Source organism: Oncorhynchus tshawytscha, linkage group LG23 (genome assembly GCF_018296145.1).
Source record: "Oncorhynchus tshawytscha isolate Ot180627B linkage group LG23, Otsh_v2.0, whole genome shotgun sequence".
Classification (NCBI taxonomy): Eukaryota; Metazoa; Chordata; class Actinopteri; order Salmoniformes; family Salmonidae; genus Oncorhynchus; species Oncorhynchus tshawytscha.
In genome coordinates, this window is record NC_056451.1 from 10,179,110 (window position 1) to 10,305,610 (window position 126,501).

Genomic DNA, 126,501 nt, shown 5'->3' on the forward strand with positions numbered 1-126,501 from the left:
GAGCTTCAAACCAATGTTGTTCAGAACATTTGTGCTGATCATCATCAATGGACAATCACCTTGATTGGCTGCTGCATTGTGACATAAAGTTGAATTCAATGCAACAAAGTTGCATGGACTTTGTTGCATTGAATTCAATTGAGTGGAGGTTGCGTCATGTATCACCAGTAGGGTTGAATCCCGGTTACTGAGATTTACAGAGATTTACAGCCCAAACCCGCTCCCTTTTCCCAGGATAAATAACTGTGAAAAACGGATAGATTATAATTAATTATTTATATGAACAGCATGATGTGAAATGGAACTGTTCATTTATATGTGTCTAAATCTGGATTCTCTGCGGCCTTCACTCTGGTCACTGCTGCATTAATCATCAATGTTCAGGATGGGCACCGACAAGCCCATCTCAGTATGTAGATCTATCAACTCATCATGGTAACTTTTTTTTACAGTAATATAAAGACCAAATGTGTGTCTAATTTACATATCTCTATCTGACTTTCTTGGGTCACCTTATTTTTTAATTGTAAAGATGACCAAGAACCCAAAGGTCAGTCTGACAGAGCTCCAGAGTTCCTCTGTGGAGATGGGAGAACCTTCCAGAAGGACAACCATCTCTGCAGCACTCCACCAATCAGGCCTTTATGGTAGAGTGGCCAGAACGGAAGCCACTCCTCAGTAAAAGGCATATGACAGGCTGCTTGGAGTTTGCCAAAGGGCACCAGAAGGACTCTCAGGCCATGAGAAACAAGATTATCTGGTCTTTTGAAACCAAGATTGAACCCTTTGGCCTGAATGCCATGCGTCACGTCAGAAGGAAACATGGCACTATCCCTACGGTTGAAGCATGGTGGTGGCAGCATCATGCTGTGGGGATGTTTTTCAGCAGTAGGGACTGGGAGACTAGTCAGGATTAAGGAAAAGATGAACGGAGCAAACTACAGAGAGATCCTTGATGAAAACCTGCTCCAGAGTGCTCAAGTACTCAGATTGGAGTGAAGGTTCACCTTCCAACAGGACCCTAAGCACACAGCCAAGACAACACAGGAGTGGCTTCAGGGCAAGTCTCTGAATGTCCTTGACTGGTCCAGCCAGAGCCTGGACTTGAACCCAATCAAAGATTTCCGGATAGATCTGAAAATAGCTGTGCAGCGATGCTCCATTTGCAAAAATTCTAAAAACCTAATTTTGCCTGGTCATTATGGGGTATTTTGTCTTTAATGTAGGGCTCATAAAATACCGGGAAAATATTCAACCCTAATCATCAGTCAAAGTCGGAACAAAGTGTAGATTCCATTACTCCATTATCAGAGTCCATTAGTTGATCCCTGAATCGATTTCTTTGCAGTAATGAACACCCTCTTGGATATTTGGCCCAGTATAATGTTGACATAAAGATGATGGGATTGGTTGGATTTGTATTTTCACACACACACACACACACACACACACACACACACACACACACACACACACACACACACACACACACACACACACACACACACACACACACACACACACACACACACACACACACACACACACACACACACACACACACACACACACAGAGAGAGACATATTGTGACTGCCATGCCCGCGTGCTCTGCTAGGCGATTACCCTGTTCCCTCATTAATCATGCATTATCGTTTGTCCAGGAACCAAAGTCATAGAAAAACATCTACTGAAAAATGTGAAAACAATAGCAGAATACAACAGGTGTAGATCAGTGAAATGCGTACTTACAAGCCCTTAACCAACAATGCAGTTTTAAGAAAATACCTTAAAAAAGTATGAGATAAGAACAACAAATGATTAAAGAGCGGCAGTAAATAACAATAGTGGGCTATATACAGGGGTACAGAGTCAATGTGCGGGGTCACCGGTTAGTCGAGGTAATTGAGGTAATATGTACATGTAGGTAGAGTTATTAAAGTGACTATGCATAGATAATAACAGAGAGTAGCAGCAGCATAGAAGGGGGGGGGGACAATGCAAATGGCCTGGGTAGCCATTTGATTAGCTGTTCAGGAGTCTTATGGCTTGAGGGTAGAAGCTGTGTAGGAGCCTCTCTTGTCCTCGCAAAGCTAACACTAAAGCTAGCTAAAGCAAACCGACTCAGGACAGGTCAGAAGCCTGGGCAGGGTCTTAGGCTGGTCTCCTGGCCAGGGAACATGCCGTATGACTATAGGATATCCACCTGTCTGCCTCTCCCCACTGCTTATCTCTCTCTCTCTCTCTCTCTCTCTCTCTCTCTCTCTCTCTCTCTCTCTCTCTCCATCTCTCTCTCTCTCTCTCTCTCTCTTTCTTTCTCTCTCTCTCTCTCTCTCTCTCTCTCTCTCTCTCTCTCCATATCTCTCCATCTCTCTCTCTGTCTCTCTCTCTGTCTCTCTCTGTCTCTCTCTGTCTCTCTCTCTCTCTCTCTGACATTCAGTCTGTCTGACAAACAGTACGTCATTGGAGCGTCACTGGAATATTTAGGCACCAAACGATTGTGAAGTTTGTCAAGTCTGTGTCACGCTTTTCAGTCTCAAAATAGAATGAAACGCCAACACACTAACCCAATAGATTATGTGCAAAGAGCCTGGAAATGATATTATGCACACTATGGTATTGTTCTGTTCTGTTCTGTTTTGAAGCATTGCAGTGCTATCTATAAGCCTAATACTCTACAACAGAGACAAAACCCAGTCACTCAACAATCTATATCTGCTTGATTTCGCTGATCGCTTTTACAACTCCCCCCTCTCTCTCTCACACAGTCTACACACACACACACACACACACACACACACACACACACACACACACACACCCCCCACTTATATCTCTTCCCTCTCTGCGCTGCACCCTCTGATCCTGAAAGCTGTGCTTGCAATAGCTCCTCTGCTCAATGTGAACATTGGTCTCCAGCTGTCCTCTCAGCGCTGCTCGCGAGGAGTGGAACAGAGGACGCGTCCGTCCCTGTGCCCTCGGCAAGAGAGGGACTGTGTGTGTAAAAAAGAGACGGAGCTGGAGCATGGACAGACAGAGAGAGAGAGAGAGAGAGAGAGAGAGTGAGTGAGCGAAAGAGAGCGAGAGAGGGAGGAAAGGAGGGGGGAGAGGAGAGGAGGTACCACTGCAGACGCACAGCCACTGTCACAGCTCCACAGCCAGAGGACAGAGGCAGGAACGGCAGTGAACAGCAGCAGCACCAGAGAGCATGGAGGAGCAAGACTCTATCGTTCACCTGGACCTCTACCCTTCTCACTGACAACCTTCCTCTGGGAATACCCCGTGACGAGTGGAGTAGAGAAGAGAAGAGGAGGGAGATAGAGGACAAGGAGAGGACTCTCTCGATCTGCCCTTCAGGAGAGGAAGCACCAGTCCCTTACTCTAGTGGGACAAATCACACACTATTCTTTTTTTGTTGCCTGTCGGACCTGTGTAAGTCTTGGGCTATCTTTAAGCTGCGGTCACCCTCTCGACTGTGTGGACTTACGTTGACCCTGGAGAGGACCATGGGGCTAGGGTGGAGGTGGAGGGGTGCAGGAGGGACCCCCAGCATAAGGACAGGGGGAAGCACCTTCCTCTGGGTGACAGTACTTCTGCTCTGTGGTACCTGGAGGGCTAACACACAGATGGTAGAGGACACCAAGTCTGTGTACTTCTGGGAAACAGGTACTGGACTCCTATTGTACTATGAGAGACTTAGGGAGAGATTGGTTGTTGTTTTGTACTGTTTGACTTTAATGGCGATCAGAATAAAGAATCTGCGATATTGAAGTCGAAGCAGAATATTGTGTTTCAAGGAGCATGTTTTCAATAGTCAATAGTGACTATGTATTCAGTATTGAAAAAGCTTGTGGACAAGACACTCAGCTTGGGCACGATATTCTCTGCTCTCATTTCCTCTCTGTGAACCTTTTGAAAATTAGAGCAGGTCTCAAGGTCCTTAAAACCCCTGTCATCTCATTACCTCATTTTCCCTGTCCCTTGCACTGGTCTCACAAGCTGATAGTTTGCACATTGTAACTGAAGTCTAGAAGTCTTGAATAGCACGCTATCATGGGAGAACGAGGCAGAGAACGATAAGAGAAATTCACGAGAAGTCTATTAGTAAATGCATTGAATTTGGCACCAAAAGCTGGCATGATCCATCTTGACTGAATGACTTACATTTCTGTCTCTTAGCTGAATTGGTGGTTGAGGTGTGTGGTTGCACGATAGCTTGATGATTGTATATGTGTTGGAGCACAATAGTAGACAAGAAAAAAATGGGGAGTTGATCGCAAACATGGAGATGAAATGGGATGGGTGGTTGCAGAGTGTTTTCTGATCACCTCTGGTATGAACAAGTGCAATGCATTAGTAATGTACGGCTCCTCTAACATAATTAGAAGATCTGAGCCAGGAATAATCATGCCCAGGGAGACTTGGCGCACTTACATGTGCCTTTAAATATATATGGGCAAATCTCCTTGGCCTTCGAGGTGTTAGTTAACCCTTCGCTTTCTCACCTCCCCCCACCACCTCCCTCCCCCTCAAGGGACTAGATGAGGGGAAAATAACCCTCCCCCTTCCCAACCCACTGGACAGCTCAGCCCAGTGCCAGTCCTGAATCGATGGGATGTCGTTGTCTCTCGCGCTCCTGCATCTTTAAAGAGGATGTAGCTGAGTAAGGAGATTAAAGGAGTAGGGATTTACTCAAGAAAGACGTTCCAGGGAGCAGCCCTGCCCTAAGAAACGGAGCGTCAGGGGCTAGATCTTTCCCAGTGTAGATCATTACGATTACACCACTCTCCCACGCTACTGCACCGCTCTCTCCCACGCTACACACACACACACACACACACCTGCACAAGCACAAGAAAGCAAACACACACACACACACACACACACACAAACACACACATTCCTCATACTGCATTCCCCACATGGCTTTAGGTCTGTGCTGTGATATGTAACCCTCTGTTAGGAGGTTTTCTGATCTTCCTAACTAAAGGAAGACTATTGATTTTAGGATAGAAGTTTGTATATATATATTTTTTTTCTATTTTTCCTCTTTGGTTTGGCAATGCCACAGAGCTTGGAGAAAACCTACAGTAGAGCAATTTATTTCTGGGATTTCAAGCACTTTTTATCACCCTTGTGGCTCAGTTGTTGGAGCACGGTGCTTGCAAGGCCAGGGTTGTGGGTTCAATTCCCACTTGGGGACCAGTATAAAAAATGTATTCACTCACTACTGTTAGTCGTTCTGAATAAGAGTGTCTGCTAAATGACTCAAATGTGATATCTTTGCATATCAGCTCTTTTCATAAAATATGATTATGTTTGTGCACATTTCAGTGAGTGCAGTCAGTGGAGGGAATATTCTGGTGGCAAATGCTGCTGTGATGTTTGCATAATGATGAGTTACTGAAAGACAGCCCTGTCTTCAAACTATAGGGAATTGGCTCACGTTGCTTTTATTGGCTTCTATGAAAATATGATCTATGTTTAGAGGTGCAGAGAACTCAGGGATATTTCCCTCTGGAAGGTTCTATTTAAATGACAAAAGTGAAAACAGGCACTGGCTGCCAACAGGCTTGATAATGATGTTATTGAAGAAGATAAGGTTGATGATGACAGTGATGATGAGGTGAAAGAGGAGGAGCAACCTGTTGAGAATAAGGTTGATGAAGGCAATGATGCTGAGGTGAAGGAGGAGGAGCAACCTGTTGAGAATAAGGTTGATGAAGGCGATGATGATGACGATGATTATATTGATGTGGATGATAATGAGGAGATTGTGAAAGAGTAGAGGGATGATATGGTAAAGTATAGTAGTGTTACAAGCCTTGAAGAGATCCTTGGAGGGTTTATGGCACTCTATCACACAGTTACTGCTATCCTCTCTATCGCTCACTTACACACACACACACACACACACACACACACACACACACACACACACACACACACACACACACACACACACACACACACACACACACACACACACACACACACACACGGTCACAGAAACACACACACACACACACACAGTGGGTGGAATTCCTTTCGCAGTTTGGTGCTGTGTGCGCTTCATTAGTTTCCGTTAGTGGAGTGGCAGTACTGCTGTAGTCTGTAGGGTGGAGCTGTCAGGATTGCACCAGCATGTCTGCCCATCAGAGGCCAAGGCAATTATCAGTGTGTGTACAGTGTGACTGTGGGTCACATTCAAGGCCAGAGATCAACCTGGAGTACACACCTCCACAGCAAATGAGGCTTTTGTACTACGCTACCCCACTGCTTGAACTCTCACTCTGACACCATGGGATTTAAATGAGGATACTCCAACTGTCCTGGCTTGTACTGGTATGACACCATCAAACCAACAGTGTTTGGTGTGACTCTTCCAATGTGAAGAGAAATCTTCATTTGTGACATCATATCAAATATTCACCAATATTATTTGAATACCACCAATCAATTTGTAATGATGTAGTAATGCAGTTGACAAATGTCCTGCTGTGTTGTAGGGAAGCATGAATACATTACAAAGGGCTCCTGAGTGGCTCAGCGGTCTAAGGCACTGCATCTCCGTGCTAGAGGCATCACTACAGACCCTGGTTCAATCCCAGGCTGTATCACAGCTGGCTGAGATTGGGAGTCCCATAAGGCAGCTCAGAATTAGCCCAGTGTCGTTAGGGGAGGGTTTGGCTGGGGTAGGCCGTCACTGTAAAATAAGAATTTGTTCTTAACTAACTTGCCTAGTTAAATAAAGGTTAAAAAAAAACATTGACAATGACTGTAGAGATGTTCATCAGTGTGGTTCAGAACCATTCTCTGTGTTACAGCACAACCCAGCATGAGAGCCTGATGCATCTCCAACGTTCCCCTTCTCCAGGTCCTAATCTGCCATTGGGAAACAGATTATTCAGGTTACGTAGGCATCGTCCCTAACTTCTGATCATCCCAATCCCTTTTTACCAGACTGGCTCCCTCTCTCTGGCCAACTCATGGTTTACACCACGTTTTCCTCCCTTAGACCTATTAGCCACGTCATGGTTATCGCTAATTCTGCTAATTGATTTTAACTGCTTTCAGCCAACACCTGTCAGGGCTCCAGTACAGACCAGTACAGCCCCCCAATCATTTGTTTGATTTGACACAAGAGGGATTTTAACTGTTTCAAGAAAGCATCCAAACGTACTACCGCCACAGCATCAAACAATAGGAAACATTTGAGTCATCTTATAAAGTGATTATAAAGTCATTCATAGTGCTTTATAAACAAGTATAATAGACTACCGAGACGGTATTAGCTGTTGATAACAGCTAACATGTCGAAGCAGTAGTTCAATGTATTTGGATATGCAGTGATTGCCACAGATTTTGGGTTGACAATTAGGCTATTTTTGTTGTATTTTACTGTCAAAATTGGGTTTGTTCAATAGAGATTAATTTGCCTTTGTCTGTATGTGCACTAATATTATATATAGGCCAAATGAAATTGGTGCTAATTCACCACCTGAAGAAGTGGAAGTTCAAAACACATTAGCTACACTGAGTGTACAAAACCTTAGGAACGCCTGCTCTTTCCATGACATAGACTGACCAGGTCAAACCCATATCAGATATCTTGACTGTAAAACAGCTTTGAGCTCAGTAATGATCGTTGAGAAATAAAAAGCTGAGACCCTCTCTTTAATATGGAAAACAAATTGCTTTGCAAAGTTGTTGTTTTTTTCACCGCAATTGCATTTTGAAATGTCATGCAATCGCGAGGGGCACACGATGGGGGAGAGAGAGTGTGAGAGGCTCGCTCATTACAGCAACCGGCGCCAGCGAAACAGGCAGGCACAGCTGCAGGGCAGACACGTTTTTGACAGGAATCGTGAGGATAATGCACTTTACTGTTGAACAAATTCCTGGTTTTAGCCACCTGACAAATAGGATGTTTTGATTGCGGTGACCAGCTAGATGCTAGAATCTGCATCTCACACCAGTGCGACCAATTTTTAACTCACACAGCCAAGTCAAAGTTTGCAAAATGGAGTCCTGCCTATAGGCCTACAGACGACACCGTTGGCCCGCCTCGCAACCACTTGTGTCACTATGGGGGTTTCTAGGAAGGAAATGTAGATGTGCATGTCTATCTGTGAATGTTTGTTGACCTTGCAACTCAAAAGACAAATGAACCAAGTAGCCCACTACTCAATTTCTAGTGTTGTGGACATACTGTAGCTACTGTATGTGTAACCATGATGCTGGACTGATGTCATCGCTCAATGAGATGGGCCAGTGTGAAGAGCACTGACAGGCCATTGTTACTGAATACATTTCCACCTAACGATGGCTCCAGCAGTGAGGGATGTCACCCGACCTAGCTGTTAGCGGCTCTCCCAGTCCCAACCACCTGCTATGACAACATACACCATATATACAAAAGTATGTGGACACCCTTTCAAATCAGTGGATTTGGCTATTTCAGCCAGACCTGTTGCTGACAGATATATACAATAGAGCACACAGCCATGCAATCTCCATAGACAAACATTGGCAATAGAATGGCCTTACTGAAGAGCTCAGTGACTTTCAACGTGGCACCGTCATAGGATGCCACCTTTCCAACGAGACAGTTCGTCAAATTTCTTCCACGGTCAACTGTAAGTGCTGTTATTGTGAAGTGAAAACGTCTAGGAGCAACGGCTCAGCAAAGTTGTAGGCCACACAAGCTCACAGAGCTGAACCGCCGAGTGCTGAAGCGCATACCGTGTAGAAATTGTCTGTCCTCGGTTGCAACACTCACTACCAAGATTCAAACTGTCTCTGGAAGCAACATCAGCACAAGAACTGTTCGCCGGGAGCTTCATGAAATCGGTTTCCATTGACGAATAGCCCGCATACATACCTAAGATCATCATGCACAATTCCAAGCTTTGGCTGGAGTGGTGTAAAGCCGCCATTGGACTCCAGAGCAGTGGTAACGTGTTCTCAGGAGTGATGAATCACGCTTCACCTTCTGGTGCAAGGAGAACTTTACCTGCTTGAATGCATAGTGCCAACTGTGAAGTTTGGTGGAGGATGAATAATGGTCTGGGGCTGTTCTTCATGGTTCGGCCCCTTAGTTCCAGTGCATGGAAATCTTAACGCTAAAGCATACAATGACACTCTAGACGATTCTGTGCTTCCAACTTTGTGGCAACAGTTTGGGGATGGCTTGTTTGGCGAAGGCCCCCATGCACAAAGCGAGGTCCATACAGAAATGTTTTGTCGAGATTGGTGTGGAAGAACTTGACTGGCCTATACAAAGCTCTGACCACAACCCCATTGAACACCTTTGGGACGAATTGGAACACTGACTGCGAGCCAGGCCTATTCGCCCAACATCCATGCCCGACCTCACTAACGCTCTTGTGGTTGACTGGAAGCTTTTCCCCGCAACAATGTTCCAATATGTAGTGGGAAGCCTCCCCAGAAAAGTGGAGGCTGTTATAGCAGCAATGGGGGGACCAACTGCATATTAATGCCCATTATTTTGGAATGAGGTGTTCGACAAGCAGGTGTCCACATACTTTTGGTCATGTAGTGCAGTACGTATTAGAGTGAACAGCCTGCCTGGAAAGCATATGCGGGAAAAGGTCAGAAGCTCAATACCATAACCTAAGGTCATTATCATGGTCAAACAAGCGCAGCATGTCCCACTCTCCCAGACTTCCACTAGACCAGGGTAATTCAAACCCGGGCCAAGATCCATAGAGCGACTGGTGTTCTTCCTTCCTCTATATTCAGGATCTGACTCAGACCTCGGAATCCAGGAGAGTGGACTATCTGGCCAATCAATTAAGAAATCAATCAGTCAATCAATGAAGTGTCAGGAAAAAAAACTGCAGTACTGAAAAAACATTAAGGCCTGGTTTTTAATAGCCTTGTGCTATCATCTGAATGTACAGTGTTAGAGATCGACATGTGCCTTCTGGCAGGAAACAAGCCCACGTCTAGCTGCCTCAGTAAGAGATGCTGTCTGGGGATGTGGCCATGGGGGATATCTCTGGCAACATCCCAATTGAATGTATCCCTATGGAGCCCAGCTTCATTTTAGTGACTGCATTTTAATATGACCCATGTTGACTCTCATTACGATAGTACCTGGGGGCATACCAGCTTCTGCGATAGAATTGGCTGGCCACTCTTTAAGACCCATAGCAACAGGCTGCATATTTAGGCCATGAATAAATTAAGGTGATTTCCTTGGGAGTTGGAGATTGTGGCATGCAAGTGTTTTTCTTGTACATTCCATTTTTCAGTTTGCATCTAATGGGCGATAACTGAAGCAATAGGGTGTGACCGGTCTCACATCCAGATTGGAAACTGAGCACTCAGCAGCACTGCAGCCCACGGTGTATTTATATTTCTGGAGAGCGGCAACAACAGCAATGCAACTTACACACAGCGTCAGCAGATTTCTGCCTTTGAAAGGGAGGGTGAAACATTTCAAAGTTTCGTTTCAAGACGAGTGGTTTGGGGTTGATTTCAAGATCCAAGCTGTTTTGCCCCAGTTGTAACATTCGTAACAGCACCTTTGAACTCTACAGTTATTTCATCACATAGAAACTTGTTTGATGATAAGAGATTCATAGAGACCCGGGAGTATACTTTGCACTGTGATCAAAATCTCTTCTTTTGACCCACACTGGGAGGTAAATCTTCACCTATTGTCACACCCTGACCATAGTTTGCTTTGTATGTTTCTATGTTTTGGTTGGTCAGGGTGTGATCTGAGTGGGCATTCTATGTTGGTTGTCTTGTTTGTCTATTTCTATGTCTGGCCTGATATGGTTCTCAATCAGAGGCAGGTGTTAGTCATTGTCTCTGATTGGGAACCATATTTAGGTAGCCTGGGTTTCACTGTGTGTTTGTGGGTGATTGTTCCTGTCTCTGTGTTTTGCACCAGATAGGGCTGTTTTGAGTTTTCACATTTCATTGTTTTGTAGTTTATTCATGTATAGTTTTCCTTTATTAAACAAACATGAATCATCATCACGCCGCATTTTGGTCCGCCTCTCCTTCAACTAAAGAGAACCGTTACACCTATATGTTGCATGAGCAAATGAAGCCGTATCCTAAAGTTGTCCGGTTCCACGTAGATGCAGCAGTGTGCAGGCCAGGGAGCACAAGAGTTTGTTTAAAGGTAGACTCAGCGAAATGACGTTGCCACGAGCAGCTCTACGGAGATGGTGATGCGCGAGGTGCAAGACTTCGTTCTCACACGGTCACACACAGTATCTGCGCATGTGCACGCGTTCGCTTCGCGGGTTGGCTTCACAGCGTAGTGGCCACGGACCCAAAACAACCGAGAAGTTGAGCCTCACGCTTCAACGCTCTTACTTGTTGCGGAAATAGACCCACTATGTTATGTACTTTCTGCATATACGTCATATCGCTGAGTCTACCTTTAATCTAGAGTTTACACTAAAACCTGATCATTACTGATATTACGATGCAGGCCGGGATTACAGATTACACTTTATCCCCAAAACTGTATTTATAATGATTTAAGAGGATTTGCACATTTACACCATATTCTGCAATATTCCAACGGCTCACAACATATGATATTTAGATGGTTGCTAGGTCATAAATGTATTTAATGTGTGTTTACTGGCATTTATTACTTTGTATATAGTAGTGTTTGTATGGTGAGAGTAAGCAGATTAATGGTAATATTAGAGGATAAATTGTGGGATATTATAGAATTCTGATGAAAGTCTATCCCTTCACTGCTGTTTAAGCTCTATCGATTTAAAGGGATGAGTGTATGATTGAATAGACCAACCTACACTTTCCTATTAATCTTCTCAAGTGCCCCTTCAAAGACGAGGAGGGGAGACAGGCGACGAGGGGGACACATTGTGCGGAGACATAGGGTCGTGTCCTCCCAGTGCCTTGACTGACAACTACTTCAGCCATACTGGGTCAAAGCAGAAACATGGTGAACTCTTCTCATTCAGTCAGTGGATACGTTGGGGGAAACATGCTATTTACACTCTGGGAGTGGCATTCAACACCGACTGTCATCTCCTGTGGGAAGCAATAAGGCAGCTTCAGTGGGTTGAGAGGAGAATGGGCTCTCTGAGAGCGAGCAGTGACATTTACTTTAGATGAGACGAGTTTCTAGTCCACACAGCTCTGCTCTGCTGATGGTAATAAAGGCATACTGTGGAGAAGTGGAGAAATATCCATCCATCCACTCATCCATCCATCCATCCATCCACTCATCCATCCACTCATCCATCCATCCATCCACTCATCCATCCACTCATCCATCCATCCATCCATCCACTCATACATCCATCCATCCATCCACTCATCCATCCACTCATCCATCCATCCATCCACTCATCCATCCATCCATCCATCCATTCATCACTCAATCCACCCATCCCTCAGCTCTGCTCAGTTGTATTACCTCAGGATGAGCACGACTTGTGTGTTCATTGTATTGGAATGTGGTGGGAAATGTAGTTTTAGTTCTGTGGTGGGTTCATTGGCCGCATTGGCTGCATCATACCTCATCATAGGCCCAACGATGTACCGTATTTGATTACATTTTTATACATTTCTGTTGGTTTCAGTTTTACTTGCCTTATTTGTATCATGTTACCAATGACGTGATGGAAATGTAATTGAAAATCTATTCTTTGCTAGGCTGTAGCATGCAATGAATATACAAAGTAATGAAGGTCTACTATATTGCACAAGATACTATTTGCTTTCATTATCGCAATGATCCCAGGGTGAATTAATATACTTCTCCGTGTAATCATGTGTAAATACAGATTGATTTAATCTATGGTAGGGGAATCATACACCACAAGCCTCCTGGGTCAGACATTGCATGAGAATGAAGGACTATCTCAGCTGCCGCCTAGAATATGATGATAATATGGTTACCAGTGAGAACCACATGCATGCATTACACATGTATTACACAATAATTGCACAGTATCTAGTATTGAAGTGTTGCTTTGCATATTGGTTTTAAGTGTTGAGGTAGGATGCTGAACGGTCCGTCAAGTGGTTAACTGACAACAATTGTCAGTTCTCAAGTGCTACTGTAGCTCTAACCGGACCATGGCTAGCAGATCCCTTATGCTTAAAAAACACTCTGCAATATACAGTATAACCCAGTTGGGCATCTGTTTAGCCACTCTTTAACCTTGTCTTGGTGATACTGGGACATGAATCCCTGGCCATCTAGCTCTTTTAAGATGGTGTTTGTACAGGAAGAGCTGTTGGTGTCTGAGATTTGAGGCTTGTAGGGTCCTTCCCCACGGTACTACCATCTTTAATGTCAATTTCACACATGCACGGGCTAATCACTTGTGACAATCCCTTGGATTAGAGCGAAGACAGCAGATGGCCCCAGGCAGAGCAGAGCAGAGCCATGGCGGGGCAGGGCAGGGCAGGGCAGGGCACACCGGGCCTGGTCAACACACAAGGCTGCTCAGACTCCCTTGCTAGCTAGATCCCTCCTCTGGCTTCTCCACTCGTTCACTCTAATTCTCTGGTATCCATTCATTTATAAATCTACAGTGTCTATTCTGCATGGCTGATTTGTTGTTATTTTTTGAGGTTTTTCTCCTCCGTAATCCCTCCATCCATCTATCCATCCATCCGTCCATCCATTCAACTGTCAATGTGTTCGGGAGCTGGCAGCCTTGCCTTTCCACTACCTCCTCCTCCTCTCCTTTTCCTCTATTAATCCATCCATTCTCTCTGTTTCCACACTCCCTCTTTCCTGGCTAATGTGGGTGTTGGGCATGTGGCCAGGACTCACGCATGGCACTTCACACCAGGTCTCTGGCATTTGCTCACACACATGCTCTACCATACGTGCATGTACACGCGCATGCACACACGTGCACTAGCAACTCTACATTCACACCTATAGAGAGATGCGTTCACTGGCTTTTGTGCCTCGAACCCCTTGCTAATAGCTCATGCATGGGTTTCAGGAATGCAGGAAGAGTATTCCTGTAGATCACACCTCCATGTATAGCTCACTGCAAACACGTGATGGATTCAGGGTGAGGGATCTGCTATTTTCTGTTCTCTCCCTTTATTTTCTCCCTCTGTTTTTCACGGATATTTCCAGAACATTGTTACAGTAACTTGGTGTAACTAGATTTTTATGGATTTCTTCAAAAGTTGTACACTTAAAGTTGTATGAATGATCAGAGAGTGTCACGAAAAGAGGCTTAGGGCTCAACCAACATTTACAACAATTATTCCAGTGTTGAAGGGGAACTATCTGTGGGATTAATATGAACTGAAATGATGTATCAGATAATCATTTTCAATTATCTTGGTGTATTTCTTTGCTCTTATTTTTCGTATTAGAGAAATATAACATAACATTGTGATTACACAGCCTAAGCAGGGAAGTAATTGTTTGCTTCTCTCTCCTATCAAAACATTCACTGTGCTATCAGACCATCTGCAAATTAAACTTTGTCATCTTTTGGCGGTTTGGAGAATCGGAACCTGTTAGACTCAGGAATCACATACAGTTGAAGTTTACATACACTTAGGTTGGAGACGTTAAAACTATTTTCTTTTTACATTTTCAACCACTTCACAAATGTATTGTTAACAAACTATAGTTTTGGCAAGTCGATTAGGACATCTACTTTGTGCAGGACACAAATAATTTTTTCAACAATTGTTTACAGACAGATTATTTCACTTATAATTCACTGTATCACAATTCCAGTGGGTCAGACGTTTACATACACTAAGTTGACTGAGCCTTTAAACAGCTTGGAAAATTCCAGAAAATTATGTCATGGCTTTAGAAACTTCTGATAGGCTAATTGACATAATTTGAGTAAATTAGAGGTGTACCCGTGGATGTATTTCACCTTCAAACTCAGTGCCTTCAAACTCAGTTTCACCTTCAAACTCTACCTTCAAACTCAGTTTCACCTTCAAACTCTACCTTCAAACTCAGTTTCACCTTCAAACTCTACCTTCAAACTTAGTTTCACCTTCAAACTCTACCTTCAAACTCAGTTTCACCTTCAAACTCTACCTTCAAACTCAGTTTCACCTTCAAACTCTACCTTCAAACTCAGTGCCTCTTTGCTTGACATCATGGGAAAATCAATATCCAAATGCCTGAAGGTACCAAGTTTGTCTATACAAACAATAGTACGCAAGTATAAACACCATAGGACCATGCAGTTGTCATACCTCTCAGGAAGGAGACGCATTCTGTCTCCTAGAGATGAACGTACTTTGATGCGAAAAAGTGCAAATCAATCCCAGAACAACAGCAAAGGACCTTGTGAAGATGCTGGAGGAAACAGGTACCAAAGTATCTATATCCACAGTAAAACGAGTCCTATATGGACATAACCTGAAAGGCAACTCAGCAAGGAAGAAGCCATTGCTCCAAAACTGCCATAAAAAAAAGCCAGACTACAGTTTGCAACTACACATGGGGACAAAGATTGTAATTTTTGGAGAAATGTCCTCTGGTCTGAAGAAACAAAAAATAACTGTTTGGCCGTAATGTCCATCGTTATGTTTGGAGGAAAAAGGGGGAGGCTTGCAAGCCGAAGAACACCATCCCAACCGTGAAGCACGGGGGTGGCAGCATCATGTTGTGGGGGTGCTTTGCTGCAGGAGGGACTGGTGCACTTCACAAAATAGATAGCATCATGAGAAGGAAAATTATGTGAATATATTGAAGCAACATCTCCAGACATCAGTCAGGAAGTTAAAGCTTGGTCGCAAATGGATCTTCCAAATGGACAATGACCCCAAGCATACTACCAAAGTTGTGGCAAAATGGCTTAAGGACAACAAAGTCAAGGTATTGGAGTGGCCATCACAAAGCCCTGACCTCAATCCTATAGAAAATGTGTGGGCAGAACTGAAAAAGCGTGTGCGAGGAAGGAGGCCTACAAACCTGACACAGTTACACCAATATTGTCAGGAGGAATGGGCCAAAATTCACCCAACGTATTGTCGGAAGCTTGTGGAAGGCTACCTGAAGTGTTTGACCTGCGTTAAACAATTTAAAGGCAATGCTACCAAATACTAATTGAGTGTATGTTAACTTCTGACCCAATGGGAATGTGATGAAAGAATAAAAGCTGAAATAAATCATTCTCTCTATTATTTTCAGACATTTCACATTCTTAAAATAATGTGGTGATCCTAACTGACCTAAGACAGGGAATTCTTACTAGGATTAAATGTCTGAAATTGTGGAAAAACTGAGTTTAATATATTTGGCTAAGGTGTATGTAAACTTCGGACTTCAACTGTATTTTACACACATTATGCACACAAACCAGTGAAACCACAACAATTTGCTATTGGCACAATGAAAAACCTTTATTAGAAGGTATCCTTTGTGTTGTCGCTACACAGGCCTCTATGAGAGGTCATAAAGCAAAACTGCAGCCAGGCATCACAGGGCACAGTAATTCATCATGGCACATTTGACCTCTCTAGAATCTTTAAGGAAATCCTCTTGAATGTGCCACAGGGTTTTCTCACTATACCCTCTTCTGTCATGTAAGCAGTTTGTCTCACTTGTCTATGGTAAATGATAACTTGTTATTTTGGATATCTGATTTGATTGTTTTGTCCGTTCTACAATGATACAAGTGGCTATTATTGTCAATAATAACTTGGACAATGACCAATTTCGAAATAACAGCGACTACGACTAATACCCAAGATGAACACAGTACGATGATGTACGTGCATGTCATAGAGACCAAGATAATGAGGGATGACATGAGTTGGTGCTGACCTCTGTGATGACATTTGTCACGGAGACATGGACCAAACACGACTGATTACAAGTTTGAGGCCTTTTTTTTTTAAATCCACTAATGTCCTGGCTATTAAACCATCTGTACCTGTCATGTGTTTCCAGTGAGCATCACCATTGCAATTCCATTCCATTCATCACCTCTGAACTCTCAGCTGGTTGGTTATTAGAGATATCAAACAATACTGGACCTTTAGTCATTTATTTGAACTACAAATCTTGCGTCTTTCACCATGCCTCCGTCTGTGCCTTCATCTGGGCTCGGAAATAAGACAGCCCGAGCACTCTGTACCCGAAACCTCCCTCCATTTCTATATGTCAGAATAATCCTAATCAAGTGCTGGCTCTATGAATCCACACTCAGTCCTCCCACTCCATTCCCATCTCTCCCTGTATTCATCTCTCTGGTTGGTGGATCTGTGGCGGGCGGCAAGGCTGAGCGGCTGGGCCTTTAATGAAGATTGTGTTTTTCCAGAGAGGTTCCGGTGGGATTACACAGCTGTCACAGCTGTCAGTCATTCCTCCACCCCTTCTGGAGCTGCTGGAAAGCTGTAGCCATGGCAACAGTGATATGGCGACTGCTTTATGTGATGACGTAAACCCCTCGCACCTGTACCTGTTAAATTCTGGCTCCCTGTTGTAGAGTGGTAGTGCAGACCCTAAGTTTAGACTACTTCATGGCAAGACAGAGAGTCGAGAGCTTGACTATATAAGTTCCATCTGTAAAAAGATGATTCTGAGATAATTGGCTTTAACGTTCCCGAAGCCTCATTGACTTGAATGGTGTCAGCAATTTTTATATTGTATTATTTTCTACTTAACAACATGAATTAGAGTACTTATAATACTATATAGGTAGAGAACATTGAACAGAACAAGGCTATATCAATAAATCAATTTTGACAAAAATGCTGAAAGTCCCAAGCTCTTGAAAGTAATACCTTTACCGCAGTAGAAAACAAAGTATCATGGGCAATATTATTTAAAATAAGCGGTAGTGACAATAACAGTGCAAAACAATCAACACAGCCACAAACAAAAAATACTTAAAAGGGAAGGGCTGTTTCTTCTCTGCCCTTCCTCTGTTTAACAGAACACAGACAGGTTTGTGTGTGTGCTCGAGCGTGTGCTTGTGTGACTGCGTGAGTGCATGAGTGTGTGCATGCATTTGTGTGTGTGTGTACGTGCGACCACATTGCATTATATATGTGTGCAAAATCTAGGTCAGTCCTGCTGCTGTTGTACCCCACTGGTGAACCCTCGGGTGAGACTATTGCAAATCTGAAGGGGCTGGTGGGGGGGGGGTGGTTGTTGCATGTGGACACATCCTTTCATCTGTCCCCCACCGCCGCCGCCATTAAAAATAGATGTTTTCCACTGATAACACATCTAAATCAGTGTAAGAAGGCACTGGATCAGCACTATACTGCTATTGCACTCCATTAAAGAAAGTCTGGTTTGGATAGAATCTTACCCTGGCCAATGGCAATTTTCAGAGGATTAATATCATTGAAGCCCTCTCTTCCATGGTCAGGGCTTCTCTGGTTGACTGCCCGAACCCTAGTGTGAAGCACTTTGGCCGAAGGACCCCACTGCATCTGGTATTTACATGATCACAGACTGGAGAGGAGATACCATGTGGGGGAGAGAGAAGAGAGGGGTGGAGAGACAGGGAGGGAGTGGAGAGAGATGGAGGGATGGAAACAAGAGAGAGGTGGAGGAAAAAGGAAAGATACAGTATGCAGAGAAACACTGTAAAAAAATGGATCAACCTAAAAAAAAGACTTCCTGGTTACAAGTAAATAAGTTAGGTTTTCTCAATTGAAAATACTACATTTGTTGAAACCGAATACTCAATGCCAACTATTTTATTTTATTATTACCAAAGTATATCTGAAGTTGCAACCTATTTCTTTCAACACTTACTTTTCCCCTTTGTTTAAACCTAATAAATAACTAAATTAAATATAACCCATTTTTTCATCTTGTTCCAAGTTCACTTTTTAGTTTAGAATAAGCTATCCAAATGCCCTCAATTGGGATACAAGCAATTAAATAAATTCCCTATCAAACAAGAAATTAAGTTTGTTCAATACATATAAATAATATTTCCATATTCTCTACACAAGACTGTCACATTTCGCTACAACAAGATCACAACCAAACATTTCCTACCTTATCTTTAGTATCACATGCACTTTTGTTTTTCCTTTGGAAAGGTTTCATTGTTGCATTTCCTTTAAAAACAGCTCATATGTTTGTACATCATTTTATACACGTAAAAACATCACAAAAGCATAAAAACAGCATTTGAATATTACATTTAAATGAGTTCAAAAGCACATGTTGTTAAAAACAATAGGAACAACCATGAATAAAAGTACTTTATCTTGTAAACCCCACAACCCCCACACACATCAAATCCTGTAAAAACCATGTCAAATGTGTACAAATGATTTCACAAAGGTAAAACATGTTAAAAAGTCACATTGTTTAAAAGGCTGTCTTTGGTCCTTTGTACAGGAACGGGGTGAGTCCTTATCAAATTCGCCTCCTCCTGCTCCTCTGAGTCAATTACCGTCCTGTCCTTTGGGGCCCAGAAGAGATCCCTCCCCTAGGCGCCGCAGCGCTGTCAGGCCATGGCCTTGAGTGTTGTGGGGACCCTTCGCACTTACGCAATTATCATTACAGATGCTGACAAGGTAGATTACATTTTTGCGTGAGGAATACAATATACTAGATGAACTGGAATTACATGTACTCTCACGTTGGGCAAAAAGAACAATCTGAAAGTCACACCCCCAATATGCCACGCCTCAAACTCTTCTGTTAGGCTTCCGCCGCTACATTATCCCACCGCTGTTAGAACCTTTATTCCATTTTTAAAAATCACGTTCATCCTGTCGAATTAGTTATCTGATTTCAGACAAATTTAATAGAATAGGTTGAACGAACTAAAGCGTAATTTTCAAATCATTCCAATCAGTCAAAGCACTTCAGATGAACAGCAGCGTCGTCCCATTTTTTACAGTGTAGAAAGATGGACCAAGCTGTTGCTAGAGGAAACCAGGAGAGAGATAGGATTTTTTTTGTATTATTTATTTTAGGATTTCTTTTCATTTTTTTTCTTAAAAAAACAGTGATTTAAAAGAAAAAAAGGCATTTTCTTAAAATGGTTTCATTGTTGGTTAAGGGCTTGTAAGTGAGCATTTCACTGTAAGGTCTACACCTGTTGTATTCGGTGCATGTGACAAATACAATTGGATTTGATTTGATTTGAAAGAGAGAGGAGGAGAAAGAGAATCAGTAGTGGAGAGGGAAGAGAGAGAGGCTATCCCCAGTGGCATCAATTCCCTTCAACTGCGCCACTATCTCTATGAAATGAATTGGTTATCATCAAAGGCTTAAGTCTATTGCATGGGAACAGCCTGTATTAACCTTTAAGGGTGCATGACATTATAATACTCAGTTGTCCGAGTGGATTTCACATGCCCCTCACGTACGATCTATCTCGTCTGGGGTACCTTTGTTTTTAGAGTGAGAAAGAGAAAGAGAGCGAAAGCAGCAGACAGCAGGAGAGAGAAGGATAGAAGGAGAGAGAAAGAGAGAGTCAGGGAGAAAGATGGAGAGTGCAGAGAGAAAGAGAAACGCGAGTGACAGACATTCAGATAGAGAGAGAGAGGAGAGAGAAGATAGTAAGAGAACGAGGGAGAAAGAAGAGCGGAGAAGTAGCTACAGATGACCCTTGTGAAAACGGATGCAGAATCTCAGGATGGAATAATGTGGCGAGGGGAATAATATGACTTCCTAAGTCCAGGCTGCTGCCAAACCCTAAGATTGATTAAGTCAGAGAATCCCTCTTTATTACCTCAGTGGCTGGGTATTGCTACACGACTTTGGCTTCAAAAGTGATGTGCACTGTTCAATTTCAGATGGCATTTATTTCCATCCATCAAAATAAATGTATTCTCAAATGTAGCTTATATCCCGATGTGTTTCGGCCTTGTTGTGAAAACCAGGTGACTTACTTTACCAGTCCATCTTATGTTCCTACTTCCTAAGAGAGGATTGTATTTGAAAGTGCATATAATTACAAGTCTCTAAACTCAAACTACTTTTCCACATTATAGCAAAATACACTTGTAGCAACTTCAACATCCAGCTCCCTATCTCTCTTGTCGTTTCTTGAAAACTGCATTATTCTATGTTCCTCAAATCCTATATCAAAGGCTTGCCACGGGAGAATCATTCTTCTCTCATCCTTCCATTTCCCCAAACTTCTCCCATCTTTCTTTGAGACGTGGGGGGTATGGCAGAGTAGTGTTTGATTCACAGGAAATGCAGTATTAAAGAACACAGACCTTGGCTGGTATTGCGATTCTTTGATCTGTCCACCTACTGGGGTCTCTTTGAACACTTCTCTTTGGATTGAAGTCATCTGACCCTGGAAAGGCGAAGCTAAGGATCACAGCTACAAAGTAAGAGACCGTCTTTACCAGATGACTCCCTTTTTTTACAGAGCTCGACTTCGGCCCATCAGAAAATGCCTTTCACTTTAGTTTTATCCCCTCAGTCACTCAAATTTCAATCTGATCCATTGGATTGTCTTGTAGTGGTTACATTTCTGAGCCCCAAAACGATCTTATATCCTTTATTCGTATACTCGTATAGTAATACAGTCAAATGCAGAATACCATCCAAATAAATAAACCACGAAGTAGGGCAGGGATCATCAAATACTGTAGATAAAAAAAATATTGAGTGGATGGTCAGGGGCCCGGAACATAATTCCAAATCATTTGTAGACTGCAAGCCCAGACAGATATAATATTTGACTAAAACATAATAATTTCAAACCTTGCTTTCAGTTGTATACGATCACACATGTCTTATTATTATGCGTGAAATATTTTGGGAACAGATTTAGAAAATGTAAATCACTTGAAGCTGTTTTGCTGGTGTTTTTACAGTATTTTATGTCCAACAATAAAACCAAAAAATAACGTTTTGTTTATTTTTTTTTGCTCAGAAAACGTAATAAAATACGACATGTTTTGGGAGGAAATAAATCCCATGTGGCCTTCAACATCTGGCTTGCAACAACATTACCCTACAATATTCCCAAATCACACTCAGAGTTGTCACACTGAATGTCTTCAGTGTCACTCAGAAACACACACACACACAAACACACACACAATCCCCCCAAACAGACACACACTTACTGGAAACAGAAATGCTTCCGTTGTCATATTTACTCTCCCCCTCTTCTACACCCATGCCCCCTAACACTAACAGATGGAACCTTGAGGCAGCATGTAGAGGGGGATCTGTGTCAGTCTGTCTGGGTACAGTACCCCCATGTCCATGCTGTTGCTGCTCCCCACTCTGTGTGCCAGCAGCCTGCCTACCTGGCAGCTCTCCACCCCCTCTGCCCTCCTGTCCCATTCTCTGTTGATTACCACTGTAATCCATATTTAATGGATTTGCCACTCTCTCTCCTCCCATCCTGATGCCCTGCCACCGCAACATGATTAAACCTTCAACTGTGGAAAGTTCCAGATGTTGTGACAGGAAAAGGTGCCTATGTTTGACGAGATGAGTCCCGGCGTTTCTGGCTGCGTTTGCATTGCCCTTGGGGTTCGTGTTCTATCCCAGATACAGGAAAGCTATTAGTTGATGTGTGTTTAGTATGATTGTGTTGTCTTAACTCGTATGGAATCTAAATACGCAGTTTGTGGGTTGTCACTGAGCTGAGAAACACTGTGAGTGGATGGAGGAAGAGGGATTTGTATCTAAGTAGGATGATGATGGCGTATCAAGCTGCAGATTCAAAGCAGACTCCGTTGATCAATGAATAAAAGAAGCAACTATGGAGGGCACACATAAATAAACCCATCGTCTGGGCACATGTCTAAATGGGTGTGTTTCAGTGTGTGTGTGTGTGTGTGTGTGCGTGTGTGCGTGTGTGTGTGTGCGCATGCGTGTGTATGAGAGTACTACAGTGTTAATATGTTTTGTGGTATTAATGATTAGTGTGTTTACAGTAAATGAGTGTGTGTGTCAGGGGAAAGGAAGTTGTGGGTATATGTGTGTATGTTCGGAGTGCATGCGTGTTCTAAGACAGAAGCCCCCCCCTCCCCCCTCTCTCCCCTCTCCTCTCATGTTTACCTCGCTCAGCACAGCGGTGGAATCAAAGAGCAGAAACAGAGAGGTTTGCTCTCCTCGCCTGCAGATTGAGGGTGGCAGCCTTTATTGCACCCGACCCCTGGTGTGATCACAGCGAAGAGTGTGTGCCACCAGCGAGGTGTGTGCGTGTGCCTCACTTCAGGCCTCCCACTCCACAACGAAACACCAGCAAAAGCTGCAGTCTCTACCTGCAATCCTGCAAAGACATCACCAAAGAGAGAGCCGAGAATGGAGCATCTTGTTACACTGTGACTCGTTGAAGGTGGTGTGTTCTAATGTGTGGAGCTGGAACAGATGTGAGGAACTGTGGGTGGTTTATTTGTGGCTAATGAGTTTCTCTCTCATGTAGCTTTCCGTTGCTTCATAGAGGATTCAGTGCTCGGATAACATTCAGGAATGCATGGAATATGGAAGATGCTCATGGTCTATAAATACAACCCAACATATGTTTCTTTGAGATCTAGCCTGGATCTCAATCAAAAGCAAAATATTTGTTGTAAAGACGTTCTCAAATCGTTTTCAAAGCAACATGAATTCAGATGTATTTCTCATTGTGTACGTTTGTGGTCCAGGTGCTGGACACTACAGGTTCAGCCATGTGGTTTTACTGGCAAGCCGGCACAGCCCTCATACAGTTTCATCATTCCTCTGGTTCACTAAACATCCTTCTAGTAGATTGGCTCATGTGTTGGTGTATGCTGATTTATGCTACTGTTCTGGTGTACAAACAGACCCCCCATTTGGTACGTTTTCCTGGGACTAATGAATTCTTTGGGGGATCTCTTTTAGGACCTCCTTCTCTCTCAAGCTATATGATTGTGCAAGACGTAATCTTTCAGAGGGCCCGTGATTTGTACAGTTCAGCATCAATTATTGATATTGATTCCTTACATTGGCTCTTTGAAAATACAGGCTAGAGAGCTGCACAGCTGGCAGGGGCAAATAGAGTGTATGAACTCTACATCCACCAATGCAGTGTACGTAAAATATGTGTGGCTTTTGTCAGGCTTGTGTCTTTCGAAACTGACACATTGAATGCTTATTGATAACAATATCATTCAATCTGTTCACGCTGCTGCCATCTAGAAAGCGAAGACAGTACATGTGCATCTAAGCTGGTGCCGAGAGACTGAAAAATGGCTTCTATCTCCGGGCCGTCAGACTTTTAAATAGTCATCATTAGCCGGCCTTTGACCAGTACCCTGCTCTGAACTTTAGTCACTGTTACTAACCAGCTACCACTCAATACTCAACCCTGTGCCTCAGAGGCTGCTGCCTTATGTACATAGTCATTGAACACCGGTCACTTTAATAATATTTAAATACTGTTTTGAAACACTTTGTATGTACACTGAGTGTACAAAACATTAAGAGCACCTGCTCTTTCCATGACATAGACTGACCAGGTGGATCCAGCTGAAAGCTATGATCCCTTAATGATGTCACTTGTTAAATCCACTTCAATCAGTGTAGATGAAGGGGAGGAGACAGGTTAAAGAAGGATGTTTAAGCCTTGAGACAATCGAGACATGGATTGAGCATGAGTTCAGATTATTTTGTGCCCAGTAGAAATGAATGGTCAATAATGTATTGTGTCATTTTGGAGTCACTTTTATTTTAAATAAGAATAAAATGTTTCTAAATACATCAATGTGGATGTTACCATGATTACGGATAATGCTGAATGAATTAAATGAATCGGGAATAATGATCAGTGAGAAAGTTACAGACACACAAATATCATCCCCCCCCAGATGCTAACCTCCCTGTTATTATAACGGTGAGAGGCTACCATGTCTTGGCGGATATGATATTTGTGCGTCTGTAACTTTCTAACTCATCATCATTCCCGATTCATTCAGGACTGTCCGTAATCATGGTAGCATCCACATTGATGTATTTAGAAACATTTTATTCTTATTTCCAATAAAAGTCACTCCAAAATGACACAATACATTATTTACCATTCATTTCTATTGGGCATTAAATAATCTGAAACACAATCAAAACAAACAGCAAATGCATCCAACAAATTTGTAGAGTCACAAGCTTGATGTAATCATTGTGTGCTTGGAATATGGGACCAAATACTTCACTTTTGTACTACTTTAATACACATACAGTATATGTGAATTTGTCCCAATACTTTTGGTCCCCTAAAATGAAGGGACTACAGTATCTACAAAAAGTGCTGTAATTTCTAAATGGGTTGAACCGATATGGATGAAAATACCCTCAAATTAAAGCTGACAGTCTGCACTTTAACCTCATAATTAGTGTATCATTTCAAATCCAAAGTGCTGGAGTACAGAGCCAAAACAAAAAAAACAACTGTCACTGTCCCAATGCTTTTGGAGCTCAGTGTATATTTCTATTCCGGACTCTGACAGGTCTCATTCTAATATCTCTATATTTCTTAATTCCTCTCTTTTTAGATTTTTGCGTTGCGTTGTTAGGTATTACTGCACTGTTGGAGCTAGGAACATAGGCATTTCGCTGCACCTGCGATAACAACTGCAAAATATGTGTACGCAACCAATAACATTTGATTTGATTTGATATGGGACATACAGTATAGCTATACTGATAAATAACCATATGGACAAAATCAGCAATTGGTGTGCAATGTTTGGAAACCAACGCCTTCGAGAGCATCTCATTTGAGACCTTCACACCAAAGAGAAGCGAGAAATGACGAGATCCGTGTCTGTTCCGTGACCACCATGAATATCCTAGCAACCGTGTCCCAGAGGTACCATAATCTCCCCATCTGGCCAATTAACAGAGGGAGGAGCTGTCAGGGGAACATGGAGGGGAGAAATGAGGGGGTTGGAGCATTAGCACTGTGGGTGGAAATGCTTGAGATTGGGATCACAGTTCGCTCCCCTCCACTTGACACGGGGGCTATTTCTGTGGCTCCAGGTTAACACTTTTTTCCCCCCTGCCTCGTGATTTCATTAGGCGCAACGCCACTCGTCACTCCGGTGTAGCGCGGATACCAACTGGGCTCGTGTTCCTGTAATAGCGGCATGAGGATGGAAAAGGCTATGAAATTGCATTTAGTGAGCTTACCTCTGGTGCCCGAATTAAACCAAGAGATGAAGCAGAGACTTTACGTGTTGAATACATTGGTTTCGTGAGAACAGAGGACAGTTCTTTCTGAGGAAGTTGATGTTTCTTGTAGAGAATGATGTTCTCTTTCGTCTTCCACCCATGGCAGGATCATTAGGCAATATGCTGCTGGATCAAGTTCACTCTCTTGAAAAATACCTTTATCTCTTTTCAACAATTTGACAGTTTTCCAGCAGTTCTTTGGAGAGTATGATATAATGTCAATGCAGTACACCCAATACTTCTTTTCTCTCTATTTTATCATCAAAGATGCCATAGCCTGAACAGCATTCATGTTCACTGACATAGCTTGCAGCAGAGTCCCTGATTCATAATTCAAAGCGTTTGTTCTTAGTTACAGAGTTGACATTGAGATGATTACCGCATCCTACTCTCGCTGTATTTGTCCTTTCCTCCGCATCTATGCAGGAAATATCACTTCATGCAAAAAATATTATCCAAAGCAACACGTACACACACAGTATGCTCATGCAACATGTGAAGAAGATATTCTGGTTTTATCGTAACTTTTCGGAGTATTCATTCAAATCAAATGATGCCGTTTTTAAATAAATATAATACTGTTGTAGAGTTCTCAGTCTTTGGTTTAAGCCTTTTGAAGTGGTTGAGCTCTTTCACAAGCACACAAGTTCCTTCTCGTGATCCAGGGTGTGATATTTGAAGCCGAATGAATGCTTGTGAGAATTTATGAGCCTCTCTGATGTTGACGTGCTCTCTTTCGCTACGTGTCAATGAAACAGCTCAAATTAGAGGGAGCGAGAACCTCGGGTCCTCCGGGACCGGGAGCTGTCAATCATTCATGTTATTCTTAGCATTAGAGCAATGTCTGGATGGGTGAGAATGGCTAACAAGCTCTATCTACTGTAATGAATCAGTGGTACAGATGCTTAGTGAAAGCTCACTAACCATTTTAATTACCATGTTTTTCGGGATCTGAGGATATTGATGAAGAAGTCAGAGGACGATAAACCTATCATCACTGCTTTGCCCTTTCACAATATGGTTCTCTTGTAAACATAATATACAATTATTTCCCAACATCCTACCAAGACCTCACAGTGGACTTGCAGTCAGTGTCGCTGTCAATTTGAGAGCTGAGATCTCAGTAAACGTCTCAACACTTTGCTGAGAGACTGCAGCAAAACCTCCCTCCACCTCGAAGTCATGCTCTCTGAAACCGTTCCCCGAACCTCAACATCATGCACTTTGAAACCGTTCACCCAACCTCACCGTCATGCACTCTGAAACCGGTTCCCCAACCTCACCGTCATGCTCTCTGAAACCGGTTCCCTAACCTCACCTTCACGCACTCTGAAACAGTTTCCCTAACCTCACCATCATGCACTCTGAAACAGTTTCCCTAACCTCACCTTCATGCACTCTGAAACAGTTTCCCTAACCTCACCATCATGCACTCTGAAACAGTTTCCCTAACCTCACCATCATGCTCTCTGAAACAGTTTCCCCAACCTCACCGTCATGCTCTGAAACAGTTTCCCCAACCTCAGTTTCTGAAACAGTTTCCCCAACCTCACCGTCATGCTCTCTGAAACAGTTTCCCTAACCTCACCATCATGCTCTCTGAAACAGTTTCCCCAACCTCACCGTCATGCTCTCTGAAACAGTTTCCCCAACCTCACCGTCATGCTCTCTGAAACAGTTTCCCCAACCTCACCGTCATGCTCTCTGAAACAGTTTCCCCAACCTCACCGTCATGCTCTCTGAAACAGTTTCCCCAACCTCACCGTCATGCTCTCTGAAACAGTTTCCCCAACCTCACCGTCATGCTCTCTGAAACAGTTTCCCCAACCTCACCGTCATGCTCTCTGAAACCGTTCCCCCAACCCCACCGTCATGCGCTCAGAAATCATTCCCCCAACCTCACCGTCATGCTCTCTGAAACAGTTTCCCTAACCTCACCATCATGCTCTCTGAAACAGTTTCCCCAACCTCACCGTCATGCTCTCTGAAACCGGTTCCCCTAACCTCACCATCATGCACTCTGAAACAGTTTCCCCAACCTCACCATCATGCTCTCTGAAACAGTTTCCCTAACCTCACTATCATGCTCTCTGAAACAGTTTCCCCAACCTCACCATCATGCTCTCTGAAACAGTTTCCCCAACCTCACCGTCATGCTCTCTGAAACAGTTTCCCCAACCTCACCATCATGCTCTCTGAAACAGTTTCCCCAACCTCACCATCATGCTCTCTGAAACAGTTTTCACCATCATGCTCTCTGAAACAGTTTCCCCAATCTCACCATCATGCTCTCTGAAACAGTTTCCCCAACCTCACCATCATGCTCTCTGAAACAGTTTCCCCAACCTCACCATCATGCTCTCTGAAACAGTTTCCCCAACCTCACCATCATGCTCTCTGAAACAGTTTCCCCAACCTCACCGTCATGCGCTCAGAAATCGTTCCCCCAAAAATCATTAGAACTGGATCACCCAAAGGACGACCACTGTAGCTACCTCTACCCGACCCTTGCTGTTGGTTTTAGAATCAAGAAATGAAAAGGTAGAATTAGTTTGCCCAGAGAAATAACAGGTGTGAGGGTAAACCACTCTCTTTGGTACACACTTCCTGCCCTCATAGGCCTTTGCATCTGTCATCTAGCATGTTGTCTCTGTATTGTGAGTGATAAGATCTAGGTCATCTGGCATGTTGTCTCTGTATTGTGAGTGATAAGATCGAGGTCGTCTAGCATGTTGTCTCTGTATTGTGAGTGATAAGATCTAGGTCATCTAGCATGTTGTCTCTGTGTTGTGAGTGATAAGATCTAGGTCATCTAGCATGTTGTCTCTGTATTGTGAGCGATAAGATCTAGGCCGTCTGTCCTTAGATGGTTCAATTGAATGATGGTGAATTATAGTGTGCCACGTTTCTATTCTTCATCTCGGGGCTTGCATTCCATGTAAATACAGTATGTATTTATGTACAGTATGCATGTACAGTACGACATAATCTGACATTCAGATTTGGTATTCACACGAACACATTCTAATGGTTTGAGGGCTTTTAAGAGTACTATTGCATGTACGTGCAATCAATAGTCATTCATTTTTGATTCGGAGACATGATCCGAAATCATTTTCACCCCGAAGGTGTGTTTTTATTGCTGTTTACATCGTACATCTCACAACTGATATGAAATGAAAGCAAACATGAAAAGAGTTGACAGAAGGCTGTCTGTCTGTTTTGGCCCACTGTGTGTGTGTGAATGTGTATGTGTGTGTTTGTGTGTGTGTACTGTGCTAGGCTTGGCTGGGGTATCCACTCTCTACCAACACCTCCCACACTCCTACTCAGTCCAAAAGAGTAGCGCTGCTGGATCACAATCCAAGAGGGATACCCATAGGCCCAGGAAAGAGAGTCCACACCTTGTGTTCCATGTTTAGCCACTAGTGTCCTAGAAGTGTTATTTTCCCATGTTGCACTAATTATCAGCCCAACACAACAGTTTCTCGCCCTTTCTGTTGTATAGTATAGCCGGTAATTGATAAGAAACATGTTCCGTCTACTAGCATCAATCTTAGATCCGTCTCAATCGTAACAGGTCACGTGATGATTTTTGTGGACCCACACGACATTGTCGTGAATTGAGGACCGCTCAGCCTATTCCTGTCCTTATCTTTTCTCGTGTCCTGATCGAAACCAAGGTCTTGTTTACACTAACATGTCAACGTCTCTGTCGGATCAGGATCGATGTTTCGCAACTCTAAGCTTTGTCTAATCTATGATTAGCCTTTGACTGCCAAAACGACCCTTGAAGAGCGGTGTTGAGTCTGAAGTATAGTACTGTAGACGTTCCCACCGCCTTCACAGATGTTTTGTCATCTTTGAAGAGCGGTGATGAGTCTGAAGTATAGTACTGTAGACGTTGCCACCGCCTTTACAGATGTTTTGTCACCTTTGAAGAGCGGTGTTGAGTCTGAAGTATAGTACTGTAGACGTTGCCACCGCCTTCACAGATGTTTTGTCACCTTTGAAGAGTGGTGTTGAGTCTGAAGTATAGTACTGTAGACGTTCCCACCGCCTTCACAGATGTTTTGTCATCTTTGAAGAGCGGTGTTGAGTCTGAAGTATAGTACTGTAGACGTTGCCACCGCCTTCACAGATGTTTTGTCATCTTTGAAGAGTGGTGTTGAGTCTGAAGTATAGTACTGTAGACGTTGCCACCGCCTTCACAGATGTTTTGTCACCTTTGAAGTTACCTGTCATTTGATCAACAAATGTAACTTAGTTGATATGAACTATCAACCTTTGCTGGGATCATAGAGAATAACCTCTAAGTGTTATTGAGAATGACTAGTATTTTGTCTTCGGAGCTCTGTAAACGGAGCGTTATAAGATTATAGGATTAATGTCATTTCTAAACGGTGACTTAATTGTATTGTTCTCTAAACGTATGCTTTGTTGTAGCAGACAAAGTCATAGTTCAGCCATCCTAGACCCTCTCCGATTTGCATACCCCCCCAACAGATCCACAGATGATGGAGTCTCTATTTTACTCCACACTGCCCTTTCCCACCTGGACAGAAGGAACACCTATTTGAGAATGCTATTCATTGACTACAGCTCAGCGTTCAACACCATAGTACCCTCAAAGCTCATCAATAAGCTAAGGACCCTGGGACTAAACACCTCCCTCTGCAACTGGATCCTGGACTTCCTGACGGGTCGTCCCCAGGTGGTAAGGGTAGGTAACAACACATTTGCCACGCAGATCCTCAACACAGGGGCCACTCAGGGGTGCGTGCTCAGCCCCTTCCTGTACTCCCTGTTCACTCATGACTGCATGGCCAGGCACGACTCCAACACCATCATTCAATTTGCAGATGACCCAACAGTGGTAGGCAGATCACCGACAACAACGAGACAGCCTATAGGGAGGAGGTCAAGGACCTGGCCGTGTGTTGCCAGGACAACAACTTCTCCCTCAACGTGATCAAAACAAAGGAGATGATTGTGGACTACAGGAAAAAGAGGACCAAGTATTCCCCCCATTCTCATCAACGGGGCTGTAGTGGAGCAGGTTGAGAGCTTCAAGTTCCTTGGTGTCCACATCACCAACAAACTAACATGGTCCAAGCACACCATGACAGTCGTGAAGCGGGCATGACAAAACCTATTCCCCCTCAGGAGACTGAAAAAATTTGTCATGGGTCCTCAGATCCTCAAAAGGTTCTACAGCTGCACCATCGAGAGCATCCTGACTGGTTGCATCACTGCCTGGAATGGCAAATGCTCGGCTTCCAACCGCAAGGCACTACAGAGGGTAGTGCGAACGGCCTAGTACATCACTGGGGTCAAGCTTCCTGCCATCCAGGACTTCTATACCAGGCGGTGTTAGAGGAAGGCCCTGAAAATTGTCAAAGACTCCAGCCACCCTAGTCATAGACTGTTCTCTCTGCTGGAGCGCCAAGTCTAGGTCCAAGAGGCTTCTAAACAGCTTCTACCCCCAAGCCATAAGACTCCTGAACATCTAGTCAAATGACTACCCAGACTATTCACATTACCCCCACCCCCCTCCTCCCCTCTCCACCCCACCGCCACTCTCTGTTGTCATCTATGCATAGTCACTTTAATTAACTCTACCTACATGTACATACTACCTCAACTAACTGATGCCCCCGCACATTGACTCTGTACCGGCATCCCCCTGTATATATTGTTATTTTTTACTGCTTCTCTTTAATTACTTGTTACTTTTATCTCTTATTCTTATCTGTATTTTTTGAAACTGCACTGTCGGTTAGGGGCTCGTAAGTAAGCATTTCACTGTAAGGTCTACACCTGTTGTATTCAGTGCACGTGACTAATACAATTTGATTTGATTTGATTTGACTTTCCGGTCCCACCAAACAATAATTAACATTTCACTTTCTATTTCTACTTTCATCCATGACCTGCTGTGGACTGTCAGCGGTAAAATGAAAAGGTTAAACCTCCATGTCGCTCTTCATTGTGCTGCAATTGGCTGCCTTTTTAGAACATGTGTGTTCATTTTGGAGGACACCTCCTCAGTGCCCGTTGTAAATCCTTTATTCTATGAAATCTCCCAGTGTTGTGTTACTTTACTATTGAATTGAGATGTAGAGAATGATGCATCGTAGGAAGCAGTAATCTAATCTTTGGCAGAGACGCTCCAGAGGGCGGGAGATCTCACCATGTGATTGGAGCATTTATCTCAATAAAGTGGCAGGTACATTATCAAATCTCTGGCCCTGGAGCAACAGTCACACACACACACGTGCAGGCCAATCACACGGGAACACGGCACATGCAGACACAAGCCCGCTTGCGCATGCCCCCACATGTCCGCACACAAGCACACACGTGCACACGTACAACAGAAACACACTCACATGAACAAAGATGTACTGGCACACACATTTATGCCAAGAGCACTTTGAAAACCAAGATTGACACAAAATTAGCTAACACAACAATAGCAGACACAGTAGCAAAGAGTTAGTCACATAACGCATTAGCATAACGTATGACATTCTGTATATGCCTGTGTAGACTGTATATGCCTGTGTGGACTGTATATGCCTGTGTAGACTGTATATGCCTGTGTAGACTGTATATGCCTGTGTAGACTGTATATGCCTGTGTGGACTGTATATGCCTGTGTAGACTGTATATGCCTGTGTAGACTGTATATGCCTGTGTAGACTGTATATGCCTGTGTAGACTGTATATGCCTGTGTAGACTGTATATGCCTGTGTAGACTGTATATGCCTGTGTAGACTGTATATGCCTGTGTAGACTGTATATGCCTGTGTAGACTGTATATGCCCCCAGGTTATATAGCAATAACAGCGGCACTATGATTTTCCCTACTAAAGGAGAAATGCAAACGATGCCCCTTTTCATGGTATCCGTGCAGGCTTCCTAGCAACACATGCAAGTGTTTTCACAACCCAGCTCACTTCATGTAAAGCCAGCCAGTGCAGCTTTTCCTCGCAGACTAATGGCTGGATTTTTTTAAAGGGCAGATTATAGGCAATGAAACCCCACCTCTCACATCCTCTACCACACCAAGGAAGTCTTCCGTGGAAGTGCCTCTTTAGATTGGAGTCAACAATGTGCTCCTAACTGGCATCATATTAATATTTAACTGCAGCGCCAAGCACCAAGGGGCACATTCTCTCTCTGTGGTTTGTCTTATTCTTCGTCTTTTTTTCAGTATGGCGGACTTTTTTGCTTCAAATGCAGATTTGCTGGCATAATTTCAGGGGCTTTGTTTTTGTATTGCAGTGGATTCCAAATGCTTTACATGGAATAGGATATCTAACTGAAACCTGAGGCGATGCACTCTATTTCATTCTTTCCTGGAATATATTTCATATTTTAGTGGTTTACATACTTTTTTTTTTTTTTACAACTTGTTTAATCTCGTAAAGTGATCAGCGTATAGGCTACATTGCAGCTCATGTGATTATTTGTATCCCAGTTCAATAAGCGCTTGTGTTGATGGAATCAATCAAAATCCATTCCATTCTATTACTTTGCATAATGGAAGTCTATTCCGCTGTGAAATGTGTTCATTGTGTCCTCCAGCCATTTATCCTTTCTATAACTATTGTTTAAGGAGAACACTGCAGTCTGTTCCCAGATGAAGAGACAGAATCAGTTAGAATTCGTGGAAGTAATCAATCAAAATGTCCAACCTCTGAACTTCAAATGTCAACATATCAATTTTATGAATGGTAGATTTTTGATTTGGTCCAGTTACTGTGTCTGACCACAATTACAATAGATAACATATGCGTGTTATCTGAAAACAGCTCTCTCCCTTTCATTGAAATATGATTCAGTGGATTGTGACTAATTATGGTAGGATTTACTGTTGGCTATCTGGTTTACCTTTCCTGTGTTCTCAAAAAGCATGCCTGTCAGAGCTGCATGATGGGCATGTTGAATATCACTGCAAAGCAGGAGGGACACTCCCATCCCTATCCCATTATTTAAAGGTCACTGACTGCCCCTCCCACAACATCCTGCCTCAAACTGGGACAAAAGAACATTTGGGCAACAAGATCAACTCCCACAACACACATAAGAGATCCATGTGTTAGTTAGAGTGTACAGTTGTGGCCAAAAGTTTTGAGAATGACACAAATATTAATTTTCACAAAGTTTGCTGCTTCAGTGTCTTTAGATATTTTTGTCAGATGTTACTATGGAATACTGAAGTATAATTACAAGCATTTCATGTGTCAAAGGTTTTTATTGACAATTACATGAAGTTGAATCAAAGAGTCAATATTTGCAGTGTTGACTTATTTTTCAAGACCTCTGCAATCCACCCTGGCATGCTGTCAATTAACTTCTGGGCCACATCCTGACTGATGGCAGCCCATTCTTGCATAATCAATGCTTGGAGTTTGTCAGAATCTGTGGGTTTTTGTTTGTCCACCCACCTCTTGAGGATTAACCACAAATTCTCAATGGGATTAAGGTTTGGGGATTTTCCTGGCCATGGACCCAAAATATCTATGTTTTGTTTAGTTATCACTTTTGTCTTAGGGCAAGGTGCTCCATCATGCTGGAAAAGGCATTGCTCGTCACCAAACTGTTCCTGGATGGTTGGGAGAAATTGCTCTCTGAGAATGTGTTGGTACCATTCTTTATTCATGGCTGTGTTCTTAGGCAAAATTGTGAGTGAGCCAACTGCCTTGGCTGAGAAGCACCCCCACACATGAATGGTCTCAGGATGCTTTACTGTTGACATGACACAGGACTGATGGTAGTGCTCACCTTGTCTTCTCCGGACAAGCTTTTTTCCAGATGCCACAAACAATCGGAAAGGGGATTCATCAGAGAAAATGACTTTACCCCAGTCCTCAGCAGTCCAATCCCTGTATCTTTTTCAGAATATCAGTCTGTCCCTGATGTTTTTCCTGGCTTCTTTGCTGCCCTTCTTGACACCAGGCCATCCTCCAAAAGTCTTTGCCTCACTGTGCGTGCAGATGCACTCACACCTGCCTGCTGCCATTCCTGAGCAAGTTCTGTACTGGTGGTGCCCCAATCCCGCAGCTGAATCAACTTTAGGGGACGGTCCTGGCACTTGCTGGACTTTCTTTGGCGCCCTGAAGCCTTCTTCACAACAATTTAACCGCTCTCCTTGAAGTTCTTGATGATCCGATAAATGGTTGATTTAGGTGCAATCTTACTGGCAGCAATATCCTTGCCTGTGAAGCCCTTTTGTGCAAAGCAATGATGACGGCACATGTTTCCTTTCAGGTAACCATGATTGACAGAGGAAGAACAATGATTCCAAGCACCACCCTCCTTTTGAAGCTTCCAGTCTGTTATTTGAACTCAATCAGCATGTCAGGGTGATCTCCAGCCTTGTCAACACTCACACCTGTTTTAAAGAGAGAGTCACTAACATGATGTCAGCTGGTCCTTTTGTGGCAGGGCTGAAATGCAGTGGAAATGTTTTTGGGGGGATTCAGTTCATTTGCATGGCAAAGAGGGACTTATATGCAAATTGTCATCATACAAACTGAGGCAGCAGACTGTGAAAATTAATATTTGTGTCATTCTCAAAACCTTTAGACACAACTGTGGAGTGTGAGGTGTTTCTGTAAAACATGTTGTTTTTGTGGTGTTTGCTGCTTTAGTGGCAGCTAGTGAAATCATAGGACGTTGGTTAGCATGCATAGGGCAACCTTTATGCCTCTGGCAGGTTGTTGAATTGGTCGTGGATTTTGAGCGTCAAGGAAATTATGAGGTTTTATTGATTGCGTTCTTACTGTTACTGACGGCTTGAACAGATTTCCAAGTGGAGCAATAGACCATTACGTTTGACCTTTTGAAATTTGTCTGCTTTTGAATGCGTTGACAGTTGGATTTTGACACACACACATATGAATGGGTGGTTTGTGCAGAATGCCCAAAATATCTTGTCACTGCAGGGGTGACAAATGAGTCTGTCTCCTACTGCAGTGCAGTATTCCACCTTCGATTTGTTATTGATCACTGAAGTTCGTGATTTAATTAGCCGAGTCCAATTCAATGACTAGCAGATGGTAACCATGACACTAGTTCATAAAGGTGGCATGGCATCAATAATGACACAGAGCCTGCACAATGTTTCCTATTTGGGAAAAATATAATTAAATGGAGGAAACTGTTTCACATTGTATGGGATAAATCGAAAGTCTGCCTTAGAGTTATGTGCAGTGATGTATGTTGTGCTTGATGAATCAGAATCATAAAAAAAGCCCTTTAAAAGATGGAAGTGTCATTGTGGTATTCCAGCTAATGACATTCAGGTCAATTGTGAGAGGTAGAAACATGGCCAAGGGCCCAGATCACACTGAACATAGGGTCGGTAATTATCCATGAATGTTAAGCAGCTCAAAGTTTTTCAGCAGACATTAAGTGGTAGCCTCTGGCCTCTTCCTTCTCCTCAGACATATTTTTCTCTTTTATATTTATAACCCATGATTTACAATTTGGTGTTGTTTATAATAAAAAATAATAAAAGGGCAATGTTCATTTGTTCATTCTTATGGGGTGGCTGGTAGCCTAGTGGTTAGTGTATTGGACTTGTAACTGCAAGGTTGCAAGAACCAATCCCTGAGCTGACAAGGTAAAAATCTGTTGTTCTGCCCCTGAACAAGGCAGTTAACCCACAGTTCCTAGGCTGTCATTGAAAATAAGAATTTGTTCTTAACTGACTTGCCTAGTAAAATAAAAAAAATACAATGTTTGGAAGTGAAATGAAGTCTCTGACCATACTTAGTAATTTAAGAATGTATGATGCATTCTCTTCAAATGCAGACTTCTGTACTACCCCTTAGGACTATGTGGTCTCTCTGAAGGGATACACAGTTTGACCTTGTGTTATGCTCATCAGATTGTTTGCAAGCGTTTTAGCCTTTTAGCTAATGAATTGCTCTACTGGCCTTAACAGGAACTCAGCATGGCATGTTCAATGTGTTGACGTTCATCTCTGCCAAGGGTTACGTGCAATTGTATTTAAGAGGGCCTTTTGTATTCCGTTTCACTCTGTGCTGCAACTGAACATTATTAGGAGTTGGGTATGGTAATTAGGGGACACAAGGTCTTTTGCTCGCTTTCATTTTATAGTTCTTTTTGTAGCTTTGGCCATCTGAGATGTGATTGCACTTTATTTTAAGTGGTTTTCATAAAGCAAACATAATCTGCTCATAATAATACCAGTCCAACCTGGTCCTAACAGTCTGTAGAATGACATACATTTTGAGTGCTCTGTGAGACACCTAAACCAGAAGTAACAACAGGGATTTCTTGGCAACCACCACTTTAGCATCTGTCAGACAGCAAGGACAGCTCAAAATGATCCCTGACCTTGGCAGTAAGTAGTTCCTGTCTTAGATGGATCAATAACAAGCAAACACAACCAAGTGAACAGCTCTGTGTGACACCATCCTTAGTGAGGATGACCCTGGGGGAGCCAAAACATGTCTGTCCATTAATGAACACATTGGGACAGAGAGATCCAACTTACTTTCCAACAGTTGGGATATTACACTTCTTACTCCAGCCTAATTTGCGGGGAGGGGAGTATGTGCACTTGAGCCTATGGGAGATCTGTTAAGGCTCTTGGACATTGTGTGAAAACGTTAAAATCTCCCTCTGAGTTATATATTCAAGCATTAAGGTCCGAGGGGTTGTTGTATATGACCAGTGTACCAAGTCTAAGGGCTGTTCTTAAGCACAACGCCACACGGAGTGCTTGGATACAGCCCTTAGCCGTGGTACAATGGCAATATACCACAAACCGGAGGTGTCTTATTGCTATTATAAACTGGTTACCAACGTAATTAGAGCAGTAAAAATATTTTTTTTGTCATACCCATGGTATAAGGTCTGATATACCACAGCTTTCAGCCAATCAGCATTCAGGGCTCGAACCACCCAGTTTATAATTTATAGTATACTATTCAGACTGTTGATGTTGATAACTGTTGATATACTAAACGTTAGTTCTGTACTTCATTCCTTCATCAAGCACAACGCCATGACCCAACATGGATGATCTTATCCTACAATTGGGGATTAAAGAGCTGTTTTGCATTTTTAACAGCATTCAATGAGAGGATGTCAGTTTGGCTTCCATGACATGTAGCTACAGCTCCAAAATGAATGTGTTTCATGCCATACTGTCTTCATCATGGAGTGCCAACAACCTAATCACTGCTAAGATCCCACCGCTCACACCATGTGTCTAACAAAACTTCAAAGTAAGCTCCTTTTGCTATTGGGGAAATCATTTACTCAGGCAAACAACATATAAGGGATAAGCCTTGGGAATGCTCCAGATAGTTTACCCCCTGCCTCTTTTGTGCCGAATACCCCCGACAACCCATTTCAAAAGGCTATTAAATGAACCCCAATCTATTCGGTAGCTAACGGATGACCAGACATCCCCTGAATCACAACTACAGTGCCAAGAAAGAATATATGAACCCTTTGGGAATACATGGATTTCATTGGGAATACATGGATGGTCATAAAATTTGATCTGATCTTCATCTAGGTCACAACAATAGACAAACACAGTCTGCTGATAACACACAAATAATTATCAGCAGACTGTGTTTGTCTATATTGACACACCGTGTAAACATTCACAGTGCAGGGTGGGAAAAGTACGTGAACCTTTGGATTTAATAACTGGTTGACCCTCCTTTGACAGCAATAACCTCAACCAAACGTTTTCTGTAGTTGCTGATCAGACCTGCACAATGGTGAGGAGGAATTTTGGACCATTCCTCATTACAAAATTGTTTCATTACAGCAATATTCTTGGGGTGTCTGGTGAGAGCTGCTCTCTTGAGGTCATGTAAGAGTATCTCAATTGGGTTGAGGTCAGGACACTGACTGGGCCACTCCAGAAGGTGTATTTTTTCGGTTGAAGCCATTTTGTTGTTGATTTACTTCTGTGTTTTGGGTCATTGTCCTGTTGCATCACTCAACTTCTGATGAGCTTCAATTGGCGGACAGAGAGCCTAACATTCTCCTGCAAAATGTGTCTTACCGTGGACTGATGAACATCAAGGCTTTTAGAGACACTTTTGTAACCCTTTCCAGCTTTATGCAAAGTTATCAATTCGGGGTTCTGAGCTCTCTTTTGTTCGAGGCATGGTTCACATCAGGTAATGCTTCTTGTGAATAGCAAACAAACATTTTGTGAGTGTTTTTTATAGGGCAGGGCAGCTCTAACCAACATCTCCAATCTCGTATCTCATTGATTGGACTCCAGGTTAGCTGACTCCTGACTCCAATTAGCTTTTGGAGAAGTCGTTAGCCTAGGGTTTCACATACTTTTTCCTACCTACTGTGAATGTTTAAATTATGTATTCAATATAGACAAGGAAAACACAATAATTGGTGTGTTATTAGTTTAAGCACACTATCTTCATCTATTGTTGTGACTTAGATGAAGATAAGATCGAATTTGATGACCAATTTATGCAGAAATCCAGGTAATTCCAAAGGGTTCACATACTTTTTCTTGCCACTGTATATAGGATGCATGAGAAGTCTGACAGCAGGGCATTGATCTTGTGTTGATATAGGGGGAAATAGAACAGCCATGTGTGATGTGCTTTGAGGCTTCTGTCGACATGCTGACACACTGATTGAAGCCAGTTCCTGCCAGCGAGATCAGCAGCTGAGCGAGGAGATGAGTCCACTAATAGGCTGTCATCTGAGGCATTTGGGTCTGATAATTGCAGGAAATGTTTCACCCGGTTTCAGCAAGACTAGAGTTCTTTGTCCTCCACAGGGTGGCAATCGGTTCAGGGGTGCAACATGGGTAAACACAAGGCCCCCTCACCCAGAGACCACTCAGCCAGAGGCCATCATGTAACACAGTCAATTGGCTGTAGATGGAAGGGGTTGGTCTGAGGTGAAGTCTCCTCTTCTTTCTCGGTTGTCCTGTGCTGTCACTAGAATGTGGATAACAACGGCAGAGCACAACATGGCCATGGATTAGGTTGAGCTGAATGACTCAATGAACAACACTGCTGCTAAGCCGCAGATTGTTTTTACTGTGATGAGGTTTGGTGTGGGGATAAAAGTCAGAGAAAGTTATTGTGTTATGGCTGCAATGGAGACTTCATTCAGAGTACAACGTGGAGCTGAAAGGGGAGCTATGGTAGAATAGCTGATGTACTAATCTTTCAGTGCATGAATTGTAAATATGCTGTGAGTCTCCAGGTATGAAGACGTGTTCTCTATGACATTTTTGGTCGCCATCGATCCGTCCACTGTGCCAGCTGATGTGGGTTAATTCTACGTTATGGTTGATATTTGTATGGTTTGCTTTTTCCAACTGATTAATAAACTACCGCCCCTAAAATAATCCATTTGCCATCAATTGATGTACTGTATAGTGTGCACTGTGTCCACTTTACCATTTGATGTAAAACATATTTTAAAAAGCCTAATTCTGGCCTATTTCATAGTTATTTTAACGCTGTCTGTGTTGTGTTCCCAAGGGCCATGGGGCAGATGTATGGGCAGTGACTGTGGCCCAGGTGGCAGCCAGAGTCGGGCTGTGTGGTGTGCCCACGTGGACGGCTGGACCACCCTCCACACCAACTGTGACCAGTCCCAGCGGCCTTCCAACCAGCAGAACTGCTTCCGTGTGTGCGACTGGCACAAGGACCTTTACGACTGGAAACTGGGTGCCTGGAACCAGTGTGTGTCCGTGTCAACAAGAACCTTTGGGGGCTTGCGGCCATACGTATGCAATGGGGGTGAGGAGGGCATTCAGACCCGGGAGGTGGGCTGCGTACTAAAGTCAGACGAATCTCTCGGAGACGACACCATCTGTGAGTACTTTGAGCCCAAGCCTCGACTAGAGCAGGCCTGCCTCATCCCCTGCCCTCAGGACTGTGTGGTGTCTGAATTCACCCCCTGGACGTCCTGCTCAAAAACCTGTGGAACCGGCCTAAAGAACCGGGTGCGCAGTGTCCTTGTGCCTCCACTCTTCGGGGGTTCCGCCTGCCCAAACCTAACCGAGTTCCACACCTGTAAGCCAGGGCCTTGTAAGGGGCCTGAGGGGGTGTACAGCCTCAGGGTGGGGTCCTGGATGCCCTGTTCTCTCCCCATTTCCCGGCCGGTGCGGCAGGCCAAGCATAGGAAGGGTAAAGGGGGGGCCAGGGAGAGGCCTGGGGTCAAAGACCCTGATACTAGGGAGCTGATCCAGAAGAAACGGACCAGGAACCGGCTCAACAGGCAGGAGAGCCCCTTCTGGGACATCCAGGTGGGATACCAGAGTCGCACGGTGTCCTGTGCACACAGGAACGGGAGCACGGTGGGACTCAGGTAAGTGGTTCAGCATCAGTATTTCAGGGTCCTTAGTTTGTGCCTGTGTGCTGGTTGTCCTTTAAAATTGTACTTTTAGTCTAAATGGGCAAACCATGATATGTCATTGGTCATAGGAAACCATGTGTTTTTGTCCATTTAGAACTGTAATTCATCATAGTGAGTTATCTGTTGTCCGTAAATAACACTCAATCTTAATATAGGCACAAACCTGCCACATGTCTAAACAGGCCTTTGTAAGGGGTTGTTTTTATCTTCTTCAGAACTGTAAGCACAGTATTATGTTGTGATGTACTGTACTGATGTACAGTGGATGACAGGTACGGGATGGTTATGTGTCTCTGCTTTGCTGTCAAAGCAATGGAGCACTCCCACTTTCTGGTGTCTCCTTTCAACGGTGGAGATGACAACTCTATATTCACTGGTGCTCATTCCATGACAGGGATTGAATCTTAGCCAGCACTTCTGTCATCTTTGACTGTGAAATAGCAGGATGAGTTGCACAATGTACATCATTATGTTGGTATTGTTACGTGTGCAGGTGAGGAAAGATAAAATCAAAAAGCTTGATTACTAACAGTAATTTCAGTTCAACTAAAAAAAAAGTACAGTCATTTATTTTTAAATGCTGTTGACCAAATACTTTTTATGATAATCTTTCACATTAGGAGTATGGTTCAGGTTATCAATGATTCAGGTTCTTCGCATACTATATCTTATATACAGTACAATATACAGTAGACAAGACTGCATGCATACCCTTCAAGTAAACTGACATTTCCTTGGGCCCTGTCTTGGCTTGAGGCAAGTCCCTAACCCTGTCTTGGCTTGAGGCAAGTCCCTAACCCTGTCTTGGCTTGAGGCAAGTCCCTAACCCTGTCTTGGCTTGAGGCAAGTCCCTAACCCTGTCTTGGCTTGAGGCAAGTCCCTAACCCTGTCTTGGCTTGAGGCAAGTCCCTAACCCTGTCTTGGCTTGAGGCAAGTCCCTAACCCTGTCTTGGCTTGAGGCAAGTCCCTAACCCTGTCTTGGCTTGAGGCAAGTCCCTAACCCTGTCTTGGCTTGAGGCAAGTCCCTAACCCTGTCTTGGCTTGAGGCAAGTCCCTAACCCTGTCTTGGCTTGAGGCAAGTCCCTAACCCTGTCTTGGCTTGAGGCAAGTCCCTAACCCTGTCTTGGCTTGAGGCAAGTCCCTAACCCTGTCTTGGCTTGAGGCAAGTCCCTAACCCTGTCTTGGCTTGAGGCAAGTCCCTAACCCTGTCTTGGCTTGAGGCAAGTCCCTAACCCTGTCTTGGCTTGAGGCAAGTCCCAAGTCCTTGAGGCAAGTCCCTAACCCTGTCTTGGCTTGAGGCAAGTCCCTAACCCTGTCTTGGCTTGAGGCAAGTCCCTAACCCTGTCTTGGCTTGAGGCAAGTCCCTAACCCTGTCTTGGCTTGAGGCAAGTCCCTAACCCTGTCTTGGCTTGAGGCAAGTCCCTAACCCTGTCTTGGCTTGAGGCAAGTCCCTAACCCTGTCTTGGCTTGAGGCAAGTCCCTAACCCTGTCTTGGCTTGAGGCAAGTCCCTAACCCTGTCTTGGCTTGAGGCAAGTCCCTAACCCTGTCTTGGCTTGAGGCAAGTCCCTAACCCTGTCTTGGCTTGAGGCAAGTCCCTAACCCTGTCTTGGCTTGAGGGTCCCTTGAGGCAAGTCCCTAACCCTGTCTTGGCTTGAGGCAAGTCCCTAACCCTGTCTTGGCTTGAGGCAAGTCCCTAACCCTGTCTTGCCTTGAGGCAAGTCCCTAACCCTGTCTTGGCTTGAGGCAAGTCCCTAACCCTGTCTTGCCTTGAGGCAAGTCCCTAACCCTGTCTTGCCTTGAGGCAAGTCCCTAACCCTGTCTTGGCTTGAGGCAAGTCCCTAACCCTGTCTTGCCTTGAGGCAAGTCCCTAACCCTGTCTTGCCTTGAGGCAAGTCCCTAACCCTGTCTTGCCTTGAGGCAAGTCCCTAACCCTGTCTTGGCTTGAGGCAAGTCCCTAACCCTGTCTTGCCTTGAGGCAAGTCCCTAACCCTGTCTTGGCTTGAGGCAAGTCCCTAACCCTGTCTTGGCTTGAGGCAAGTCCCTAACCCTGTCTTGGCTTGAAGCTCTTTCTTTAGCATTGAATGGTGTCTTTGTTTTATGCTGAGTGACAATAACTTCAAATGTCAGCACGGTATCTCTCATCTTAGAATCCATGAAGTCTTTCATCTCTAGCAAGGAGAGCTACAGTCTCTGTTATATAGCCTTATATCCACATTATGTATGTGTTACATGCCACAGATGTGATCAATTATGTACTAAATCTATTCATTAATGCGCTGTTAGTGCCAACTTCTCAGCAGTGGCTGGGATCAAATATTTCTAAAGAACCGTGAAAACAAATCTTATACCCTTAGGAAGGTAAATACTAATCTTTGACTTGTTTATTTCTGGTTCTGAAATATTTATCGTTGTTTTTGCCAAAGTGGAACAAACTTCCCAGCAAACACAAAAGGTTTCTGTGAAAGTTCCCAGAACATTATTTTGGTTGCGGCAATGTTCTCATAACACAAAAACTGTCCAGTTGCGATGATGATTATACAATGTTTGTATAAAACATTTGCCTGGTGTTGCAAGAACGTTCCCAGAACGTTGTGGCGGTATGTTCTAAAAACATTACTGGTACATTGTGTCATTACATTACCTGGAAACCTAATGAGAACATTTGGGGGAATGTTCTGTGGTGGTTGTTACAGATGTTGTGCACAACATTTTCGTGAATGTTAAGAAAACATTCCAAGAATATTTCCTTTAAAACATTTTCTGAATAAAATAAACATTTTGTTATCAAAAACATTCTTCGTATGTTTTTGGGATGTCATCATCCTAATGTTAGATAAAAACCCAACTAGAACTTAATGAGAATCTTCGCTAATGTTCTGGGAATGTTCCCGGTTTGCTGGGTTCTCTCTGAAGCGATATCCAATGAATCTAGGCAGTCGTCCTCCGAACATCTTGCTGACTTCATTTCCCATTTTGTTTGATGTACATCTGTCATCGTTGGGCCACAGCTTTCTCTTGACTCATTAGACTTTGTTTTAGTCTGGTTGTAGAATAGTGGCAGGCTTTTACATGTAATAATATGAAATCCGCATGCAAGTGTTGGCTATTTACTGTAGATTCCAGCTTGCATGGTGGCCTCTGAGGTTTCCGTTTACCACCAGAAGCACTTCTAGAAAGTACCACTTTACATCTTTTAGTTCAAATTTGAGTCTCCCATATGCCACCACGTTTATGATTCTCTTTACTGGCCACACTGGCCTTCCAAACATTCCACTCTGTTTTCTAAAGGCGCTGAAAAAGATGGTTAAAAGATTTCTCCCAGGGTTTCACATTCCCTGACCCACATAGTACAGCCTGTGTTGTAGGCTTTAATTGTACCACATGTTTCTTAGCCAAAGCCTCGTGTAATGAGCATGTTTGTGTTCAATGTGGATATTCTAAAGAAACCAAACTCTTTTTTTGTTGTGGAATTTCATGGAATTTCTTGTTGTTTGTTGTATAACCTTTATTGGTTTTAAAATGAGAGTTTGAGTGTTTTTGAAATATTATTACTCTCTTATTTCAAGTGAAATTGTTTGTCTGTCCCCATTCTGTCTGACTGACGGAGATTAAAAAAAAGACTACTTTCAAGACTTCAAAACCCCCACAACAATGCAGAAAATAATAAAAAGTTGACACGACCAAAACATCAAATACTGAAAGAGATTGAGTTGCCGTGAAAAGGGTCAATGGATGCGTTAAGGCTTTTTAAGCATGTGTGAAGTTTCATCTGAGTCAGGAAGCGAATTATCCTCAACGAGTCGCAAAACCTTTGTTTTAATTTCTGAATGTTTTTCACTGAGAAAGAACTCTACCTGCGTGCCTTGTTGGCATCACAACGAATCCTCGTCGTGACGTCACACCTGCAGGCCCGCCACATCAAACAATTCAAAGGTATCTGAATCTGTGGAGACAGAGGGGTTAAAAACACAACTCCCTCTTTTTCAAGGCTTTTTTTTCAAACCAGTTGCACTCGTTTCCAGCAGAAGTGTGAGAAGCTAGAGGTGAAGTGTGGCATCGGCGTCGTCTAAATGAGAGGGTTCTAAATGAAGCAGAGCTGTAATTAGCGGTAAAAGATCGTCAGCTGCGGCGCCTCGGGGGAAAGGCGATGCACACTGCGGTGCAAGGAACAGAAAATAGTCGGCTTTAATTCCTAATCATTTGAAGGAGCTTAAAGAGGCAGCGTTTATTCATTAGCTCTAATTGCAAGTTGAATGATTACAGAGTGATTGCTTTTGGTGATTGATCAGTTGTGGTTACTATTCGGAGGCTTTTGAGGCACAACCCTTCAGACTTTATGTATTGTATTGTATTACATGTACACAACCCCTGGTCTCATGGTCCTTTGAGCCGGATTTGAACCAGCAACCAATTCACTACCTAAATGTGGGGGCTTCCCAGCTTTTTTTTCTGCATTGTTTAAGGTGTGATGATTCTGAATGAAGGGTTGAGTATTAGGGTTCAATGCCAGTCAGTTCCATAAGGACTCTTGAATACAGCTTATTACAACATGCTTAGTATAATGTACATTACCGTTCAAAAGTTTGGGGTCACTTAGAAATGTCCTCGTTTTGAAAGAAAAGCACATTTTTCGTTCATTAAAATAACATCAAATTGATCAGAGACAGTGTAGACATTGTTAATGTTGTAAATTGCTATTGTAGCTGGAAACGGATGATTTTTAATGGAATATCAACATAGGCGAACAGAGGTCCATTATCAGCAACCATCACTCCTGTGTTCCAATGGCACGTTGTGTTAGCTAATCCAAGTTTATCATTTTAAAAGGCAAATTGATCATTAGAAAACCCTTTTGCAATTATGTTATTACAGCTGAAAATTGTTGTTCTGATTAAAGAAGCAACAAAACGGGCCTTCTTTAGACTTGTTGAGTATCTGGAGCATCAGCATTTGTGGGTTCGATTACAGGCTCAAAATGGCCAGAAACAAATAACTTTCTTCTGAAACTCGTCAGTCTATTCTTGTTCTGAGAAATGAAGGACATTCCATGTGAGAAATATCCAAGAAAGTGAAGATCTCGTACAACGTAGTGTACTACTCCCTTCACAGAACAGCGCAAACTGGCCCTTACCAGAATAGAAAGAGGAGTGGGAGGCCCCGGTGCACAACTGAGCAAGAGGACAAGTACATTAGAGTGTCTAGTTTGAGAAACAGATGCCTCACAAGTCCTCAACTGGCAGCTTCATTAAATAGTACCCACAAAACACCAGTCTCAACGTCAACACTGAAGAGGTGACTCCGGGATGCTGGCCTTCTAGGCAGAGTTCCTCTGTCCAGTGTCTGTGTTATTTTGCCCATTTTAATCTTTTATTTTGATTGGCTAGTCTGAGATATGGCTTTTTCTTTGCAACTCTGCCTAGAAGGCCAGCATCCCGGAGTCGCCTCTACACTGTTGACGTTGAGACTGGTGTTTTGTGTGGACACTTGGATTAGCTAACACAACGTGCCTTTGGAACACAGGACTGATGGTTGCTGATAATGGGCCTCTGTATACCTATGTAGATATTCCATTCAAAATCAGCCGTTTCCAGCTACAATAGTCATTTACAACATGAACAATGTCTACACTGTATTTCTGATCAATTTCATGTTATTTTAATAGACAAAAATGTGCTTTTCTTTCAAAAACAAGGACATCTCTGAGTGATCTCTACGTTTGAATGGTAGTGTACATTCTACTATAGTACAAGTATTAATACATTATAGTACATGATAGTATTAGTATCATGTACTTACATCCAGCTCATTGATGAATGACCCCTGGCTTCCCATTGTCTTCCGATAGGTAGTGGTGTCAATCCTACACAACCATCTATCTGATGTAAGACAATGTTCCTTGATGAGTAATACACTGCAATAGACAGGACGAAAACCAACATTCCACAAATTCAACCAACATACGCCAAATTCTACCTCAAAATCTACCTCAGCTGACTTCGAAACCCACTGACCACTTGTTCTAGGACCACCAACACACACAGGGCTTCCTCAGGACCAGCTTTCACATCCACTGTCGCAAATTGCAAGCAGATCGCAGACAGATCTCAGATTACTGACCTTGCCACTTCTGCTCTCGCCTTACCTCTGTGTTCCAGTCTGTGTCTACCCTGGGACCTCCCTCTGACGGTCCAGTCCTGCATCCTTGCTAAGGACTGTAAGCTGAGCGAGTGGGCAGACTGGGGCCCCTGCTCCAAGGCCTGTCTAGACCCAGACCCTGAGTCCCCCAGGGGCCAACGCTCCAGGACCAGACGAGTGCACCAGTTCTCTGTGGGGGAGGGGGAGGACTGCCCACCGCTGGAGGAGACGGAGCCATGTGACCCCCAGGGGGATGGAGTACTGCCCTGCGCCACGTGAGTGTCACTTAGTGTCATGAGGATGTGTGGCTGTATGTGTGGAAGTTATAGTTTTACACTAAATATGTGGTAAGAAATATACTGAACATTTATGGAAGGCCTAGAGCTTGAAAGTGGGTTAAGTCAATGTTGTATTTGTGGAATTTCAAATTATAAAATGTTGTGTCCAAATGTAATGTATTACACAGTAGAATCAGGGTGTCGAAAAATACTACCGTACATAGTTCAGGAACCTGACAGGCCTCCAGGAAGTTTTCAACAAATTGGAACCACTTAGTGCACTAACTTTCCAAAGTCTACTGGATTCTCACTGGCAGAGGTGATACATTCCTCCTGTTGATTTCCCATTAGCTACTTCATCTAGCTAATTTGCTCTCCAGGGTGGCCCATAGGAGTTGGTTTGTGTGGGCCTGTGTGTGTGTGTGGTAGAGCAGAGAGCATATGGAGAAAGATTGGTGTGTTTGAGCTTTTGCCAGACACAGACTCAAATGGAGTCTATGACAATATTGTCTCTCCTGTAACCTGCCATGCAATCACACACACACACACACACACACACACACACACACACACACACACACACACACACACACACACACACACACACACACACACACACACACACACACACACACACACACACACACACACACACACACACACACACACACACACACACACACACACACACACACACACACACACACACACACACACAGCTTTCCTGTTCCGATTCTGAAAAATACTTCAAAACCACACCATCTATAAAACTATCGTGACATAGTCTTTCAAATGGATTATTTCTATGACTAAAATGTATCTTTTCATATTACTCCTGTGTTACATGGATTGGAAGCAATTAGCCAAACATGGAGCTGATAGCTATTGAAGTTGTAGTGGAACGATAAGGATTAGTGTAATTCAAGTTTGGCATCTGCAGCCCCAGATGCAGGTAGAACAGATCAACACACAATTGACAAATGTGTTTTTATAGCACAGACAGGTCAGGGATTTGATTAGCTAAAGAAACCTCAGTTCAATTTTAAATGTGTTTTGACAGCATAACACCCACACACCCATCTCTGTCACTGTCACAGTTACACCTGGAGGACTACAGAGTGGAGCGACTGTAGAGTGGACTCGTTGCTAAGCCAACAGGACCGTCGGCGTAGCAACCAGACCGGCCTGTGTGGGGGAGGGCTCCAGAATCGAGAGGTGTACTGTGTCCAGGCCAACGCCGAACTACTGGCCTACCTCAACAACCTCAAAGACAAAGATGGTAATGAGGAATTTCCATATATAGCACGTTTTCATAACATAGTCTTTCCTGTATATAAGGGACAGACCAAAATGTACTGGGGGGGGGGGCTGGTCCAACTCAAGGTGTAGTAGAAATAATATGCACCCCCCTCCCCAGCGTAAAAAATAGTTTCACATGACCCACATTAAAGTAAATGGAACACCCTCCCCTCTCATAGAATGAACTAAAAATCATGTTTACAACCCTGCGTTTATAAACATGGATATCGACTTCAGCATACTTTTGTTTCACAGTCGATGGGCCAAAAGGTTGGGGGTTTGCCGACCACCCCAGACGAGTCATATTTATAATTATATGTTTTATATGCAAAGAGTTTTCCACTAACAGCTTTCTGTGCCAGTGCATCACCACAACCAATAAACAGAGCATACCGACTTCTGGCACTTCGATATCATTGTTTGTGTTTTCAACACCACAATAAATAGACTATGTCAATCTGGACAAACAGAGAATTACATCCCTCCCTACCTTGTAGGCCTACCCAGTAAAGAAGGCTTGACAATCTCTGAATGACATTCAACTTTTTTGCCGTTTTGTAACAGATGACTCTTTCCATTGATCAATTGGTCGCTGCACAGTTTGAATTGATAGATTGATTTTATTTGTCAGTAAAAAATAAAAAATAAACATATATACACAAAGATTTTTTAAATAAGTCTCGGACTTATTTCCATTCTGTTCCCTATTTTCTACATATACAATTACATAGATACAGACACATTACAGAGATAGAGACAAAAAAATCCTCAACCTCCAAATGTGTATGAGGGGGGAGTTTAAGTCCAATTCTTACCAGCTTGTTTGGCTAGTAGCATATTTTTTAGATGTTTAGGGCTGCTGGTGAACCGTGAGGTGGAGGCATAATCAAAGCCATACGGGACAAGCGCACTATCTAGGTTTCCATCCAATTGGCGACAGATTTTTTTGTGTCAATATTCTAAAATCTTCATAAAAACAATATGCCATTTCAGAGTTTTCTTTAGGAAACAACATGACAGGGGAGATCTTAATTTACTGGACATTTAAGAAATTTACAAGGCATCCATATGCATCCAGCTCCATCAATAAACAAGAGATATTGGCCCAATGAGACACATTTACATGTCCTTAAACAGCCTGTAACAATGACAAAAACACTATTCCTTGTGTTTTGATGTGTATCATATGCAAAACGTTATAGCCAATTTTTTTTTAAATTGTTTTTTTTTAGGCTACTTTCCTCAAACAATAATTGTCCACCTCACAGTTCAGCTGTCAGAAATTTGAGCACAACATGTATCAGGTCATTGCATGCATAGGCCTATGGGCTTAGGTGTCCACTGTACGATATGAACGTTTTAATAAATACATATAGCCTATATAAAGGAGGAGAGGCTTAGACCTAAACCCCTAGAGCGATAGAGAGAGATATGCCAGTGACATGCGACAACACCGACATGCATTTCTTTATGTGAGATGGCTACTGCGTCTGCTATACAGATATAGAATGCAGGAGGGTAATTTGTTCATTTTCAATCTGAATATTTTGTATAAAGAGAAGCATTATATTGTTAGATTATAGAAGTAACTCTGGTAGGCCTGAAACAAGTCTTCCTCACCTCGAGTTCAACTGTCAGGGTACGATTGGAGCGCCGGGGCGCATTGCCTTCACATCATAGGTCTTCAGTAGCTAAAGATAAATAATAGCCACACCATAAAAAACCTTCACAAATGTTTCAACATTTTATTAGGGTAATATCAAAAGTAAGTCAAGTCATTGTTTATAGGGAAAATACAAGCAGAAGAGTAAATGTAAATCAGGGACAAAACACACTGACCTTCCCTGTGCCCAATAAAAAACCACACACCCTTCCCCCGTTTTGGACCCCCCCTCCCCCAAGTACATTTTGATCTGTCCCTAACACTTTCCTATAAGTCTTTCCTAAGTAAAACTGTCCCAATAATGCTGATCTGATGGTGTTACGTTCATAAACCATCCAGCCATCATGTGGAATAATCATTTGTGGGACTAATGTAGTCCCACATCTGATAATGTTGCATGCCTCAAATCTGCAAAGGTTGTATAAAACAGTCCCAAATATTTCCCAACAAAGACAAAATTGTTACATGTTGGCACACCAAACTATTTCAGCATCAGAGACACGTCATTGTCTTGTGTCAAACAAATGCAGTGACACGTATTGTCATGTACAGCATTCGCAGTTCCACACCTTGTGTCCATTCCGACATTTCCTAACAACAGCAGTATCTGAATAACACCATTAAAAACACACTTTTGTGCCCTACAATTAGTGTATCCATGACAGAATTATCATAGCAACTCCTGAACACTGCGTACTACAGGGAGAGGCAACCAGGGAAGTGGAGCTGCTTTCATAACATAACCGGACTTGTCCCTGGTGTGACTCTTAAGCTTTAGACAAGTGAGAACACTCCGGCTTCGACTCTCAGACCCGTCAAGCCCAGTTTAAGTCAATGCTGCACTGGTAATTATATCAGCAAGGATTCTAAGGTTAAGCACCACCAGTGGAGATGGTGTGAGAAAAACAAAAAAGCATTTCCATTACGCGAGAAGCACAATTATTATATCAGGAGGTGTTCCTGTCGCTGGAGCGGTAATTGTTGGTGGAGTGATCATTTTATTCAGACAATATTTTTAGTGCACAGGAGAAAGTGCTAACTTGAGCTTGAAGGGGGCAATCTGCAGTTCAAACAACAACAAAGTAGCCACCCCGCCACTGATTTGGTAAACAGCTGAGGGATGGGGCTGGAGAAATTGAATCACTTTCAAATTCGGTGCAAGGACTAGCATAGCTTGAGTTTCAACCGTGTTTTGAGGCGATACAGTGTTTGTTTTTTTACAATTACAGTGTTTACAAACAATGAAGTAAAACAAGCTTATAGTTTCGGGTTCTCATGGGGTAAACAGTTCATGAGGCCTTTCTAAGTTATATTCTTCAAGGATCCATGTGTATATATTATTCATTTAAAAGTCCAAAAACCTATGTAGAAATCACATTAGGCCCGTTTAATTATGCTGAAGATCTCTCCTGTAGTGACCGATACACCACAAGACACAAACACACACACACACAAACTCTGTCATATCATACACAGTACACACAGCAGTGACATCTAAAGTGCCTTCAGAAATATATTTACACCCCTTGACTTTTTTCACATTTTGTTGGGTTACAAAGTGTGATTAAAATTGATGTCATTGTATTGTTTTGTCTCCACAAAATACTCTAATGTCAAAGTGGCAGAAAAATTATATATATATTTTTTAAATGTAATGGAAAATAAAGCACTAATATGTCTTGATTAGATAAGTATTCAACCCTCTGAGTCAATACATGATATAATCACCTTTGGTAGCCATTACAGCTGTGAGTCTTTCTGAGGAAGTAGCTAAGAGCTTTTGCACACCTGTATTGTACAATATTTGCCCATTATTCTTTTAAAAATGAGTCACTCTCTGTTAAGTTGGTTGTTGATCATTGCTAGACAGCCATTTTTAAGTGTTGCCATAGATTTTCAGGACGATTTAAATCAAAACTGTAACTAGGCCACTCAAGAACATTCAATGTTGTCTTGGTAAGCAACTTCAGTGTATATTTGGCCTTGTGTTTTAGGTAGTTGTCCAGCTGATAGGTGACTTTGTCTCCCGGTGTCTGTTGGACAGCAGACTGAACTAACTTTTCCTGCAGGTTTCTGCCTGTGTTTAGCTCTATTTTGTTTATTTTTTTCCCCCAACAAAAACTCCCTAGTCTTTGCCAATGCCAAGCATACCCATAACATGATGCGGCCACCACCATGCTTAAAAATATGAAGAGTGGTTCTAGGTGATGCCTTGTGTTGGATTTGCCTCAAACATAGCACTTTGTATTATTTAAACTCTTTAACTGTTTTAAAATCACCATTGGCCTCATGGTGAAATCCCTAAGCGTTTTCCTTCCTCGCCGGCAACTGAGTTTGGAAAGGTGCCTGCATCCTTGCATTGACTGGGTGTATTGATACACCATCCAAAGTGTAATTAATAACTGCACCATGCTTCTTTGCGAAATTTGGAAAACCTCCCTTGTCTTTGTGGTTGAATCTGTGCTTGAAATTCACTGCTCAACTGAGGGACCTTACAGATAATTGTATGTGTGGAGAACAGAGATGAGATAGATCATTCTAAAATCTGGTTAAACACTATTATTGCAGTCCATGCAACTTATTATGTGACTTGTTAAGCAAACTTTTACTCCTGAACTGATTTAGCCTTGTCGTGACAAAGGGGTTGGAGACGGATTGCCCCAAAACATTTCAGCTTTACATTTTGAATTAATATATGAGCATTTCTAAAAACATAATTCCACTTTGACATTATGGGGTATTGTGTGTAGATCAGTGACACAAAATCTCAATTGAATCAATCATCAATTCAGGCTGTCACACAACAACATTTGGAAAAAGTCAAGGGGTGTGAATACATTTCTGAATAAATGTTTGTCTATACTCTGTCGCTACTGTTATATGTCCTTATGTCAATGTGGGCTTCTTTGCATTGACAACAGTCTATTTCTCTTTCTATACTGAAACCACATCCTTTCCTCGTGCATGTTGACAAACACGTTGCTTTAGAATGCAGTGAAAGATGGACTGACATTAAAGGAGAATGTACTAACGATTTTGTTGAAATGTATGTGTATGTTTGTGTTCCCACGTGTGTGTGTGTGCGTTGTGGGCATGCATGTGCATGCATTCCCGTGTGTGTCTGTCTGAGTGTGTGTGCGTGTGTGTGCGTGTGTGGGAGTTAGAAGGGAGAGTGTTCTTATCTTCCTGGCGCAGGATTCCTCTTCCCCCATCAGGGGGGTAATCTCCCCAGCTGCCACATAGATAGAGACAGACACAGGCAGACAGTGCCTCAATGAAGTCTGCAGCAACCACCACTGCATGCATAAACTAAATCACCACGCTCTTAGAAGAACACAGGTCCAGGATCACCTTACCCTCCCTAAATCCAAACCTTAAGCATTCCAGAGGGGACAATCCAAAACTGACTGCTGATCAGTTTCTATGGGTAACTAGACTGATCTTATTAGAGCACCTTCAATCTACATTTTTAAAGATGTGTATCCCTACAAGTGTATCCCTGCAGCGCTTCCCGTCCTTATTTTTTCTACAAGCCTCATTCTCATATTGGAAAACGGCTAGACTCCTGCAATAGCACTCAACGCATGCCTCAACTTCCAAAACCCTCTCCCTTTCCAGTGACTGTGTTGCTAATAGTTGTATCTCCCTGTGCCCGCAGAGGGTCAGACCTCAAACCAGCAGAAGCCTAGTGTTCCCCCTCTTCTATCCATCAGCTTTGAAGTTACAGGTAGGTGCTTTAGACCAATCCGAACCTCCTCTCTCTGCCTTGTCGGCCAGCATTCTTCTCCTCCTTGCCACTTCTTGTCTTCTACCTTTTCCCTTTTCATTCCTAATAATGTCTCAGTTGCCGTATGTACTGTATGCATGCATTTCTGTTTTGGTGGATGATGCTATGACGGTGTTTTGATAGGTTGGCCTCTCCGCAGATTTTGCGTCTCAAGTGGTGTAGCTCTCTGAAACACCAACATGCGTTTTCAACTAAGTTGGAGCATAAACGCTTTCAAGAAATGGTTTGGAAAAAAGACAACAAAGTATTTGCCTGGCACATCTGGGCGAGTCTTTAAGCCTTTGTGGGAATGGTGGAATAACTCAGTGTTGTTTTTCCAGATGGAATATGCAAAGCATCTGTGAGATGTTTTCCCTCCTGATTTTCTACTCTGGCACACCAACAAGCAACACTCACATTAGTTGCACGAGGGGACATTTGCCATTGTAGTTTCATTGCAATGCAGGAAATACAAGCACATTGTGTGTTAGTCGTGTAATGAAGATGCTGGGTTTTTCTTTATCACAAACACCACTAATCTGTTGGTCGACAATTTCTATTCAGAATGGATTGATGTACTTAGATTTAAGTCTGTTCTACACACTAATAATACAAGGATTATCAGGCTTACCAAATGCAGTATTTGACTATTTGTAAGGGAATGATGCCTTTTGCATATCAATTTCAAAGCTGCGCTTGCTTTTCGCTGTAGGTTCGGTATAATTATTTTTCAGCTCTCTTGACTTGATAAGACTTGAAGCGCTGAACGTATTGTTGGAGCTGTCAGTTAGGGAGAGAGACGTTTGAGGACATCTTGATCTTCACAACCGGCTTAAGGAGAAAGTGTGTTTGTGTACAAGTGTAATGGATTGAAAGTGTTGCAACCGTTGATGCAATGTTTGGATCATAGATTGAGTGTCTGTACATGTATGTGCATATTTACAGGTGTATGTGTCTACATGTGTGTGTACGTGCATTTGTGTATCTGTTGGTGTCCACATGTGTTCCCACGTGCCTCGGCACATTGCCTCTGTGCGTGTGTGTGTTCATATGCTGTGGCAGAGGGGTGTCAATTAGACAGTGTAGCCAATGGTAGTACATTTTGCTTTGGACAATCTGTCAGGTGATCAAGAGTCTTTGTTGCATCAACCAGAACAACCAGAGATTTGCTGCGTCCCAAAACAGCTTTGATGTGACAGACACACAAAACCACCCACCAAACTTTCAACCCCAACTCCAAACAAACCCCTTTATTCAAGTGCATTTAAGAAACATCCAGAAAATGGCGTCTCACAGTCGGCTTCACTTATTCTCCTGCCGAGAAAAACAACCTCTCTTTTGTTCCTTTGCGTGAAGTGAAGTTCCTCTGTGGGAATATACGCATTGTGTGTACAGCTTCTAAATCTGAAGCGTTTACAACAGGGGAATCATAGCACTGGATTATTCTTCATAGAATATGTATGAGAGGAGACACTGCAGCTCTCTCACACCTTCGGCACAGCCTTCATGTGTCTTCAGTGAGAGCGTAGGGCCGTGCTTCCTGTTGTTTCAAGTGTTAGATAGCTGCTGAAAGGTTCATTAGAGTTCATTTATCACCCTGAAATGCTAACGGTATGCTAACAGTGGGGCGATTATAACAAAGGGAAATTAGAAGGAACATGGCAGCACTTCACAGACTGTAGACCTCTACTGTGGGTTTCATGTGCTCTCTTCTGGGACCTTATGTACCGTGCAGGCGTGCTTAAAAGGAAAAGCCAATGTTTTTTCCCCGTTTGGCATTTTCCTCTGCATTGTCATAGCCAAGCACACTAGTAAACATTCTGCATGAAGACAAGTACGGGATGAGATCAAACGGACAAATGGAAAATATACTCAGCCGATTCCAAGAAAAGACTTACAGTACCACTGCTGTATCTAATCTAGCAGTTCATCTGTTTCTCAGTATATTTGTTCATCTATTTCTCAGTATTTGTCTGGGTATATCGGTATATTTCAGAATATATCAGTATATTTATGACTATGTTGGTATGTACACTCCCCAAATTATTTGTTTGGACAGTGAAACTAAAACATTTAATTTGGCTCTATACTCCAGAATTTTGGATTTGAGATCAAATGTTTCATACAGAATGTCACTTTTTGTTTGAGGGTATTTCCATGCATATCTGTTTTACCGTTAAGAAATTACAAATACTTTATGTATCTAGTCTCCCCATTGGAAGGTGTCAAGTATTTGGACAAATTCACTAATGTGTAGTGAAAAGAAAAAGCCATATTTCTAGCATGTAGTAATTACATCAAGCTTTTGCAGTTTTGTTTTGGTTGTGTTTCAGATTATGTTGTGCACAAACGAAAATGGTAAATCATGTATCTTTATCTTTCTCTCTGCATTGTTGGAAAAGGCCTCATTATTCTACCATTAGTCTACACCTGTTGTTTATGAAGCACTCGACAAATACAATTTGATTTGATTTAATGTGTACCCTGATTACGGATAATCATGAACAATGATGAGTGAGAAGTTACAGAGGCGTAAATATCATACCCCCCAAAAAAAAATGCTAATGGTGAAAGGTTAGCATGTCTTCGGGGTATGATATTAGTGCCTTCTGTAACTTTGTCACTGGAATGGGGGGACTACATACATTTCATATGAGGCGACTGTACAGAATGGCACCTTTAATTTGAGGGTATTTTCATTTGTATCAAATTAAAGGTGACATTCTGTACTGTCGCCACATATGAAACATTTAAAGAAAAATCTCAAATCCAAAATGATGGAGTATAGAGCCAAATGTAATGTTTTAGCTTCACTTTACAAATAAATATATAGGGGTGTGTACATATATTTCTGAATATATCAGTATATTTCTGACTATAATGTAAGTACATTTGAATGTTCCATGTCCCAAGCATCCCGTCCTGTGGACAGCAAGCTGTGCGGGGGTCCCGTCCCCAACACGTCCCAGCTGTGTCACATCCTCTGTCCCATCGAGTGTGAAGTGTCCCCATGGGGGGCCTGGGGACCCTGCACCTATGAGAACTGTGACGTCCAAGAAGGGAAGAAAGGTGTGTGGATAAGCCTTCGAGTGGGACTATCGTATGTCGATCACACTTTATTTGGATAGTCCCATGTAGATGATCTACGGATGGTCGTAGTAGTAACAAACTCTCTGTTGATCAACAAATGCTTGCTACGGTTAGGGTTAGGTTCAGAATAAGGGTTCCGTAAAAGTTAAGTTCAGGGTTAGGATAAGGGTTCAAGTTAGGGCCGGGGTTACTATCCACTGATAGTTAGTTGAAATGTTGTTGACAGATATTGAACACCTATAAACCATCTACTTGGGACTATCCAAATGAAGTGTTGCCTGTATGTCAGCTACAAGGCCTTAATGGGTACGGGTTGGAATGTTTCAGGTGACTGTGGATACATTCGATGTCGTAATGCTAACATAATGCTTTCAGAACACACATGTGGTATTATGTTTTTTAATATACATTGTATGTTCCTCTTATCAAACTAATATCAACTGCCATACCACTGTTTTTCACAGATGAAAAATAGTTAAGTGTTAACTTGCCATACGGTATGTCATATGATTGTTATATGATTAATATTTGCCATCAGGTATGCATGGTGTTATGGAATTTACAGAACAGAACATGATTGTTTCAGAAGATTATACAGTAATTATCTGTGCATATATAGTAGTTGGTGTTATTGTAGCCATTGTGAGGTCCTCTTGTATAAACGTGTTCTGGCATAAAGGTAGTATCTAACATCTGTGGATGGTCCAACACCCACATGATAATTACACGCTGGCTCTTCACAGTGAAATCCTCTCTTTTGTATCAATTTATGGTCATTATGATCACAGTATCTGGTAAAGTGCCAACAATTAACTGGGCAATTATTTGCTTGCACTTGTACACTAATCCCAGTCTTATCATAGTAGCATATCCTATTATTCCATTTCGAGAGAGCTGTTGAAGAGATCAATTCCAATGGAGGACAATTAGGCATATTATGTATTTTTTTTATTTTATATATTTTTTCATATGGTTTTATGTATTTTTCATTCTATATTTTTCATCTTAAATGGAATAATGTGTATTTTTTCCTTCGGCAGGTTTTAAACTGAGGAAACGGGAGATCAGCAATGAGCCAACAGGTGGACCAGGGAACTGTCCTCACCTGGTTGAGGCTGTCCCATGTGACGAACCCAGCTGCTGGGACTGGCGCCTGGTCAGACTGGATGAGTGTATCCCGGACGGGGAGCTGCCGTGTGGCCCCGGGACACAGATACCTCAGGTCCAGTGTGTCAACAGCACTGGTGAGGAAAATCATAGTAATAACCAATTATCGGAAAAAATATTATTTCAATTGGATTTTTCCCTCGTTAATTCCATTAAACTTCGTCTCCATAATCGTTGCCGTGTGATTGTAGATAAAGCTCTGTGATTGCAGTCTATAGGTTTATTGATTCGGTTAATGCACATTATAGACTCCTTTATTTTCAGTGAACGTTTGCTTGACTAATTCATGTAGAACACTGCCAACAGGCAAAACTGATTGAAATGGCGTCCTTACAACCAGCAACTGGTTGAAATGTTGTCAGCATAGTCCAATAAAACTGTACTATAGTATTCTGACTTACTATTATGCTCAGAATTCACCACATTGTCAGCTCAGCTCCCTGATCCCACTAAGAGTAGCCCACCACTTCCAGATGAACTATTTACATCTATGATGAATAAAGGTGTCCGCATGCTTCCCAGTCGAAACAGTTCGGAAAAGAAACTCACCGAAGTCCAAAATAAAGAAAAACGTCATAAAATGTTGTCATAATATACAGTGCATTCAGAAAGTATTCAGACCCTTTGACTTTCCACCTTTTGTTACGTAACAACCTTATTCTCAAATTGATTAAATAAAGATGTGTCCTCATCAATCTACAACAAATACCCCATAATGACAAAGCAAAGTTTGCACATTTCTTAAAAATAAAAAACAGAAGTACCTTATTTACATAAGTATTCAGACCCTTTGCTATGAGACTCGAAATTGAGCTCAGTTGTATCCTGTTTCCATTGATTAACCTTGTGATGTTTCTACAACTTGTCCACATGTGGAAGTCCACATGTGGAAAATTCAATTGAATGGACATGATTTGGAACGGCACACACCTGTCTGTATAAGGTTCCGCAGTTGACAGTGCATGTCAGAGCAAAAAACAAGACATGAGGTTGAAGGAATTGTCCGTAGAGGTCCGAGACAGGATTGTGTCGCAGCACAGATCTGGATCTGGGAAAAATGTCTGCAGCATTGAAGGTCCCCAAGAACACAGTGGCCTCCATCATTTTTAAATGGAAGAAGTTTGGAACCACCAAGACTCTTCCAAGAGCTGTCCGCCCGGCCAAACTGAGCATTTGGGGCAGAAGGACCTTTGTGAGGGAGGTGACCAAGAACCTGATGGTTGGTCTGACAGAGCTCTAGAGTTCCTCTGTGGAGATGGGAGGACCTTCCAGAAGGACAACCATCTCTGTAGCACCCCACCAATCAGGCCTTTATGGTAGAGTGGCCAGGTGGAAGCTACTCCTCAGTAAAAGGCACATGACATCTTGCTTGGAGTTTGCCAAAATGCTCCTGAAGACACTCAGACCATGAGAAACAAGATTCTCTGTCTGATGAAACCAAGATTCCACTTTTTGGCCTGAATGCCATGTCTGGAGGAAACCTGACACATCCCTACGGTGAAGCATGGTGGTGGAATTATCATGCTGTGGGGATGTTTTTCAGCAGCAGGGACTGGGAGACTAGTCAGAATCGAGGGAAAGACGAACGGAGCAAGGTAGAGAGAGAGATCCTTGATGAAAACCTGCTCCAGAGCGCTCAGACCTCAGACTGGGGCGAAGGTTCACCTTCCAACAGGACAACGATCCTAAGCACACAGCCGAGACAATGCAGGAGTGGCATCAGGACAAGTCTCTGAATATCCTCAAGTGACTTCGGCGAGGGTTTTTTCGGCTGTTTGGGCCCATACAATTTTTTCTGGAGGCAAGTTCGGACCAGAAGTCTACGCCCCTTCGTTGGTGATTGGTCAACGGTAGAGAGTTTTCAATAAAGGCGACTCATTTTAAAGCACTTTTTTTTTTGATTGATAAATACTGCACCAAACATCTTAGTTAGCGGCTAAGATCTCCTTGGCAGAAATGTCAAAATGAATGGCAGATTTCTTGAGTCATCTTAGATTCATTCTGATTATTTTGAGGACATGTATATACTGGCTACGGCATCTCAAAATGGACAAACAGTACCATTGCCGCTTTCTTCTTGTTTTTCAAGCGAATGTCTTTTAAGAGAGTACACAAGCACAGGCACCAGCCGAACTGAAGCATGCTGATGCCTTAAGTCAGGGTCTCACCCTCTGGATGAAAAATCATGTTGCTCAAGGTGACCTCTCTACCAACCCTCTAACTTATGGCTACACTGTAAGTGAGTGAAGAGCTGGAGACGACTAGAGAGAATGGTGTTTAGCCGCCCTGCCATTTATCATGGCTGCCATTTATCATAGAGTTCTCTCCAGACGCCCTCCCCCACCTCACTTCCCCCTCCCTGTCTCCTTTAACGCTTCCCTAGCTCAGCATAGCCACATATTGTACTCCCTCCTTTTCACTCTCTCAGCCAGAGCAATTAAACCCTGCTCGCACTAAATCAAATCAATTCTCTCCGGCCCTGAGTCTCGGGGACTCCCTCAACTTTGCAGCTACGTGGTTTTACTGTTCCAATTTATTACTGAAGAATGTTTGACTGAAGACAATGGCGGTCGTTGCAGAGAGATGCTGTCTGGGTTTTCGAGCAGGTTTCAGAATGTGGGTGTAATTGACAAAGATGATATGTTACCAATCCCAAGTATACTCATCATTCCTAGTTTGAGTGTTGACTAAGAGATACACAGGCACCGTAATGGATTGAGTCCAAATCATACTCCTACGATACTCCTTTGACAGTGACCTCTTGTCATCCTCCTAATTCTGAAAAACGGAAATATTTACAAAGTTCCTCAACCTACGTTACATTGTCATCTCACCTCATACAGGACACATGCTGTACATGTACATCCACCAGTGTCATTTGGGGTTATTGCCAGGTCAGGTGATACCATCCTAGTAGCTTAGTGAGAAGCACAACCTCTTTGTGTTTTTCCGAATATCTCGACTGGAGTTGACCGATTCCCCCTGTCTCCGCTGATGGAAATGGATTTGTTGTGTTATGATTTCGTGCTACTTTTCGCCCTAGAGACTTTGGGCTCAATATCTCCACGATACTGCCACACCAACCACACATCAGCCACACCGCAGACAAAAGTCTATACAAATGTCATTGAAACTCCACTGTCGATACTGAGCGTATCTAATCTATACCGATATGAACTGTTCTGACTCATTTAAAAGGGACCGTTTTTCTCAGCTCACTAAAGCCTGGGGGTTTTTCTAGTGAAGGGTGTTCTGTTCCGTTCCTGTTTTCGCCACCGTGAGAGCCACTGGGTTTCCCTGTCCCTTCGCATTTCCACACGGTCACGGTTCAGTCACGATTGGTTCACTGAATACTCCTCAAAGTGTCATCTTAATGTAAAGGCCGGGCCACTAGGAGGGTTTGAAGCTCAACTCATCCTCAGCCTGAAATTGCAAAAGCCAACCGTCGGAAGATACATATATACAATGGAGAGCCATTGTGTTGCTCATTTGGGGTGTTGAGAAATGTTTTGAATTCAAGTTCATTGCAACAATATTCCCTACTATTTTTCATAATTTCATAATTACTCTACGTCTTCTTTTTTTAAAACAACAGAAAATCCGGTGTTTCTATGTCAAACGGTTTTGTTATGTTTCAGTCTTCTGTGATGTATGTGGAGTGTAATATTGGGATGCAAACGCAAAATGTAATACATTTCAACTCTATATCTGACATGGTGCAGGTGGCTGGCTGTAAGCCCATAACCATGTGGGTGAGGAATATACTTTTGTTTCAAAGTAGATGTGTTTGTGTGACCCTGATTTAGCCCACAAACAGTAAAAGGTTTACCTGTTAAAAGCACATACAGAATATTTGGCTTAATAGTACAACCCACTGAAGCGGTCATGAGTGTAAAATGTTTAAGTCCCATGTGAGTTTGTACTTACTTTGTCCAAAGCTAATAAACTATTCAGATCGAGTTGCGTTGAGAATAGCGGCACCATTATTAATATATTGTAGAGATTATCCTCGCACGCTATTAAACAGTTACCAAACATTTGATCCAACTGTGATGTCAAAGGGAAGACAACAGAATGTCTATGTTAATGAATTGTGTGGGTTGAAATTGATTAGCATTCAATGACTCTAAGGAAACAATATATATAAACAAGCCCACCAATAGACCAGGAAATTGTGGTGTAGTTGATCATATTGTAGACATTATAATGGGGGGTGGGTAACCTAGTGGTTTGACTCCCCGAGCTGGCTAGGTGAAAAAGTCTGTCGATGTGCCCTTGAGCAAGGCACTCAACCCTAATTGCTCCTGTAAATGGCTCTGGATAAGAGTCTGCTCTTATAAATCATATAAAGTGTAGTACAATTACAGATTCTGTTGTTGCTTAGAGATTTTCTTCTGTATTGAAAAGGTACATAAAAGGTCAATCAATTATTGTTTCTCTATTGTTATAATGGTGAGCATTCCTTGACCGTACCGTTTTTTTGTGCCACCCAGGTGACATGGTGGACAAGGAGCTGTGTGGGGGAGCCTCTGCCCCTGAGCCCATCGCCTGTGATGTGCCTTGCCCTAAGGACTGTGTCCTCAGCGACTGGACCTCCTGGTCCTCCTGCTCCCAAACCTGTTCCAGCAAAACCATCGAGGGCAAGCAGCTGAGGACTCGCTCCATACTGGCCTACAACGCTGGCGAAGGTGACTATGAGACTATGTGCTGTAGATGGTGTACCGTTCTGTACGGTCTGGGTTGTATATCTACTGCAGTGTTAATATACCATGTTAAGGGGGTCTTTCTCTTTATATAGCTTTCAAGTCACACTGACCTTCAAAGTGTCTGTCCCTCTGTCTGTTACTGTCTGTCTGTCTATCACTCTTTCTGTTACTGTCTGTTACTGTCTGTCGCTCTGTCTGTTGCTGTCTGTTGCTGCCTGTCTGCCTCTCTGTCTGTTACTGTCTGTTGCTGTCTGTCTGTCTAGCACTCTTTCTATTACTGTCTGTTACTGCCTGTCTGTCTGTCTCTCTGTCTGTTGCTGTATGTTACTGTCTGGTACTGTCTGTCTCTGCCTGTTGCTGTATGTTACTGTCTGGTACTGTCTGTCTCTGCCTGTTGCTGTATGTTACTGTCTGTCTGTCTGTCTGTCTGTCTGTCTGTCTGTCTGTCTGTCTGTCTGTCTGTCTGTCTGTCTGTCTGTCTGTCTGTCTGTCTGTCTGTCTGTCTGTCTGTCTGTCACTATGATTTTTTGTTTTCATTGAAACATTTGGCTAAAAGCTGATCTGTATGTTGGTTACCTCCCTACAGTAACTGCAATGGTAGTGGCATGGATCACAGTGATGGAGGGTAACACTTGTGATTGAAACTAGCTGTTAGCTACATTTAACCTTAGTGATATGTTGACAAATGAAAAAAATAATAGGATTTCTGTCAATGTTTATAGACTTTACTGTAGTTACAGTTGAAGTCGGAAGTTTACATACAGTTAGGTTGGAGTCATTAAAACTTGTTTTTCAACCACTCCAAAAATGTCTTGTTAACAAACTATAGTTTTGGCAAGTCGGTTAGGACATCTACTTTGTGCATGAGTCAAGTAATTTTTCCAACAATTGTTTACAGACAGATTATTTCACTTATAATTCACTGTATCACAATTCCAGTGGGTCGGACATTTACATACCCTAAGTTGACTGTGCCTTTAAACAGCTTGGAAAATTACAGAAAATTATGTCATGGCTTTAGAAGGTTCTGTTAGGCTAATTGACATAATTTGAGTGTGGATGTACCTGTGGATGTATTTCAAGGCCTTCCTTCAAACACAGTGCCTATTTGCTTGATGTCATGGGAAAATCAAAAGAAATCAGCCAAGACCTCAAAAAAATAATTGTAGACCTCCACAAGTCTGGTTCATCCTTGGGAGCAGTTTCCAAACGCCTGGAGATATCACATTCATCTGTACAAACAATAGTACGCAAGTATAAACACCATGGGACCCCGCAGCCATCATACCGCTCAGGAAGGAGATGTGTTCTGTCTCCTAGAGATGAACGTACTTTGGTGCGAAAAGTGCAAATCAATCACAGAACAACAGCAAAAGACCTTGTGAAGATGCTGTAGGAAACATGTACAAAAGTATCTATATCCACAGTAGAAGGAGTCCTATATCGACATAACCTGAAAGGCCGCTCAGCAAGGAAGAAGACACTGCTCCAAAACCGCCATAAAAAGCCAGACTACGGTTTGCAACTACACATGGGGGACAAAGATCGTACTTTTTGGAGAAATGTCCTCTGGTCTGATGAAGCAAGAACTGTTTGGCCATAATGACCATCGTTATGTTTGGAGGAAAAAGGTGGAGGCTTGCAAGCCGAAGGACACCATCCCAACCGTGAATCATGGGGGTGGCAACATCATCTTGTGGGGGTGCTTTGCTGCAGGAGGGACTGGTGCATTTCACAAAATAGATGGCATCATAAGGAGGAAAAATGATGTGGATATATTGAAGCAACATCTCAAGACATCAGTCAGGAAGTTAAAGATTGGTCACAAATGGGTCTTCCAAATGGATAATGACCCCAAGCATACTTCCAATGTTGTGGCAAAATGCCTTAAGGACAACAAAGTCAAGGTATTGGAGTGGCCATCACAAAGCCCTGACCTCAAACCTATAGACAATTTGTGGGTAGAACTTAAAAAGCGTGTGCGAGCAAGGAGGCCTACAAACCTGACTCATTTACACCAGCTCTGTCAGGAGGAATGGTCCAAAATTCACCCAACTTATTGTGGGAAGCTTGTGGAAGGCTACCCAATACATTTGACCCAAGTTAAACAATTTAAAGGCAATGCTACCAAATACTAATTGAGTGTATGTAAACTTCTGACCCAATGGGAATGTGATGAAAGAAATAAAAGCTGAAATAAATAATTCCTCCTACTATTATTCTGACATTTCACATTCCTACAATCAAGTGGTGGTCCTAACTGACCTAAGGCAGGGAATTTTTACTAGGATTAAATGTCAGGAATAGTGGAAAACTGAGATGAAATATATTTGGCTAAGGTGTATGTAAACTTCTGACTTCAACTGTATACCTCGACAGCCTTTGGGCACTATGGGTTTGATTTAAAGTCCTCGTAGCACTAGATCTAGTGAAATACGTAGTTGCGTCAAGTTTTGTCGTTGTTGTACAGTAAGTAAGTACAACTAATTCTTCAAATGTATTTACACATTCTCATATCTTGATGTGAGAATTTTAACATTCAATATCAATGTTTTCCAAAGGTCTTTCAAGGGTGCCAAATTTACCAAAGATTTTTGGTACATTCTATTTTTTATCTTTAAAATTAGTAATAGTACTGGCAGTGGTAGTAGTAGTAGCAGTAGTTGTAGTAGTAGTAGTATTAGTAGTAGTAGTAACAGTAGTAGTAGTAGTGGTTGTAGTACTAGTAGTAGTAGTAGTAACAGTAGTAGTAGTAGTAGTAGTAGTAGTAGTAGTAGTAGTAGTAACAGTAGTAGTAGTAGTAGCAGGTGATGAGTAGTAGATATTGTTAGCGTAGAGAGATGGGTTGATGATTTAAAGGGGCAACTCATTGAAACAATAAAAAAGTGTCCTCCCCGTCACTGTTTCAGTAAAACGCTGCAGGATGAGGCTGGAGAAATGCAACCTCTCTAAAAATGTATAGACAGAGCTATGGATGCAAGGATTGATTATCCATTATATCAAAATGGTGGGTTTAAACCTGTTTTGAGGGTGTAGAGTGTTTTGTTTACATTTACTTTGTTACAAACATTGGAGTAAAACAAGATTATAATTTAGGTTCTGACGGGGTACGACAGTTAAAATAAGTAGGCATTTTTCAAGTTATATTCTTCTAGTAGGTAGATATTGTTCATTTATAAGTCCAAAAATGGATACAGAAACTGCATATTGGCCCTTTAAAGTTTTTCTGATTGGTGTTCTTCCCCACCGATGTGGAAAGTCTTCACATCATTATGTATGCTACTTCAATATTTTTTGTGTCTTTTACTGTCGAAGAATACCTCCCAAAAGCTAGATATTTTAGCAGGCAAGTGTGCCGTCTGTTAGGTGATCCCAAGCTCCAGTATGTCATAAGCCGCATACTAAATGTAACCGCGCTAGCTCAGACACCCGATACATTATGGATGTCTTTCCGAGTACATTGTATGAATAAGTCAGAAAAGTGATGAAATTCATACCGCAAACATGAATGAACCCCTATTCCATGAGCCGCATCCTTTGAGTAGCATTAAAGCGATCCCACTTGTCACATTGAGACTGGACCCAAGTTGCTTCACCATTCATAAATCATCCACTACAACTCCCTGTAGAATCGACATAGACCTTTACCGCTGCCCAACCAAACCACTTTTCTAGGTCAGTCTGGGCACCATATGTGGCTTATTTGTCTGGTTAGTTTACACTATTGGCAGATCCAGCAAACCGACATGGTTCGTCAGCGATGTAAGCAGGTAGCAGTCAGCAGAAAGGAAGGAGGAGGAGGTCTGTTCGTTTGCCATCATTAGTCTGAGTTGGCATTCCACATTGACCGGCCTGTGAACAACACCACTGCTGCTCATTATGGAACAGGTTGGCTTTCATCTCAGGATGTTGCAGGTGTGGAGGACTTACAGTCCCACAATGCCCCTTCATCACTGCCCAAACCTGTAAGTGTCAGCAATTACTCTGAAGCACTAAGGGCTCTGAATCGACCCACCTGCCTCCACTGAACAGAGATGAGAGAGACCGAGAGAGAGTGACTGACAGACAGAAGAGAGAGAGAGAGAGAGAGAGAGAGAGCACATGAGAGAGAGCGACAGAGAGAGACAGAGAGAGAGGTGAGGAAGGGACAGGGTGATGTTGAGACAGGGTGATGTTGAGACTGACAGACAGAAGAGAGAGAGCGAGAGAGAGACAGAGAGAGAGGTGAGGAAGGGACAGGGTGATGTTGAGACTGACAGACAGAAGAGAGAGAGCGAGAGAGAGACAGACAGAGAGGTGAGGAAGGGACAGGGTGATGTTGAGACAGGGTGATGTTGAGACTGACAGACAGAAGAGAGAGAGCGAGAGAGAGACAGAGAGAGAGGTGAGGAAGGGACAGGGTGATGTTGAGACAGGGTGATGTTGAGACTGACAGACAGAAGAGAGAGAGCGAGAGAGAGACAGAGAGAGAGGTGAGGAAGGGACAGGGTGATGTTGAGACTGACAGACAGAAGAGAGAGAGCGAGAGAGACAGAGAGAGAGGTGAGGAAGGGACAGGGTGATGTTGGATGTGTTGGATGTAAATCCAACAGAGGTGGAGAAGTGGGTTGGTAATCAGACTTGCAACTAGCAGTAGGAGGAGATGAATCGTCTGAGCCTCAAAGTGGGCTGGAGGATTAAAATGCATTGTCAATCACCGGGGGAGGTCAAGCCTTTCAACACCATCATGGACTGTCACTATCAATAATTGGCTGAATCTTTCAGACTTTGTTATGGCAGAATCTGTTATTTTGTAAGGCCTTCATGTCTAAGCCAGAGCCTCCCTGACTGATGACATTGGGACTACCCTGTATATGTGTGTGGTGTGGTAGAGAATTTGAACTTATTGCTTTTTATATGTTGCACTGTCATTGTGCACGATGCCAAACCTCTATAAAGTAACTCATCAGCTTGCCCTTTCTATGTGTGTGCATTTGTTTGTGCGTGTGCGTGTGTGGGTGCATGTTCCTAGGTGGTGGCATGTGCCCCAACAGCAGTTCCCTGCAGGAGGTACGTAACTGCAACGAGCATGCATGTACGGTGTACCACTGGCAGACTGGCCCCTGGGGCACCTGTACTGAAGACCCCTCAGCCTCAGCCCTCAACACCACCACTGGCCCCAGGTCTGCTGCCGGCCCCAACAGCAGTGGGCAGGGCCCCTGCTCCCGGGGCATGCAGACACGCAAGGTCATCTGTGTCCGGGTCAACGTGGGACAGGTGCCACCCAAGAAGTAAGAACATTTAGGCCCTGTGTGTGTACGCGTGCATGAGTCTGTGAGAGAGCGAGAGAGCGAGAGCGAGAGAGAGAGAGAAAGAGTTAGAAAGTGAGTTAGAAAGTGAGTTAGAAAGAGAGAGAGAGTGAGTTAGAAGGAGAGAGAGAGAGAGTTAGAAAGAGAGAGAGTTAGAAAGAGAGAGAGTTAGAAAGAGAGAGAGAGAGAGAGAGTTAGAAAGAGTTAGAAAGAGAGAGAGAGTTAGAAAGAGAGAGAGAGAGAGAGAGAGAGTTAGAAAGAGAGAGAGAGTTAGAAAGTGAGTTAGAAAGAGAGAGAGAGATTGAAAGAGAGAGAGAGTTAGAAAGAGAGAGAGAGAGTTAGAAAGTGAGTTAGAAAGAGAGAGAGAGTTAGAAAGTGAGTTTGAAAGAGAGAGAGAGAGATAGAAAGAGAGAGAGAGAGTTAGAAAGAGAGAGAGAGAGTTAGAAAGAGAGAGAGAGAGTTAGAAAGAGAGAGAGAGTTAGAAAGAGAGAGATAATTAGAAAGTGAGTTTGAAAGAGAGAGAGAGAGATAGATAGAAAGAGAGAGAGAGAGTTAGAATGTGAGTTACAGAGAGAGAGTTAGAAAGAGAGAGAGAGAGTTAGAAAGAGAGAGAGAGTTAGAAAGAGAGAGATAATTAGAAAGTGAGTTTGAAAGAGAGAGAGAGAGAGAGAGAGATAGATAGAAAGAGAGAGAGAGAGTTAGAATGTGAGTTACAGAGAGAGAGTTAGAAAGAGAGAGAGAGAGAGTTAGAAAGAGAGAGAGTTAGAAAGTGAGTTACAAAGAGAGAGAGTTAGAAAGAGAGAGAGTTAGAAAGAGAGTTCGAGAGAGAGAGAGTTAGAAAGTGAGTTAGAGAGAGAGAGAGAGAGTTAGAAAGAGAGAGAGTTAGAAAGAGAGAGAGTTAGAAAGTGACTTACAGAAAGAGAGAGAGAGAGTTAGAAAGTAAGTTACAGAGAGAGAGAGAGAGTTAGAAAGAGAGAGTTAGAAAGAGAGAGAGTTAGAAAGAGAGAGAGAGTTAGAAAGTGACTTACAGAAAGAGAGAGAGAGAGTTAGAAAGTAAGTTACAGAGAGAGAGAGTTAGAAAGAGAGAGAGTTAGAAAGAGAGAGAGTTAGAAAGAGAGAGAGTTAGAAAGAGAGAGAGTTAGAAAGAGAGAGAGAGTTAGAAAGTGACTTACAGAAAGAGAGAGAGAGAGTTAGAAAGTAAGTTACAGAGAGAGAGAGTTAGAAAGAGAGAGAGTTAGAAAGAGAGTTCGAGAGAGAGAGAGTTAGAAAGTGAGTTAGAGAGAGAGAGAGAGAGAGAGAGTTAGAAAGAGAGAGAGTTAGAAAGAGAGAGAGTTAGAAAGAGAGAGAGAGAGAGAGAGAGAGAGTTAGAAAGTGACTTACAGAAAGAGAGAGAGAGAGTTAGAAAGTGACTTACAGAAAGAGAGAGAGAGAGTTAGAAAGTAAGTTACAGAGAGAGAGAGTTAGAAAGTGAGTTACAGAGAGAGAGAGTTAGAAAGTGATTTACAGAGAGAGAGAGTTAGAAAGAGAGAGAGAGTTAGAAAGAGAGAGAGAGTTAGAAAGTGACTTACAGAAAGAGAGAGAGAGAGTTAGAAAGTAAGTTACAGAGAGAGAGAGTTAGAAAGTGATTTACAGAGAGAGAGAGAGAGAGAGAGAGTTAGAAAGTGACTTACAGAAAGAGAGAGAGAGAGTTAGAAAGTGACTTACAGAAAGAGAGAGAGAGAGTTAGAAAGTAAGTTACAGAGAGAGAGAGTTAGAAAGTGAGTTACAGAGAGAGAGAGTTAGAAAGAGAGAGAGTTAGAAAGAGAGAGAGTTAGAAAGAGAGAGAGTTAGAAAGAGAGAGAGAGTTAGAAAGTGACTTACAGAAAGAGAGAGAGAGAGTTAGAAAGTAAGTTACAGAGAGAGAGAGTTAGAAAGTGATTTACAGAGAGAGAGAGTTAGAAAGAGAGAGAGAGTTAGAAAGAGAGAGAGAGTTAGAAAGAGAGAGAGAGTTAGAAAGAGAGAGAGAGTTAGAAAGTGACTTACAGAAAGAAAGAGAGAGAGTTAGAAAGAGAGTTAGAGAGAGAGAGAGAGAGTTAGAAAGAGAGAGAGTTAGAAAGAGAGAGAGTTAGAAAGAGAGTTCGAAAGTAAGTTACAGAGAGAGAGAGTTAGAAAGTGACTTACAGAGAGAGAGAGTTAGAAAGAGAGAGAGAGTTAGAAAGAGAGAGAGAGTTAGAAAGAGAGAGAGAGAGAGTTAGAAAGAGAGAGAGTTAGAAAGAGAGAGAGTTAGAAAGAGAGAGAGAGAGAGAGAGAGTTAGAAAGTGAGTTAGAAAGAGAGAGAGTTAGAAAGAGAGAGAGTGTGTTAGAAAGAGAGAGAGAGAGAGTTAGAAAGAGAGAAAGAGTTAGAAAGTGAGTTAGAAAGAGAGAGAGCGAGTTAGAAAGAGAGTTAGAAAGTGAGTTAGAAAGAGAGAGAGAGAGAGAGAGAGTTAGAAAGAGAGAGAGTGAGTTAGAAAGAGAGAAAGAGAGAGAGAAAGAGAGAGAGAGAGTTAGAAAGAGAGAAAGTGAGAGAAAGAGAGAGAGAGTTAGAAAGAGAGTTAGAAAGTGAGTTAGAGAGAGAGAGAGAGAGAGAGAGAGTTAGAAAGAGAGTTAGAAAGAGAGTTAGTGAGTTAAAGAGAGAGAGAGAGTTAGAAAGAGAGAAAGATAGTTAGAAAGTGAGTTAGAAAGAAAGAGAGAGAGAGAGAGAGTTAGAGAGAGAAAGATAGTTAGAAAGAGAGAGAGAGAGAGAGAGAGAGAGAGAGAGAGAGAGAGAGTTAGAAAGGTATGACAAGAAGTCATACAGTAGGAAGAGCAGCTCTCAAGCCCTATCTCTACTCCACAGCCAATCCCAGATAAATAAATATATATGCCGTCCCAAACAGGCTAATTAACCCTGTTCATTTAGGCCTGTGTAATTTCCCACTGATGATAATGACAGTAATTAAGTGGCTTTGATTCTTTAAGGCAATTAAATCACCACAAGATGAGAGATGCAGGATGTCGATGGTTTGCAATGCAGAACATAACACCGCAGCCTCAAAATGCATCGATAAGTTTACTTTACAGTTAGCCTAACGTTGTGCTCTTGAATGGGGTGCTGATTTGCTCTGCTAGGCTTATCTAGGTGGGATGTTGTGTTTATTTAACTAATTCACCTGCTGTATTTAAGATCCAGAAACCTTAGCCGTAAGTCTACAGTTTACGGATCTGCTATCCAAGGTCCTGAAGTCATTTTCACCTGGCAGGATAAAACCTCCCAGTCCAAGGTGCTGGGCCATTATAGGCTTTACTATGGAGTCCATATCCTTTTAAGGCCACTGTATTTTGCCTTTGTTATGAAATAACTTTCCTGCATGTTTTGCATTCTTTCAAGCCACTGTTGCTCTTAAAAAGGCTTTCCCCTGTCATGGCGGATTAGGTTAAGACTGCTAAAGCTGGCAAAGCTCCAAAAGTGCCTTCTCTCAGTGCCTTGTCTATAAGTCCTTTGTTGTGAAGGGATAGTTAATTCTAAAATCAATATTTGTCCGTCAGTGTAAGACTTGAAAAGTGGTCTTATGTCAGGGTGCGTCGATAATTGGTGCCAATCTTTTCCGTTTGCTTGGGAGAGATGGTGTGGACTCATCTCGAAACTGAACCGCTAAGCCCACCAGCTATCTAGCTTAAGTGTCGAGGTGGTTTCACCTTGCCTGCACTCAGTGCCCTGCATTGTGCCTTGACATGGTCTCTAGTTGTTATTTTTCCACCTGTGTCTTCTCTTCCCACCATCCTACTTGGCAGGTAGGTTTGATTAGCACTCCCCCGGGAACCTAGCAGAGGCCCTGGGGGAGCGCTAATCAAACCTACCTGCCAAGTACACACGTCTGCCTCGCTGGTGTGTATGCAGATGTGCTCCAGCTCACTCACAGAGGGCTCAGAGCTATCTTCACACACCCCGAGGCAGTGAACCTCACACAGTGTCACCACACACACTGTCAAATCCCAATAGAGAAGAGAGTCTCTCCGAGACAAATATGTCACTCCCTCAGGCATACGCTTCTATCCATCTATATACAGAGTACTGCAGCGGGATTTGGAACTAAAACATCTTGGTTTATTGATTGTGACAATTTTGCATGGGGATTGACGCCCGATGCGTTTGTGTGATTGCACTGGTGCTTACGTGGACTGTCGGAAAAGGAGTTGGGATGAATAATTGTGATAGTGTTTGACAGTCATAGTCAAGTACATGGATGTGTCCTAACAACAAATGTGTTTAGTCACTGTGGATGACAGTGACGGATGGTTGAAAGCTGTCGAGACAGAGGCCAAAGAAACGTACGCAAAGCCGGAGCTGTTTTCTCCCCGAATATTAAACAAAATGTGTTTGATTTGCTGTTGTACTTGTTAATAATGAATTTAATTAGTGCTTATCATTTTGTGCCAGGCTGTGTGTGCTTTTTGCAGTCTCTTAAAATGTTGTAGGTTGCGACGTTTCTTCACTGTCTGTTCAACCACACAGTATGCTCATCTGGAAGAATCTCTTGCCGAACAGATTATTGAAGCGATAATAGCAAATAGCAGAACAAAAAAACATACCCTAGCAGACTCTTCTTAATGATGTGCTGTGGGACAGACTCAAGAGTAAACGTTGTGTTTCTTGCCTCACTACAAATCATTACATTGAAAGATCATTAAGACGTGATAACACTAGCAGGGAAAACAAGTCGGCCAAAACCAGAGGATGCTTTAATTAGTCAAAAAGTCTGCATACTTCAATAGCGGTGAAGTTTTCTGTGGCGCCGGTATTGTGTTCTGGCAATGAACACGGCCTGTTTTTCTTCCCAATGAGAATGTACTTACATTTTTAGCCTCCAAATTCGCGTAATACCTATCATTACACCTGGCCTAAAATACAATTAAAGTAACAGGGAACAGTAGGAATGTTTCTGTCTGCTGGAGCATTAGTTCAGCATTGGTTAAGCATTAGTTAAGCATTAGTTACGCATTAGTCATGTGAGGTAGTTAAGTGCTCGGGTCAACCACTCAATCTGGGTCATGTTGCTGTGTCTCGTATTTTGACCGTGTTTCGTCTGGAATGTCGTTAAAACTGAAAAGGAACGGTAGGGATGCCTCTGTCTGCCGGAGGGCATCCAGCATTAGTCCTGTGAGGTGTAGTGAGGTGCTTAATGCTCAGCTCAAAAGCTCCATCTGGGTCATGTTGTCGTGTCTCATCTTCCATTGTTTTCCCTAGATGATTGCTACCTGTAGGCTTCTCTTTTGAAAGTCTTCTGAAGTAGCTTGTCCTTAAACAGGTTCCCATGACCTTTGCGCCTGTTGCTGATTGCCGTTCATTCGTGTAAACTCTTTAAACCTAAAGAGGAAATAGGAAACTGATTTGATCCAAGCCTGACCCATATTTATCATCATCAGCAGCAGCAGCAGCAGCTCTCTATTCTCCATCCCCGAGCACTGCTTTGGAGTGTAGAAACAGTGTACGAACGTGCCAGAGGATTTGTCTCACTAAAGAGGGATTTAGCTCCCTCTCTATTGGTATTAAACATAAATCTCTCCTCTCTTCGCATGGCTGCCTGCTGCACTATCACATTGTGCGTGTGAGGCACCCTGAGGCACCCTATTTCTCCCCTGACGACACGGCGCTAACGAGTGGAGCAACCCCAGGAGAAGACTGCTCCTACTCCCAGTGTGTGAACCTGAGCCAGATGATCAGCGCTAGCTAGGCTATCTATGCTATCTCAGCAATAGGATGAGGAAATAGAGCCGGAACATCACTTAAAAAGCCCCAGAAGAGCCCATGTTCCGAAAAATCAGATTACTTGATGTAGACGGACAATTTCCCCCCGTTTATCTTCATCCAGTGGCCATTCACTGGGGATCAGAGGTACTTATAACTTATAGGCTGAAGATTACATATAACCCTTTGTCCGTTAAATATGAAGACCGGCTCCAACCACAATCCCAGCGATCTAACGGATTATCGTCCAGTAATAGAATCAATTTAAAACGGGAAGGAATCCCATGGAGGGTCTTATCTATAGTGAATTGAATCTAGCCTGGAGGAATTAAATGCAGATTCTCCATTGAAGAGGAATGAATATTAAGAAAGGCTGCCAAAGCCGTAGACTGTAGGTAATGTTCACATTGCCCCCACATAAGACATAACATGATCTTCTCTTTCCTCATCTGTCAGTGGTATCGATTGTCATGGACATAAGACATAGGACTTCCTAACAGACAGTTACTTCCTGTTGTCCTAGTTTGTGCTTCAGAAACACTGGATTTATCTCTGTAAAAGCCAAGTGGTTTTACAACAACAACAAAAATGACATAGTAGGAAGCCAAGCAGGCTACCGTACTTTCTGAGAGGACTATCTTCTAAGCAAAGAATCCACCACTGTCCTTCGATAGCTCCATGGCTCTTGGCCAATCGGATTACGAATTTGAATTCCTGCAGCCAAAGTGAGAAGCCTGCGTTTGTGTGTTACCAGCTATATGTTTGCATGTGTTACCAGTAGTGTGTGTATGTTTACCATGTAGATGTCCTGAGAGTCCTCGTCCAGGTACAGTGCGACCCTGTCGAATGCCCTGTAAGAGGGACTGCATCATCACCCCCTTCAGCGACTGGTCCCAGTGCTCTCCCACCTGTGATGCAGGTATGAAAGAAGAATTCAAGCTACTGTGCAAAGACATGCACACAAATAACAACCCTACAGATGTAGGATCTTAATTTGATCGCCCTGTTGCAGGAGAACTTACCTGCTATGCAGTGTATTTGAGGCTTAAAAAGGCTTCGAAAGTTTATAATTCCACTGAAATTTCAGACTTCATTTTCCATTACGAAAAACATATCAACCCCTACAAAAAAATGTCTACTAATTATAATTCACATAATAATAATCCACATTTTCTGTTGCTGCAGGATTATTTTCCTGCTGTAGCGAACTGGCTCAAATTAATATCATACATCTGTACCTGTTCATTGTAAGTCTCTTGGGAACTAAGAACTATGGACAAAAAATGCTCTCCTAAAAGGAATGTCTTGCTTATCCAACTGCTCGGGTGAATATTATGCATGTCAGCTGTTATCATGAAGCATCATTTGGAGATCATTTATATTATGAACCCATGTAAAACTGTGACGAATAAGGAAACTGCCACCAATTAGGTGATGCATGCAATGTAAACAACTCATTACAGTTTCCTTAAATTGTATTCCTCTCGTTTCATTACGGATATTTCATTTGACATATTGACATGTAGGAGGACCTTAAGATGACCTAATTTAGTGCAACCCAGAAAACATACTAGCCTGTGGCTACAAGTGACAGGGTGCCATGTTGTGGTTGTTGTTGTTGTTGTTTTCATGCTGTAATAAAAACGCCTTCAGACCAGGTCACCTTTGTCAGACAGCCATGGCCACAGCTGGAGGACATTGTTGAATACATTACGTTGATTTATGGGATGAAATCATCATCGTTCAGATTTCGATGACCTCTTTATTTGGCATGAGAGCATAAATCTTTGGCCCTCGCCACACACACAGTCGCAGTCGTATATTTTGATAGTAGTGCTGATGTTCTCCTGCTGTATAGGATGACCTGCCTCCTACCCACAGTGGTTGAAACTAAAGGTCAGGGATACACAGAGCCTGTAATGCACTCATATAATATGATTTGCCAGTCCTGGACCATAAAACTACATCTTAATCAATCTAGATCAGTGGCTCTCAAACCCTGGTCCTGGGGACCCGAAGGGGTGAACATTTTTGGTTTTGCCCTAGCACAACACACCGGATTCAATTCATCCAAGCCTGATTATGAGTTGATTATTGGAATCCGGTGTGTAGTGTTAGGGCAAAAACAACAATGTGCACCCATTTGGGTCCCCAGGACCAGGATTGAGGACCACCGGTCCATAGTCAGAGCTCTGGCAGAACATCATAGTTCTTAATTGTATTTATTCAACGGGCGTGTCTATTGGGAACACCGCTGATCGTGGGGAAAGCATCCGTCTTCCTCACGTTGCTTCATCAGATTTGAACTTGACGACTATGTTGATTTTACTGCAACCATAAAGCAGTCAACATTCGCCCACTCTGCCCTGGATATGTCAGTTTGACATGGAATGTCTCAAAGTAATTTAAAGGGGAACAACGGCAAATTTCTGAAATTTGTCAAAGTGCCTAAACCTGTCTGGCTCACTGTTGGACTGTCTGCCACAGTGTACGCCTCTCTCAATCAGGGAGAGTGAAGTAGAGCTAGAGCTAGGTCACAAGGTTATGCGACCCTCCCCCTCACTGGGGCGCTAGATAGAACTTTTGTGGACTAACGCAGATCTACGAAAATAATCTACATTCTGTAATGACAGCGAAATTGAATATTTCGTTTGCAAGCCAGGGCCAAATTGCCTTCCTTGAGCGAACAAGACAATGTGATGTGATTGAATCAAATGCAAAAGTATTTTTGTATGTTTGCATCAAATACCATAGTCTTTGAAAATGGTGTGTTGATTATATATAGCAAAGGCTACGTGATGAATGATGATGACTGGCAATCAACAGCTGCTGTGTTGCTCTTTGGATTATCCCATATCATGGAATAGGCTACGTGAGTGAACGTTCAGAAAGACAAAGACGGACACATGGAATTATTTGATTTGGATGGATGGTTGACATGGCAGAATGGTAGACGGATATTTTCTTATCTAAAAGGTGGGGGAAAGTTTGCTACATTTCTCGAGCTCATAAAAGCTACCAGCTCTCACAGTCTCACATCAGAATTAGACATTTTTCCATGTTTCTCAGGCTTGGTTTCCAGAGAAATGCATCGAAAGAGAGATATGAAATAGGCTACTACCAAGGTCTGATGATGCTTCTGACAATATGGTAAAAGGATGACGTCCTAATGTATTTAGAAAACTGCCGGTGACAGGGTAGTGTTTATGAGGGGTGCATGTGTTGTTGCATGTGTTGTTGCATGTGTTGTTGCATGTGTTGTTGCATGTGTTGTTGCATGTGCAGTAGGTCCTGGGTAGATTTTTCCTCCCTGCTTGGCAGAGATCTTAGAAAAGGTAAGAGTTGTGAAACTTATCTCACAATCAAATGGGCTTCCCAAATGAAGCGTGTTCTCTGTGAAAGAACAGAGATTTTTTTTTTTCATAGATCTGCGTTAGTCCACAAAGTTCTATCTAGCGCCCCAGTGGGGGGGAGGGTTGCATAACCTTGTGACCTAGCTCTAGCTCTACTTCACTCTCCCTGAGTGAGAGAGGCGTACACTGTGGCAGACAGTCCAACACTGAGCCAGACAGGTTTGGGGACTGTGACACATTTCCGGTGTTTGAAAATCTAATTATCATCTAGAATTAAAGTAATGCTCCATGTCCTCCGTTTGCTTTGTCAGCTGGTAACATTCAGAAGACGAAGCAATCAAGAAACCGCGTCATCCTCCAGCTGCCAGCCAACGGGGGCCAAGACTGTCCTGAGGTGCTGGAGGAGGAGAAGGACTGCGAGGCTCCTAAAGTCTGCCCTGGTTACAGGTACAGCACAGTAACAAGAGTACTGACAGTTATACAGTGCTTTCAGTACGTATTCATACCCCTTGACTTTTCACATATTTTGTTGTTTTACAGCCTGAATTTGAAAATGGATTGCATTTAGACTGTGCGTCACTGATCTACACACGATACCCCAAAATGTCAACGTGGAATTGTGTTTTTAGACATTTTTACAAATGAATAAAAAATGAAACGCTAAAATGTCTTGAGTCAATAAGTATTCAACCCCTTTGTTATGGAAAGCCAAAAATAAGTTCATGAGTAAAAACGTGCTTAACAAGTCACATAATAAGTTGCATGGACCCAGCAAGAAGACATTAACCTAAAACACAAGGTCAAATATACATTGGTTGCTTACCAAGACAACATGGAATGCTCCTTAAATCAAATCAAGTCAAATCAAATCAAATTTTATTTGTCACATACACATGGTTAGCAGATGTTAATGCGAGTGTAGCGAAATGCTTGTGCTTCTAGTTCCGACAATGCAGTAATAACGAGCAAGTAATCTAACTAACAATTCCAAAAAAAACTACTGTCATACACAGTGTAAGGGGATAAAGAATATGTACATAAGGATATATGAATGAGTGATGGTACAGAGCAGCATAGGCAAGATACAGTAGATGATATCGAGTACAGTATATACATATGAGATAAGTATGTAAACCAAGTGGCATAGTTAAAGTGGCTAGTGATACATGTATTACATAAGGATGCAGTCGATGATATAGAGTACAGTATCAACGTATGCATATGAGATGAACAATGTAGGGTAAGTAACATTATATATAAGGTAGCATTGTTTAAAGTGGCTAGCGATACATTTACATCATTTCCCATCAATTCCCATGATTAAAGTGGCTGGAGTAGAGTCAGTGTCATTGACAGTGTGTTGGCAGTAGCCACTCAATGTTAGTGGTGGCTGTTTAACAGTCTGATGGCCTTGAGATAGAAGCTGTTTTTCAGTCTCTCGGTCCCAGCTTTGATGCACCTGTACTGACCTCGCCTTCTGGATGGCAGCGGGGTGAACAGGCAGTGGCTCGGGTGGTTGATGTCCTTGATGATCTTTATGGCCTTCCTGTAGCATCGGGTGGTGTAGGTGTCCTGGAGGGCAGGTAGTTTGCCCCCGGTGATGCGTTGTGCAGACCTCACTACCCTCTGGAGAGCCTTACGGTTGAGGGCGGTGCAGTTGCCATACCAGGCGGTGATACAGCCCGCCAGGATGCTCTCGATTGTGCATCTGTAGAAGTTTGTGAGTGCTTTTGGTGACAAGCCGAATTTCTTCAGCCTCCTGAGGTTGAAGAGGCGCTGCTGCGCCTTCCTCACGATGCTGTCTGTGTGAGTGGACCAATTCAGTTTGTCTGTGATGTGTATGCCGAGGAACTTAAAACTTGCTACCCTCTCCACTACTGTTCCATCGATGTGGATGGGGGTGTTCCCTCTGCTGTTTCCTGAAGTCCACAATCATCTCCTTAGTTTTGTTGACGTTGAGTGTGAGGTTATTTTCCTGACACCACACTCCGAGGGCCCTCACCTCCTCCCTGTAGGCCGTCTCGTCGTTGTTGGTAATCAAGCCTACCACTGTTGTGTCGTCCGCAAACTTGATGATTGAGTTGGAGGCGTGCATGGCCACGCAGTCGTGGGTGAACAGGGAGTACAGGAGAGGGCTCAGAACGCACCCTTGTGGGGCCCCAGTGTTGAGGATCAGCGGGGAGGAGATGTTGTTGCCTACCCTCACCACCTGGGGGCGGCCCGTCAGGAAGTCCAGTACCCAGTTGCACAGGGCGGGGTCGAGACCCAGGGTCTCGAGCTTGATGACGAGCTTGGAGGGTACTATGGTGTTGAATGCCGAGCTGTAGTCGATGAACAGCATTCTCACATAGGTATTCCTCTTGTCCAGATGGGTTAGGGCAGTGTGCAGTGTGGTTGAGATTGCATCGTCTGTGGACCTATTTGGGCGGTAAGCAAATTGGAGTGGGTCAAGGGTGTCAGGTAGGGTGGAGGTGATATGGTCCTTGACTAGTCTCTCAAAGCACTTCATGATGACGGATGTGAGTGCTACGGGGCGGTAGTCGTTTAGCTCAGTTACCTTAGCTTTCTTGGGAACAGGAACAATGGTGGCCCTCTTGAAGCATGTGGGAACAGCAGACTGGTATAGGGATTGATTGAATATGTCCGTAAACACACCGGCCAGCTGGTCTGCGCATGCTCTGAGGGCGCGGCTGGGGATGCCGTCTGGGCCTGCAGCCTTGCGAGGGTTAACACGTTTAAATGTCTTACTCACTTCGGCTGCAGTGAAGGAGAGACCGCATGTTTCCGTTGCAGGCCGTGTCAGTGGCACTGTATTGTCCTCAAAGCGGGCAAAAAAGTTATTTAGTCTGCCTGGGAGCAAGACATCCTGGTCCGTGACTGGGCTGGGTTTCTTCCTGTAGTCCGTGATTGACTGTAGACCCTGCCACATACCTCTTGTGTCTGAGCCATTGAATTGAGATTCTACTTTGTCTCTGTACTGGCGCTTAGCTTGTTTGATAGCCTTGCGGAGGGAATAGCTGCACTGTTTGTATTCAGTCATGTTACCAGACACCTTGCCCTGATTAAAAGCAGTGGTTCGTGCCTTCAGTATCACACGAATGCTGCCATCAATCCACGGTTTCTGGTTAGGGAATGTTTTAATCGTTGCTATGGGAACGACATCTTCAACGCACGTTCTAATGAACTCGCACACCGTATCAGCGTATTCGTCAATGTTGTTGTCTGACGCAATACGAAACATCTCCCAGTCCACGTGATGGAAGCAGTCTTGGAGTGTGGAGTCAGCTTGGTCGGACCAGCGTTGGACAGACCTCAGTGGCCAAGTTACAGTTTTGACTTAAATCGGCTAGAAAATCTATGGCAAGACTTGAAAATTGTTGTCTAGCAATGATCAACAACCAACTTGACAGAGCTTGGATATTTAAAAAAAATAATCATGTGCAAATATTGTACAATCCAGGTGTCCAAAGCTCTTAGAGACTTACCCAGAAAAACTCACAGCTGTAATGGCTTCCTAAGGTGATTCGGACATGTATTGGGGTGTGAATACTTATGTCAATGAGATATTTCTGTCATTTCATTTTCAATAAATGTACAAAACTATCTACAAATATGTTTTCACTTTGTCATTATGGGGTATTGGGTCATTATGGGGTATTGTGTCATTATGGGGTATTGGGTCATTATGGGGTATTGTGTCATTATGGGGTATTGTGTCATTATGGGGTATTGTGTCATTATGGGGTATTGTGTCATTATGGGGTATTGTGTCATTATGGGGTATTGTGTCATTATGGGGTATTGTGTCATTATGGGGTATTGTGTCATTATGGGGTATTGTGTCATTATGGGGTATTGTGTCATTATGGGGTATTGTGTCATTATGGGGTATTGTGTCATTATGGGGTATTGTGTGCAGATGTGTGAGAAAAAAATGGATTTACTCTATTCTGAATTCAGGATGTAACACATGTGGAATAAGTCAAGGGGTATGAATACCTTCGGAAATCACTGTACATGGATATGATTACACCAATGGTGATACTATTGCTACTATCGTTAGCAACTCTTACTTGTAAAGTGTATTGGTATTATACACTAATTACCTCTACTGTCTGCTGATAATGTTAATGTTGAATATGATGATTTGAATGATTATGTTGACATTGACTTGATGATCATAATCACGTTCAACATCACTATCATTATCACAATCATCATCATCATCATCATCACAATACTTCCTCTGTTGCAGGTGGAAGTCACACAAATGGAGAAGGTGTCAATTGGTGCCATGGAACATCAGGGAGGACAGCCCAGGGGCTCAGGAGACATGTGGACCAGGTCTTCAAACAAGAGGTGAAATGACATCCTTTAACCGTCTCTTTTTTTTCTCTTCACAAATCCCCTTCTATTACTTTCTCTTCTATCCAATTTAAACATCCACAATGAAATTGACATTCTTTGTGGCCTCTGAATCTCAGCCAGGAGAAAACAGATGGATTTGGCAAGGTTAGGAGAGGCAAATTGTGCTTCTTGAACCACTTGTCAAATCCCCCCTTTTAGACGAAGACGTGAACTGGGGTTGACACTCCCCACAGCACTGAGGACACCATTTTGTCATCCCTCAGTGAATGTAGGATGTCAATGTGTTCATGACTAGGCATCCACCTTGCTTGAGACAGTTGGTGTTTCTTAGTACCCAGGTACCTTAGGCTCTTTTCATGCAGCTTTAATCACAGCTCCATTTGGGAGAGCTGCTACATTCCTCCCCTGGCTAACTACAACCTGTAAATATGTTTCAATCGTAAGCAAACACCATATGACAGCATATTGAAGCATACTTTTTACTTACGTACAGGAATGGCTCGCCTTCCGTAGATAAAAGAAGCTGTACTACAAAGTATTGTAAAAGTGTTTGTTTTTTCAGGTCACGTAATAATTCCATTGTTGTATAGCTTCAAATAGAACTATAATCAGTGGCAATGTTGTAAGTGGCCACTTGTGAAGTGCTAATATGCATAAACGGAAAGAGACACATTACAATTTCCTTTTCTTCACACAAACGATCTGACATCCACAATCCTCCTGTAGCGTTGGGCTGACTCTCATAGCCTGTGATAGTAGACGTTAACATCCCTGGGCTCGAAAGAATCCAGGTCACTGTTTGTCATTCTCTGAGACATGCTGAGACACAGTGTCTCTTTACCCCTGGGGCGTCTCACAGCTTATCACAGCGCCTCACTGCTGTGTACCTGGAGGGACCTGGAACACTCCTGACCGCCAGTCACACTCACTGTCAACACACATGCCACCACAAACAACCCCACACATATCAACAGACTACAGCAATCCAAACGTATAGAGTCAACAGAGGCCCGAGGGAGTTTGAGCAGAACTCTGCTTGTAGGTTACTTTGGGGTAGAAAAATAGTCTTATCTTGAGTGTCTACAGCATAACGAAAAGCACGTATTGCAATATCTCCAGTAATGTCCTTTTAATCAAAACACAACATATTTGACATATTAACATTGAACCTGTATTGATCGTCATTTATATTTTACCATAATTCTTCCTTCGGAGTTGTTACTGTCTGTATAAAAAAAACTTTCTGCCTGAGGCTGTGTTCAACTGACAACCACCCTGTATTACATAGCACTCCTTTTCTGCAACCCTACCGAACCAATCAATGTCTCCATTCCTGCTAAATCTCTGTGACCCAGACAAAATGGCCACCAACCCTGTAAGGGACACTGTGCCTTTGATTTCCCCCCACAGCCGTGTCCTGTCGCCAGCTGGACGGAGTGCAGGCAGACATTGGAGAGTGTCTGAAGTTTGCCAACACCATGCCCCCCATCACTCAGCGGTGCCAGCTTCCATGCCAGGATGATTGCCAGCTCACCAACTGGTCCAAATACTCGTCCTGCACAGCCGACTGTGTGGGGGTCCGGACCAGGAAGAGGCTACTTGTAGGTGAGGAATAGACTGAGGAATGGACTGCACAGTGGCAGTCCATTAAGGAAGTTCTATAGCTCATAAGCAGCATGACTAATTCAGTTTACGCTATGACCTTGCGAGAAGGGTAAGTAGCATGTAGCCTGCTCGAGTGCAGCATAGATGCTATTAGCAACTATTAGATCAAGTCTCTTGTTCTGGGGAGCAGCCTGAGAATTTTAACGAGGTCTGGTCCAATTAATCTCGATGTGGAATATTTACATGTTACTCAATGAGAACATAATGATGCACATTAATGCCTAGTGACAGGATGGAGTTCAGCTTTACAATTGCACATGACAGACAGGAAGGCAGGCAGACACACACAAACGTCCTACCTACTAACCCCTATCCTCTCTCCACCCCAGGGAGAAGCAAGAAGAAGGACAAGTGTAAGAACACCCAGATGTACCCTCTGAGCGAGACCCAGTACTGCCCGTGTGACAAGTACAATGCCCAGCCCGTGGGCAACTGGTCCGACTGCATCCTGGCCGGGGGAGACCGGGTGGAGAGCCTCCTGGGCATGAAGGTCCAGGGGAACATCAAGGAGTGTGGCCAGGGCTACCGCTACCAGGCCATGGTGTGTTACGACCAGGACAACAGACTGGTGGAAACCTCACGATGCAACAGCCACGGTGGGGTGGAGTTGTTGGGTGTGTGTGTGTTTGTGTGTGTGTGTGTGTGTGTACCCCCCAGGGGGAAGTTGACTAGCTGTAATCCCCCCTGAGTCCCTCACACACTAATACACACACAGTAATACTCACACACTAATACACACACACAGAGAGTGCAACCTAATGGCATCATGCGTTGCTCCGTTAACCATGACCCCTGATCTCTGATAATGACTGCCAGCACCAAATCTGCCCCAAATCACAGCTACAGTGCTTGTTTTGATGCCAAGGGCGGGGATGTGGGTCGACTGGGTTGTTAGGTTTCTCTCCAGTGATGATTTCAGTTATTCAGTAAGCACTGCTTGTACAAAACGTTGCGATATCTGTATTGGAATTGAAGTTGTTTCACCACTTTCAAAGTTCGAACTCTCATGAATATTACTATTTTTAAAACTGAATTTGACATGATTTCGTATCTCTAACATTCCTGTCTGAACTTTTCATATCTGATTCGCTCTTATCTCCATGTTCTTTAAAACATGAAGCGCAAAGGAACACTCGATACCATCTCTAATTTGACACATGCAGACAAATTGCTTTTAGAATAGTTGAATTTTGACGACATGCACTGATATAAGCAGTAGCACAGAGCGAGATGGAGAAGTGAACACATCAGTGTCATGCGTTTCTGAACAGAGCCCAAGCTATGACTCAGAGATTCAGTTGCACGTTAGTAAGAGCCTGGGAGTGGGTATGACTGGAGCACAACTTTGGGGCGTATTAGGAAAGAAAATGTGCGTGTGTTTGTGGGACACGGTATACTGTATATTATCATGGAAGGAATAATTGATAGTGTTCTACAATAATGTGTTTTTGTAACTGAGATTACACGTAGCGTCTCATTACATGGGAAACATATGTTAACATTGCCAAAGCTAGTGAAGTAGATAATATACAAAAGTGAAATAAACAATACAAATGAACAGTAAACATTACACTCACAGAAGTTCCAAAAGAATAAAGACATTGCAAATGTCATATTATGTATATATACAGTGTTGTAGTGATGTACAAATGGTTAAAGCATAAATATGGGTTGTATTTACAGTGGTGTTTGTTCTTCACTGGTTGACCTTTTCTCGTGGCAACAGGTCACAAATCTTGCTGCTGTGATGGCACACTGTGGTATTTCATCAAGTAGATATGGGAGTTTATCAAAATCGGGTTTGTTTTCGAATTCTTTGTAGATCTGTGTAATCTGAGGGAAATATGTGTCTCTAATATGGTCATACATTTGGCAGGAGGTCAGGAAGTGCAGCTCAGTTTCCACCTAATTTTGTGGGCAGTGTGCACATAGCCTGTCTTCTCTGGAGAGCCAGGTCTGCCTACGGCGGCCTCTCAATAGCAAGGCTATGCTCACTGAGTCTGTACATAGTCAAATCTTTCCTTAAGTTTGGGTCAGTCACAGTGGTCATCTCCCTTTCTCTTTTTCTCTCTCTATATCTCTTGCTCTCTCTCCCTCTCTCCCTCTGTCTTCCTCCAATCATCAGGGTTACTATTAATATAAGAGGAAACACTGTCCTCTCCATCACTGTGTGTAGGGTGACATATTTCCCCAGGCTGTGATAGAGATCATCGAATGTAGTTATCTCTATTCTCACCAGATATCAATAGAGGCGAGGACTAGCGCTACAAGGCTGTGTTGCTCACCGCGACGACATACAAAGTCCTTTTACGGTTCACCTGTTTAAAAGTCTTGGACTCAAGCGGTGATGCTTTAACGAAACAAGATCATCTACTGCTGATTTGTTGGAGTCTATGGAGTTTTCCCCATTCTTTTTGGGTTAACGTTTCACATGTGAATTGTTCAAGTCTCCATGGTGGGTTAAGAGGTGTTGGTTGGGATACTGACTAGTGACCATGTGTACAGAATCCATATTAGGAACCTTCCTCCTCCTTAGACCTCACGCCTCACCTTGACAACGTTCCAAGTATGGATTCTGTACTTTGTAACTCGGCCATGCCCTTTTCTATGATTATATACTATGGGGGATGGCTCTGAGAGGCTTGGCCTTGGCTTGACAGGAATTGGGTAGTTAAGAGGGAGTGAGATCACTGTGGGAATCTGCGCTACAGGTGAAGGCTTGTAGTAAGGCTGACATGTTGGTAAGGACCAGTAACCTCTAGCATTGTTGTTGTGGTGGTGATGTGGTTTATTTGGAGGCGATTGGGGGCCGACATATTTGTAAGGGCTAGTGAACTTCTCTACACGAGCAGGAGAGTGCTGTTGAGGATTAGGGTTAGCTAATGTAGTGGGAGGAGGAGGGGCTGTCATGGTATTAAAAGATGATTGGGGCACTTCCAAACTGCTGAAATGATGCAGCGAAAAAAAATCTGGTGAACGCAATGGGTTGTGCTAAATCTAAGCTGTGCTGTGGAACAGAAAAGTTCTGATTGAACAGCAACACATCCATTCTATGGATCCCTCAAGAAATGTGAAACAATATGCAGTGTTTCTCCCACTTCATATCCTCCCATTCCACCACACCCCTGCATACACACAGCGGACAACTATACATGAAAATGTGTTTTGGTTTGAAACTGTCTTTACACTGTAGCTGTAGTAGCAATCAGACATTTATAGACATTCCCTGTATGTTTAACTCTGGTTCTAATTCCACTGATTGGAATTGGCACTGTAGGAACAGAACTGTAGTAGGGGGTTAAATGTAGATGTATAGGGGATGAACACATTTGCGAGGGTCCATGAACTACATGGCATAAGGGATGATTTCAGTTAATTGGCCTGGCTTAAAGAGATATTGAAGGCCATAAACAACTTATCTGGTAGAAAATAGCCTATGTGGCATCGATATTAGTCAGAAACATTTGTTCTAGTGTCAAAATTTGTGTAAGTAGGATATTTTTGCTCATAAAGTCAGTCACATCCAAACTGAGATTTGAGAGATAATTAGGAAAACAATGGTACGTCACGGAATGAAGGGTAGCGTATACGTTTTCCTTGGGTTTATTTCAATCCTGCCCACAGCCGGCAGCACCCAAGTAGTCATCAACTCAGGAACGCGTAGCTGCTCGTGACCCATCGTAATGCCCATGGTCAATTTGGTTTGACATTCATTATCCGTAAGGGGCTAGTTAGGGACCATCACTAGATCACACAGTGTGTATGTTACAATATTTTAAAATGTCAATAGCTCTAACCAACTATAAATGAGAGAAATTCACATAGAAATATTGAAAGCGTTTAATGAGACAACTGAAAGGTATGCAACATTAAAAGATTGTCCCAATTACATTGTGAAATGGAATAAATGGACTGGACTCAAACATGTGGTTTCCGTATGGATTTGATGTGTTTGATAGCGTTCCATTCATCCATTCCAGCCATTACAATGAGCCTGTCCTCCTATAGCTCCTCCCACCAGCCTCCACTGGTGTATGGCATGTCACATGACAGTAAGACGTGTCACTGTGCCACTAGGGTCACCCTTGTTGGGATCGGAGAGGCTTCTTTCCCTGCCACGTGGTCTTCCTGTCTTCCTGTCACGTGGTCTTCCTGTCTTCCTGTCACGTGGTCTTCCTGTCTTCCTGTCACGTGGTCTGTCCCATCACTCCTATGTTTGAACAGGATTCCAGGGTTAAATACTGCTGACAATGGTAGCAGTTTAGTAGCCAGGGCTTCCAATCAATCACACATCCAGCACCTAGAGAGTCTTCAGGAAGACAGAATGTTGTCAAAAAAGTGAATTTCATGGACAAACACTTCATTGTGTCTCCTTGCGTGTTCACTTCGTTGATTTAGATGTTTTCCAATTAAATCTGGATGGGGCCACAGGGAAATGCTGTTACACAATAGTACAGCCTCAGGCCTTCAACCCTGAAGCTTCAGTTCAGACCCAGCCCTCACACGTATACGGAAAAACTGTACATTCCAGTTCATTAACAACTGTCTCGTGAAAGCATCGAGAAGAGACGTGTTGTTCTCCACTGAAATGTAGCCAGTGGTTCACATGGATAACCTCTTCCAGTGAATTAGCCTGCGACCTCTGTGTGTTTTGTCGAGACAGACACAAGATATCAGGGCTTGGGGATGTAGGGATCCAGATAAACAGGAGTAATAAGCAGAGTAAGATGCTTAAGCCAGCCAGACCCAGTTACCATGTCATGACCCTGTCAGCCACTTGAGGAAACATAGATTACATGAAAAAGCTTACAGTCGACCCAAACCACTGCTCAAGTGTATTTTCCGACTTTATATAACAGCTTCATATGAGACCCTGGAGTGTAAGCTCTATTGTTTTAGCACAGAAGCGACGGTCTCTGTGAATCAACAGTTGAGTCATTATTTGCTCCTGTTGTTGGTGCTAGTATCGGTTTTCTGGTCACGTGATAACGGAACACCTTGGATTTTCTCCAAGTTGCACTTTCAATATTTCCAAGACACACGAGTTCATTATTATATTATTGTTTATTATAGAAAACAAAAACATAATGGATAACACTTTATTTTTTGCTCTTTTAATTCCTCCGTGAAAATGTAATGAACATGCCATTAAGTTTTATGCCATGTCATAACCTTATCGCAATCCGACCAAAATAGATGCTATATAGACCCTATACCTTGGAAAGGAAGGGCTCCTGATGGCCTCTATGGGCCCCTGTCTTTTCCTGGCCCTTCTCACACCACTCTCTCTCTCTCCTCCATGCAGGCTACATTGAGGAGGCATGCATCATCCCCTGTCCGTCAGACTGTAAGCTCAGCGAGTGGTCCAACTGGTCCCGCTGCAGCAAGTCATGTGGTAGCGGGGTCAAAGTGCGTTCCAAGTGGCTCCGGGAGAAACCCTACAACGGAGGGCGACCCTGCCCCAAACTGGACCACATCAACCAGGTACAGCACGAGAAACACTCACAAGACTGTCTAATGTAGAAATGAGTTCATGTTTACTTGTAAGAATTTGGTCTGACAGCTGAGGGACTTCCTAATATGGATGACATTTTTTCCTAATATAAATATTGTTTTTTTCAAGCACTGTTTGTGATAAATAAAAACGTTTTTATGTTAGAAACACATTATTACAAACACATAGGAGAGAGAGAAACAAATTAAATATTCATGAAAATATTCAGTTTGCATTACTCTCCGTTACTTTCTCTTTAGATTGCCAAATTGCTTTTGCTGGGTAGAATAGAGAGCCAGAGGAATGGATGCCATAAATGGATCTATCCACACTAATGCGTCTGTGAGCTGGCTGGTTCCTGATTTGAGAAGTTAAATATTTTACCTTCAATATGAATAGAAATAGATTCAGAGAAGTGGATTAAATTCAAGCCATGTTGATCTGTTTCTCAGTGTTTGAATTCTCTTAAGGGGACTTCACAGAAGGAAGCTTTTATTTCTAATGTCACATTAATCAAATGTTTGATCGTAGCAGTTCGATATTTGCATTTATACCAAATTCTACCAAATATTTGCATTTATACCAATTATACTAAATCTATGCCACTTTCATTCCACAATGCACACTGGATACGGATGAACACAATAGGCCCAGGTAAGACCCTTTTCAGTATTATGAATTCATATTGTCAACAATGTCCCACATACAGAATATCTATTTTTCTGCATAATACTGTACAGAACATTCATTGATGTAGCGAGGTAGGATCAAAAAGGATAGACCTAAGCACTAACAAAACACCTCTGATAATGTCTTAATCATCTCAACACAGTAATATCATTGACGCTATTCTTGTCACCCAAACTCAATGATAACGGAGATAATAACCATAGACATATTCATGTCAAATCCCTTGCCTGGTGCCTTCCCCCAGGTGTATGAGGTTGTGCCATGTATTAGTGACTGTAGTCAGTATGTGTGGGTGGCTGAACCCTGGAGTGTATGGAAGGTCAGCAACTTGGACCTGAAGGAGAACTGTGGAGAGGGAGTCCAGACCCGCAAAGTCAGGTACTATACCATTTCACTATATCACACTACTTTACACTAAATAAAACAATCCCAAGCAATGTTCTACTCCCTCATAGGAAGACCGTCGTGTCACACACAGTACAAATCCATGGTCCTCAACATATGCATTTAAATATGCTGTATATAATTGCATTTGATTGACAGCTGATTTTAATGGAAAATGTTTTGACTATGTAAGGTCATATGAACACATCTCTGGGCCAATCCTGTAGGTGTATGCTGAACACTATTGACGGTCCATCTGAGTCTGTGGAGGACTACCTGTGTGACCCGGAGGACATGCCCTTGGGGACGCGGGGAAGCCGGCTGCCCTGCCCCGAGGACTGTGTCCTCTCTGACTGGAGCAGCTGGAACCGCTGCAGCCTGGTAAGAATAACTGGTCTGAGACCAGTCATCTTTATTCATGTATGTATGATGTATGTATGTGATGGCTGTGGTAAGAGGTATCCTGGATATGTACAAAATTGTTGGCCTCTCTGGAGTCGCTGCAGCCTGCTAAGAACCACTAGTACACTTCTGTGGTAAGAACTGACCTTGGATCTGTAGGATTTTTTAAAATTCACCCACTGATTCTATGATATGGAAGTCCTGGGATTTAAACTGTGGTACCCATTTCTCACTTTTTGAAAGAGACTGGAACCTAACATAAGGAGTTTGTTTGTCTTAGTATAAATGGATTGTGAATCTTTCACAGTATAATATTTCTTCCACCCCGGAAGCAGAAAAAGAATGAAAAAGAAATACACTACCGTTCAAAAGTTTGGGGCCACTAAGAAACGTCCTTGTTTTTTAAAATTAAACCACATTTTTTGTCCATTAAAATAACATCAAATTGATCAGAAATACAGTGTAGACATTGCTAATGTTGTAAATGACTATTGCAACTGGAAACAACAGATTCTTTATGGAATATCTACATAGGCGAACAGAGACCCATTATCAGCAACCATCACTTCTGTGTTCCAATGGCACGTTGTGTTAGCTAATCCAAGTTTATCATTTTAAAAGGCTAATTGATTATTAGAAAACTATTTTACAATTATGTTAGCACAGCTGAAAACTGTTGTTGTGATTAAAACTTCTTCGGGATCGGTGTCCCTTCCACTGGAAGGTTGAGCTAACATAGGCTAATGCAATTAGCATGAGGTTGTAAGTAACAAGAAAAGGACATAGACATATCTGATATTGGCAGAAAGCTTAAATTCTTGTTAATCTAACTGCACTGTCCAATTTACAGTAGCTATTACAGTGAAAGAATACCAAACTATTGTTTGAGGAGAGTGCACAATTTTGAACATGAAAAGTTATTAATAAACAAATTAGGCACATTTAGGCAGTCTTGATACAAAATTTGGAACAGTAATACAATGGTTCATTGGATCATTGGATTTGCACAAACACTGATGCCATCTAGTGGCCAATGTCTAAATTGCACCTGGGCTGGAATAATACATTATGGCGTTTCTCTTGCATTTCTAAGATGATGGTACAAAAAAATACAAAATAACATTTTTTTATTTGTATTATCTTTTACCAGGTCTATTGTGTTATATTCTCCTACATTCCTTTCACATTTCCACAAACTTAAAAGTGTTTCCTTTGAAATGGTACCAAGAATATGCATATCCTTGCTTTAGGGCCTAAGAAGGCCAGCATCCCGTAATTGCCTCTTCACTGTTGACGTTGAGACTGGTGTTTTGCTGGTACTATTTAATGAAGCGGCCAGTTGAGGACTTGTGAGGCATCCAGTAGTCCACTAGTTAACCGCAGTAACAGGGGATACCGCCTTTGTCCACTCCTCCCCCTCTGACACATTTCATTGGTTGTAAAAAGAGCGATTGAACTATTTTGACGTCACCTGCTGTTTTCCTGAAAGGGCACCAGCCATTGTTAATCACACCCCATTCTCTTTAAGTGCTTGACATGCTGACTTCCCACAATTCCAATCACAACATGGAGTCGCGTTGGTACCAGTGGGACTTGTTCCATGTTTTATTCATGAGGAATAAAACATTAGAGCGATGGAGGTATTCCAGAGGCAGTGTTTTTCCCACTCTCACACTGTGTACATGGAATGGAAGGAATGTTAGGATGGAAAATCTATTTGAGAAGCATCCTCAACGTTTTTCCACACAATTCCTGAGCATGACATATTCCAGGAATGCCAGTAGAGAGGATGTGGAAAAGTTGGCAGCCCTGGGAATTGGGAATGGCATGACATCAGAACATGGCATTTTAATCCACTTTTATTTAGGACAATTAAATATGGAGAAAGAACTGGGAAATAATCCAGAAGCCCACAAATTCACACAGTTGAATCAACTTTTATGTTCAATAAATATGGACATCACGGTGGCAAGGGCTCTCCATTGAAAAGGGGCTTAAGTTCCAGCTCAGTGATCAGTCTACGTAGAATTCTTATCACTTGCTGCAATATGGACTTGTATATCATTTAAGCTATAAGAAAAATGCACAACCCTCCCTCCTTTTTGCTCAATCCCTCCAAGTTGACATGAAAGTGTGCCTACCTTTCAGCCATGCAGCTACAACAACAGCAGGAAACGGACAGCCTACGCCATCCGGTCACCTGGAGAAGGGAGACAATGTCCGGACACCACAGAGAAGGAGCCATGTAGTCTGAACCTGAACTGCTTTCACTATTTCTACAACATCACAGGTAAAAAAATAAAATTTAAAAAAATGAAAGAATCGCAGAACATCTCACTTTGACATCTTCCATTTAGTTTGTCTATAAGTAGCTGCTTTCCCTCATCAGTGGCTATCTACTTACACTGTTACTTAAAGGCCCCAATGCAGCCGTTTTTACCTCAATATCAAATCATTTCTGGCTAACAATTAAGTACCTTAATGTGACTGTTTTCAATCAAAATGCTCAAAAAGAAACAAAACTAGCTTCTTAGCATGAACAATTTCTTGGTATATTAACTTATTAACCACCTGGTGACTCCATCACACCAAAACAAGCAGAAATGTCAGGTGGTCTTTTCAAACAGCTCTTACACTAAAGGGGCATTATCATCATTTTCACAATTTCCTAGTATTATTCCAACCTCATATGGTGGAAATATATATAAAACACAGGGAAATCATGTTTTTGACTGCACTGGGCCTATAAGTGTTCTAGTTTTACTCATACTGAAATAACTTTACCCAACCATTGCAGTTAAAAAAAAATCTATATACACACTATAAGGTAGTGTATTAATATTGCACACTCTTGGTGCAGCTACTCCAATTGCACACTCTATCTAGTGCTACTCCAAAACTACTTGCCCCAATTAAACTGCACAGTCTTTTTTTGGTAGCTCCTCTGTGATTCCAGAGATTTGTAGTGTTATCTTCAATATTGTAGCTCTCTCTCCCTCTCCTCTATCTGTCTGTTGCTCACTTCACTGCTAATCTGTAGCGCTCCTCTCCCAGCGGCACCCAGGCCTTTCAGGGCCACACAGTAACTATGTAAATAAAATACCAGTAGAGATCATTACTGGAAATGCTCTATTTCATGTTGCCAGGAACCATCTTGCCTCTGCTTGTCTGAATCGTTCTGTCTCTCTCTCTCCACAATCTCCCACTTCAACTCCCCCGAGTGCCACAAAGCTTTGCAGCAGGAGTTGAGCTCTCAAAACAGCCGCTTAAAAACAGCCACTCATCTTTGTCAGAGTGTTGCAGGCGTTTGAGTGATCCCCGGGCCCCTCAGCGGTAGACAGGCTTCCTGGCTTTAACTAGAGCCACATGGTTATTTGACTGGGGGCTCTGGGACTCCAACTTCTCTGGATTCAAATGATATGCTTCACTTCAGAGGCTCGTTTATTTTGGGTCTGTATTAAACAGGTTGAACTGCAAAGTCAAGGTGGTGTCTGTAAAATTAGTTATGTGAGATGCGAAAGGGGCACAACACAACTTGATGTCTCTCTTGAACAGTGGTGCAAAGTACTTAGGTTTTGGTGTAAAGTTTGAGTATCTGTATTTTACTATTTATGTTTTTGATTACTTTTACTTCACTACATTCCTAAAGAAAATGATGTACTTTTTACTCCATATATTTTCCCTGACAACCAAAGTTACTCCTTACGTTTGGAATGCTTAGCAGGACAGGAAAATGGTCCAATTCACACACCTATCAAGACAACGTCCCTGGTCATTTTCACTGCCTCTGATCTGGCGGTATAAGGGCACAAGGCGAGACCCAGATGCAGACACAGGAGGCAGATGGTTAGAGTCCAAGATGTTTATTAACAATCCAAAAGGGGTAGGCAAGAGAATGGTCGTGGACAGGCATAAAGTCAAAACCTGTTCAGAGTTCCAGAGGTACAGAATGGCAGGCAGGCTTGAGGTTGGCATTGCCTTAAACTGGCTTTGACATCCAATGTACCCTTTGCCCAATGATTGAAGCTTTGCACGTGTATCTCAAGTCTGGTTTGGGGCAATGATGTATATAAACACTAGATTACGGATGTTGTTTATTGGCCAAATGAAAGGCTTTGAAGGTACCGTTCTGACATATTGGTACTCCCCAGAAGAACGAGTCCTCCATATGAATATAAGGGAACTCTTTACAGTATTTCTATTAAATGTTTCAAGGATGAAATAACATGGATTTAAGTATTTAAGTATTGTAGTTGGCACAGAAACACTTTACTATCAAAAAATTATACTTTAAGGAAAATGTTTTTACATATTTATTTTATTATTATTTGTATGTTTAGATCACATAATAATAATTTCAAAGTATGTCTGTAATAGAATCAATTTGGTAAAAACGAATGTAGAAACTAATTCAAATGTATTTCTATAGCTTATTTTTACAACGATGGGTAGGGTAGTAAAATGGTGGTGTGGTGGCTTCAAATCAGCGCTACCTATTAGCCATCTAGTGTATATGTAAATCATTGGTTCGGGCCCTACAGTACACTGAGTATAGAAAACATTTTAGAACACCTGTTCTTTCCATGACATAGACTGACCAGGGGAATTCAGGTGAAAGCTATGACTCTTTATTGATGCCACTTGTTAAATCCACTTCAATCAATGTAGATGAAGGGGAGGAGACAAGTTAAAGAAGGATAATCAAGCCTTGAGACAATTGAGACATGGATTGTGTACGTGTGCCATTCAGAGGGTGAATGGGCAAGACAAAAAAATGTGTGCCTTTGAACGGGGTATGGTAGTAGATGCCAGGCACACCGATTTGTATCAAGAATGGTCCACCACCCAAAGGACATCCAGCCAACTTGACACATCTGTGGGAAGCATTGGAATCAACATGAGCCAGCATCCCTGTGGAATGTTTTCTACACCTTGTAGAGTCTGTGCCCCGACGAATTGAGGCTGCTCTGAGGGCAAAAAGGAGTGCAACTCAATATTCGGAAGGTGTTCCTAATGTTTATTATACTCAGTGTATTTTTGTGAGTTTGTCTTGAATTTGAGTGTGATTTTCATACTGTTCTGCCTTTTCCCCTCAGACTGGAGCACATGTCAGCTAAGTGCCAATGCTGTGTGTGGGAATGGCATCAAGACGCGGATGCTGGACTGTGTACGCAGCGACGGCAAGTCTGTCGACCTCAAGTTCTGTAAGGAGGTGAGACCCTCTTAAACACTCTATCCCCAACTCCTGATTACAATCCTTGCCCTAATTCAGGTCCACTATGATGAAAGCCAATACTGAGTTAATACTAGTGATATTGAAATTGGACCGTTTCCAGAGTAACTGAACCATCTGTACTGTCAATATTTTGAAGTTGTGTGTCCTTGGAGTATTACTAATTTAGCTCAGCAGAGCAGCAGTAACATAATGTATTATCTCTTTGGATCAGTATCAGCCACAAGTGATTCTAGGCAAATAAAATGACAGGCATATACAGCATCTCCATAAAACATTTAGAAGTGTTTACACAGGAGGATTGCTGTAGCCCCATCAGATTCAACTCAGTTTGTTCATAATCCATTCAGACGCTCTCAAATTGTCCCTTGCAGGCTGTAGTGGAAAAACTAACCTCACTGCTATTGAACCCATGGCCCAGTTTCAGTCCGGCTCAATCAGGGATAATAGGGTTTAAACAAGCCGGGTGCCCATCTTGTGCCAGAACAGAACCAGCAGCTCCTGGGAATTATAGGCGGTTTACCTAGGGGTCAGACAGAAGTAAGAAGTAGTGGGTCTGGGCTGGCTGTAACAATCTGTTACAAAACCCACTATGATACTGTTACTGAGTGATAATGATCCCGCTCTTTTATAGCTGAGCCTGGAGAGGAAGTGGCAAATGAACATTTCCTGTGTGGTGGAGTGTCCCGTCAACTGCCAGCTGTCTGATTGGTCGGCCTGGTCAGAATGCTCGCACACGTGTGGACTGGATGGTAAGACCTGATTCTCCTCCTATATCCTTGTTCTGTCAACGGCTCCTAGCTGAACGTCTGAGATGGTCAAGAAGAAGAAGTGAAGGACACTTAATGGGTTAACTTCTCCAGAGGGTCATCAAACCAGACTCATCTTGGTGGATATATGAATATTGCTTCAATATGATATGAATGTTCTGCAATTGAATGCTTTGTTTGCCACAGATATCCTATTCAAGCTGAAATCCCAGAATATCTCAGGCAGCCATTGGTTTGGGGAAAAAACAAATATTACAAACGAGACAAATGGCATTTACCACCGTCATACAGTGTCTTCAATCTCACTCTATTCCGTTCAACCAATGGCCTTACATAATAGAATGCACATCTCCCTACGTTCGCTGTGCTATCAACCCATGTTAAATCAACAGCTCCTTTACGCTGTCAGATGACCAGCGATCACAGGGATCTCCGTCTGCACCTACAAAAACAACATCGGCCCGTTTGAGACACATCACATCACACTCTTAATGGGTTGGGAGAACCCCCCAAAAAAAAAAAAAAAAAACATTTGCAAGACTGCTCATTGAACTGAGAGAGATTGCCTCATACGTCGCCCTGTAAAGTGACTGCTCTGTCCTTTGTTGTTTGTTTGTTGTGCGGCATCAGACAATTGATTCTGTCCTATTATGTCTGTCTGCTAGCGGCCCTGTGGGAAGCCCTTTGAAGTAACAGCCAGCCTATAGCCTCTAGCACCTGCAGCTAAATCACAGGCAAGAGATAAGTGTTTTAATAGTGGTTAAAGGTGCAATGGGGATCCTCACCTGATCTATAGAGGATGTTCTGTTGGCTAGAACAGGGTGTGAGGTAGAATTATGTCTGAGAGAGAGTGCTGTATTTTACAGTCTGATAAGGATAGCAGGTGTTCTTTGTTGTTTGGTTGAGGGAGAGGATTGCTGGCTCTGTGTTGGAAAATGAGCTGTTATGTGTGACCAATTGCAAAACAGAGACGGAGAAAGGGTAAGGGGTTTGAAAGAGCATGTGGCGTGGAAGCAATGAGATGGATTTCTACGAGAGCGGTGGAAAGAGAGGAATGAATGAGAGGGAGAGGTGGAAATTGAGTCTGCAGTACTTGAAGTACCAGTGTGTTACAGCAAATCACAATCTGTGTGTGTGTGTGTGTGTGTGTGTGTGTGTGTGTGTGTGTGTGTGTGTGTGTGTGTGTGTGTGTGTGTGTGTGTGTGAGAGAGAGATCTATCTTAATGCCTATACTTCATCTGAGATGATGCACTCTTAGTATATCTACTGTATACATCACATTGCAAAGCCCTTTGGAATCAAGAAGGCTTACGAAATACTCAAACTGCAGCCCACCCAATCCATTACACACAAGAGACTTCACCACCTCATATGGTCCAGTCATATAATAGGAAGGCAGTAGTTGTCAGAACAGAAAGGAAAAGTCATTTTGCTCAAGTGGAGGACTGGAAGTGGAGAGGTAATCAATATGGCTGGAGCACAGAACAGTGTAGCAGGCTTTTTCAAGAGCTGCCTTTGTCAAGTAGTTCGGGACGACTGATACAGTAACCTATAAATAATATAGTAACACACACGCAAAAGACGCACAGGAGTCCACACGAATACACATGTACGTAAATACACACAATAACTGTTTGTAGGCCTATACGGTAATTACATTTCTTTGCCAATTGAATGGTGAATGACCTGACATTCAAACAAAGGATGAACTTTAGCAGACTGCTCCATTCTTAAGGAAAAGAATAAAGGAGGGAACAACACACCACTGACTTGCATTTGTCTAGACGGAGCTCATGCATCTCAGTATTCAGACATCAGTCATATGTGGATGTAAGTCAAAGCTTCCTTTCTGAATGAAATAGTCTTCAACGTCTGCAGACGTTCTACATGTCTTAAGGTAGATGCGACACTGTAACTACTACAGATGTAGAATCTTCATTTGAGTCAGTTTAGCTACAGCAGGAAAATAACACTCACCAACAGGAAATGTGAATTATTATCTGGATTATAATTCATGGACATTTTTGAAGGTGTTGATAGATTTTTGTCATAAGGGGAAAAATGAAGTCTGAAATTTCAAAGTAAAAATGACAAACTTCAGGAGCTTTTTAAACCTCAAATACACTAGACTGCATTGCCAGAAAGTTGTCCTGCAACAGGGTGATCAAATTAAGATCCTACATCTGTACAAGACTAATTGTCCAGTGAGTGTCTCACATTAATGATGTCACTGCATGTTTGTGTTCCAGGGAGGATGTGGCGTAGCAGGGGGGTGGTGCAGGGGTCCCAGGGAGACGGGCGTCCCTGTCCCTCTCAGCTGGAGCAGTGGAAACCTTGTCCTGTCAGACCCTGTTACAGGTGGCAGTACAGTCCCTGGTCTGAGTGCAGGGTGGAGGTAGGCTACACCACACACGGTCTTATTCTCTCTTTGACCCTTGTACTCAGTTAACCTACACAGAGGATATGATCTGACTTTTCTGTGTGTTTGTGTGTGTGTGTGTGTGTGTGTGTGTGTGTGTGTGCGTGCGTGCGTGCGTGCATGCGTGCGGGCGCGTGTGTGTGTGTGTGTCTCCCCCAGGAGGTGGTATGTGGAGCGGGACTTCGCTACCGGAACCTGACGTGCTTCGTGTCGGACGGCTCCGGAGAAGGAGAGGCCAGCATGGTGGAGGAGGAGCTGTGTGGGGGTCTGGAGCTGGCTGTCAACAGAGACAAGCTGATCATACTGAAGGAAACCTGTGTTCTGCCCTGTCCAGGTAAACAACCAGCTAACTGTATACAGCGCTCCTGTCTTATGTAGGTGTGTTGTTGTTGTTTTATATTGTGCATCATGGTACAGTGTGGGTGGCAGCATAGATCTAGATTGAACCTGTTCCTGTACAAGAAAAGCATAGAGAAAAAACAGCACAACACGCTGTGAATTCATAACATCTCCTTTATATGTAGATATACACCTGCATTACTTCAACAACAATCTGCTTTGAGCTGTAATAGACGTTCTTCAACCCCAAGTGTTTAATAAGCCTGACTTGGTTAGCTTTAGTTGTGTTTCTTGCTCTGTTTCTCTAGGCATTTGACTCCAAATGAAACAAAGAAGCTAACAGCTGTGTGGTTCTCTCTCTCCTCTCTCTCCTCTCTGTAGGTGAATGCTACCTGATGGAGTGGTCTGACTGGAGCCCGTGTCTGAGTGTGTGTGCCAAAGGGGCCGGTGTGGACTTTGGCTCTGTCCAGGTGCGCTCGCGAGCCGTCATGGCCCAGGAGCCCGAGAATGTCCAGCTGTGTCCTGACCAGGATTGGGAGTCCCGACCTTGCACTGGTGAGATTGGGAGAACAGGGTTGTATTCATTAGGGCACACGAGCAAAGTGTTTTGCAACGGAAGACAATTTTTTAAAAATATTTTATTGGACAATTAAGGTAGTCCCTTCCCGCTTCAGTCCGTTTTTTTCCATTTGGTGCCTAATGAATACAACCCAGGTTTTATGTTTTCACCGAAGTCAAATAACATTCTACATGAGGAATTTATTTTACCAGGTCAAAATATGGCAAAAGAAATTCCTCATGTTTTTATACAGTACTAGCATGGTCCCTCAGGCTTTTTATTCATGGGTTGGACTAGAGCATACAGTGTTATGTGAATCCCCAACCCCCCACTACGTTCCCCTGGGCTCTGGCTGGGGAGTCCCTCATTTTCTCACACACTGTTGCGGCCGCCCCACGGCAGCCGTCGCTGGGATGACCTGGTTTATAAGCATCACTATGGGCCCATGAGGGAGAGGGGATGGGGTGGCCCAGCACTCTTTAACAAGGAGAGGAAGGGGAGACAGGGGGAGATGGAGCGAGACATGGGATGGAGAGGAAGAACAGGAGAGAGAGGAGTGAAAGAGAGAGAGGGGAGAGGTAGAGGAAGCAATATAGGGAATAGAGAGAGAGGGGGGGGGATTAACAGCCCAGATCATTATACCCTGACAGATGACACTATAAAAATCTATTGTATTGATTGTAGCGATGATACTGCAGCCAGCGAGCACTGAGAGAAAAATCCAAATGTTTAGTTAGATTGCTAATTTATGATAGAGTTGAACTGGTTGTGCAGGTGATTAGTTATCAGAGGGCTCCCTAAAGACTATGGGTCACTTGGAGCACTGATGGAGATATTGACGAAACATTAACAGCGTTCATGCTAAGCCATCTAGCAAAAGCCTGAGCCTTTCATTCAGAATGTAAAACTCGAACCACAACCCTCTGTTCAATGAAGTTCCGTTTAATTCAGTAGAACTGATCTGAATTCAATTTGGCTCTGTTCTGTACTTGGCTTAATGGCTCATCGAGATCATTATGTCTTGTGCTCTTACAGATGGGGAGTGTTTTGAGTACAAGTGGATGAGCAGCACATGGTTAGGCTCCTCTCGCGTCACCTGGTGTCAGCGCTCTGATGGACTCAACGTCACAGGTAGGCACTGCTAAATCTTCAATGGTGCTTGCCTTAATGCACTTCTTTCCATAGGCCTTATTAGAGTTGACATCAAAGCCTAAAGATCTTACCAATCACATGCCATCTGATCCTTCTTTGGTGACCTTTGACCTACAGGAGGATGCCCCCATATCAATCCTCCAGGGGACGACAACAACTCCTGTGACCCGCCGTGTCAATTGCCAATGTCCTTCTGCACTGAGGTGAGCTGTTCACGGGTAGTCTGTTGAGTGAGAGTGGTTCAGATTAGGTTTGTGCTCTGAATGCGTTGCACTTCAGTCCATTCTAGCATGGCCAGATAGTGACAAGCTGACAACCGTGGTTGTGTCTGAAAGCATTAATACCTGTCAAATCCTTGCTTCCTCCATCCTTGTCTCCATCCAATTCCTTTCAAAGTGCATCAAAGGAGAGGATCCAAGGTCCCTCCCTCTGACCTCCTCCTCCAATTAGCTTTGAAAGGAATTGAGGAAACAAGGACAGAGGAAGCAAGGATTTGACAGATATTAGCATATTCAAACACAGCAGTGAACTGTATTTGTGTAACACTGTCCTCTTCAGGCTGGCGTGTGTATGTGCGAGGAGGGCTACACAGAGGTGATGTCCTCCAGTGGCCAGCTGGACCACTGCACCCCCATACCCATTCTGGAGATCCCCACAGCCGGGGACAAGAAGACTGATGTGAAGACCAGCCGTGCCATCAACCCCACCTTGCCTGCCACCATACAGCCTGGACGCACCGGACGCACCTGGTACCTGCAGCCCTTTGGACCAGGTGAACCAGCTACGTGACTAGCCTAGATGTAGTGAACACACGTTCAGTAACTTGCAGGTGCAGGGTACAACAAGTAAACCCATGAAAATGAGAGAAATGCTGCAGGGGCATTATTTCTTACAGGTGAAGCTACACCGACCACAGTAAATAGCCTTTACGGCTTTTGGTTTATGAGAGTTGCATTTCTGCACACACTTCTGACAATAGTAGATATAGCAAGAATGTGAAGTGATGGGAGGACCAGTATGGATCAGAGGAAAATGTTTCTCTGCTACTCTTTCATCATTGCTAAATAAGTGCATGAAATGAAAAGGAAGCACTTGGCTGATGATTGGCTAGATGCTTCAGCAGGATTGTAGCCAATACAGGAGATATGTATTACTATGTATTATGCTATTTTCTTGTGTGCTCTTAGCTAATATGAACTGATTTAACATTTCTAAAGACCAATATGCTTGGTTAACCCCATAGTGCTTTCTGGTTAGAGTGCTGCATGTCACTGAGGCAGTAAGTGGAACTTGGGCTCTTACCATTTTTGACAGGTTGAGACTGTCTAGACATGTCCTTCAAAGCACAATTCAGATCAACATCTACAAAACCAGAAATGAATGGAAACTGGCATATGTTGCCTTGCATTGCATGTCCAAACATGTCCATTTTGTAAATTGCGGAACTAAGTGGAAGCTCTGAAGACTTCTTTCAAAAGGATGCCATCACCAACCTTGTGTTCCTTCCAGAATCCAGTTCTGCTTGATGCGTGGGCAAAGTGCTTGACAAATGAATTGTTCTTCCCAATTCTGATTGTGTTACGGACACCGTCAGCCACGTAGCCAGCTGAACTGACAGCTCTCCCTCCTCCACAGATGGCAAGCTGAAGATGTGGGTATATGGTGTAGCAGCGGGAGCCCTGGTACTGCTCATGTTCATAGTGTCTCTGATATACCTAGCTTGGTGAGTCCGCTCTGATCTTGTCCTTTTTTACTCATCCATCCCTTCATCATTCATTCAAAATCCCCGTAGTGATTTTTTGGGGGGGGTGCGATTAGATTTGAGATTTTGAACCTTTTCATTTAGTCGATAGCCGGTTCACCCCCCCCCATCTTTTTGGTTTATTTATTGTTTTGTTGTTGTTTGTTTTGTTTTCTTCATGCCATCTGTCGCCAGCAGCAGTTACAGTGTCCTCCGCCGCCGTCTTCAGGCCACTGAGTCCAACGCCAATGGGACGGTGGTCTGGATGGGTCAAAATGCACATGAGTTGACTTATACCTGCCCCGATTGCCAAGAGTTGGGCCAAAGCAGTGGCCAAAGCAGCGGCCAAAGCAGCGGCCAAAGCAGCGGCCAAAGCAGCGGCCAAAGCAGCGGCCAAAGCAGCGGCTAAAGCAGCGGCTAAAGAGGAAAAAGAGGCAGCTCTACAAGTAGCTGCAGTGCCAATCATTGACCCCTGACCTGTGACCCCTCCACCAATGTCACATGACATGTCCCACTTGACCAGCTGTGTGAAGTTGCTAGTGCAGGTGAAGTCCCAGGAAATCACCTTCTATGAGTCCCTCATACTGTAGGTGGTAGGCTCCGGATAGAACCTGGTCGTAAGTAGGCTTCCGACTTTAGGATGAGCTTACCTTCACCAAATCATTAACCTAAACCATTAGGGCAGTGGTCTCCAGACCCTAACACACCCAATTACTAATCAACATCTCAAGATGAAGATTAGTTAATTTAGAAGTGTTAGTTTTGGCCTGGAACAAAATCTGTGACCAGGCTTAGTGACAACTAATGTGACCATCATTGACTTATTCAACCCCTATTAAGACTCATTCTGACCTTTTCCTGAAGACTTATTTGTTTTCTTGAATGTAAAATCGCACAATGATGTCATACTGCCCTCTGGTGGCCATGACAGATAGCTACTATATTTTAGAGCAGGAGCAACATTCCCCTGCTTTTATCGAATCCCCTCTACCATCTCATCCCTGTTTATCCTCTATTTACCATACATTGTCACACACATTTATTATGGTGCTCACATTTGTTATGCACGGAACACCAATTATTGAGGATGATCACGTTCACGTTACCATCAAGAAATATGGACAAATGCAGTAGAAGTAAGCGTTTAGACATGCATCTTTTGAGGCATTAACAATTGCAGGACAACAATAGTGCTTCTCTTTTCCTAGGATGGTGATGTTTGCTAAATAGCTCTGTAATATTCTTGCACTGTCAGAGCCAATACAAAAGGTACTTTACTTATAGCTCAGAGCCATAGAAGTCAAGTGAAGCATGGCCACAGATATTAATGCAAATTAACATACTAATACCTTTTAACTTTTATGCCCATGTCTTTTCCCGAAATGTCCGTTTTATAGAGATATCATTCATTTGGAACAATCGCAGCGATATGTTAGAACTGACATAATAGTAATAGCCACTTTCTAGTGCTGCTGGTGTTTTACTTGCACTGTAGTGTATAGATTGTAAGGCAGGGTAGTAACCTGTTGTCTTCTCTTCCCCTTAGCAAAAAGCCAAAGAAACCAAAGAGACAGAGGCAAATGAACAACCGATTGAAACCTCTCACCCTAGCCTATGATGGGGACGCTGACATGTAGGACTCTGGGGTAGCCTAGCCCTCCAGAGACCTGCCCCACCTGCCGTAAAAACAAAGAGACATATCCCATCATAGGAAGGACAGGGATGTTTTCATCTTGCAGATCAGAAGAAGAAGACCAACGGCCATCTTGAATCCATTTTGGGTCCTCATGTGTTAATTGGAGATTGGAATTGAGGAAACATTTCTCCACTTAGACATATTTGGGTTTAGTCCATTTCAAGCAGCAGTTCTCCTTTTCCATTTTCTTTTGTGATGTTTCCTTAAACAAAAGCCTTCACAGCCTCCACTCACTACGAGGAATATGCCTTTTTTTTGTTTGCCCATTTTTTTGCTTTCAAATGGAAGGGCTGCTGCAAAGAGACAAACTTTTCTGTCTTTGAACACAAACAGCACAAGCTCATTTCTTTGCTGTGTTTTTCTGCTCGTCACTGAAACGTTGAGTAGCTGGAGGCTTAGGATGCACTGGCGGTTCGCACGTTGCCAAAAGTCACCGCAGGGAAGGGGAGGAAAATCTCCATGAAAAGGCTTGGATTCATTTCCTTTCTGGATTTTGACTGAAATCTCCTTCGGTCGCAAACAAAGAGATACTTTTGGTTTCCGGTTGATTCCTAGACAGAGGCCTATCTTGAAGGATAAACATATACAGACCGAGAACACAAGATGAGAAACAATCCCTGGTTACTGGATCTATTGCCTGTCTCCCTTTTGCTTTGTTTCAGGCACTATTATTGCACTATATTAGTGCAGCATGATATGCACATGATGAGTTATACGTTGTATTGCCATAGAACATTGCCTCTCTTAAGACACAACCAAATGCAGTTGGAAACGAAATGTGAAAATAATGGGCATTTTCAAGGCCATGGATACATGATAACTGGAGATGACGTCCACATTCTATAACACAGGGGGTGTGAGTCAATAGTAAATATGTATAGATTTTATTTTGTCAGAACTCGTTTTGTTTTTGGTCCAGTATCTTTTGTGGTCTATATACTGTAGTTTGTTTGGTATTGTCCCTCTCTATGCCCGAATGAAATCGAACAGACGACTTAAATGAGGACCATTGATTCTGTTCTTGCTTACAATGAGATATTTCCAATGGTTGAAATGTGGTAAATATGAAACATAGCCCATATGTACATGGAAGATAAATGGGCAAATGGATTTTCTTATTTTTTAGATAACTTGTTTCGCAAAAAACAAAACCCTTCTAAAGCTAAAATGATGTGTGTGACTACTATTGTATTTGTATCTGATTTCTAATGTCACGCAACTCTAACTTCTGCCTTATTGTGTCAATGATCAGCTATCTACAGTACCATATACATTCATGAAACCAACATATTTAATAATGGGTGCAGCACAGGTTTAAACTGTATGTCATTTATTCATGGGTGGAATGACTGATGAATTTGGTGATTGATGAATTTCGATAGAAGTTAAACGATACCATTTTCTAGGACAAAAGGCTCTAGGAACAAAAGGCTCTCACAATGACCCATATCATAGGTGCCCTTAGACATGTTATGATGATGCAGTCGTTCTCCTGGCGTACAATATCACATCATATATTCTGTATATATATATATATCGAGGTCAATCTAAGCAGCCGTCATTACAGTATATGAATACAGAGGAAATATGACGCGGCTGTTCTACAGTGGCAGAATTCGACCAGTCTGCCTGATAGCTAGAAGAGCAGCGGATGAGGAGAATGTTAACTTTTTTCTTTGTCAGTTTTCCTTATAAATATTTTTTGAATTTTTGGAGAGAGAAAAAAAAAAGATCAACATATGTGTACATTTATTTTGTATTGCATACAAATGTTTAGTTTGAATATTGCAAAGTGGGTGGTTCTCTTGAAGCAAGCTGTGTGTTGTACAAAAAGATAAGACTCCGTCATTTTGTAGAGATTGTATCGGAAGTATTACTAAAAATAAATGAAGAAAGCGTTATAAACACTAAGTTACAGTGAAAATGTTGATGAATGCCTTTCTAGTGTCCATTATGTTAGATGTACCACTAGATGTCTCTCTAGACACAAATGAAAAGTTATATTGCAAGGCTCTCTTGAAGTCTCTTTCCCTCTATATTTCTTCCTGCCTCTCTCTCTCTTTCTCACCCCTCTCTCTCTCTCTCTCTCTCTCTGTCCCTTTTCCTGCCTCTCTCACTCTTTCTCGCCCATCTCTCTATCTCTCTCCCTCTTCCTGCCTCTCTCTATCCCTCTCTCTCTCTCTCTCTACCTCTTTCTCTCTTCTCTTTCTCCCGCTCTATAAAACATCACATAACACTGACAATCAGACCTACAAGCACTACCATTCACGCAACACCGCCACTAATCCTGCAACAAAGAACGTATCATTCACATCTTCCAATAGACAAAACAGAGACAGAGTATTTGATTTTCAGCCCTCAGTCAATCTGAAGATTGATCCCTGCTATTTGCTCCAGGGTCTTTTTCGGGTTTCCCTTTGTCATTTATCTCTAGTTGTGGCATTTTTACATAGTCCATTTTATTTTATTTTTCAAGAAAGGGATTTGCGTACAGGTAGGCATGAAAAGTGAAGGTCTACCAAGAGGAATGAAGTCCACATGTTGGTGCGTTGTTCTCCTGTCACTCATTTCTATGGTAAGTTGAGTTTTTGTTGTCAATTATCTAGTAAAAATCTAATTTTCTCTCTTTTGAAATCTTGTGTTCTAAGCTACCAGCTAAATGTACAGATGTTGCCTGTGCCATAGCATTTTTCCAAATACTTGTTTTACTCACAAGTGTTTGGTAAATGTATATGCTGCATATATATTTTGAGTATGTTTTTCAGCACATTGGAGAGCACCAGTCTTTGCTTTTACTCTTAAAGGGAAATGTCACCATATTTCAACTTCATATTCATACTTACTCATCTATCGTTTTTAGTAGATGTACTATTGTGTTGTGTGCAGATGGAAACATTTTGTCATTCACATTCCGATTGGTTGTAGATTTTAATTTTAATCAATCGACTCTGATGAATCTCCCATTTGAGTCACTCAATTCAGTTGAAAAGTTTGACATTTCAAACGTTTGACATTTCACCTTTTGATAAGCTTGACATAATATCTTCATTGTTATGCCATAACAGTTTGCCATAACAGACATCCCATTTGTGTTAATCTTCTGGTACGTAGTAACCCTGCATGAGGTAAATCTGTCAACAGACAAGCAAGAGAAATAGGCCCAATTTGTCTCTTACACATTATTTGAACTTAATCCCACAAAGTTGACTAATCTTCAATAGTTACCTTGGGTTATCAGCAATTAATTTGCATAGTGATTGAAATAAGTGAATTATGAATAATTATTTATACAATTCCCATTATCGAATTGAATTCGCAGTCTTTAAAATTATAAACTCAATTTCACACTTCACTAGGCTCGCTAATCATTTTATCCCATGAACTAATGAAGCCTTTCCTTTTTTAAGGAACACTTTTATTCAGTGCATTATGATGCAATTATATTAAACTAATACTATGTTAAATGTAAAATGTCACTACAGTACTGTAAACATGAAGTGTTGGATGTACAGAAAGTGTTTACTCTCAATTGTACCACTTGATGTGAATGTTTTTCCAGGCTTCGCCTCCAAATTGCTTCGCCATGCTTTAATGGGGTGCTCATAATTGTTTCGTGCTCGGCGCATCCTAAACTCAAGCCTCGAGCTCCTTCGACAGATTGACAGACCCATGGGAACCTCGCAAACTTATTTTGGACGCCTTTGAACCAACTCGTGTGTGAAATAATGTGATTATGTATTTATCCTCTGGGTGAGTTGGAGAAAATAGTGGCTATTTTTTTGTTGCCACGGTAATACCCTCAGTCCAACTGCTGACCGTTTTCATCCTCTACAGAACTCACGACGACAATACTGCCCTATGTTTGCTACGTTTCATAGTCTACCATTCTATTTCACACCTATTTGAGATGTCTTGAGATGCCTCACTCTAAAGCCCATGATCTTTGACCCCCTCAGGTAACTCTGGTGATTTCACTTTGATCTCTGTTCATCTCTGAGAATGCTATAGCTGATCCATGAAAACATCAGAGAAAGAAAATCCTACATTTTCCAAGATTAATTTGGATATCAGCACAACCAAACTATCCCCTAAAGGAGTGATGGCCAGCTCCCCCAGGAGAGCTACTGATTAGTATAATCAAGTGTTAGATTAGGGCTAGAACGAAACCCTGCGAGGAGTAGCTCTCCAGGAGAAGAGTAGGCCACATCTGGCCTAAAACATATCCCTGGAGATGTGTACAGTCTTACTGCGCTTAGATTCAATTCTGTTCTGCTCACTGAACGATGGAATCATGTCCCTGCAGACTCACAGATTCTGAATGGTTCTGATTGACCAGTGCTGTAAGGTGCTGTCTGATATTAATTTAGGCACATATGGTAGATGTGAGTTGAAAGGGAAGTATGTCATGTCAGTGAAGATCCTTTATATACTAAATAGAATGGGTGGAATGGCCATGATTCTTGCATTCATGTAGATTCATCAACATGGTGCAATTTTGTTCCACTATAACACAAAATACTGAGACAAGCTATGGCAAACAAACAACTCCAAACTACCCAAACAAGATGGACGACATTGTTGCTTTGAATAGGAATAGAGACAGCCGGTTCCAACCATTCCAACTCTAACGACTCTTTAACCGGAAGTGTCGGCTAATCGCAGCACCCAGAATTCACTCAATTTAGTTGCTAAAATGGTAACAGTCTGTCGAAAGAAACAAGTCTGCCCTATAACCCCCCCTACGAGTTCCAGCTGCAGTACCATTTCAGTGAATGCTCACACATTTTTAATAGTCTCTCCTAGGTGTTTTTTAGCTACCAAGGTTGTCTTATCAGAACAAGACATTTTTGCTATATTGGGGTTTTAACCTATAGCATATCCTCCTTATCACAAGGGAAGCTACTGTACAGTACCAGACTGTATCTTCCTCCCTCTAGGGAAAGGATTCCTGAACAGGAAGAGATAACATTCAGGTACATCCATCGACTGTGTATACCACATTATGTCTATGGGTATTTTCAATAGGACTCAGTAGGGTATTTAACAGGGTATGTCCTCCATTATAAAATCATCCCAGTATTTGTGTAATCATGTGCAGGAATTCTGGTTTGTTTGAGGCCACAGGTGAGATTTAGAACTGTCTGATGAGCAATGCCTCAAACTTTTCAAATTCACCCCATTATAGCTGTTGGTGACAACCTGTTTCTCCACCTCCATTTAACACCAGCGGAAAAAAATAAACTAAATGTGAAAATAATGTCTCACATGCTCTCAAACAGAGCGAGGTAATCTTGGCCTTTCCTCTGTTTCCTCAGACAAGGCTGCCTTGATGTAAATGTTGGTTTAGTCAGGAGGGACCTTGATCTGCCTAATCTCTGTAGTGTGGATTACAGGTTGGTTATAATCCGGGAATTGGGGTCTCTGCGAATGTGACACGGTGCCCTCTAATCCCGACCATGACAGTTTGAACAGGCTGTCAGGTGCTTCAGATGAAAGCTAATTGCATGTCAGTGTTGAACCCAGTATAATAAGCGTCATGATATAAGACCGCAAGGACCAAGCTAGCTCTCAAGAAACATTTTGAAATTGAATTGTGCATATGATTGCTTAGGAGAAACATGTCTGAATCAACTAAATGGGATATATGTTGTGAGATCCTTATAGGGAAAACTAAATATTTTATTTTCCAGGTCGCCCTCGCAAAAAAAAAAATGCTTTTAACCTTGAGTCTTTCTCCTGGTTAAATAAAGGTTAAACGGGGGGGAAATGGTTGGCAGTCCTTCCGAGTAGGGGGAATCCATTGAGATTGAGCTTCAGTCATTTAGCAGCACAGGTAATTAGAGCTCTATGAAAGCTATATTTCATTTGGTCATTGGAGAGCCCACTGCTAATGAATCAGGAAAGAGAAAGCCATGGGAAATAAATGGGGCTTATTTGAACGATGGTTCATACTTCCTATTCAATGAAACTGAACCACTCAACCTTCCCTATTTCTTTTCAGATGGAGAACGCGAATGTATAAGTTAAAGAACATTGCAGCGACATTTTCTTAGTGCAAAAATAATTCTGCAAAGTGCAAAAAATACCATAAACGTCGTTATATTCTCGCAGTGGGATTTAATTTAAAACTTTTCTTCAACAATGTGCGTTATAAGGAAGCGATTATTTAACCAGAGTTTACTAAAGTGAGCAATACATAAATAGTGCCCCCTTTTATAACACATTGTTGAAGAAAAATGTCAAATTAATCAAGTTGGCAGATTTATAATTAGGTTTTTGCACAATTCTTTTGCACTGTTCATGGATATGAAGTCAAATTTGGCCCAAAACAAAGATGAGATTGAAATTCGGCTTGAGCACCAAAAATAAGAAGATTTTATATTTTTCAAATTAAGTATTCTATGTCCAAATCCAACATGCATTCACACTATAACTGTTGCAATACACAGACTACCCTACCGCAATGTCATCCTGTGAACTTTGTGAAAGAGAGAATACCTTATTCTCCTAGTATTGATCTGAGGTAAAGGTACAACATGTAAGACTTTGCCCAGATAGATCTGCTGTCACGTTCCACAGATGGGGTTAGGCCATCACTGTCACCATTCTTCGTGAAGTGCAGTGGGAATCTTAGCCCTGTCATCTGTATTATTATGAGGGCCGGAGTAAAGGAATCATCAATCAACTGTTCAGGGTACATTCAGCGGGTAATCGTCTGGTGTTGCGTCACGTCTGTAGGCTACTGAATAAACGCTTCAGTCATCTATATGTATGGCAGGATTGGAATGTCCTTACGCTTGATAAAAGACACTGTTCATATGAAGCAATTGTGTCATGCACTGAATTTGTCTCATATTATTTCTATATCCATTAGTCATGACCTTCAGCGTCACTGAATTTCAAATGGGTATTGATTTTATTGCCATTTCAGATCTACAGTTCATGTATGATCTATTGGTACAAAACACAAAAATGGCATTTTTTTTATTTGACCTTTATTTAACTAGGCAAGTCAGTTAAGAACAAATTCTTATTTTCAATGACAGCCTAGGAACAGTGGGTTAACTGCCTGTTCAGGGGCAGAACAAAAGATTCAAGGACATATCAAGGACATGTAACTTTTGATCCTACACAGCAGGCTTATTTTTTTTATGGTTGAAGCCATTCACGGCATGCCTGTTGTGTTCCATCATTGAAATAGGATTGTATTGTCTCTTTGTTTTCCACAGGTTACAAGTGCCCATTCGTCTGCTTCTGGAAGTTCAGATGTTCTGAAGTCAGAGAGCCCAAAGTCGAGAGCTAAGGACCTCTGGACAACAGACACCAGCAAGGACTTATCCATCAGTCGCCTGCTCTCCCAGACCTTTTATGAGAAGAACCTGTCTGGTCTGGATCTGAACTATGACAAGTTGGAACCATACTCTAAACAGGAGCTCTGGGACTGGCTCCACAACACCTCTAGCCTTCGTGACCCCCGCTCCCGATCCAAGAGGAGACCCATCGTCAAGACAGGAAAGTTCAAGAAGATGTTCGGCTGGGGCGACTTCCACTCCAACATCAAGACAGTGAAGCTCAACCTGCTGATCACCGGGAAGATCGTAGACCACGGCAATGGCACGTTCAGCGTCTACTTCCGCCACAACGCGACGGGCCAGGGCAACGTGTCGGTGGGTCTGGTGCCGCCCACCAAGGCCGTGGAGTTCCAACTGCAGCAGTCGACGGTCCTCGAGCCCAAAGACACCAAGCTGTTCAACTGCAGGGTGGAGTACGAGAAGGTGGAGAAGGGCACCAGGAAGTCGTTGTGTTCCCACGACCCTTCGCAGAGCTGCCCTCAGGAGCAGACCCAGAGCCATGTGTCCTGGCTGTGCTCCAAGCCCTTCAAAGTCATCTGCATCTACATCTCCTTCTACAGCACCGACTACAAGCTGGTGCAGAAAGTGTGTCCGGATTACAATTACCACAGCGATACTCCCTACCTCCCCACCGGGTGATTGGCTGAGCGGCTAAGGGAATGGAACAGAGACAGACAGGGCATTCGCTCCTGAGAGGTGTCAGTTGATTTGAGCTAGGCTGGCACGGCCCTCAATAGAACAGAGAGGGATGCTTTACTGTCGGAACAGAACTGTTAAAAGGTATTATTAAAGCTAATGCGTCCCTGCTGCTTGTGAGATCGCTACACTGAGCAGACCTTCCCTATGGCCATTGTACGAGCATTTAGGACACAACATTTCCTGGCTTGGCATACTTTTTCCTCATGTATTTTGACCCTCTATAGTAGCTGTACGAAAGTACTCAGCCGGAGCCCTCGCTGAAGGTTTGTCATTATGTAAATAATAACTCATAAAGCCCACTTTATTCTATTAGAAAGTGTTTCGATCTTCTAATGTAACTCTGTGTGTTGATGGAATAGCATTTTTCATTTTCTCTCATTGTCCGTTTCTGTTTGTCGCTGGTGATTACAAAGCGGGAAATGAAATAGGTAGATGTCGACTTACTGTGAAGGAAAGTGTCCGAACGCATTAAGACGTGCCATCTATTTCATTACGTGTTTGTATCTGTATGACAGCCAGAAATACAGATCCTTTCAAAATGGTTTCTTTTTCAGTCTCAGTGAATTATTGACACATCAACATCACATTTAATAAGAGCAACTCAAAAAAAAAACATAAAATAAAACACTTCCTACAGATATACACTGAGTATACCTAACATTAGGAACACCTTCATAATATTGAGTTGCACCCCCTTTTGCCTTCAGAACGGCCTCAATTAGTCAGGGCATGGAGTCTATAAGGTGTCAACGCGTTCCGCAGATATGCTGGCCCATGTTGACTCTAATGCTTCCCACAGTTGTGTCAAGTTGGCTGGATGTCCTTTTGGAGGGTGGACCATGCTTGATACAAATGGGAAACTGTTGAGTGTGAGAAACCCAGCAGCGCTGCAGTTCTTGACACAAACCGGTGCTCCTGCCACATACCATACCCCGTTCAAAGGCACTTAAATCGTTTGTCTTGCCCATTCACCCTCTGAATGGCACACATACACAATACATGTCTCAAAGGCTTAAAAATACTTCTTTAACCTGTCTCCTCCCCTTCATCTACACTGATTCAATGAGGAGTCATAGCTTTCACCTGGTCAGTCTATATCATGGAAAGAGCAGGTGTTCTTAATGTGTTTGTATGCTCAGTGTACATTGTTCTCGGGTAGATAAAGAAAAAAAATGCTAGCAATGGTTTTCAGCCCTGACATGGATGCCATGTTGATAGCAATCTCTTGCCATCAGTTATATCCTATCCGACACAAGTTAATGTGGAGTAAATCAGCTCAATGAAGGACTTTCATTCATTATGGATCTAAGTTTATTTCAATATTCAAAAAAGAAGCACTTATGTTTGCCCCATGAGAAAAAAACACAGTAAAGAGTCCCCACTCTGTTCTCTATAAAACATTAAATCAAGGAAATCAGAGGAAGTTACAACATAAAATGTGCTGCTTGCCAGAGGACATGTATTAAACTGCAGGGGCATCTCTCCACACATTATAACAACCACTTCTGACATCAATAATGCAAATTCTGGATGATGATGATGATGTAATAACACTATATGATAATTATGCTGGATATTCGATTTGGCCATTAAGCTTTCATTACGCAAATGTGATGCTTGTAGCTGATTGTGAAACATCTCTGAGAACCATCACTGTGATTGTCATCCCTGTGTGAGAGAATAATATCTGGGAATTCCACTGATACACAACGGGAGTAGAAGTCCTTCATGAGGTTGATAGGCACCTTGAGGTGGAGTTCTTTCTGCGGTTTGCATTGCACATCTAACTAGTCAACTACTACAGGGTCTTTAGTACTGTACACGTGCACACAGACTCGTTTGTCGTTGACACAACTGAAAAAAATGGAATGGAAGATTTGACAAGGTACTTCATAAGAAATAGGGTTTTGTTTCCTATGAAGAGAGGGGCCCATGTGATAAGAGAGTGTGAACAGGGATTTATGATGTGGATGAACAAAGCTGACAGAAATAAGCATTAACATTTGACTCGTAAATTGAGAGCAGTTATCTGTCATCATGGCTACTGGATGACAAATGTCTCAGATTATTTTATTTGAGTGGGTCTTCCATTTTTATAAAGTGTCATTTTCTGTATAAGATCAGTTAAACATGTTGCCAAATTGGACCCTCTTGTCTTCATTTTGTGGAATACACTATACTGTACTTGAGTTATGGCTAATTATTATTTATTTGAAATATATGTATGAATTCAATTGCACTCTTTTAGATGGGCCATGTCTGATAGTTGCCATGTCCGAGTCTAAGCTCTTTCTGGTACCATTTCTACGAATGAAACCCTCTATCTGTAATATACTACTGCATAATTACCGCAAGGCTTTTGATGAGTGAATTATCCCCCACCTCAGATCCAGTCCGTTGGTGCAGTTGTCCTGGGCCATAGCCGTACACCAAGCCTCTGGTCTCCTCCTGCTCTCAGATAACTACCTGAATAATGTGGTCTGGGGAACTGTCACCAATGGCAGATAGAATCAGGGGATTTCTCCTTCAGACTCCCAATAACACCCAGCAGCTGCAGGAGTAAACAGATGACTAACCACTGGCCTTTTGGCAGCCATTTGAGACTGGGAGGAGGAGGAGACCTGTAAACGTTGCCCTGACATTTAGGTGGATTAAAAAGTTATTGGGATCCGGCTCTCCTGGTGTCAGAGGTAGTTGGCTCCGTAATTAATTGTGTCTTGGTCTTTTTTCAAGAAGCTCAGCTAAAAGCCTTGCTAAGTATCATGCTTGTTGCAGTCCTTCACGTACTGTATGTAGGGCTAGGTACACTTGGTTAGCCTAGCTCTTTATCTGATATGACATCTACATTAGTGACCAAATAGCACATCACTCATAAACAGATCATCAGGTGGGATGTCAAATGACTTATCTGAGTTTGTGCAATTGGCATCTAGTTCCAGAGTAATTCATTAATGTCATTTTGTATCTTGTTATGTTATTGCAGAATTCATGTTATGTTTTGCTTTGAATCTGTGGTGTTAATTTCTATGTGAAATGCTGACATATTAAAGCCCTATCAGACAATGGCTTGTGGTTTTTGAATTACAAATGAACCGCTCTCGTCCAAACGGTATTACTATCCTGGAAATGAAAGCTCACTCAATTGTGAATGTCTCATATCAGGTAAAACTAGAGAGAATTAATTAAACTTTGTCATTTTAATTGCTTCAGAGACAGCTGTCCTTTGGTGATGGAGCTATCCTAATGCACATACTGTGGCTTGTCAATTACTTTCCCAGTGAATAGATTTAAAAAGCCACAGAGGATAGGATCGTTTCATTAGTCTGGATTAATGCCCCTGGGCAGAACTAGGTATGAACACTTCGCCCCTAAATATGCTGCAAAATGAACAATACTATTTAGCCCATATGAATAGAATGAATTGTGGCAACATCCAATTACGTTTACGTTCTATTAATCCTGTCAAACTGCTCGTGCAGCAATATTTGACATGCTAAACATTTGTCACTCAGTTCCAGGCAAATGGTTGCCATTTTGGAGGACGTCATTCTATTCAACGTTTAACTGTATGAAGAGAATTCATATTTGACATCATTTGAGTGCAATTGGACCCCCACATGAACATCTGTCTGTGTTACTCTCTGGAACAGTAGGCTTCCACACCTACAAATTCTCACATATTCATTAAGACAGTTTCTGAAGCTATTTTCACATGTTCATGTTGTCAGCTGGTACACTTTTCAAACTCTGTATGGAAATTTCCAACAGCTTTCACTGTAACTCAGAGCAGGTCAGCTGTTACTCGACCTATTGTTTCAATAGAATAAAGAGAATCAAGCCAGGAATCAAATGTTCCATAGAGGGCTATTTAAATGTGACTTGAGGAAGCATTTTCAATTGGACATTTTGACCATATTAATCAAATTCACATTCTGATCATAGGGATAATGGCCCAACTTAGCGTAATAGTTGCACAGCTGGCTATGCACTATTATGTTGACACATTACACTAAGTAGGGCTGAATCGTTCTGATGTAGCATCAATGGTAAGTGTGAAATTGTATGATCCAAAGCAGACACCTAAGTAAGTATTGACATTTTTAAGTTAAGGATCCATGAGGCTTAAGCGGATTACATGCCTCTCACACATTCCTCTACCAATCGTCTGTGTTATCAAGCCCTCCAATCAGCAGGGACAATGTAGCTGTGTTTCCCTGCTACCATTGTGTATTGCCAGCGAGAAGAGAAGAGGCTGAGCCCAGCTCCCTTGTCTGAATATGTTTGGCCCCATTTCAATTACAGGAAAGAAGAAAAAAAAACATATCTAAACATGTAAATAAAGGTAATTATGATTCATGACCAGTTGATGTATACAGTGCCATGTTTACTTTTAACTACTCTGCTGCTACCCCGCCTTGGAGATTCTGGCAATGAAACGATCAGGGTCGGCATGTTTTTGAGCTGGGGGTTCATTTTCAATTGATTTATATCTCTAGAACCACTCCTCCTACCTCTACCGCTAAAGGTGAGATGGAAAGGCAGTGTTTGTGACAGAGATGGACTAGGTGCTACGCAGAGAGAGAGAGAGAGATGATGCACTTAAAAAATGCATCACCATTAAATCAAGGCATAACCTTGAATGAGTCAAACTCTGTGCCAACACAGTAATGTGAATTCTGTCCTCAGTGCCACATCGCATGCCGAACAGTGTGCCACATCGCATGCCGAACAGTGTGGGGATGGAACTAGCCAGGCACTGCCATTAACAAATAGTACTTTACTTTCCCTGACAAAGGCTTATGCTATTTGTTGTACAGTGAAATTCAGAGAAACTATAAAAACAAGACTCGATTTCAATGTCATTCAGCCTATTAAAAGCAAATCTTATTGAGTAGTTTGAACATTAAGAGGGCTTGTCACATCTGTTCCGAGAGTAACTGACAACAATGAACTGTTGATGCGTAGGGGATCCAAAATATAATATCCCAATCTAACCCTCCAAAATCAACTCTTGGTGAAGCACACAACATACACATCACTGGTTGTCAGTGGCTGGGACTTGAAAGCCTGCTGAAAATGGGACCGTATTGCAGTATAGTAAAGTGCATGGACAATTCCCATGAAGGGGAAGGGATTATGGATTTTGGCCTCTAAGCTGCCTGGATGCCCAGTGAGGATGTATCTGTGCTACAGACTAATCTTCAAACACAAGCAGAAGAAGTGATGAATCATGACTTGGCACTGAGGAGTTCGGCTTGGAGTCTGGATCATGTTCTAGTGACAAACTGAGGAAAGGTAGAGAGAAACAGGCACTACTTTGTAACAGAGATGGGCAGAGAAGTTTAGGTTTAAAAAAAATGGTTTAACTGGTCATTACTCTAGAGAGAAAGAAATGTTGGAAAAGCACTGGGTTTTGGCATAAGGCCTTTATCAGGTCTTCTCTCTCCATCTGTAAGAGTTGAGATACAAGGCTGGTAAAGTGAACATAATGCTCACTAGAGTGGTCAGGGGAGTCTTGTGGTTAAGTATGCTGTGTAAAATATGGACCTTAGGTTTTTATACATCTCATTTGTATTGTTTTCATTTGGCATAAGCCTAGGTCCACCATGATAAGGATGGAGAGTGGAATGGTGACTCCCTAATAAAAACGACCAATCTATACAAACAATCTAGAATTGTTTCCCATCAAATCCGGACATGGCTTTACTGTACAGCCGATACAGAGATAAGAGCAGTGCATTGTGGGTCTCAGTAAATGCCATGGTTCCTTATCATCAAGCTTAACTGCAGAGAGGAAAGTCAATTGGGCAAATGTTAGTGACGTATCAAACAGGAATAGTCCATTTGGGGGTCAGGGAATCTGGAGGAGTGGAAACCTCTCTAGTGACAAACATTTTTTTTTTTCATTTTCATGTTGACCCAGTGTACTAGGAAATAATACAGCGTTTGTTGGTTGCAGAAACAAACCAATTTGCTCAATTATTCGTTAATTGTGACATTTGCTAATGTAGCAGAGGCTGTGAGAGGGTAGAGGGAAGTATTTTAACAAAGAACAAGACCGTGACAAGGAAGACACAAGATCTTAATGGAGATTATCCTCAAGTGTGGGGACAGAAGCTGCAGTCCTAGAATGGCACTTGTCAGACAGAAAGAATAAATCAGTTAGGAAGCCTCCGGTCTGATTGAGATCTTCATAAATCGATAACCATTCTCTGAGAGTCTATCCTGATTTAATTTTATTGCAAAAAAAACCACTTTTAACATGCTCTATTTTCTTGTGTAGTTTAAGTAGAACCAATTGGTTTGATAAGATCCAGAACGTTGAGATAAGACCAGTTGGGGGAACAGATAGGGTGGAGGACATCAGTAAGTATGGAAATTATGGAGATCAAGATTAAAATGAGACACTACGAGATTAGCCCAAGCCTGGCCTAGAGCCCTCCAGTGAAGTCAGAGGTCAAGCTATGAACTTCTCAGAGAAAAGGGAAATTAAAATTAAATGGAAAGGAGACGTATTTTGATTTGTGTAAAGAGTATGACAGAGTAGTGCTTTAGGTAGATTTTGTTCTGTGTTCGTAGATTATACTTTGCATAGATTCACGTAACACAAAGTTTTTACATCTTTAATGAGAATGACCTCTTTACATAAAAGGAAATAAGTGATTAAACACATATAATTGTTATAAATCTATCAATAATTGATTGATTGATTTTTGATTTGCCAGTTTAAAAAAGACATATACACACAGCACATACAGTACATATTAAACACCTGACAGGAATAACACAACAAAAAATCAATGAGTTCTTTCCATTGGGATGGTGGGTAGCTTAGTGGTTAGAGCATTGGGCCAGTAACCGAAAGGTTGCAGGATCAAATCCCTGAGCTGACATGATCAATTTGATGTTATTTTAATGGACAAAAATGACATAGATATACAGTAGATACACACAAAGATAGGTTACATTGATGTACAGTAGATACATTACATAGATATATAGATGCACATAAATATACATTACATAGATACAGACATAAATGCAATGTAAGGAACTATACTTGAATGGACTTCTGTCATGATGAGACAATCACATCTGTTGGTCAGTGCTTCAATGGAAAGGGAGGGACAATTCTTTCTCCTTTCCTTGATGTTTTGCTGCCATCCCATGGTCGTAATTGTTCCCACAGCATATCTGCTATTTATTTCCTTGATAGTCCATAGTCTGTTACTGTACAGTATGCTGATGGAAACCATGTTATCGCAGTACAGATGTTGCCTCTTACAAATATGTCTTTATTATGAAAACATTGTGCGCCTCTAGTAATTCAAAGACACATTCTGTTATAATTTGATGCTCTCTCTCTCTTTCCCTTCTCTCTCTCACTCTCTCCATTCAATGGTGCTTCTTTATTGGTTATGTTCACATTGCCAGAGCAAGTGAAATAAACAATAAACATATGTGAGACAATTTTTTTTTTTAACAAAATCAACATTAAACGATTAGAAATTAAAAGTAAAAATTGCACTCAAAATAATTTCAAAAAGACAAAGACATTTCAAGTGTTATATTATCAGCTATGTACAGTGTTTTTAGCAATGTGCAAATAGTTGTAGTACGAATAGTGGGGGAAGATAAATAAGTATTTACAATGTTGTTTGTGCTCCACTAGTTGCCCTTTTCTTATGGCAACTGGCCACAATGCTTGCTGCTGTGATTGCACATTGCGGTATTCCGCCTAATAGATATGGGATGTAAATTGTCCGGTGGCGATTTTTATGAATTGTTCAGCAGTCTAATGGCTTGGGGATAGAAGCTGTTGAGGAGCCTTTTGGTCCTAGACTTGGCACTCCGGTACCGATTGCCGTGCGGTAGCAGAGAAAGCAGCCAAAACTTGGGTGACTGGAGTCTCTGACAATGTTATGGGCTTTCCTCTGACACCGCCTATTATATAGGTCCTGGATGGCAGGAAGCTTGGCCCCAGTGATGTACTGGGCCGTTCACACTACCCTCTGTAGTGCCTTACAGTCAGATGCCAAGCAGTTGCCATATCAGGCGGTGATGCAACCGGTCTGGATGCACTCGATGGTGCAGCTGTAGAACCTTTTGACGTAGAACCATGCCAAATCTTTTCAGTCTCCTGAGGGGGAAAAGGTTTTGTCGTGCCCTCTTCACGACTGTCTTGGTATGTTTGGACCATGATAGTTCGTTGGTGATGTGAACACCAAGGAACTTGACCCTCTCGACCCGCTCCACTACAGCCCCATCGATGTAAATGGGGGCCTGCTCGGCCCGCCTTTTCCTATAATCCACGATCAGCTCCTTTGTCTTGCTCACGTTGAGGGAGAGGTTGTTGTCCTGGCACCACACTGCCAGTTCTCTGACCTCCTCCCTTTAGACTGTCTCATCGTTGTTGGTGATCAGGCCTACCACTGCTGTGTCATCAGCAAACTTAATAATGGTGTTGGAGTCGTGTTTGGCCACGCAGTCGTGGGTGAACAAGGAATACAGGAGGGGACTAAGTACACACCCTTGAGGGGCCCCAGTGTTAAGGATCAGAGTGGCAGACGTGTTGCTGCCTACTCTTACCACCTGGGGGCAGCCCATCAGGAAGTCCAGGATCCAGTTGCAGAGGGAGGTGTTTAGTTCCAGAGTCCTTAACTTAGTGATCGTGGGCCCTACGTGGGCCCTAGGCTTCATCAAATCAAATCAAATTGATTTATATAGCCCTTCGTACATCAGCTGATATCTCAAAGTGCTGTACAGAAACCCAGCCTAAAACCCCAAACAGCAAGCAATGCAGGTGTAGAAGCATGGTAGCTAGGAAAAACTCCCTAGAAAGGCCAAAACCTTGGAAGAAACCTAGAGAGGAACCAGGCTATGTGGGGTGGCCAGTCCTCTTCTGGCTGTGCCGGGTGGAGATTATAACAGAACATGGCCAAGATGTTCAAATGTTCATAAATGACCAGCATGGTCGTATAATAATAAGGCAGAACAGTTGAAACTGGAGCAGCAGCACGGTCAGATGGACTGGGGACAGCAAGGAGTCATCATGTCAGGTAGTCCTGGGGCATGGTCCTAGGGCTCAGGTCCTCCGAGAGAGAGAGAAAAAAGAGAGAATTAGAGAGAGCATATGTGGGGTGACCAGTCCTCTTCTGGCTGTGCCGGGTGGAGATTATAACAGAACATGGCCAAGATGTTCAAATGTTCATAAATGATCAGCATGTTCGAATAATAAGAAGGCAGAACAGTTGAAACTGGAGCAGCAGCACGGCCAGGTGGACTGGGGACAGCAAGGAGTCATCATGTCAGGTAATCCTGGGGCATGGTCCTAGGGCTCAGGTCCTCCGAGAGAGAGAAGGAGAGAATTAGAGAACGCACACTTAGATTCACACAGGACACCGAATAGGACAGGAGAAGTACTCCAGATATAACAAACTGACCCTAGCCCCCAACACATAAACTACTGCAGCATAAATACTGGAGGCTGAGACAGGAGGGGTCAGGAGACACTGTGGACCCATCCGAGGACACCCCGGACAGGGCCAAACAGGAAGGATATAACCCCACCCACTTTGCCAAAGCACAGCCCCCACACCACTAGAGGGATATCTTCAACCACCAACTTACCATCCTGAGACAGGGCCGAGTATAGCCCACAAAGATCTCCGCCATGGCACAACCCAAGGGGGGACGCCAACCCAGACAGGATGACCACATCAGTGAATCAACCCACTCAGGTGATGCACCCCTTCCAGGGACGGCATGAGAGAGCCCCAGTAAGCCAGTGACTCAGCCCCTGTAATAGGGTTAGAGGCAGAGAATCCCAGTGGAAAGAGGGGAACCGGCCAGGCAGAGACAGCAAGGGCGGTTCGTTGCTCCAGAGCCTTTCCGTTCACCTTCCCACTCCTGGGCCAGACTACACTCAATCATATGACCCACTGAAGAGATGAGTCTTCAGTAAAGACTTAAAGGTTGAGACCGAGTTTGCGTCTCTGACATGGGTAGGCAGACCGTTCCATAAAAATGGAGCTCTATAGGAGAAAGCCCTGCCTCCAGCTGTTTGCTTAGAAATTCTAGGGACAATTAGGAGGCCTGCGTCTTGTGACCGTAGCGTACGTGTAGGTATGTACGGCAGGACCAAATCAGAGAGATAGGTAGGAGCAAGCCCATGTAATGCTTTGTAGGTTAGCAGTAAAACCTTGAAATCAGCCCTTGCTTTGACAGGAAGCCAGTGTAGAGAGGCTAGCACTGGAGTAATATGATCAAATTTTTTGGTTCTAGTCAGGATTCTAGCAGCCGTATTTAGCACTAACTGAAGTTTATTTAGTGCTTTATCCGGGTAGCCGGAAAGTAGAGCATTGCAGTAGTCTAACCTAGAAGTGACAAAAGCATGGATTAATTTTTCTGCATCATTTTTGGACAGAAAGTTTCTGATTTTTGCAATGTTACGTAGATGGAAAAAAGCTGTCCTTGAAATGGTCTTGATATGTTCTTCAAAAGAGAGATCAGGGTCCAGAGTAATGCCGAGGTCCTTCACAGTTTTATTTGAGACGACTGTACAACCATTAAGATTAATTGTCAGATTCAACAGAAGATCTCTTTGTTTCTTGGGACCTAGAACAAGCATCTCTGTTTTGTCCGAGTTTAAAAGTAGAAAGTTTGCAGCCATCCACTTCCTTATGTTGAAACACATGCTTCTAGCAAGGGCAATTTTGGGGCTTCACCATGTTTCATTGAAATGTACAGCTGTGTGTCATCCGCATAGCAGTGAAAGTTAACATTATGTTTTCGAATAACATCCCCAAGAGGTAAAATATATAGTGAAAACAATAGTGGTCCTAAAACGGAACCTTGAGGAACACCGAAATTTACAGTTGATTTGAATGGACAAACCATTCACAGAGAGAAACTGATATCTTTCCGACAGATAAGATCTAAACCAGGCCAGAACTTGTCCGTGTAGACCAATTTGGGTTTCCAATCTCTCCAAAAGAATGTGGTGATCGATGGTATCAAAAGCAGCACTAAGGTCTAGGAGCACGAGGACAGATGCAGAGCCTCGGTCCGATGCCATTAAAATGTCATTTACCACCTTCACAAGTGCCGTCTCAGTGCTATGATGGGGTCTAAAACCAGACTGAAGCATTTCGTATACATTGTTTGTCTTCAGGAAGGCAGTAAGTTGCTGCGCAACAGCCTTTTCTAAAATTTTTGAGAGGAATGGAAGATTCGATATAGGCCGATAGTTTTTTATATTTTCTGGATCAAGGTTTGGCTTTTTCAAGAGAGGCTTTATTACTGCCACTTTTAGTGAGTTTGGTACACATCCGGTGGATAGAGAGCCGTTTATTATGTTCAACATAGGAGGGCCAAGCACAGGAAGCAGCTCTTTCAGTAGTTTAGTTGGAATAGGGTCCAGTATGCAGCTTGAAGGTTGAGAGGCCATGATTATTTCATCATTGTGTCAAGAGATATAGTACTAAAACACTTGAGTGTCTCCCTTGATCCTAGGTCCTGGCAGAGTTGTGCAGACTCAGGACAACTGAGCTTCGAAGGAATACGCAGATTTAAAGAGGAGTCCGTAATTTGCTTTCTAATAATCATAATCTTTAAACAGGTCAACTGTTCATGGGCTCTATGGTGTTAAACGCTGAGCTGTAGTCGATGAACAGCATTCTCACATAGATGTTCCTTTTGTCCAGGTGAGAAACGGCGGTGTGGAGTGCGATTGAGATTGCGTCGTCTGTGGATCTGTTGGGACGGTATGTGAATTGGAGTGGGTCTAGGGTGTCCGGGAGGATGCTGTTGATGTGAGCCATGACCAGCCTTTCAAAGCACTTCATGGCTACCGACGTGAGTGCCACAGGGCGGTAATCATTTAAGCAGGTTACCTTTGCTTCCTTGGGCACAGTAACTATGGTGGTCTGCTTGAAACATGTAGGTATTACAGACTTGGTCAGGGAGAGTTTGAAAACGTCAGTGAAGACACTTGACACTTGGTCCGCGCATGCTGTGAGTACACGTCCTGGTAGTCCGTCTGGCCCAGCGGCTTCATGAATGTTGACCTGTTTAAAGGTTTTGTTCACCTCAGCAACCGAGAGCGTTATCACACAGTCATCCAGAACAGCTGGTGCTCTTGTGCATGCTTCAGTGTCGCTTGCCTCAAAGCGAACATAAAAGGCATTTAGCTCGTTTGGTAGGCTCGCGTCACTGTGCAGCTTGCGTCTGTGTTTCCCTTTGTGGTCCGTAATAGTTTTCAAGCCCTGCCACATCTGACGAGTGTCAGAGCCAGTGTAGTAGGATTCAATCTTAATCCTGTTTTAATGCTTTGTCTGTTTGATGGTTCGTCTGAGGGCATAGCGGGATTTCTTATAAACGTCCGGATTAGTCTCCCGCTCCTTGAGGGCGGCTGCTCTAGCCTTTAGCTCGATGCGGATGTTGCGATGGCTTCTGATTGGGAAATGTGCGTACAGTCACTGTGGGGATGACGTCATCGATGCATTTATTGATGAATCCGGTGACTGAGGTGGTGTATTCCTCAATGTCATTGGATGAATCCCGGAACATATTCCAGTCTGTGCTAGCAAACAGTTCTGTAGTGTACATCCACGTCATCTGACCACTTCCGTAATAAGCGGGTCACTGGTACTTCCTGCTTTAGTTTTTGCTGGTGAGCAGGAATCAGGAGGATAGAATTGTGGTCAGATTTGCCAAATGGATGGCGGGGGAGAGCTTTGCATGCATCTCTGTATGTGGAGTAAAGGTGGTCTAGGATTTTTTTCTTCCCTGGTTGCACATGTGACATGCTGTTAAAAAATTGGTAAAACTGATTTAAGTTTGCCTGCATTAAAGTCCTCAGCCACTAGGAGCACCGCGTTTGGGTGAGCATTTTCTTCTTTGCTTATAGCCTTATAGAGTTGGTTGAGAGCGGTCTTAGTGCCAGCGTTGCTTTGTGGTGATAAATAGATGGTAAATAGACGCTTTGTGGTGGTAAATATGTCTACTCCAGTGGAGGCTGCTGAGGGGAGGACGGCTCATAATAATGGGTGGAACAGAGCAAATGCAAACCATGTGTTTGATGTATTTGCTACCATTCCACCTATTCAGCTCAAGCCATTGCCACGAGCCCGTCCTCCCAAATGAAGGTGCCACCAACCTCCTGTGGTACACACTTGGTATTAAAATGTGTCTCATATCAGTCCACTGTGTCTGCATTGCGACCAGATTTCCTGGTCCCTCCCTGTATGAAAATGATTTGGCAGCTATTCTTTAAAAATAATATGTATTTATTTATTTATTTAAAACAGATATTGATCTAATAAAAAGCATAGCTGAAGCACACCCAGATAAAATTATTTTGAGAGTCGCACATTCTATATATATAAACTCTCAGTAATTTATTGAGTAAAATACCAACGTTACGGTATGACTATGTCTTCTTCAATAATATGTATTTATTTATTTTAAGACAGATATTGATGTCATAAATCAATTGTGCCACCTGG

The 126,501-nt window shown here is 42.7% G+C and overlaps 2 protein-coding genes across 4 annotated transcripts; both read left to right on the top strand.

Moving 5' to 3' along the window:
- Positions 1-2,911: 2,911 nt before the first annotated feature.
- Positions 2,912-106,749, top strand: LOC112222563 (thrombospondin type-1 domain-containing protein 7A). Of its 3 annotated transcripts, XR_006079709.1 has the most exons (29): positions 2,912-3,664; positions 40,662-41,493; positions 47,698-47,952; positions 49,053-49,234; positions 54,576-54,644; positions 57,597-57,752; positions 58,814-59,017; positions 63,434-63,628; positions 68,658-68,916; positions 75,481-75,596; positions 78,342-78,477; positions 82,286-82,389; positions 83,809-84,003; positions 84,393-84,659; positions 89,369-89,548; positions 90,487-90,625; positions 90,859-91,012; positions 93,182-93,323; positions 96,130-96,245; positions 96,901-97,018; positions 99,286-99,431; positions 99,615-99,789; positions 100,176-100,349; positions 101,389-101,484; positions 101,623-101,708; positions 102,064-102,277; positions 103,141-103,228; positions 103,445-103,791; positions 104,793-106,749. XR_006079709.1 is itself a non-coding variant. In XM_042304567.1 (28 exons), the coding sequence occupies exons 1-28, from the start codon at positions 3,505-3,507 to the stop codon at positions 104,881-104,883; spliced, it is 5,049 nt and encodes a 1,682-aa protein (XP_042160501.1). In that variant the 5' UTR covers positions 2,913-3,504; the 3' UTR covers positions 104,884-106,749. The 3 variants fall into 3 exon arrangements, 2 of the variants coding, with proteins under 2 accessions (XP_042160501.1, XP_042160502.1); XM_042304567.1 differs by lacking the exon at positions 103,445-103,791 and having other exon boundaries at positions 2,913-3,664; XM_042304568.1 differs by lacking the exons at positions 103,141-103,228; positions 103,445-103,791 and having other exon boundaries at positions 2,913-3,664.
- A 340-nt stretch (positions 106,750-107,089) lies between these two features.
- Positions 107,090-113,915, top strand: LOC112222629 (neurexophilin-1-like). The gene is made up of 2 exons (XM_024385356.2): positions 107,090-107,517; positions 112,172-113,915. Exons 1-2 carry the CDS (start codon positions 107,443-107,445, stop codon positions 112,931-112,933), a joined length of 837 nt encoding a protein of 278 aa, XP_024241124.1. The 5' UTR covers positions 107,090-107,442; the 3' UTR covers positions 112,934-113,915.
- Positions 113,916-126,501: the final 12,586 nt, after the last annotated feature.

Coding starts and splice junctions, on each gene's coding strand:
- LOC112222563 (XM_042304567.1), top strand. CDS start 3,505: ATGGGGCTAGGGTGGAGGTGGAGGGGTGCAGGAGGGACCCCCAGCATA. Junction 49,235..54,575: donor CAACCTCAAAGACAAAGATG/GTAATGAGGAAT, acceptor CTGTGCCCGCAG/AGGGTCAGACCTCAAACCAG. Junction 78,478..82,285: donor AAAGTCTGCCCTGGTTACAG/GTACAGCACAGT, acceptor CCTCTGTTGCAG/GTGGAAGTCACACAAATGGA.
- LOC112222629 (XM_024385356.2), top strand. CDS start 107,443: ATGAAAAGTGAAGGTCTACCAAGAGGAATGAAGTCCACATGTTGGTGC. Junction 107,518..112,171: donor TCCTGTCACTCATTTCTATG/GTAAGTTGAGTT, acceptor TGTTTTCCACAG/GTTACAAGTGCCCATTCGTC.